The sequence below is a fragment of the Budorcas taxicolor genome, chromosome 5 (genome assembly GCF_023091745.1).
Source record: "Budorcas taxicolor isolate Tak-1 chromosome 5, Takin1.1, whole genome shotgun sequence".
Taxonomy (NCBI): domain Eukaryota; kingdom Metazoa; phylum Chordata; class Mammalia; order Artiodactyla; family Bovidae; genus Budorcas; species Budorcas taxicolor.
This window is the reverse complement of record NC_068914.1, coordinates 93,430,415-93,554,934: the sequence shown is the minus strand read 5'-3', so window position 1 is coordinate 93,554,934 and position 124,520 is coordinate 93,430,415. Positions and strand designations below refer to the sequence as shown.

General features: G+C 41.6%; 1 protein-coding gene and 1 pseudogene across 1 annotated transcript; one reads left to right on the top strand and one right to left on the bottom strand.

Annotated features, from left to right (window-relative positions):
• Positions 1-15,223: 15,223 nt before the first annotated feature.
• TBC1D30 (TBC1 domain family member 30) lies at positions 15,224-103,604 on the top strand. Its single transcript, XM_052640677.1, has 15 exons — positions 15,224-15,635; positions 20,005-20,169; positions 48,910-48,996; positions 63,040-63,101; positions 63,638-63,703; positions 68,448-68,573; positions 70,172-70,357; positions 76,140-76,308; positions 78,901-79,069; positions 83,911-84,016; positions 93,932-94,044; positions 96,104-96,243; positions 99,229-99,435; positions 99,607-99,648; positions 102,814-103,604. The coding sequence occupies exons 1-15, from the start codon at positions 15,224-15,226 to the stop codon at positions 103,602-103,604; spliced, it is 2,841 nt and encodes a 946-aa protein (XP_052496637.1).
• Positions 32,055-32,850, bottom strand: LOC128048302 (E3 ubiquitin-protein ligase SIAH1-like; annotated as a pseudogene).
• Positions 103,605-124,520: the final 20,916 nt, after the last annotated feature.

Below are 124,520 nucleotides of genomic sequence, written 5' to 3'. Positions count from 1 at the left end.
AAAGACCCGGATGTTGGGAAAGATTGAAGGAGGCGAATAGGATGACAGAGGGTGAGACAAGCTCCTGGAGTTGGTGATGGACAGGAAAGCCTGATGTGCTGCAGTCCATGGGGTCCCAAAGAGTTGGACACGACTGAGCCACTGAACTAACTAAGAAAAAGGAGGAATATGCCTCCCAGGTAGTGGAAGCTGGTGGGCAAAGTCTGGGTCTTACTGTGTTTAATCCTTGAGTCAGTTCAGTTCAGTTGCTCAGTCGTCTCCAACTCTTTGCGACCCCATGAACCACAGCACGCCAGGCCTCCCTGTCCATCACCATCTCCCGGAGTTCACTCAGACTCAATGTCCATTGAGTCCGTGATGCCATCCAGCCATCCCATCCTCCGTCGTCCCCTTCTCACACAGACCACGGCCTTGTCTAACTCAATGAAACTAAGCCGTGCCATGTGGGGCAACCCAAGATGGCGGGGTCATGGTGGAGAGGACTGACAGAATGTGGTCCACTGGAGAAAGGAATGGCAAACCACTTCAGTACTCTTACCTTGAGAACCCCATGAACGGTATGAAAAGGCAAAAAGATAGGACACTGAAAGATGAACTCCCCAGATTAGTAGGTGCCCAATATGCTACTGGAGATCAGTGGAGAAATAACTCCAGAAAGAATGAAGCTGCTGCTGCTAAGTCGCTTGTCATGTCTGACTCTGTGTGACCCCATAGACGGCAGCCCACCAGGCTCCCCTGTCCCTGGGATTCTCAAGGCAAGAACACTGGAGTTGGTTGCCATTTCCGTCTCCAGTGCATGAAAGTGAAAGGGAAGTCGCTCAGTCGTGTCCGACTCTTCACGACCCCATGGACCGCAGCCTACCAGGCTCCTGTGTCCATGGGATTTTCCAGGCAAGAGTACTGGGGTGGGGTGGCATTGCCTTTTCTGGAAAGAATAAGGGGATGGAGCCAAAGCAAAAACAACACCCAGTTGTGAATGGGACTGGTGATGGAAGCAGGGTTCGATGCTGTAGAGAGCAATACTGCATAGGAACCTGGAATGTTAGGTCCGTGAATCTAGGCAAATTGGAATTGGTCAAACAGGAGATGACAAGAGTGAACATTAACGTTCTCGGAATCGGTGAACTAAGATGGCCTGGAATGGGTGAATTTAACTCAAATGACCATTATATCACTACTGTGGGCAGGAATCCCTTAGAAGAAATGGAACAGCCATCATAGTCATCAAGAGTCCAAAATGCAGTACTTAGTTGCAATTTCAAAAACGACAGAAAAATCTCTGTTCGTTTCCAAGGCAAACCATTCAGTATCACGGTAATCCAAGTCTATGCTCCAACCAGTAACGCTGAAGAAGCTGAAGTTGAATCCCCGAGTCAACAAATGCTTATTGAAAGCCCTTATATATAAAATTGCTTTTAATATTTCCTGCAACTCATTTTAACTGTAAACCTGACTATACTATTCCTCAGCTGATACCGTGATTTCAAACCAACAATTTCAGGATATTTTGGCAGCCTAAATAACCCCTGATGGATTTTGGAATATTTATCCTAACAGTCAATTGGTGAGTCTATGAAAGACCTCTTAGATGAAGTTGGAGACTGTGCAATTAAGCAAAAATAAGTACACTGCTTTATGGTTACCCAACCAAATATTAAGTAAACTTTGGGGGGAAATTCCATGAACCTAGGACTCCAAATATTTCTATGATAGCTCTAGAACAGCTGCTACTCTGCCCAAGTCTAGGAAACAGAACTATCTCCGGCCTTGGAGGGTATATATTTAGTGACATAAGTCATACTGAGACAGATACTGTGTGGTATCATTTATATGTGGAATCGAAAAAGGAAACTAGTGAATATAACAATAGCAAAAGAAATATCCCTGGCAAGGTGAACAAGCCTTATTATCAACTGAGAATAGCAGGCTGTACCTTCTGTTTCCTAACAGATAAAGTGTATTTTTTCTAAGCTGAGCCTTCTGACTGGAAATCTTCAAACTTGTGGAAGCTCTGTAGTAGTATAAGGTAAAAATAATTATGGAAGTGCTTAGGAATGTCATACATACAATCAGGCTTATGCAAAAGATAATGTCCTTTGTTTTATTACTATTTTTAAAAAGTAAGTACAGAAGACAAGAGAATCTTTTAAAAATTAAGTAGACTATATAAAACAGATAACTAGGAAGGACCTACCATATAATACAGGAAACTCTTATTCAATACTCTGTAAAGACCTATATGGGAAAAGAATCTTAAAAAAGAGTGGATTTCACATATGCATAACTGATTCACTTTGCTGTATAGCAGAAACTAACACAACATTTTAAATCAGCTATACTCCAAAAAAGTTTCTTTAAAGTGCTGTGAAAAAAGAGAATGCAGTAGGTTTCCACTGCAAAAGAGAATTGTGTTGGGAATCTGGTCAGAGTGCTCCCCAGATGGCCAGCGTAGTGTGTTACAGCCTCAAGCTTGGCTAATCTTGCACCCTGATGGAAAAACTAACCCCTATGTATTCAGATTTCAAGGCCTCCAGTAAGACTTTCTGCACAAATAAAAATAATCTATCTGCACGGATGCTCTAAATTGTAAAATTTTATCACTGTTTTTGTTTTGAAACTAGATTGCAAATTATTTGAGGCCAGAGATTGTATAATTAGATATGAGCTTTGTTCCAAATGTTAGGCTCATGCTGAAGACACACTCCCTTTTTCATGGAATTTGCAATTTAGTGGCATAGAAATTTGGGGCTTGCCAGGTGGTTCAGTGGTAAAGAATCCACCTGGTTAAGGCAGGAGACACAGGAGACTTGGATTTGATCCCTGGGTCAGGAAGATCCCCTGGAGAAGGAAATGGCAACTCACTGCAGTATTCTTTTTAGGAAAATCCCACGGACAGAGGAGTCTGGAGGGCTACAGTCCATAGGGTCACGACAAGTTAGATATGACTGAGCATGCACGCACAGGAGAGAAACACACAGTATAACAATCATAAAAGTATATAATTGCAAATAGGGAAACATGGTATGAAGGAAAAGTAGAATGTGATGAGCATTTAAGGCGGTACTTCAGTTCAGTTGTCACTCAATCCTGTCTGACTCTGCAGCACCATGGACTGCAGCACACCAGGCCTCCCTTCCATCACCAACTCCGGGAGCTTGCTCACACTCATGTCCATTGAGTCGGTGATGCCATCCAACCATCTCATCCTCTGTCATCCCCTTCACCTCCCGCCTTCAATCTTTCCCAGCATCAGGGTCTTTTCAAATGAGTCAGTTCTTCGCATTAGGTGGCCAAAGTATTGGAGCTTCAGCTTCAGCATTTGTCCTTCCAATGAATATTCAGGACTGATTTTCTTTAGGATTGACTGGTTTGATCTCCCTCCAGTCCAAGGGACTTTCAAGAGTCTTCTCAAACACCACAGTTCAAAAGCATCAATTCTTTGGCACTCAGCTTTCTTTATAGTCCAACTCTCACATCCATACATGACTACTGGAAAAACCATAGCTTTGACTAGATGGACCTTTGTTGGCAAAGTAATTTCTCTGCTTTTTAATACACTGTCTAGATTGGTCATAGCTTTTCTTCCAAGGAGCAAGCATCTTTTCATTTCATGTCTGCAGTCACCATCTGCAGTGATTTTGGAGCCCCTCAAAATAAAGTCTGTCACTGTTTCCATTGTTTCCCCACCTATTTGCCATGAAGTGATGGGAGCATATGCCATGATCTTAATTTTTTGAATGTTTGAGTTTTACTGATCTAAGATACCCTGAGGAAATAACTTTGAATGACAGTCTGAAGTTTAAAGAAGGTAATATAGTAATAGAATAGTTGGTGGTAGAATGCCTCCTAGGCTTCCCAGGTAGTGGTGTTAGTGGTAAAGAATCTGTCTGCCAATGCAGGAGGCAAAAGAAATGTTGGTTTGATCCCTGGATTGGGAAGATGCCCTGGAGGAGGAAATGGCAACCTGTATTCTTGCCTGAAAGAATGGTCCAGTATTCTTGCCTGAAAAATTCCATGGACAGAGGAGACTTGTGGGCTACAGTCCATGGTGTTGCAAAGAGTTGGACTTGAATGAGCGAAGGTGCGTGCGCGCGCACACACACACACACACACACACACACACAGAAAGTCTCCTAGACAAGGACTTCAGTGTGTGCAAAGGCTCTAAGGATGTGCATTCAAATAACTTGAAGCCAGCATGATTGCAGCTGAGGCAGAGAGGAGAGGGAGAGGTAGGCAGGGTCCAGACCCTATGTTAAATATTTTGGTCTTTAGCCTACGGCTAATGGGAAATCACTGGAAGAGTAGATGAGAAAAACAGTCATACATAATTTTTTATAAGATCCTTTTGGCTATGGCATGGTGTACAGACTAGAAGAGGAAAAGAATGCATAAAGGTAGATCAGTTAGATGAGAAGACGATGATGACAGGGGCAAAAACAGATTTTATATGACCTGAAGCTTATGTACAATTTGGGGGGCTCCTTAAGCAAAAGAATAGCAATTTTAAATACAAAAGTTAGTATTGAGACTGAGAAAATAAATAAAGGGACTTCCCTGTAGCTCAGAGAGTAAAGAATCTGCCTGCAATATAGGAGCCTCAGGTTTGATCCCTGGGTAGGGAAGATCCTCTGGAGAAGGGAATGGCAGTCCACTTCAGTATTCTTGCCTGGAGAATCCCATGGACAGAGGTTGGTGGCCTACAGTATGTCCCCTCATGGGGTCACAAAGAGTCAGACACAACTGAGCAACTAACAAACACCAGACAGAAAAGAAATTGTAATATTATAAATTACTAAAAGTTGAAAAATATTATGAAAAATGCAAAATTTAAGTAATGAAATATTTTACTAGGTAACTGTCAGACATTTCTCTCCAAACTTTCTCCCCAATTTTTATGGAGTCTTTAACTGACTCTTCATATGACAATGGTTTGTAATATTTTCTATAGAGATAATACAAAGATAATTTATTTTTTCTCTAGCATGATCAGTATTTGTTTTTTCATCAATACCTCAGAAAAAAATCTTTTCATCTTCGTAGTTCATTGTTTGTGTGCACGTGTGTATGTGTGTATGAAATTTCAGAAGCTCTATCAAATATTTTACATGAACATTTCAAATTTTCTTGCACAGTTACTAATCTTAGATATTCTTTGAATTGACAGCACTAATTTAGTGATCAGTGCACTCATTGTAATCACCTATTTTGAGTTTAGATCATCTTCATTGATGTTTGAGGTCAAATCAGAAAAAAATTTAAATATTTTAAAATGAATTTATATGACTCACTTCTCCTTACCAATTGATTATCAAATGATTCAAGAGCCTATTTATTAATTTTATTTGCAATTTGTCTCTTCCTCTTAATTGTCTTTGTTACGATCTGAAAAAAAAATTATCACTACTCACTTTTCAGTGTCAAAATAATTTCGCTTGATTTTCTCACTCATCTTTATCACTTTGATTTCATATTCATTAATTTTTAATCTCAACTTTATCTCAATGCTTTAAATCAATAAATCTAAGGATGATGAAAGAAGGTACCTACTATTATATATATCCACATCAGGAGTCTATAATTTATCAGTTGTTTCATTGAAGCATTCCAAAATATCTTTTTAAAATTTCAATTAAAATGTTATATTTGAGTTTTACCAATGGGTTGAATAATGTTATTACATCTCCTGGGTATTCTGGTTTGTCTTCTATCATTGCAAATACACTTTAGAGTCCATTTTCGTTGAGTCTTATGTTGTAAGGGTTGAACACCTTTGTAAAGCACAGACCTTTTACTATACTTAGACTCTTCAAAGAAAAATTCCCAATGGTATATGTGTTTAAAATATTCCATATAGTAGTTGAACCTGAAAATAAAATACACAGCTGTTTCACATTATTGAAGTAGTTAACAACGTCAAGTACTTTGAAGGCAGCCTTTCCTTTCACAAAAATAAGCTAATGAGTTTTGCACGGCTCCTGTTCTGTAAAGTTGTTTTTAAAGAGCCTGCAGCCTTTTGGCTTAATCGTGGTAACAGCTGTGCTGACATATGACTGATTGTAAATGTTGCTCAACTGCATGTTAAAATAGCCCAAATCTTGTCTCACTTTAAAATTTCATAAATGTTTTCAGTTGGCTAAAAAAATTAAAAATTATTAATAGGGTTTCCTTTTAGAAGAGTTGTGCACAATAATTGACAACTGATCAGTATTTGCTACATCCTGAACAGAATATGTAATACTATTTGGTGTCTGGTTATGAAGTTGACTTACCACTTTAAAAAACACAATCATTTATTTATTTTTGCTGTTAGCTCTTAGTTGTGGCACAGAGGCTTCATTGCCCCACGGCATGGGGGTTCCTATTCCCCCAACAGGTATTCAACCCTTGTCCCCTGCATTGGAAGGTGGAATTTTCTTTTTTAAAAGTACTTTTATTTACTTATTTATTTATTGGCTATGCTGGGCCTTCATTGCCACGTGGGCTTTTCTCTAGTTGTGGCGAGTGCAGGGCTTCTTTCTAGTTGCTGTGTGGTGGCTTTTCATTGCAGTGACTTCTCTTTTTGCTGAGCACAGACTTTAGGGTGTGTGGGTTTCAGTAGCTGCAGCTCAATGGCTCCGTAGTTGTGATTCCCAGGCTCTAAAGCACAGGCTTAATTGCTGTGGCACATGGGCTCAGTTGCATGGTGGCATGTGGGATCTTCCTGGACCAGGGATAGAACCCATGTCTTTTGCATTAGCAGGTAGATTCTTTACCACTGAGCCGCCAGGGAAGCCCTGGAAGGCAGATTCTTAACCACTGGACCACTAGGAAGTCCCATGTCTTACCACTTATAAGAAAGCATTTTCCCATCACTTCAATTAATTGTTCATAAATTATTTTGATAAAAAAGTCATACTTATTCATTTTGTCATTTTCCCCAAGAGTTTAAACCAACATGTATAAAATCCAGCTACTGAAAAATTTCCATAAAATTTTTTAGGTACAACACCATCTTTTATCATAACCTGTTTCACTTTTAATAACCTCAAAATTCCAGCCTCTGGCCATGAGAGAGAAACAGGGCCAGATTAACCCTCCTGCTCTGAACAAGTAGAAAACAGGACAAAATGTATATTTTCACACAATGGACAAGAGTCAGTGCAAGATTGTAATCTATGTATGAAGGAAAATAAACAATTGCCCCAGTTTTCAATGGGGAGGCACATTCTGAACCAGGGAGCCAGAAAAGGGATAAAATGTAGAATAAAGTTGAATTGAAAGGAGAAAGGTTCAGTTGAGGGGGGCTGAAATAGCTAGAACTTGGGGGCAACGTTCCAAAGAGGAGGAAGCTAGGTAGGTGCTGCTGCTGCTGCTGCTGCTAAGTCGCTTCAGTCATGTATGACTCTGTGCAACCCCGTAGACAGCAGCCCACCAGGCTCCCCCGTCCCTGGGATTCTCCAGGCAAGAACACTGGAGTGAGTTGCCATTTCCTTCTCCAATGCATGAAAGTGAAAAGTGAAAGTGAAGTCGCTCAGCCGTGTCTGACTCTCAGTGACCCCACGGACCGCGGCCCACCAGGCTCCTCCGTCCATGGGATTTTCCAGGCAAGAGTACTGGGGTGGGGTGCCATTGCCTTCTCCATATGTAGGTGCAAAGATATATAAATCTGCAAAGATATCCTTGTGAGACTTTGTTGACATTAAGATGTGCATGCCTTGGGTGAAGACAGTACAACCTAGGCAATGAATGACCAGGGAGATGTAATAATTCTGAGAGTAGTTGGAAATGTTTGCGATCCAACTATCCAGAAGGGAAAGTCTTTCTTGATCACAAGGAGCATTCAGTGGAGAACATAGAAAGGTTACACTTTTGTAACAGAGCTAAACTACCATGAATGAAAAAGTACTGTATACCTATAATAAGGAAGTTAGAATACAAGTCTCAAAATATCAACCTGATCTGCAAGAAACAACTGGCGTGGCAACACAAGGCCCCATACTCTTTAAGGGAAGGCTGCAAAATTTAGACACACAATATAAAATTTACAATGGCCTAGATCCAATAAAAAATAACTACTACACAGAACCCCTCAAAAGGAGAATGTGACCCATAACCAAAAGAAAAATCAGTTAGTAAAAAGAGATAATAAATGACAAGATGAATAAATTAGCCAATCAGGGTGTTAAAACACCAATTATAACCATATGTCATAATAGAGTTTAAACAGATCTGGGCAGCCTGCAGAACATCTATCCATCCATTACACTGATGATATCATGCTGATCAGGTAAGATGAACAAGAGGCAGATATCTTTCATGTGACACAGCTCCTGGGGATAGGAGAGAGACCCTATGAAAATTCAGGGACTTGGCACTCAGTAAAGGATCTTATGGCACCCCACTCCAGCACTCCTGCAGTCCATGGGGTCTCAAAGAGTCGGACACGACCGAGTGACTTCACTTTCACTTTTCACTTTCATGCATTGGAAAAGGAAATGGCAACCCACTCCAGTGTTCTTGCCTGGAGAATCCCAGGGACGGGGGAGCCTGGTGGGCTGCCGTCTCTGGGGTCGCACAGAGTCAGACACGACTGAAGCGACTTAGCAGCAGCAGCAGCAGCAAAGGATCTTAAGGGTCCAGGGTTGTGTCAGGAAGTAAAAACAAATCACTGCTTCTTCCACTTCTTGCTGAAAAAAAAAAAGGGGAGTGTGAGGCACATTGCTTGGTAGGCCTTTTGGTATTCATACACAACCCATTCTATGTAGGAGTATTGCTGTAGCCCGTATGCAGCATGACTGGAAAGGATACCAGATTTGGGTAGAGGCTGGAGCAGATAGGGCTTCCCAGGTGGCACAGTGGTAAAGAATCCACCTACGGATGTAGGAGATGCAAGAGACATGGGTTCAATCCCGGTCAGGAAGATCCCCTGGAGTAGGAAATGGCAACCCACTCCAGTATTCTTGCCTGGAAAATCCCATGGACAGAGGAGCCTGGCAGTCTTCCATCTATGGGGTCACAGAGAGGCGGACATGACTGAGTGGCTGGAGCAGAAAAGCACACTGTAGCAGACACGGCTGCTAACATAATCTGTGGGGCTTTCTGTTAAAATAACAGGAAAAAAGTGACACTGAGGATGATAAGATACCAACATTTTCATTAAGAAATATTGAATTGCTTACAAAATACAATAGGGGTTATAGTGATAGATGAATAAAGAACACTAATCTTAACAAACGGCAAAAAATTTTTTGGTGTTATAATTTATATAATACAATAAATAATACTTTATTAATGTGATATCTTGATTGATGATCTAATTTTTCTGGCTTGCTTCCCTACAAATTCATTTCCTAGGCCTTTAAAATGTGTGTTTTTAATAATGTCATTTTTCTTTTTTTTCTTTATTTTTATTTTTTTTCATTTATTTTTTTAATTTTAAAATCTTTAATTCTTACATGTGTTCCCAAACATGAACCCCCCTCCCACCTCCCTCCCCATCACATCTCTGTGGGTCATCCCCATGCACCAGCCCCAAGCATGCTGTATCCTGCGTCAGACATAGACTGGCGATTCAATTCTTACATGATAGTATACATGATAGAATGCCATTCTCCCAAATCATCCCACCCTCTCCCTCTCCCTCTGAGTCCAAAAGTCCATTATACACAGCTGTGTCTTTTTTCCTGTCTTGCATACAGGGTCGTCATTGCCATCTTTCTAAATTCCATATATATGTGTTAGTATACTGTATTGGTGTTTTTCTTTCTGGCTTACTTCACTCTGTATAATCGGCTCCAGTTTCATCCATCTCATTCATTTTTCAATTGATATAACTGAAAGCAATCTCAGTGGCTCTGAGCAAATGCTTGAATTGCAAATGATTTTTGATAATTTTTAATTTTAAGGAGGATATTTCTTCTAATATAACCTATACGGGAGCTTTTAAGGGTACTCTATAGAGTGTATAACAGTGGGATAAATTTTTGAGAGATTATTTCAAAATACAAATTTTAGCACAGGTAGAGCTGATGACTGTGGAATAATTTTTATAAAAACATTTAATTATTTCTACAGATCAGTTTTATTTAGATATGAATTTAATTTTAAATGCAAATCATACATTTTTATGATTTTTGCAATTGTAAAGTTCTAACTGGTGTAATAGTTACATTGTAATATTTCCTCTGACATTTCCTATGACTTGTGAAGGGTATACAAGAAAACTCAAGTGGCTTCAAGTTTTTATATAAGTGCCTGTATATGCATTTCACCACTGTACCTTCAATTATAAGAAAAAAGTAAAATTTTAAGTCGTTTTCATCATTAATAACTAATTTTTCCAGAGCTACATATGAAAATAGTGTTCTTTTCCATCCAGTGCAATGATCTTTTTAAAAAATTAATTAACTATTTGGGCTGCTATGGGTCTTTGTTGCTGCAGGTGGGCTTTCCCTAGTTGCAGCAAGCAGGGGCTACTCTAGCTGTGGTGAATGGGTTTCTGTTTATGGTGTGCTGTCTTCTCATTGCAGTGGCCTCTCTTGTGGAACGCGGGCTCTAGGCACATGAACTTCAGTAGTTGTGGCACAGTTGCTCAGTGACATGTGGAATCTTCCCCGACCAAGGATTGCAGGGGACGTGTGTCCCCTGCACTGGCAGGCAGATTCTTGCACCACCAGGAAAGTCTCCATGCAATGATCTTTAAATTTAATTTCTATCTAAGCTCGTGGATATTTGATTTGCGACATTGTAGAAGTTTTCAAAACCAGAGACTCTAAACTCTTTGAAGAAGTCTAACAATTTTCTGATATGCTTCATTTCAATACCCACACGTGTGCTTTTATTTTGTAGTGATTTACTGACAAAGTGTATTGCCTGAAAGCTGGCAGTTCCTGTCCTGGATCTCAAGAGATCTGTGCAAACATCGTTGGGGAACAGATGGACAAGCTCTACCCTTACAGTAGGTCTCAGTATCAGTTTTAAGCAGAAAATCTTCCTTTCTTCTGCTGCCGGCTGCTGCTTTTCCACTGTTCTCTCCACTGTTGCTGCCGCCAGCCTGGGCTCTGGTCTCTGCCTGTTCACCTGGGAGCCCTGAGACTCTCTGGCTTGCCTGGAGATGGGGTATGGTCATTTTTTGGTGCTTGGCTACTGCCTGCTCTACCCTCAATCCTGGTTTATCTCCACTGGTTATGCACATCTTCCATTGTCCCATGGGACTTCACTTACCAAACACAAGTTCGAAGAAAATATTTTTAGTAATTTCAAGTTGATGACAACAAAATGTTAAACCAAGCCTGGGGACTTGCTGATAATGCAGATCTGTACAACTGCAGAGATCATATCTTGCAGTCCTTCCTGGTGGCAGTTCCAACTCGTGGTGCACACAGCCCGTCTGCTTGGGCCATACATTCTGGCAGATGCTGTGGTACTCCAGGTATCAGTGATGAGAAAAGATGCAGTGTAAAGCACACTCCAATAGGAAGATCACAATGCAGACTCCTGGGACTTTGGAGCAAAGTTATGCTACCTATAGCAGGAATTACACATCTTTTGAAAAAGAGCTCCTAGTGTACTGAAATGGGACTCTGGCCATGAGGCACTAAATGATGATGCTTCCTGAGCTATCCGTCACCAGCTGGGTTCTCTAGGATCCTCAAGTCATAGAGCTGGTCAGCATCAGCAGTAGTTCTGCTGCTGTGCTGTGCTTAGTTTCTCAGTCATGTCCAGCTCTTTGCAACCCCGTGGACCGTAGCCCGCCAGGCTCCTCTGTCTGAGAGATTCTCTAGGCAAGAATACTGGAGTGCGTTGCCATGCTGTCCTCCAGCAGCTCTTCCCAACCCAGGGATTGAACCCAGGTCTCCCACTTTGCAGGTGGATTCTGTACCGACTGAGTCACTAGGGAAGCCTCAGCAGGAGTTCTACATAGGATGAAATGGTACATCTCGAACTAAGCGTGAATAAGGGCGCAAACGAGTGCATGAAGAGAGAGTGCAGACTTCCATATCACTCATTAAGGTTACTGTACTCCTATCTTGGCTCACACCTGTGGGACTAAAGACCAGCTGAAAGAGGAGAAAGCCTGAGCTTGGTTTAAGGATAAAACAGCTTGGTATATGGGTGGGTGATGGGTGCGTTACAGCCTCACTTGGGCTTGGCCTTGAATGACAGTGGTGAGAGAAAACCTTTTAATGAGCAGAGCTTTGGGTGGTGCACCTGACCATCCAGTTTATGTAGAAAGAAGTGATCTGAAGTTAGAATATACATGGACTCAATGGCAATGATGAATGGCCTCTGCAGGCTTGTTCATCACATTGGGAGGAAAATGACTGGGAGATTGGAGAAGGGGAGGTCTGGGGTGGAGGCAAAGGGATAGACGTGTAGGTACAGGCTCAAAGTGTGAAGATCTTTCTATGATGTGTTTACATCCATCAGAAAGCATTCATGTGAGGCACGAAGCAAGGATTTAGACAAAGCAGTTTAGGCAAATGATGTTAGTCGGCCTTTGTCAGTGACTACCTAAGTGCTGGCACAATAGACATCTCATTTTCAAAGAATGTCCCTTGAATATGGGTGAGAGATGAGAGATTCAGTTCCCAGCTGATAGGCATTGAGCAGTCACATTTTTTTTTGGTTATAGTCTGTCACTTTGAAATATAGTATAATAATTTTTCAGCACTAGTCAAATGAGATCTTCAAAGTTCCTCTAAGCACTCAAATTTTATAACTTGAATGTCTTTCTACTGTCTACTATGTATTTCTACTGTCTACTATGTCTGTCTAAGGCATGGTGGCTTTTTAAAGTATGAAACCCTCTTTTTATCTCTTATCTCAGCTTTTTGGATGGAAAAATATGATTTATGTATAGTTATTAAACTGAAAACAGAGATTGTATTGCACTCCAAGGATACAAATAAATTGTAATCAGCAATTAATTTTGAGCAAGAGTGAACATCCATGAGGAGAAGCTGAAACCCAGCAATGACCCTGTACATTTCTCTTGTGACTCAAAAATGAGTAATCCCTGAAGGATTAGAGTAAAAGGTTAATTGCTAGATTCTACAAATCAGCCATCCAAGAATCATCATAATTTTCATCATAACAATTTAGTCTTTATGTGTTTGCACAAGCTGAAAAAAATTATCAAGTTATCAAAAATGTTGAGAGTCTTGTTAAGGGAGTTTTAAATGACAGGTGAACAGATTACTGGCAAGACTGTGATATAGGTTTGGAAATAATTTAAATGTTCATAGTCTGTATCTTGTACACAGATTTATGTAAATTACATTCTATGGATTATAGTAAATTACACTCAACTTTGAGATAGATGCTTCTTCAGTTCAGTTCAGTTGCTCAGTTGTGTCCGACTCTTTGCATGAATCGCAGCACGCCAGGCCTCCCTGTCCATCACCAACTCCCAGAGTCTACCCAAACTCATGTCCATTGAGTCAGTGATGCCATCCAGCCATCTCATCCTCTGTCGTCCCCTTCTCCTCCTGCCCCCAATCCCTCCCAGCATCAGGGTCTTTTCCAGTGAGTCAACTCTTTGCATGAGGTGGCCAAAGTATTGGAGTTTCAGCTTCTGCATCAGTCTTTCCAATGAACACCCAGGACTGATCTCCTTTAGGATGGACTGGTTGGATCTCCTTGCAGTCCAAGGGACTCTCAAGAGTCTTCTCTACCACCACAGTTCAAAATGCTTCTTCAGTTCATCTCAGTTCAGTTGCTCAGTCGGGTCCGACTCTTTGTGACCCCATGAATTGCAGCATGCCAGGCCTCCCTGTCCATCACCAACTCCTGGAGTTCACTCAGACTCACGTCCATCGAGTCTGTGATGCCATCCAGCCATCTCATCCTCTGTCGTCCCCTTCTCCTCCTGCCCCCAATCCCTCCCAGCATCAGAGTCTTTTCCAATGAGTCAACTCTTCGCATGAGGTAGCCAGAGTACTGGAGCTTCAGCTTTAGCATCATTCCTTCCAAAGAAATCCCAGGTACAAATGTCAAATCATTATGTTGTATCCCTGAAACTAATATAATGTTGTATGTTATAAGATGGGGATTTCCCTGGTGGTCCAGTAGTGAAGATTCTGGGTTTCCAAAGCAGGCAGTGAGGGTTCGATCTCTGTTCAGGGAACTAAGATCCCGCAGGCTCCCCATCCCCCCAAATGTGCTTACTCCTTAATTGGGCGAAAGTGAAAGTGAAGTCCCTCAGTCGTGTCTGACTCTTTGCGACTCCGTGGACTGTAGCCTACCACGCTCCTGTCCATGGGATTTTCCAGGCAAGAGTACTGGAGTGGGTTGCCATTTCCTTCTCCAACTAGGTTAAAGTGAGAATTAAATGGGAAGATTCATGCAAAGAAGGCAGAACTGTCTCTGGCACACGAAAACATTGACAATAATTAATAATTCACAGAAATATCTACAGTGGAGGGGCATCCAATTCTTCCATTGAGGTCTAGGGTATCATGTAAACTTTTCATTTTACTGATAGAATCAGCTGCGTCAATTTATTAGTTTTATCTTCTGGTAACATTTATTAAATCCCCATTCTGTTAGGTCTTGTGCCAGAGATTTAGTTGATCGTAATCTAGGTGAAAGAATCTTTATTAATCTTAATTCTTTCACCGAAGGAAAAAAGTTTACAGCGTTATTAAATCTCAAGTACATTCCAGATCTTAGAATCTAAACTAAGAAACGCCTTTGTGCTCTGCTAAGTCGCTCAGTCGTGTCCGACTCAGGTGGGAAGGTGAGAAGGGCTGGCTTTGAGGAGTATGTGAAGGAGGGAGCTCCCGGCCTTGGCCTATTGCTGGGTGTTTGGAACTCTCCCAGGCACCGTTTCCTTCTGGTGGCTGAATAGGATGCAAGAGTTGCCCTCTTTTTGAGTTAATCACTTACATGCAAGTGAAGGCGGCAGCAGTCAGAGCGCCCTTCCTCCTCCGGGCTAAGGGCTTCACGCTGACACGTTCTGGCCACATCCTGCTCCTTGGCTCTCTTTAGACAGTGCTCCCGGGCTCAGGCGGGCCTCACCTGCGGCAGGTGAACCCAGGTATCCACTGGCGTGGCCGCCCCCGCCTCCTTCCCGCCCGGGGCCGAGGAGCTGCGGCGCGGGTTCCGGCCCCGGGGCATCCGGAGCCCGCTGGCGCCGCGCCCGGCCCAGGACACCGGCTGCGGGGCCGAGGCCGCGCCTCCTCCCGGAACTGGCCGGCGCGGCACCGCGAGAGGGGCGGCGGGAGCGGGGCCGGGGGCCATGGAGGTCCTGCCGGCCGGCGGGGGCCGCACGGGGCGCCCGCAGCCCGAGGCGAGGTCGGAGGACTCGGGGCGCGGAGCTCCCCGGGCGGAGCGAGCGCGGGGCTCCCGGGACTCCTGGGAGGGCGAGGAGGACCCGGAGCCTGGCGAGCCACGGGGCAGCCGCACGGCGTCCCTGGTGAGCGGGCTGCTCACCGAGCTGTACAGCTGCACCGAGGAGGAGGAGGCGGTCGGCGGGGGCCGGGGGCCCCGGGGCCGCCAGCGGCGCCGAGACAGCCTCGACAGCTCCACCGAGGCCTCCGGCTCCGACGTGTTCCTGGGCGGCCGCGGCGGCGCCGGCGACTCCCGCGTACTACAGGAGCTGCAGGAGCGGCCGAGCCCGCGGCACCAGATGCAGTACCTGCGGCAGAAAGGTGAGGGCCGCGGCGGGTGGGGGTGTCCGGGGAGCGTCCTTGTGCAGAGCCCCCTCCAGGTCTGCCGGCGCTCACCTGTGCGCACCTGTGCTGATGGGCCGAGCGCCCGGAGATACTATGTTTAGGGCGTCTCCTTTGATCCATCGCGGCTGTCCACAGTGTCACGGATTCATAACTAGTCTTAGTTCTTACGTCCCCCCATTCCCTCTTGAGTCGGCGAGTGAAGCATCACTTGGAATGGTAGCCACGGGTCTCCCCTACTCCCCGACCCCTTCCCTCCTCGTGTTTGCAGAGGCCGGAGGCGAGAGGCAGTCCAGGTTCTAATTGCATCAGAACAGCTGTTAAGACGGGTTTGGAGTTTCTGATTTACCCATTTGAAATTACCTAGAGGGGCCCCAGGCGGAATAGAGGTGACACTCGGGGCTAGTTTAGGAAGAAAAAAAAAAGCAGCCACTTTTTTTTTTTTTTTTTAATCCTTCTTTGGCTACATACTTGGATAGTATTTAGTGAGGCAGAATAATTCAATAATGCAGTTTCTAAGCAGAACGTGTGAAATCCATTTCTTAGAACGCCAGATTTCAAGAAGCTCATTAGGTGGATCTTTTTCCCCCTTGGGGGGGCGGGTTAGTGGAGGGCCCTAGAGCAATGTAGTTATCACAGCATTTATCTGCTGGAACCTTCAGTTGAAGAGGTCGATCAGAAAATGGCCTTGACTTTTGGGGGCAGAGGTTAGTTTGGTGTTTCTTTTGTTATCAGACTCTGATGCTGCTGTCTAGTCCTAATTGAGATATTTTTTCCCCCTCAACTTGCCTTTCAGGCACTTACACTTACTTACAATTATCTTTTTGTATAGATATATCCAGACCTCAATTTACGAAATGAAGTGAGGTGTAGAAAACAAATGCTAAGCTATCATAACATTTCTTGAATTAATGTCCTTGTGCTAAATTACCAGGAAAGGGAGGAACAAGAATACTATGGAGTGGTCTCCTGTCTCCTATTTGTAAGATCAGTCTAGCTGGTACCAGAGGGGAAAAGAAACTAGAAATGGAGCAAATCTGTCTGCTTTCTGAAATCTGTGTAAACGGCTTTCCCTGAAGATTTTTTTCCCCCAGCTGATTGTTACAAATGGCTTCCACCTTCCTCCCCTTGCCTGAGACTTTAGCTGGAGTCGTGCCATTTACTTTTATACAGTTATTTGGCTGTTCTCAGTGTCTGTTTATGCCAAGAAGTTCCGTAGGGCAATAGTTCTTTCAGAATCCAGCGAATCAGTTTTGAAGAATTATGATTTGGCTTTTCGTTTTTTTCACAAAGTTATTCACTTTTCGTTACTGAGAGAATTTTGTGGATTAGTAATTTCCTTTTGGAAGAGGAAATTTGGCAAGCTAAACTTTAAGGAAGAAAGAGGTCACAGTTTTGGAACTACAGATCACAATGAGTGACCACTTTCCTACTCATTCGTAAGACCTAAAGGACCAGTTTTGCCCAGGTCTCAGTCTTAAGCTCCCTGCTAATCTCCTCTTTCTTTGTAGTCGACTCTGTAAGGAAGAGCATGATGGATGCCATATTATGCCAATCCTGCACACACAGATACACACCTTTAGCAATAAACATCATCAGAGTACTAAGAATGAAGAATCAAGTGATGGGAACTGCTGTCTGCTAAAATAATTTTACATCTTATTAGAAAAATCGTATTGATTTTTTTCAGGATCAAAAAATATCCTTCCTGACGTAGAACAGTTAAGACTCTCTTATAAAGTAGATAACCTGTGTGTTAATTCTCTTTTCCCTCTATTAGGGATTTTGCTCTGGCACCTATTTAGATATTTAGCATGTGTGGGTCATTTATTTATGTGAGGCACCATAATGGTTTCTCAGGAAATCCAGGTGCTCTTCTCAGTGTTTTCATTAAGGGCGTGAACTTTGGAGTCAGCTTGAGTTAACATCCTGCCAGCTCGCTGTTCCTTACTAGCAAGCTCTTTAACCTCTCTGAGTCTCATTTTCCTTACCTACAAATACGGATAATAATGCTGCTGCTTCATAAGTCAGGCAGAGAAAGACAAATACATACTATCACTTATATGTGAAATCTAACAAATAATACAAATGAATTTATTTACAAAATAGCAGCAGTCTAACAGACATAGAAAACATTTATGATTATCAAAGGGGAAAGCCAGGGGGAATGGATAAATTAGCAGTATGGGATTAACAGATGCACACTTCTATATATAAAATAGATAAGCAACAAAGATTTACTATATAGCACAGGGAACTATATCTTGTAATAACCTATAGTGGAAAAGAATCTAAAAAAATATAACTGGATCACTGCTGTATATCTTAATCTAATACAAATATTATAAAGAAACTATGCTTCAACAAAAGAAAATACTACTGCATTATAGCGAAGAAGTGAGACTTATGTAAGTTAATGTGTATGAAGTGCTCAATAAATGTTCAGTTCAGTCGCTTAGTTGTGTCTGACTCTTTGTGACCCCATGGACTGCAGCACACCAGACTTCCTTGTCTCTTACCAACTCCTGGAGCTTGCTCAAACTCATGTCCATCAAGTTGAGGATGCTTATTTTTATTATTATATACACTGGAGTTCCTTAAAGAGGAGATGATGGTCATTGATGATGGTCATTGATGATGATCACTGATGATGATCGGTTGATGATCTCTTCAGTTTTCCTCATTTATTTAACACTGTTAGGAGCTATGGCTGATGCTGTGGGACATATAAAGATAAAAGAGACCTTATTTTTATCTTCTGGATATTTACATACCAGCAGACGTTGCTGTAAAAGGCGTTTTCAAATTCAACTATGACGATTTTTCCTATACTGGACAGTGCATATTATTAAAAAAAATCATGGAGCTGTAGGTACCTTAAGAGTCACTGAAAATGACTTTTTTGTGGAAGGAGAGTGTAATTTAAATGCAAGATGATATTCCTACCTCTTTTGTTTCTAGAAGGAACTACTTTAAACATTCAAATTTGCTCTATTTGAAGGAATATAGATTTGAAGAGTCTCTGGTGTTTTCCTGTTGCTTGATTCCATATTTAATCATCCTCAGAACCCAAGTATTTTCAATTAACTTAAAGTGTGTTCGTTCTTCTCATTATATCTCACATTTGAACTCAAGGTGAGAGAAATAATGGGCTTTTGTTCTCTTCTTCATAGCAATTCCTTATTCTTACTTTATTGCTCTTTATATTAATGTTTATAAATGCTGTTCACATTTGTTTCCCAGAATAATCTTGTATAATTTGAGACCTGGAGCACTGCCTTGTCTAAGATCAGACAGTTGATTAATCCAACGGTAGTTCTTTTTAACTCAGGGTCAAATGCATTTTTTGTAATGAGGTCAACTGAGTATGACAGCTGTTAAAGCAAATACCCGCCTCCACTTGTGTTACTCAGATCCCCAAAGTTCACTTCCTTTGATCTCTGGAGTATTTTTCTTACTTTTGAACATTTCTTTTGTTCTCTCTGACCCTCTCTAGTTTCTCTAAATCTCTTTCAGAATGAGTAGATCCAAACTGCACACAGGACCTCTAATGAGGGCCTCGCCAATGCCACGCCAAGTAGAAGGCTCTGCTCGCCTGGCAGGTCACAGCATGGTGACTAATGATTACATTAAGTATGACTAACGAAACTCCCAAATTGTAATGATTATCCACGCAAATGTTGTGATCACTTCTGATTCTCAAGTCTTTTTTCTTTTGTAGAAAAACTGATGTTGAGAGTATTAGTTTTATGGATGTGAACTATCTTTTATTTATCTTATTAAAGGAAATATATTTTCTACCATATTTGGAGGTGACGTATTGTCCCAATATTCAAGCTATTGGAAGACTGTGTATTTGAAACAGAATGGTCATCACTGCATGCATCTACATTAGAAAATGTAGTATTACCTACTTTTAACTGATCATTTACAAAGCTGAGTACTTTAAAAAGTTGTTATCAGCTGTTAGGTTTATCATTGATTTAACAGACTAAAAAATTCTCTTTTCTTGCAAGTTTACCGTCTGAGCACTTTAATGATACAATTTTGAGTCAATGAAACATAAATTTGCAATCAGAGCTGGATATCTTAAGATTCTTTGCCTACATGTTACAGGTAGCCTCAAGAATAAAATTTATTTTACAGTATTTACATGAACAGGGCAGGAAATAGATGAGTGACTTATTTCATCAATCTCTTAGTTGAATATGTGTATGTAATCCTGGGTGAAAATTCAGGATTACTTGGTTTAAAGGATGTTCCAAAGATTTATCTTATGATCAGTATCATATTGGAATTTGTATTCCTCTCAGAGTATTTATTGTTCTATTTTCCTTTTTGCTGATAGACTCGAATGAACTGGAGACGATCCTTCGAGAACTAAAGTACAGGATTGGCATTCAATCAGCAAAGTTACTTCGGCAGCTGAAGCAAAAAGATAGGCTTGTGCACAAAGTACAGAGAAACTGTGACATTGTGACGGCGTGCCTGCAGGCTGTGTCTCAGAAGAGAAGTAAGTGCAGAGTGGGGTTAGCCCTTTTGCCGTGTGGGACCTGGAGTGTTAGTGAAGCTACATCAGTAGTCATGATATTTTCGAATATTTATATTGAGAAATTTTAAACGGAAGCCTACCCCTTCAGCCTATCCCTTGAAGAACGATGAACAACTCAGACAGTTTCCTATATTTTTCAGTTAAGGTGTGTATTATTGGCTTGGCCCAAAAGTTTGCTTGGGTTTTCCATAAGATGGAATGGGAAAACCTGAACAAACTTTTGGGCCAATCCGATACATATCTGATGTTACAGACTTAGTTTTGTTATTCTAAATTTGAAGTAGTATCCCACGTTGAAAATGGTTATTTTTGCCTAATGCTAAATAATGTCTGAAATCTTTATTTTTAAAACAGCAGCAAAGAGACACAACCAAGAAGTCATGCTTCTGCTTCCTTATGCTGTGTGTTGCTCTAATAAGTGAATTAAGCAGTTGACTTAAAAGAAGGAGACTCTTGTCTCCAGGATCTTATAACTTACTCTGAAATCTGAAAAGGATAAAATATTTTAAAAATTAAATTGTCTCAGGGGGTTAATTCATTCAAAACCAAGAGATACATGGTTTGTTAAAATGTTAAATTACTAATCCATATTAGATACTAGATATAAAAGTTTGTGAATTGGTTTTTTAAATTCTTCATTCAAGAGTTTTATGTTTTATTCTGCTAATATTTCCCCATTTGTGTTTTGTATTTTTTATTAACATGCAGCACGGCAGAACAGTATGTTCAGGTATGGTAAATATAGGCACAGTGATGTGTTTTGATGGAATGCAGCTTTTTAGGTGCATGTGAAAGTTGCCTTCTTTGTTCCTTTACTTTCTCACATTTTGTGTGTAAAGTGACACTTCCTAGAGTTTTTTTTTTTTTTTTTTTTAAATTCTAAGTTAAGATGTGTCTATTTGTGTAAAACAGGTTTCAGGGCTTGATTAGCTTCAGATAATATAATGGCTTAAATTACATTCTTATGTTTGTTATTTAAAAGAAAATACTGTTTGCTTCCTCTCCTTTTATTGTATCACTGTTATCCCAAAATTATTATTCATGGTGTTTACTTAAGAAGGTTTTGACCTAATTAAACAGAATACTGCTTTATTATTATAATGATGTAATACTCCATACAAGAAGCAAAATTGTCATTCCATAGAGGGTTTTCTCCAGAGCTAGGTACTTGTCTGAAATTGCTGGAGAAGGAGGGTAGAGATACAGAAATATACACATACATATATAGGCAGACATATACTCTATAGTACATATCTATCTGTATATACATGTGTATCTACAAGAAGTTGTCATGTTTTACAAGTATTTGATATTTTTCCGTGGATTCTGGTTGATTCACTGGTATTCAGTAAAAATGGTATTATTTTCCCTTTTAATGGTGAAATGTTATGATCTTGATTTTTCTCTTGTCAACTATTGTTTTCATCTTCCCCTTAGTATTGTTTGTTCCAGAAGTTAAAAACCCAGAATGGTAAAAGAATGGATTTGGATGTGTGGGAAAGTGTAAGTGGGCGATGGAGCCAGTGTTAGGAGAGAAAGGAAGGTCAGGTCAGCACAGTATCACGGGTTGGTAATCACCAGGGACTGATCATCATTTAGAATTTGACTTTGCTTGACTGATGAAAGGACTGGCTTTTATGTCTTTTAAGAAAAATATGTCCACAAGCCGGTGATTCAACTTGTGAACTTGCGGATGCACCATTCCTATGTATTTTAGATTTTTGTCTCTTTAAATCTAGGGTTTTACATTTCAGAGAATATGGGGCATAATGGCTCCTTTCCTGGGATTTAAATTCTCACCTAGCTAATAAGACTCTATTAGATGGAACTAACAGAGTATTTTTGTTGAATTAAGAAATAACAATGTCTCAGAATTATTCTCATCATATGATACAGCATTATGATGTAGACATTGTTAGAAATTTGACTAAGTGGTTATTTCGAGAACTTCAGAGATTTGGTGTTTAGTGACTGAATGCCTGAGTTCAGTAGTTGTACATTTGTCCTCTTTCCTCAAAGTCAGCTAACAACAGATAAATAGATGTATATAATTAATCACTGAACTTTCATTTTAGTAATGACTGTCAGTGATTCATTCAAATACAGCAACATGTTGAATTGTTTGTATTTAATGTGCAGGAGTCCAGATAATCCCTACTTTTCTCTCCATATAGATTCAGTGCTTATGATTCTTTCCATAAGTGATTTTTTCCCTTTTATAACATGTCATAGAATAAAACAATTTAAATCTTTTATTAAAATGAGTTTTTCCTGTTGATACATGAAAGGGGATATATTAATTTTGAAATAATCATAGGTATGGATTATGAACCAAAATGACTAGACCATTTTTATTTCTAACACATGTGAAGCAAGCACTTAGACTTTTTGATTTTCTACCCCAAGTCTTATGGTAACATCCCTTTATTTTCACACTGGGGTGAGAATAAGAGCAGGATCAATATTTGCCTTCCAGAATAGCAGATTTTTCCCTTATATTTTACCAGTCATCTAAAGGTAACCAGAGTATAACCACTTTAATATTAATGGTATAATTAATAATAAGAACTGTGGCAGCAGTTATTATTCATAAGTATGTGTTTTATGCCAAACTGTTGGTTTTATCTCTCATAGCAATTCTGAGAGTATTTTGTCCCTGCTTGTGTGCTTAGTCATGTCTGACTCTTTGTGACCCCATGGACTGTAGCCCGCCAAGGCTCCTCTGTCCAGGGGGTTCTCTAGGCGAGAATACTGGAGTGGGTTGCCATTTCCTCCTCCAGGGGATCTTCCTGACCCAGGTATCAAATCTGTATCTCCTGTGTCTTGGCAGGCAGATTCTTTACCACTGAGCCACCTGGAAAGCCCATTTAGGCACATTTTATTGTTTTTAGGCACATTTTATTGGGACATTGAGATTCAGAAAGTTTAAGTAATTTGTCTAGTGGCTGAGGTGGAATTTGAAGATAGATATCCTAAAAATTCACTCTTTGTACCATAAATTGTGACATAAGAGTGCTCTACTTTTTTTCTTAGCCGCTAGAGTGATACTTCTATAATACTGGATTACTGTTGGAGCAATAAGGAATTTGTAACCTGCAAAGCACGTAATATAGAGTTTCAGGTTTATTAGAATATACTGCTTTAGCATTGTTGGCATGTGATATAAAATACTTTATCTTTTCTTGGCCAGATGGATTATGGAACAAATGCATGTGGTGTGTAGGAAAATCCATTCAAAGACATTAAGATGATGGGAAGAATAAGATGACTGTTTGGCCAGGAGTTTGACTCTGATGATAAGATTTTTAAGCAGTTTGCTTATCCCATGGTTTGACTATTTTTCCTGAAAGCAAAAGGGAGGCCATCTTAGTGATCGGTCTTGCCTAGTTCTATAGTTTTTTGCATTGGTGCATTAAATGTTTAAGTTATGCTGGTTGAGTTTGTGAAAGGTGCTATCACTCCAGTGATAAAATCTAGAGATAACTGGAAAACTATGAAAAGCGTATATATGAAAATACTGTGTTTTTTTTAAGAATCCCTCTATTTATTTACTTATTTGGCTGCACTGGTCTTCGTTGTGGCAAACGGGATCTTTGTTTCGTCGTGCAGATCTTTCATTGCAGGGTACGGACCCTCTAGTTGTGGCCTGTGGACTTCAGTAGTTGCGGCACGTGGGCTCTGTAGTTGTGGTGCGTGAGTTCAGAAGCTGTGGCCGTTTCAGTAGTTGTAGTCAGTTTAGTTAGTTGCTGTGGCAGGAGGAGTCTTCATTCTCAGCATAGGAATTGAACCCATGTCCCCTGCATTGCAAAGTGGATTCTTAACTACTGGACCACCAGGAGAGTCTTGGAAATGTTGTCTTTATTTTTAGTCTGGTCAGTAAGTACAGGGATTTTAGGCAGCTTATAGACTCATTTTATTAGTGTGTCGCCCTGGCATCTTGATTATCATGATTATTATAATTAAATCTTGCTATCATAAATGCCTGGGAGAGACTTTGTCCAATAGGAGTGGTCATTGTTCTTCTCTTTCTGTGGCTATGTTCTCTGCAGTAGTACCTTGTCATCTCTGGCAAGAGAAGGAATTTGTGTGACCCTAAGCTTGGTGTCACTGACATTCAACATTTTCCATTAAGAAGCAATTCCCTTTGCTTTTTTAAAAATTATTAAAGTAATGCCCTCAACCATCTATCTACCCCTAGGTATTTCCCCAACAGAACTGGAGATGTATATCCCCATGAAAATTGGTACATGAATGTTCATAGCAACTTTTTTTTTTATCATGGCCCCAAAATGGAAACAATGCAAATGTCAGTTAGTGGATGAATGGATACCAAATGTGATAAACCCATATGTTGGAATATTATTCAGCCATAAACAGGAATGAAATTACTAATTCATGTTACAACATGGATGACCCTTGAAAACATGCTTAATGAAAGAAGCAGACACAAAAGTCCACATACTTTATGATTCCATTTGAAATGTTCAGAATAGACAAATCCATAGAAATAGAAAATAAGTTAGTCATTGCTCAGGCTGGCAGTTCAGGAGAACAGGAAGTGACTGCTGATGGCAAGGCTTTTTTGTTGGAGTGATAAAAATGCTGTGCTGTCAGATAGTACACAATTTTGTGAATATACTAAAAATCATTAAACTGTACAGTGGAAAAGGGTGAATATTTTATGGTGTGTCAATTATATCTCAATAAAAAGTGTTTAAATATATTAAAGGAACTTTGGAAAATACAGAAGTTAAAAAAAAGAGGAAAAAATAATTTTCTAAAGAGGGTCTCTTAAATTTTTGAATCTTTATTCTACTTGAATAAAAATATGAAGTTTTTCCAAAGTCAGTGTACTGTATAATATTTCTGTATCCCGCCTTTTTCATGTGACATACCGTAAACTGGTGCCATTGTCATAAATTATTCATAAACATAATTTTGAATGATTAATGCACTATTTTTCAGTCTACCATTTTTTGTTGTTGTTACCATCTCATGGCAGTGCTGAATCTCCTTTCAGTTGTGGGTACAGAACCTCATTATTTAAGCAATAAAGTCCTTACCTAGTTAAAAGTCCAGGGATGTGCCTTCAGGTGTAGCTAAATCAGATACAGGTGCTCAAAGAGCATCTTTAAAAATATGCCTTCATCTCTTAGCTGTGCTTTCCTCTGTATTAGATAACACCCCAATGACCAACAGCAGCTCCAACTCAGCAAACTTATCAAAAGAACAGATCTTTTTCTATAATTCCAGAAAGTCCCATAGTTCACTTTCCTTGCCCTAGTTGGGTCACAGGCTTACTGAGAATCAATCAATCCTTTTTTATATGTATGTAAGAAGGTGTTAGGGCTTCCCTGATAGCTCAGTTGGTGAAGAATCTGCCTGCAGTGCAGGAGACCCGGGTTCAATCCCCGTGTCAGAAAGATCCCCTGGAAAAGGATATGGCTACCCGCTCCAGTATTCTTGCCTTTAAAATCCCATGGACAGAGGAACTTAGTGGGCTACACAGTCCATGGGGTTGCAAGAGTCAACACAACTTGATGACTAAACCACCAAGAAGGTGTTAAAGTAATAAGTGCTATGGGGGAAAACAACAACAGAATAACAAAGATTTGGAGTTGCCAACACTTGGTGTTGATGTTGTCAGTCCTTTAAATTTTAACCATTCTAGTGAGTGTTTTAGTGGCTGCATGATTTTTGTTTAAATTTTGCTGATTACTAATGTGGTTCAGCACCTCTTCCTCTTCCTTTTTGTCTCTAAGAAAGATTGTCTCCTTTTTCTTATAGATTCTGAGTATGAGTCTTTGTCAGATGTATGTGATGCAAACACCTTCTCCCACTTTTCCGGTTTGCATTTTCACTCTCAAGAGGGTTGTTTAGAAGGAATCTATGTATGTTCTCCTGGGAGTCTTTCTTTCCCCTCTGGAATCTCACCTGCTATTTTGTGTATTTGGTCAGATTCCTGACATGTTTTGTTCCCTGTTGTTTAGTAAAGTTGCTCTTCTTGGGGTGTACTAAACCTGGTGATTTTTTTTGAAAGCTTTTTTTCCCTTTTGTTTTAATATACTGAGAAAGAAATGAGAATGTTAAGATCAATTTCCAAATAGAAAAAGGAGTACATCAAGGCTGTATATTGTCAGCCTGCTTATTTAACTTATATGCAGAGTACATCATGAGAAACTCTGGGCTGGAAGAAACACAAGCTGGAATCAAGATTGCTGGGAGAAATATCAATAACCTCAGATATGCAGATGACACCACCCTTATGGCAGAAAGTGAAGAGGAACTAAAAAGCCTCTTGATGAAAGTGAAAGAGGAGAGCGAAAAAGTTGGCCTAAAGCTCAACATTCAGAAAACGAAGATCATGGCATCCGGTCCCATCACTTCATGGGAGATAGATGGGGAAACAGTGGAAACAGTGTTATACTATTTTTTTGGGCTCCAGAATCACTGCAGATGGTGACTGCAGCATGAAATTAAAAGACGCTTACTCCTTGGAAGAAAAGTTATGACCAACCTAGATAGCATATTCAAAAGCAGAGACATTACTTTGCCAACTAAGGTCCATCTAGTCAAGGCTATGGTTTTTCCTGTGGTCATGTATGGATGTGAGAGTTGGACCGTGAAGAAGGCTGAGTGCCGAAGAATTGATGCTTTTGAACTGTGGCGTTGGAGAAGACTCTTGAGAGTCCCTTGGACTGCAAGGAGAGCCAACTGGTCCATTCTGAAGGAGATCAGCCCTGGGATTTCTTTGGAAAGAATGATGCTAAAGCTGAAACTCCAGTAGTTTGGCCACCTCATGAGAAGAGTTGACTCATTGGAAAAGACTCTGATGCTGGGAGGGATTGGGGGCAGGAGGAGAAGGGGACTATAGAGGATGAGATGGCTGGATGGCATCATGGACTCGATGGACGTGAGTCTGAGTGAACTCCAGGAGATGGTGATGAATAGGGAGGCCTGGCATGCTGCGATTCATGGGGTCGCAAAGAGTCGGACACTACTGAGCGACTGAACTGAAATGAACTGAACTGAAGATCAATTTTAGGAGTGGTGTGTGTTGTTGTTATTGTTCAGTCGCGTCTGACTCTTTGAGACCCCATGGACCACAGCATGCCAGGCTTCCCTGACCTTCATCATCTCCCGGAGTTTGCTCAAACTCATGTCCTTTCAGTCGGTGATGCCATCCAACCATCTCATCTTCTGTCATCCACTTCTTCTGCCTTGAATCCTTCCCAGCATCAGGATCTTTTCCAATGAGTCAGCTCTTTGCATCCAGTGGCTTCAGCTTCAGCATCAAGCCTTCCAATGAATATTCAGTGGTGTGTATGTTAAGTAGCTATTCATTTTGGAACATGGGGACAGGATTGTAATAAAAGGAAACGGAGCAGTTGAAAAAGAAGAGTGTCATTCAATGGACAAGAGTCCTTAGTTTTTATGTAGTCCAATTTACTAGTCTTTTAGCTTCTTGGAGGGCCAGCTTCATCAGCCTGTGATCTGTGCAGACACATGGCGCCCGTGCTCATTAGAGCCCCACACTTGATTTAATGATCTGTTGTTGCTGTTTATGATTTTAAGGGGTCCCATAGATTACAAAACCAGTGCTGCATTTATAGCTGGTGCTTTTTTATTCTCCCATTTTATTTTCAGAAAGTTTTAGTATTTTGTTTTCAAATCTTGAGTCACCTAGAATTGATTCATTTTGTTTGTGATATAACATAGGAGTCAAATTTGATTTGTCCATATGGACATCTAATTACTTAGCCTAGTTTATCAGAGACCATCCTGTTCCCACTGCTCTGTGGTGCCATTTTTGGAAAAATGTCTGTATGTGTGTGGTCTACTTTGAAGCTTTTATTCTGTTGTCTATCCTTGAGCTAATGCAACACTGTCTTAATTATTGTACTTTATAGTAACTCTTGCTATCTGATTCTCTTGGTTCTTACACCTTGTTATTCTTTAAGATTGTTTTATTATTGGCTTTTGGGGAGAATTGATGTCTTTACAATGGTGGGTCTTCTGGTCTGTAAAGATGGCATTTAAAATTATTATTTATTATTATTCCAACTTATTTGAATGATATTTTACAGTTTTCTATATAGAGGCCTTATATATTTTTACTATAGTCTTAGGAAATTGAGTTTTCTTGATGCTGTTTTGAATTGGTATCTTTTAAGAAATTGTTTCTAGTCATTTTCTGCACATGAATTTTGTACCTAGTAATCTTACTTTTTCTTTTGTTAATTTTAATAATTTATCATAAAAGCTTCTGTTTTTTTCTAAGTGCAAAATCTTTATCACCTGTGAATACTTTGTTTTATGGATTTCTTTACCATCCTTTTATTTTTCTCATCTTGTGTATTGGTTAGGAACTCCAGTTTAACCTTGAATAGAAGCAGTGATAATGGATGGAAATTTTTGAATCATTTTTTAGATTCCACATATAAGGGATGTCATACGATGTTACTCCTTCAAGGTACCTCTTTTTCCATTCTTTAGAAGAGATTGTGTAAGACTGGAATTATTCCTTTCATAAATGTTTGGTAGAATTCACTGGTAAAATATTTAGGCCCTAAGTTTCCTTTGTAGGAATGTTTTAAATAATGGATTCAACTTTAAAAATTATAGCATTATTTGTATTCTCTAATTCTTATTCTGTCAGTTTGGGTGAGTGACATAGAATTTGCCCATTTCATATAACATTTCACATTTACAAGCATAAAAATTTGAAGAAAAATTTTGGGTCTCTTTAGTGTTTTAATATACTAAAAGAATATCACTGATTTAAATAGAATTCACTTACCACTTAAAATATTATAGAATGTATCCCCATAAAGAAGAATATTCTAATACATATATGTATATTAAAAAATAAACAAAAGATGATGTACGTGGATATCTACCTATCAAGATTGAGTAACAAATATTACTGGCACATTAGAAGTCTCTGTGTGTTCCTTCCTCCCTGGTTGAAATCAGCTTTCTCTCCTGCATTTGTGTTAATTATTTGCTTGCTTCTCTTTATAGTTTTTCCCACCTCCTGGACATATTCATAAACAACATATAGTTTTAAAGAGCTGAGTAGCAAGCCCACCCCTACTTGTGAAGGGAAAGGGTAATGTTACTTCTGCAAAAGCTCTGAAAAGATAACCAGGTTCTGGGTCACAGTCTGATCAATTCACTGGAGCCCCTTCTGGGGGTGTCAGAGGGCAAGATTGTAAGTGGGTCCTGTAGCATTTGCCAGGATTGTAGTTTGGACTAGTTGCTGAATGATCAGCTAAATTAGGGGAGTAGACTACTGCTTTTTTTTGTAATTTGTTTTTTTTTATTGAAGGATAATTACTTTACAATATTGTGCTGGTTTCTGCCATATATCAACATGAATCAGCCATAGGTATACATATATCCTCTCCCTCTTAAATCTCCCTCCCACCTCCCACCCCATCCCACCTGTCTAGGTTGTCACAGAGCACCTGTTTGAGCTCCCTGAGTCATACAGCAAAATCCCCATTGGCTATCTATTTTACATATAGTAATGTATATGTTCCCATGATACTGTGTCTATTTGTCCCACCCCCTCATTCCCCTACTGTGTCCACAAGTCTGCTCTCTATTAATTTTTGGCTGTGCTGGGTGTTTGCTGCTGTGTGCAGGCTTTCTTGTTGCGGCGAGCGGGCGCTACTTTCTAGTCGCGGTGCGCAGGCTTCTCATCGTGGTGACTTCTCTTGTTGTGGGGTGTGGACTCTAGGTGCATGGGCTCAGTAGTTGTGCCCCAGGCTTCAGTGCTCTGTGACTGCTGCTTATTTTTGATTTGAAGCCTGCCATGGCTTTGCTCCTGCTCTCAGAAGTAGGTCCAAGCAGAATACTTTTGTGAGTATGGAGGGGAGTGGAGAATAGGCACTTCATCAGCACACTGAGATAAACAAGCCCAGGTAAGAATCTGGGCCAGCTCACCTGGGAATTCTCTCCTTGAATTAGAAAGAGGGACCAGTAGCAGGAAGCATCTTGTGTTGACTGCAGTCCACACCGCTGTGACTTGAGCTGCTGCTCCACTCCGCACTGGCCGTGCCGTGTCTGAAGTACACCTCTCATCTTGAGATCTCTCTTCACTCTTATCCTGGAGGTTGTCTTTGCTGTGTTGGATCTCTTTCTTCTTGTGTCCTGTGTTTTCTCCTCCTTATTTTTTTATATCATCACCCATGTCCCCTTGAGAAAGGATGCCTATGAGGTCAATTTCTGGAAACTGTGCAGGGATGGAAATGTCTTTATTGTATCCTTGCTTCGATTGGCAGTTCTATTCCTGCTCTCTTGCCTCCTTGCTTTCACTGTTGGTCTAGAGAAGTCTGAAGCCTTCTGATCTGTCATCCTTTGTACTGGACTGTTTATTTCTCCTCGTTGAAAGCTTGTGAACTCTTCTGTTTGTTCTTGGCCTTCTGAAATTCATGGTCAGGTTGCTTGGTGTGGGTCTGTTTTCATTCATTGTGCTGGGTCTAGACAGGCTTTTTCCGTCAGGCAACATGTCTTTCAGTTCTGGAAAATTTATGTGAATTAATTCTTCGCCTTTCCTCTCTCCTTTTGTAAAAATCAAGTTTTATTAACGTATAGTTGCTTTACAGTGTTGTGTTTCTGCTGTACAACATCCTCTATATTTTTATTTTTCTTCCTTTTTCCTCTTTCTGTAATTCTATTGTTTGGCTGTTAGAGCATCTGAACTAATTCTGTAATTTTTTTTTAATTGGCCAGATATTCTTTTAATGAGAATTATAAAAGACCAAAACATTTTTTTGCAAACTGCCTTTTTTTTTTTAAAAACAAATGATTTGCTTTTAATTACAAATACTGTGTGAGACGACGCCTTCTTTTGCAAAACCAATAAATACAAGAACAAATTTTAAACATATGTGATTTGTCCAAGATATGTGGGGGGAGAGGGAGCCTGATTTTTTTTCCTCAGTATTAAAACAAAAATCAGTACTCTCTAGCTTGACAAAGAATAAGTTTGAAGGTATGACTCAACTGGAGAAGGGAGGGAGGCCATTTTATAGCTGCTTTAAATAGCTCCTGATGGTTCTTCCGATGTTACCTTTCCTTTCTGAAACCCATATCTTCACAAAATAGTTTAATTTAAAATATTTCTAATAAACTGATTAATGGGGAAAAATATGTATCAAACACATGTATAAATTTTACCATCAACAGTTATGCCTATCAATAAGACACTAACTTTAAAAGGTACAAAAAAAGTGAGGAAAACCCTGAAGTACAGAAAAGAAAGTCAAATTTATTTAATGAAAAACTAGAATTAATAAAAATTAGCAAATACACACAAAAATACACACACACACACAAATATACACACAGCAGCAGGACTGTGTATTGACTCACATAGGGGAAAAGCAGTGGTCCAAGACCACTCAACATGGCTTTTCAGTTCAAGGGAAAAAAAATCCAAACATGCACACACACACACACACACACACACGCACACAGAAAACAAGAACCCAGTATTTTTCAACAATATACTTAATCTACAACAAACACAAATTCAGAATTATTTTACAGTGCTTCCTTTCTTAATATAAAAGATGCCCATCTTGGGTGTATATATATATATATATATCAGTGGCTTACTGTTGATTTATTTTTAAATATATTAGTGTTATTACATTTATTACATTAAATATATTACATGTTATTACATTTATTTAATGGCCTTTCCTTTTATTTACTATCATGTGTCTAGCTTCCACCTACCAAAAATTTCTGATTGGTAGGCAGACAGGTGCCTTATTCTCTGAAATCAAATGCAATGGTTTTAAACACTGGCCAGAAAATGTTTGATTGCCATTTCAACACATGGAAATAGTTACATTGATGCCTAACTTGCCATTTTCTGCAAAAAGCTGTGCAACTCTGGTGTCAAAGACTAGGCAGTTGCTATTCGTAATGGCTGTTGCAAGTCCCTCGTGAATAGATCGAGGCGTGGCATCCCAAGTCAGCCGCCGCCTAGGACCGTTTAGCTCGAGTCAATAAGCAAAGTCTTCAGCTTGTTTGCGTGTTCCTATCAGCTGTACAATCGCAAAGAATGGCTGGTGACCAACATATTTTTCCTGTTTCTCCAAGACTAGTATGAACTGAAAACCAAAACAGGACTGTATCATCACCCAGTCAACAGCACCAGAAAGATTAATGCCTGTGGCAAGGAAAACTATGCCCTCTCCCTGCAGGGTTGTGATGGATTCATGCTGATGCATCAGATGCGGTATTACAGCATCCAGAGAGCCTTGCCAGTTACAGGAAGCACCAGGGCACGGACAGGAGTAAGGCCTAAACTCACAGAGTTCTTCATGGTCTGCTTTTTCTGTGTGTGGCAGAGTTATTTCACATCCAGAAGATGCGTATTTACAGGAAAAAGGACTGAATTGGCCACTTTCTCCATAGGCAAGTTGCGAATGGATCCCAACGGGAGATCTTTGGGCGACAGTTACTACAAACAAGATGGCCACTCTGACACCGAGGAATCGGTGGTAACACATGGTTAAAACACATCGGACACTGAAAGAGACTCGCCCATTGACTGTTGCACGAAGTTGTGCCAGTCCGGGAGGTTCCAGTAGGTCACCCGGTTGCTGTCTGACGGCTCATTTCTGTGGGCGGAGAGCGCGCCTCGGCCGGGTCCTGGCTCCAACGCGCTGGGTCGTCGGCCACCGCCGCCCCCGCCTCTTCCTCAGGCCAGCACTGACGGGACACTCGGGGTCGCCGATGCCGTGGAGAGTGCGCCCCACAGCGGCCGCCCCGTCGCCCCCCGGGCGCTGTCGCCGTTTCGCACACGCCTTCCCGCCCACACCACACGGTGCTGCGGCCGCCATGGAGCCGCGGCCGCCATGAGGAGGCGCTCCCGCGTCCTGGAGTGGGCGCGCTGTCATTCTCGTTTTGTTTCCTGTATCTGTAACTTTGCTTGCCTTTCTCAGAGATTATCTCAACTTTATTTCCCAATCCTGTTACGGAGACCTCTTTGAGGCCTTGTTATTTGAACGTTTCATGTATATGTACAGTATTCTGTTCTTATCTCACAGATGCAATATATCTTCTTATTGGTCTAGGGATATTAATGATGGAGACTAAAACAGATACACAGGAAACAGCTATTTGGAGAAAATAGGCTGTACAGGGAGGAAAAAAATTTTCAAAACTGCTGTTCTAGTTCGAGTTCTCTGAGTATTTGGTAGTCCTTGGCTGTCTGCTCCTAAATGTGAGGATCTGAAAGAATGACTTGACCTCTGTCTGAGCTCACCACTAGGGCTTATGGGCTTGGAGCTTTACTGAAGGGTTATCTGGATGGGACCTTTCTTATCCCCTGCCTCCCCCACCCCCCAGCCCAAGTCAGTGTCTAGGTTTTTCTTGTGGAGCTGGTGAGAGGCCTCAGGGAAGAGTCTCCTAACTTCCTTCCTGGGTGGAAGTTTTGTGGGGATAAGAGCTGGGTCTCTGCATTCAGCACTCAGGGTGCATATGGTCAAAGAATCCCTCTGTTTTAGGTCGAGTTCTCACTCTTAGCTGGTTGTCCAGCAACTCTGTTTTAACCCTTTTCAGGAATGAAAACTTCTGTCTTTTTTGCAGGGATGGTAGAGAAGTAAGTCGGGCTTTCCAGGTGGTGCTAAAGAACCTGCCTGCCAATGCAGGAGACCTAAGAGACATGGGTTTGAGCCCTGGGTTGGGAAGATCCCCTGGAGGAGAGCATGGTAACCCACTCCAGTATTCTTGCCTGGAGAATACCATGGACGGAGGAGCCTGGCAGGCTACAGTCCATGGGGTCCACAAAGAGTTGACTATGACTGAAGTTACTTACCACACAGAGGAGTAATTGACCAGCCACATGAAGTAGAGGAGAGAATCTAGGGATTCAAATGTTTTTCAACAGCTTTCTCCCAACTCTCCTTATTAAGCCTGGCTACCTCTTTCGTGGAGTATGGGGTGTAATAGAGTTTGGATTTCAGCTTTCCCGTGTCATTTTGGGATCCGGCTTTCTAGGATCTGCTAAGTCAATTTCTATATGTCTGTATGTTTTTTCTGCTTCAAAACTCTATTGCTGTTGTCTGTGCTGCTTTTTTTTTTTTTGGTTTGTTTTTTTACTTCTTGATCCTTGTTGGTTATGATAAACAAAGATCTCTTAACTGTATTTTTAGTGTGATTTTGATGGGGACCAAAATTAGTTGGACCAAAATTCATTGGAAGGACTGATGCTAAAACTCCAACACTTTGGCCACCTGATTTGAAGAACTGACTCATTGGAAAAGACTCTGATGCTGGGAAAGACTGAAGGCAGGAGGAGAAGGGGACGACAGAGGATGAGATGGTTTGATGGCATCACCGACTTGATGGACATAAGTTTGAGGAAGCTCCGGGAGTTGATGATGGACAGGGAAGCCTGACATGCTGCAGTTTATGGGGTTGCAACGAGTTGGACATCGCTGAACGACTGAGCTGAAAATTAGTTGAAATTTTTTTTGAATCTTTCTTAATCCAGATGTGTGTGCTCCTTTTTCATAAGCTTGTTTGTTTTGCTAGGTGGAAAGAAATGAACATTTTTTCAACTTTATTGAGGTTTAATTGACTTAATTTAGCATTTAGATTAAGGTAGATGTGCCTTAACTTTGGAAGATGGTTCCAGAATTGTGAGTTTTGGCGTAAATCTGATGACAGATTTAGGTAATATCTTGATATATGATTAGCAGCTTGGTCTGCCCTAAAGTTACTTAGTAAGACTATGACTAGAATAAAGAAAGTAGCTTATCATTGCTTACAATATATTTTAACAACAATATGAGTTTCCTCTCATATTCTTTAAGCTCTTAGTGTCTTGCTGCTGAATTATTTTTTCATATTGTCATAATTTACATATTCTTATCCTTATTGGAAATTTGTAAAATGTTTGAAAGTACTGTATAGCTTTGGAACCTCTCACTTCTGGGGAGATTCCTGTGGCTTTGAAAGAAAAAACAGTAGACGTTTCTTGTGATCTTGTCACAAAGAGAACTGGTTTTTAGAGGAAAAAAATTTGAGTCTCAAATTCATAATAATTTAGAGCTAGAAGAGAACTTAAATGTGATTTCTGTTTACTCCCGACCTTAGGGCTGAGCAAAGCGAGGTGTGGAAGAGTTAAAAGTGTTGCTGAATATAATCTGAAAAACAAAGAACAGAACAACAACATAAAAACTGAATCACTATGCTGTACACCTAAATCTAACCCAATATTGTAAATCGATTATACTTCAATTAAAAAAACCAAAATGTTATGGAAACTGTGTTGATCGGTAACTCAATCAAGGCTCCCCTAGTTGGTGGTGTCCTAGTGATCAATTATGACAAAAGAAAACTGTACATACATCAGCAGAGGGAGTTTTCTTTCTCTTTTTAGTTTTCCTAAGAACCGTGTTAAATTTATGTTCTCTGTATGGTCGGTCGTTACTTGAATCCTGGTTCAGCCGTGTTAATTACATGAGGTGCAGTTTCATGTAAGTCCTTTGACATCCCTGTGCTTCATTTTTCTCAGTGGAGGAAAAAAAAAGCCAAAACGGGGGCGGGGCATGATGATAATACCTACTTCATAGGATGGTTATGAGAATTAAGTGAGTTAAATTATACAAAATGCTTATTGAACAGGGTCTGGACATACCATTTTCTATTAATGCCATTATTCCTGCTGGGAGGAGATTCAGAGGCTGCCTTTTCCATCAACATGTGGGTATTTGCTTTTTTGAAGGCAACTGTGAAGGTTGTTGGGGTTCTTCACATTTTAAAAATGTGATAGGATGGGATTGTTTGAGGAGGAGATACTAGGTTATCATAATTTGGGATTTTAGACTTTTCAGCTCTTTGGGAAAGGATGGCTTACTCTTGTCCAATAGCATGGAAGGAGATTGCTCCTCTTTTTATGTGTTTCAGTTGAAAAGCTGATGGTTAAACATGTTTTGGGGATACACATTATATCTGAAAGTAGGCAACTGCCTGTGTGTACAAGGCCCATAGGGTCCAAGGTGGGAATCACCTAAGTCCCTCTTGAAGCCTTGCAAAGAAAAACTAGGATTAGAAATGATAGGAATGTGCTAAGTGGCTAGGGGTAGGTGGGCTGAGGAAGTATCCCAGGCAGAGATAATTGTATAGGCTGTGAGGACATCAGGAACTTAGGGTGTACTTCTGGTAATCCTAGTATTTCTGGGTATAAAATTGGGCTACTTAACTGCCTGTTGAATATAGAACACTAATGTCCATGAACTGCCTTCTTAGCTGGATTGAAAACTGTTTGAGGGCATGGGTATTTGACAATAGCTATTGGATAAGTAAACATTTATTTTGTTAGTATACAGTACTGATAATGATAATGCAATATTATCTCTATGTGAGGGTGAAGTGAGTGGAGAAAGTTAGGTGATGTCATTCTAGGTAGAAAGTGTGAAAAATAGGTTGAGAATTTATACTGTTTATAAATTTATATATTATAAGTTTAAATATCTCAAATGGTAAAGAGTCTGCCTGCAATACAGGAGACCTGGGTTCAATCCCTGGATCTGGATGATGCCCTGGAGAAAGAAATAGCAACCCACTCCAGCATTCTTGCCCGGGAAATCGCATGGACAGAGGAATCTGGTGGGCTACAACTTAGTGATTAAACAACAAAAAAGCAACAGGAGAATAGGCAAGACAGATTATTCAGCTATGTTGTCTTTATAGAGTATCTCTTTCACAGCATTGTAAAATTTTACCTCTCTACTCTCAATTCTAAATATGAATCTGATCCAACTCCCTCCCCAAACTGCAGGACCTTTATTTTCCTACCTACTTCTTGGAATTTTCGTCAGGATTTTACTTTTGATGTCATTGACCAATAGTCTAGCATTTTTTTTTCTGGGGAGGGCATGAACAAGTAAGTGTTTGCAATGGACTCTGTATAGAAACATATTTTAATATGTTATGTTGGAAGAGAATTGTCTCTAACGAATGCACATCGTTGGCCCGTGCCTGGTCTTTTAGAGCTCTTTTTTGGTCTCATCCAGTGTTGTCTCCTCAACACCATTTGCAGAAAGAAGTGTTCTGGGATGTGGTCACTAAGGCAACATCAAAATTTACTCTTTGGCCTGCGATCTCTCCCATAAGCTTTCTGTGCTGTATGAAAGTTGCCATAGCTGGGCTCTTGGTTTTTTGTGTGTGTCTGTCTAGTTCTTCCAGCTCAAGGTGGAGATCGCCTCACACTTTACTGACACTACCCAGGGTTGACAGCAGAGGGCAGGCCTGCTCCTTTCCCTGACCTGGGACCTGCACTCTTCTTCCTGACTGGGTCTGCTGCCTCTGACATTCAGCAGTTTTCTGACTTGTCAGATCACAGTTTCTGGCATCAGTTATGTAATATAATTCAAAACCAGTGGAGAGGGGACACAGAAGTCTTTTCCTTGTTTTCTCCATACATCTTGGATTCTTTCTGGGCAGATTCTTTTAGCCCACGTTGGTGGCCCTCTCTGAACTTTTTCTGCCCTGTTTCTCCCAGGATGACCCATAGGAGGTATTAGGGATTCGACTCTCCTCGTGTAATGTGAGAAGATTGTGGTCCTCAGGTGTTAGATTCAGCTCTCATGTAATGAGAAGGTGTGATTCTAAGGTGTTAGGTGCTGATTCTTAATAGGTCATCAAGGAAGCTTCTCAAGTTTGATTCCTGCATTGAGAGCCACATCCATATTAATAGATTTGTTGTTGTTTTTCTTGGAAAGATGTGATATTATTTCTCCTTTGTAGAGCAGGTGCTAAGTTGGCAAATAGTATTGGGCTGTGAGTTCAGGAGTTCTGGATTCTGTGTCTGATGCTGTTAGTTTTTCTGCACATCATCCTGCTTGCCTTTGTTCATCTATTTGAAGAAACAGTATTCTTCTAGGGGACTTAACTGGTGACTCTTCTTCATGGTATCTCATTGAGGGAAAACAACATGTTCTCTTTCAAAGTTTTAGCCTTTGTATTTGTGAGCAGAAACAATTCACCTCACGTCAGAAAAACAACAAAGTTCCCAAACTGATCGTTAAAAAATGTAGTTGCAGTGTTTATCCCTTTATTGAGTGAAAGGTGAACAGTGGAAGGTGTCTCCATTATTGCCATTCTCATGCTGTGCTCAGTCATGGCCCACTCTCTGTGACCTCATGGACTATAGCTCGCCAGGCTCCTCTGTCCATGGGATTTCCCAGGCAAGAACACTGGAGCTACTTGCCCATTTCCTGCACCAGGGGATCTTCTTGACCCAGGGATTGAACGCGCGACTCTTCTGTCTCCTGCGTTGGCAGGTGGGTTCTTTACCACTAGTGCTACCTGGCAAGCCCTAGTGTGCTGTGTAGTCCACAGGGCTGCAAAGAGACATGACAACAAAGAATCAGAAGCAATAGCGCACACACGCGCACCTGGGAAGGCCAGTGGTTTGTGAGATTCAGTCCACCTGTGTGGACCAGTCACCTTCAGCATCCAGTGGTATCAATGTCCTCTCCATGGATGGCTGGGATCATACTTTCTTAAACTTTCCCATTAAGTTAATACTCCTTGCACTTGAATTTCAGTCTGTGTTTTACTTGAAACTATACCCAGAATTGATATCAACGCTGTAATTATAATTAGGGAATGGGAATCTCAGAATGAGTAAATGACCTGACTGAGGTTTCCCTGTTAATCAGTCCAGTGCTCCTCTCAGTTTATAGAATAATGAAATTTGAGATCCTTGGGGACCAGCTAGTCCAGCATGCTTATTTTACAGGTGAGGAAATCGGAGGCTGAAAAGGGCTAATGAGATGGTTGCAACTACCTCACATCTATTAGGAAGGCTGCTATTAAAAAAAGAAAACAGAAAATGATTGTTGGTGAGAATGTATGAAAAATGGAAACCCTTATGGAGGGAAAGTAAAATGGTGCTGCTGCTATGAAAAATGGTATGACAGTTCCCCCCAAAACTAAAAATAGAATTACCATATGATCTCACAATTCTGGGTATACAGTTGTCCCTCGGTGTCTACAGGATCAGTTCCAAAATCCTTGAGTCTCTCTGTATCTATAGTGCATATCTGTGGAGTCAACCAGCTGCAGATGGTATAAAAAATCTGCATATAAATGGACAAGCACAGTTCAAACCCATGTTGTTCAAGAGTCAACTGTATACCCCAAAGAATTGAAAGCCGGGTCTAGAAAAGATATCTGTACACCCATGTTTATAGCAACGTTTTTCACAGTACGTGAAAATATTCCACAAGATGTGGAAGTGACCCAAGTGTCCATTGATGGATGAACGGATAAATGAAATGTGGTATATACATATGTGTGCTTAGTTGCTCAGTCGTGACCAACTCTGTGCGACCCCATGGACTGCAGCCCACCAGGTTCCTCTGTCCATGGGGATCGTGTCTGACTCTTTGCGACCCCATAGACTGTAGCCCACCAGGTTCCTCTGTCCATGGGGATTGTGTCTTACTCTTTGCGACCCCATGGACTATAGCCCACCAGGTTCCTCTGTCCATGGGGATTCTCTAGGCAAGAATACTGGGGTGGGTTGCTATGCCCTCCTCTGATATATACGTATGGTGGAATCTTATTTACCGTTTAAAAGGAAAACAAGTCTCACACATGCTAAAACATGGCTGAACCTTGAGGACATTATGCTAAGTGAAATAATAGTCACAAAAAGACAAATAGGTGCCACTTATATGAGGCATCTATAATCATGAAATTCACAGAGACAGAAAGTTGTCACTAGGGACTGGGAGGAGAGAGGATGGGGAGTTGTTTAGTAAGTAGAGTTTCAGTTTGGAAAGATGAAGAGTTCTGGAGATGGGTTGCACAATAGCACAAATGTACTTAACATTGTTGAACTGTACATGGAAAATGGTGAAGAGGGTTAATTTCATGTTATGCATATTTCATCACTCCCCCTCAAAGATCTTATGGCCACATGGATAGTTGGTGCTTCCTTGCCTCTCAACTATTCTGTGTTTGTCCCCATATGCCATTAATGACATTCTTCCCACAAAATCAATCATGCATCAGAAGCTAACACATCCTTTCCTAACTGGGTTGTCACCACCCAGAAAGATCATTTTCATTGCTGAAATGTGGTTGCTGTTTGACACTCCATTGCTGAAATGTGGTTGCTGTTTGACGCTCCATCCTCCTCTCTTCAAATTGTTCTTTCCCACTCTGCGCTCCAGGCAGGATGAATTTCAGCTGGTTGTAAAAATTCACCACATGCTCTTGCCACGTGCTATTCGCTTGGGTACTCTCCTCTCCATCACCTCTCTACGGTAACTTCTACCTTTAGGATCCAGCTGAGGCATCATATCTTCTGGAAAGTACCTTTGACCACAGAGTCTGAATTCGGTGCTTCTCTGTTCAGGCTCGTCCTGGCCACATGGAGTTGTCATGCTCTGTCCCCTGGTATGTATCTCCCGCTGGACTGTGCCTTACTCACTTGACGTTCCCTACTCCAGTACTCTTGCCTGGAAAATCCTATGGACGGGGGAGCCTGATAGGCTGCAGTCCATGGGGTCACTAGGAGTTGGATGCTACTGAGCAACTTCACTTTCACTTTTCACTTTCATGCACTGGAGAAGGAAATGGCAACCCACTCCAGTGTTCTTGCCTGGAGAATCCCAGGGACGGGGGAGCCTGGTGGGCTGCCGTCTATGGGGTCGCACAGAGTCGGATACAACTGAAGCGACGCAGCAGTAGCAGTGTCTAGTAATCTGCTTGCATGGGGTAGTTGCTCAAAAACCTTTGCTGAAAAAATAACAGTGTCTTGGGAGATGCTGTTGTAAGAGAGGCATATTAAAAAATGTCCATCATCAATCGCTGGTCTGCAACTCTGCGTTTTTTTTAAACTGTGGTACAATGTAACCTAAACTGTGCCATCTTTTTAAAAATAATTTTGTTTATTTTTCACTGTGCTGGGTCTTTGTCGCTGTGCGGGCTTCTCTCTCGTTGTGGCAAGCAGGAGCAACTCTCTAGTTGCGGTGCCCAGGCTTCTCATTGCGGGGGCTTCTGTGGCAGAGCACGGGCTCCAGGCCTTCAGTAGTCAGGGCTCCCGGGCTCTAGAGCTCAGGCTCAGTAGTTGCGGCCCACTGGCTCAGCTGCACTGTGGCATGTGGGGTCTTCCCAGGCCAGGGCTTGAACCCACGTTTCCTGCATTGGCAGGTGGCTTCTTTACCACTGAGCTGCCAGGGAAACCCCTAAACTTGACCATTTTAAGTATGTAGTTGATTAGTATTCTGTAGAGCCATAACTGTGCAGCCATCACCACCATCCGTCTCCAGAACTCTTCCTCTTGCAGAACTGAAGCTCTGCGCCCATTAAGCAAAACTTCCCAGTCCTCTCCTCAGTCCCTGGCAACCTCCCCTGAGTATGGGTCCTTTTACGATGGGCTTATTTCATTTAGCAGAATGTCCTCAAGGTTCATCCATGTAGTAGCAGCATGTGTCAGAATTGCCTTCATTGTTAAGGCCGAATAATATTCCACTGTGTGTAGGTACCACATTTTGTTTATTCATTCATCGATCGACACTTGGATTGCTTCCAAGTGATTGGCTATTGTGAATAAGGCTGACATGAACATGGGGCAGCTCTGACTTTTTAAGCATGACAAGCCTGTCCTTGTGTTGTTCACACAGCATCACATAAACACAGCTTTCATACTCTGAATTCTTCCTACCTCCATCCTGAATCATTTTTCTCCATCCATCTGCTTTCTGCCCTGTTTCAGTCTCCCCAGTTTAGGTCTTGTAACTTGTTTTCCTCACTTAGAACTGCTTCTGTTATGTAAAACCCACAGCCAGTGTAATACTCACGGGTGAAAAGCTGAAAGCCTTCCCACTAAAATCTGGTACTACAAGGATGTTCACTCTTACCACTTCTCTTCACCATAGTATTGGGAGTCCTAGGCACAGCAGTCAGATAAGAAGAAATAAAAGGTATCCAAATTGAAAGGGAAGAGGTAAAATTGTCACTCTATGCAAATGAAACTATAAAATTGCTTCTGTGGTTTCCCTCTGCATCTGTGATTCACACTCACCCTCTTGTCTGTTTTTTCAGGTCAGTCATGCTACAGGCCCAGTTGTGGAAGACCTGTTTTTCTACCTCGTGGAGTTTGGGATCTTTTGGCAGAGTGTTTTCCCTTTGCTTGTCTATTCTCTCCTCCCCACCAGCATTTTCTCTTCTGCTTTCCCAGCTATTCCCATTGGAGAAAGGAAGCTCCACTGGCAGCAGCCTTCCCATGCCCTGTTCAGCGTGAAGCACCACCTTCCTTCCCCTTGACCCCTGCTGCTTCCTTTCCCCTATCTCCCACGATTGCAAGGCCTCGGAGACATCGAAAGTGATCTGCTGAGCTCGAGATGACCTATTGCAAAATACAGCCCCCACTCCCAACAGCCCTTGTTAGGGAATCTGGTGGGAGAGGGGTTTGTTTCACATCTTTTCTGCCTGGTATCATCCTGCTTCTCCAAGGTCACGTGCTGTCTGTCCCTGTAGCACCATCGTTTCTCTTCACTCTCAGCCTGTTCCTCCTCTCTCAGTCCCCGAAATATGGCTGGCGGGAGGCTGGCTGTGAGTAATGTCCTTGACTGAAGGTTTTAGAATGACACAGAGGAAAGCTGCAGCATGGAAGGATACAAGAGGTGGTTGACTGGTGAACTGAATCTTGGACATCCTTGCTCTTAAATGTTCTTGGGCCATTTTCCTCTGGGAATTTCTCCCTGACAGTCTTTCCCTTTAGGCTATAGTAATCTGGTGGCTCAGATGGTAAAGAATGTGCCTGCAATGCGGGAGACTCAGGTTCGATTCCAGGGTCTGGAAGATCCTCTGGAGAAGGAAATGGCAACCCACTCCCTTATTCTTGCCTGGAGAATCCCATGGACAGAGGAACCTGACGGGCTATAGTCCATGGGGTTGAACAGAGTCTGGACACAACTGAGTGACTAACACTTTCACGGTAATCTATTTTAGGCTTCCCAGGTGGTGCTAGTGATAAGCCGGAGATGTAAGAGATTCAGGTTTGATCCCTGGGTTGGGAAGATCCCCTGGAGAAGGAAATGGTGACCCACTCTAGTATTCTGGCTTGGAGAATCCCATGGACAGAGGGGCCTGGTGGGCTATAGTCCATTTCGATCGCAGAGAGTCCAGCAGGACTAAAGTGGCAGCCCAAGCACAATCTATTTTAGGGCTCAGCTGCCCTTGCTGTTAGAAAGCCAGAGGATCAGGGGTTAGACGGTGAACCCGCATCACTGGCCTTGCCTAAAGTCTTCCTCACAGGAGAGTCAGCTGTAGTTCACTTTGCTGCCTGTGCTGCCCTTCTACGTTCCCTTCCCAGCTCATCTAGAATGAGGTCAGGTGGGGTGGTGGAGGCCTTCTAAACACTTCTGTTTGGCTAAAGTTCATTTTGAGTCAAGTCATACAGTATTGTTTTGATTTTTAAAACTTTTTTATTGAATGAAAGATTCTTTAAATTCTATGGTGCTTTACAGTTTTTAAAATGTTCGCACACATGATTTCATATAATCTCATAATAACCCTTTTTTCTCTTTTCCTCTCCCCTTTTATATTGCCCTTCCCCCTTCCCCGTGGTAACCACTGGTTTGTTCTCTGTATTTGTGAGCCTGCTTCTTTTTAATTTTATTCACTAGTTCATTGCGTTTTTTAAGTTCCACATATAAGTGATGGGTTTCCCTGGTGGCTCAGATGGTAAAAAAAAATCTGTCTGCAATGCTGGAGACCAGGCTTGGATCCCTGGGCTGGGGAGATCCCTGGAAGAAGGTAATGACAACCCACTCCAGTATTCTTGCCTGGAGAATTCCATGAACAGAAGAGCCTGGTGGGCTATATGGTCCATGGGGTTGCAAAGAGTCTGACATGACTGAGTGACTAACACTGACCAGCTATAAGTGATACCATATAGTATTTCACAGAGCACAGTGTCCTTTAGGTTCGTGCGTGTTGCTCCAAGACATTATTGCATTCTTTCTTAATGGCCAAGTATCATTCCATTGTGTGTGTGTGTGTGTATACACACATGCACACATCCTTTTTACCCATTCATCTGTTGACGGACAGTTAGGTTGCTTCCTTTGGGGTGCATGTATCTTTCTGAATTAGTGTGTTTTGTTTTTCTTCAGATATATACCCAAAAGTTGCTGGGTCATACGAATCCTCCATAGTGGCTGCACCAATTTACATTTCCACCAACAGTGTATGAGGGTTCCCTTTTCTCCACATCTTCGCCAGCATTTGTTCTCTATGTTCTTTTTGATGACAGTCATTCTGACCGGTTGTACACCAAATTTTGTAATGCAAGTGTTGGACATACAGCAAGGAGGCATCTGAAGCGTTGAGTCACTGCATCAAAGCCTCAACATCAGCAAGTGGTTAATGAGCTTTTTCTGCTGTGTGTGATATTGTGCAAGAGTTTTCAAACACATTTTTAAAAGTCTGGGCAATTTAGTTTGAATCATCTCAAATGTTACCCTAACTCTGGGACACAGTGATTGTGACAGCTGGTCCCTGCACAAGAGGGAACACAACAATGGCACAGAAGTTATTCAAGAACAAGTATACCCAAAGTCCTCATCATCTAATGTTTTTTCTCTGTGGAGAGGATCTTTGGTTTGTTGCTTTCTCAGCTCTTGAGCCTGTTTCCTGTTTCACATTTGACAAATTATTTTCAGAGACAGATCATATCTGCAGTTTCTTGGGGGAACTTCAAGATTTTTCCTGGATGAGTTATAAGGGTGGTTGATGCAGAAATGATTGTCTTGTGAGGTTTCCACCAAGCCCCATGTTGCCATGGGCTCTTAGAGGAAACAGCTGGTCTTCAGTAATCCTTCCCTAAGAGTGTCACCCATTTTCTCTGGCATCATGGAATCTTTTTATTTAATTGGCAGTGCCAGGTGGACCTTGTTGATGCTGCTTCTCTGTTATCTCTACCAATACCTTATTTGTTTTAGTAGGTGAATAATATATAGGGAGTTTAAGGAAATGGTGGATGTTTCGTTCACTTGGTAACATACATGAGGCTGCGAACAAGTCTCCTTTCAAAACTTCCGGAGTGTTTTTGGTCCTGCTTAGATCAGAACTATCTGGTTATATTTTATTGGCTTGGTGTAGCTTTTCAGGGAGGTAGACCTGGGTTCAACCCCCAGCTCCACCACTTATTTGTCATATGACCTTGGGAAACTTATTTAACTGCTTCATTTGTTCCTTCTTTGTTCCTTTCTTCCTTCAGGAATAAAAAAAATTTTTAAGTACAAGGAAAAATACAATAAATTCCTATATTCCTACCACTCAGAATTAACTATTTATAGTTGCATCTATGTTCTTTTAGTCATTTCCCCGTCATGCTCAGTACATTATCCTGATAATATACGTGTACACTCTCCTTTTACTCCCCACTTCTTGGGGAATAATGCTTGCCTCGTGGGGTTAAAATGAGACCAGAGAACTACAGCCCCTAGCCCACTGCCTGAGCCATAGCAGATAGCTGGTACACAGTAGCTGTTATTTATTTTTCTCCTCCCATCCTCACTTCTCTCTTTGTGCATCTCCATTAGAAACTCTAGTCCTCGAAAACTGACAACCGTCTAAAAATGATTTTTTTTTCCCACAAACTCTTCTCCCTTCTAGGGTGTATTTGCAGCTCCCAACTCAAGGAATTGATATCAATACATGTGGGAATGGATAGAATGCACCAAACAACTTATTTATATTGCAAATAATCAAAATATATTGAAAGGCCAGGACTTGCTGGTGAATGATGGATTACATTTGGGAAACCCTTTAAAACAAAATGATTGAACCAAATTTTAGATATTTTAAAAGCTGTGATATTGCAGGAATAGAAAGATTGAGATGAAAATTGCTTACTTAAAGTCTGCTGAGGAAGGTTGGTTTCTTCCTTGTAGTGATCTTGCAAAGCAAGAGGCTGTTGGGTAATTAATACTAGGGCTTTATTAATTTATGAAGAGCAGAGAAGGATTAGCTTGTTTGCACTGAAGTGAATTCTTTCCAAGTAACATGTTGAAAAAATTAAAATGATGAGAAATGCAAACAGTTTGCAATTTAAATGAATGTTCGCTTTTATGGGCTTTCTAGACTGGTTTTGGGGCTTCCCTTGTGGCTCAGCTGGTCAAGAATCCGCCTGCAATTCGGGAGACCTGGGTTTGATCCCTGGGTTGGGAAGATCCTCTGGAGAAGGGAAAGGCTACCCATTCCAGTATTCTGGCTTGGAGAATTCCATGGACTCTATAGTCCATGGGGTCACAAAGAGTCGGGCACAACTGAGTGACTTTCGCTTTCCCTTAGACTGGTTTTGCAATAAAATCTCTAGGCCCAAATGCAAGGTAACATAGTTAAAGAGCAAAGACACTCAAGTAACCAGGTGGCGTCGTTTGTAATCTACAACAATGTTGATGTGAAAACTTCCAAAATGTCTTTCCTTAAAAAAATTCTAAATGCCTTTAATACTGTGTACTAATGATAACAATAAGTCATCTATAAAGAACTTACTCTGAGCCAGACAGTACCATAAGTGCTTTCCTTGTATTATTTGATCCTTAGAATAACTATTTTGAAATACACTGTTTCCCATTTAATGGGTGAGGAGATTGAGATAATTAACCTACCCAAGTTTATGTAGTTACTGAATGCTGGAGCCAGGTTTCAATCCAGGTGGCTGGTTCTAGAGTCTGATTTTAGCTACTATACTGTCCTGGAGGTTCCTCGGTAGCTCAGGTGGTAAAGAATCTGCCTGCAATGTGGGAGATCTTGGTTTGATCCCTGGGTTGGGAAGATCCCTTGGAAGAGGGCATGACAACCCACTCTAGTGTTCTTGCTGAAGAATCCCATGGACAGAGGACTGCCAATAGCTAGAATTTAGGGGTGTTTTACCTGATGAAAGTGAAAGTCACTCAGGTGTGTCCGACTCTGAGACTCCGTGGACTGTGGCCCACCAGGCTCCTCTGTCCATGGAATTCTCCAGGCAAGAATCCTGGAGTGGGTAGCTATTCCCTCCTCCAGGAGATCTTCCTGACCCAGGGATCAAACCCAGGTCTTCGGCATTACAGGAAAACTTTTTACTGTCTGAGCCACCAGGGATGAGTAGAGCACATGTGTGATATTTGAGCATCACATGTATTTTGGAGACTTGTCAGGGAGACTAAGAATAGTGATTATGGATTTTTTTTTGGATACATGGCATAAATGTCAGTCAAAATAACTGTTCATAAACACATCTGCTTAATTCTCCTGTAGTTGAATAAAAAGTCCTCTACTCCTGCTTTTTTTTTTAAGCAGTGAGAATGTCTGGCTCTCTTCTTGACATGAGTTTATGATGTTATTTATTGTTCATGTTCTTGTACTGAGTGTCAGGTGTGTATGAGCCCCATGCTGCTTGCAGGCAGGGGAGGGGAGAGATCCAACAATGAAGAAGCCTTAGTCCCTGTGCTCAATGCAATTTATGACCCACTGAGAAGCGTGTAAATAATTCAAGGGCGTGGATGAATCAGGTGTGGGGGTGGGAGAAGTGTGGCATCTGAAATATAGGCAGTTACCATTTTAAAATGTTCAGTCAGCAGGATCCCAACCTGATATTCTTTGTGTCATAGATGCAATTAAAAAAATTTACCGAGTTCTTACTGTATTTTAGGCCTCATGCTAGAAAATTATTTTGAACTTTGCTAAAATAGACTGTGGTACTTATTTTCAAGCATTAGGAAGATTTAAAGTTTAGAGAAGCCAGAGGTAACTTTATTTAGACATAATCTATTCCCTCCTTTGGAGCTGGTGTATCTGATTGATGCTGCCATTAGGCCAGAGTGACGTACCATCATGTGACACTCTGTGGCAAGCTGGGACAAAAGACAGTGGTAATAAAAGGTGCCAGTGCTGCTACATTAAGTACATGAGTATGCTAGGCCACACCTGTATTGCTTCGAGAAGAGAAGAGCACTTGGGAAGTATATTTAGTAAAAGTGTCTGCTTCCTTAGGAGTTTTTCTCTGTTACCAAAACTTTACATTGAGTTGCAAAACTAGGCCACAGAGATGACTATTTTTATGACTACACTGGTGAATTCCTATGTCTGTGGAGGTAAAGATAAAAGTGAGTATCAGTCACCAGACTTGCTACCCTTTAAAATGCTGAGGCCTGTATTGACTGACATACAATAAAATTCCTCTTACCCCCAGGTCTCTGTCACCTGTATGCTTCAGGAGACATGTGTTTTCCTTTTAATGTAGTTCCTAATGTGATTTTCAGTTCCTTTCTAATACCTGGCCTGGACTCTCAGACAATGAGAATAAAAATATAAAGACCATGTAAGATTTTTCATAAATACATAAAAATTCAGTTTGTTCAGGCTCCTCTTTTTAAGTCTAGAAAATATAACGATACATTAAAAAAAAATCCTTAATGAGGATTGAAGCCTCATTAAGCCTCTTTTTTGCTTAAAGGTCAGTTTACCTGAAACTATAATAATCCAAGGTGTATTCTCTAAGCATTATAGTTGGTCAGCATTTATATTGGATGGAGGAATTCTTAGAAAGTAATAGACTCTGAATATCCATTCAGTTGGTCTCAGAGAATCATAGTGTTGGAAGCTGTCTTACTGATGATAATAGTTGAGTCTCATCTCATCTTAAGTGTCCTTTCACAGCACTCCTGACTGCTGGGCTTGCAGCCTCTGCCTGGGAACTCCAAAGAGAGGGTATTTGTCATCTCCCGAGGCTTCGATTTACTACAGGTAGAGTGTCCTTAAGTTGTGACCTGTGCCTCTCTGGAACCCCGTTTAGCGGTTCTGATTTTGTACTTTGAAGTGAACATGAATATATAGTCAATATTCCTTCCCCTGAGTGAGGGTATGAGGGTAGGAATGCTAAAGGGGAGCATCTGGTGAGGACCTCAAGGGGATGTTCTAGCCAGCAAGACTTTCCCTGTAAGTCAGGTCCTGGGCCTGTTGTGCAGACTTCTGGGTAGACTGTGAACAGGGCTATTTTATTTAACCTTTATTTTGTAGAGTTGTCAACAAACACTGAGGAAGACACCCCAGTGCAAAGGTATTGAGTGACTGCTTTGCATCACTACAGTGTTAAGAGTCTTGACTTTCATTATGCGACCCCATTCTTACAATTACTTGAGTTCAGTTCAGTTCAGTCGCTCAGTCATGTCCGACTCTTTGTGACCCCATGAATCGCAGCACGCCAGGCCTCCCTGTCCATCACCAACTCCTGGAGTTCACTCAGACTCACGTCCATCGAGTCGGTGATGCCATCCAGCCATCTCATCCTCTGTCATCCCCTTCTCCTCCTGCCCCCAATCCCTCCCAGCATTAGAGTCTTTCCAATGAGTCAACTCTTTACATGAGGTGGCCAAAGTATTGGAGTTTCAGCTTCAGCATCATTCCTTCCAAAGAAATCTCAGGGTTGATCTCCTTCAGAATGGACTGGTTGGATCTCCTTGCAGTCCAAGGGACTCTCAAGAGTCTTCTCCAACACCACAGTTCAAAAGCATCAAATCTTCAGCGCTCAGCCTTCTTCACAGTCCAACTCTCACATCCATACATGACCACTGGAAAAACCTTAGTTGGCAAAGTAATGTCTCTGCTGTTCAATATGCTATCTAGGTTGGTCATAACTTTCCTTCCAAGGAGTAAGCATCTTTTAATTTCATGGCTGCAATCACCATCTGCAGTGATTTTGGAGCCCCCAAAAATAGTCTGACACTGTTTCCACTGTTTCCCCATCTATTTGCCATGAAGTGATAGGACCAGATGCCATGATCTTCGTTTTCTGAATGTTGAGCTTTAAGACAAGTTTTTCACTCTCCTCTTTCACTTTCATCAAGAGGCTCTTTAGTTCCTCTTCACTTTCTGCCATAAGGGTGGTGTCATTTGCATATCTGAGGTGTTTGATATTTCTCCCGGCAGTCTTGATTCCAGCTTGTGTTTCTTCCAGTCCAGCGTTTCTCATGATATACTCTGCATATAAGTTAAATAAGCAGAGTGACAATATACAGCCTTGACGTACTCCTTTTCCTGTTTGGAACCAGTCTGTTGTTCCATGTCCAGTTCTAACTGCTGCTTCCTGACCTGCATACAGATTTCTCAAGAGGCAGGTCAGGTGGTCTGGTATGCCCATCTCTTTCAGAATTTTCCACAGTTTATTGTGATTGAGTAAGTATCATTAATTCCAAAGGGGAGAAATTGAAACCCAGAAATTGGGTATGGGCATTGGCATTCTAATCTTGGTCTCTCTCCCGCATCATCAGGATCTTCCTTTTATTTTATTTTTTATTACATTTATTTATTTTTAATTGAAGGATAATTGCTTTACAGAATTGTGTTGGTTTCTGCCAAAAATCAGCATGAGCCAGCCATAGGTATACATATGTTCCCCCCCACTCAGGACCTTTCTGACACACCATGTTGCCTCCTGGAGGCCTTACCAGGTGCAGCTTTCACGGGTTTCCTCATCAGTTCACATGTTCTGTATCTTCTCTTCTGAATAAATCCAGCTGGGAAGTCTAAGTTTCCCAGGCCAGCTAAGTCAACATTCATGTTAATTCAGCTCTCTCTCCTCTTTTTGATACCTCTGTAGCATTGCCAGGAGAAGGCGGTGGCCCCCCGCTCCAGCACTCTCGCCTGGAGAATCCCATGGATGGAGGAGCCTGGCGGGCTGCAGTCCATGGGGTCGCTAGGAGTTGGACACGACTGAGCAACTTCACTTTCACTTTTCACTTTCATGCATTGGAGAAGGAAACGGCAACCCACTCCAGTGTTCTTGCCTGGAGAATCCCAGGGACGGGGGAGCCTGGTGGGCTGCCGTCTATGGGGTTGCACAGAATTGGACATGGCTGAAGTGACTTAGCAGCATAGCATTACCATCAAAGTTAAGCATGTTGTTTTTAAAGCATATTATTTCCTTTTTTCTCTCTAGGAACATATATTTCTAAGCCGAACTAATACACATCAATAGGTATGGGAAATCTCTCCTTTCATATCCCTCAACTGGATCAAAAAGAATCTCAGAATAGTTTGGTTTAAAGGTTGGGAAATCTTAACTAAGTAGTCCAGTTTGACCAGGTTGAACCATGATTTCATCTTCTAAAGTGATTGGTCTGAGTTCTACTCTTGATGTGCAAATAAAAGGCTGATATCACAATTATGAGAAGAGCAGAGATGAGCTTTGTCCTTTTAGCCTGCTTTCAGGTGAAATTTAATAGTTCAATAAAATGAAGCCCTGGGAAAACACTGGAATGTCTGATACTTAGGAGGAGTAGAGATAATGGTATCCCTCCAAGTACTTGCATAGTAATTAATTTTTAACTGAATTATAGGGGATGTATAATATTATATAAGTTACAGATGTACAGTATAGTGGTTCACAATTTTTAAAGGTTATATTACACTTATATTTATTATATTTGCTATAATCATGCTCCCTGACTTTGCACTATACTATAAAGCTAGAGCAACCAAAACAGCATGGTGCTGGGAAAACTGGGCATGTAAAAAAATGAAATTAGAACATCGTATACATTGTCTAACATCATATACGAAAATAAAATGGATTGAAGACCTAAATGTAAGACTGGATACCATAAAACTCCTAGGGGAAAACATAGGCAGAACACTCTTTGACGAAAATCCTAGCAATATTTTTTTTTGCAAAGTATTTGAAATGAACCTTTCACACTGTCCTGTTACTACCTGCTTTGTCTGTCCCTCAGTAAATTTAAGCTTCTTGAAGGTAGAGAACATACTGAATTCAAACTTTTATTTCCCAGAGGCCATAGCACAATGCCTTTCCCACAGCAATTGACAAATAACTTTTCACTAATGAATGAATGAATAACAGAAATTAAAGATGTCTTATATGGTCAACATAAACCTTCCTTAAGTGGTGTTGAATCAATTTCTGTTATTATTATTTTAAAAAATTATTTATTTTTGGCTGCACTACCCACTCCAGTGTTCTTGCCTGGAGAATCCCAGGGATGGGGAAGCCTGATGGGCTGCCGTCTATGGGGTCGCACAGAGTCGAACACGACTGAAGTGGCTTAGCAGCAGCAGGTCTTCATTGGTGTGCTTGGGCTTTCTCTAGGTGTGGTGAGTGGGGGCTACTCTGTTGCGGTGCCTGGGCTTCTCATTGCAGTGGCTTCTCTTGTTGTGGAGCAGGGACTCTAGGCACGTGGGTTTCAGTAGCTGCAGCACATGGACTCAGTATTTGTGGCCCACAGGCCCAGCTGCTCCACAACATCCAGGATCCTCCTGGACCAGGGATCGAACCTGTGTTTCCTGCCTTGGCAGGTGGACTCCCAACCACTGGACAACTGAGGAAGTCCCTCAATTTCCATTCTTTTGAGGCAAGAAAATACTTTCTAGAAAATAGAAAATCTTGGGTTAGCTATGCATCTGAAGTTATGTGGACCTGGCTGCAGGGTTTTACATATGTTTCCAGGGTGGTACTCTGAAATAGGGCTTCACTCCAGCTGCTGCTGCTGCTGCTAAGTCGCTTCAGTCGTGTCCGACTCTGTGCGACCCCAGAGATGGCAGCCCACCAGGCTCCCCCATCCCTGGGATTCTCCAGGCAACAACACTGGAGTGGGTTGCCATTTCCTTCTCCAATGCGTGAAAGTGAAAAGTGAAAGTGAAGTCGCTCAGTCGTGTCCGACTCTTAGCGACCTCATGGACTGCAGCCTACCAGTCTCCTCCATCCATGGGATTTTCCAGGCAGGAGTACTGGAGTGGGGTGCCATTGCCTTCTCCATCACTCCAGCTAGGAATTAAATTTTTATATTAGATAAGTTTTGAATTTGAAACTTTCTGGTTTGTAAATAAAACTGGTTATCCTTAAAATACTTCATCCAAGATATTCGAGCATGCTTGGGGGAAATATTCAGTTCAGTCGCTCAGTCGTGTCCAACTCTTTGCAACCCCATGAATGACAGCATGCCAGGCCTCTCTGTCCATCACCATCTCCTGGAGTTCACTCAGACTCACGTCCATCGAGTCCATGAGGCCATCCAGCCATCTCATCCTCTGTCATCCCCCTCTCCTCCTGCCCCCAATCCCTCCCAGCATCAGAGTCTTTTCCAGTGAGTCAACTCTTCTCATGAGGTGGCCAAAGTACAGGAGCTTCAGCTTCAGCATCATTCTTTCTAAAGAAATCCCAGGACTGATCTCCTTCAGAATGGACCGGTTGGATCTCCTTGCAGTCCAAGGGACTGTCAAGAGTCTTCTCCAACACCACAGTTCAAAAGCATCAATTCTTCGGCACTCAGCCTTCTTCACAGTCCAACTCTCACATCCATACATGACCACAGGAAAAACCATAGCCTTGACTAGACGGACCTTAGTCGGCAAAGTAATGTCTCTGCTTTTGAATATACTATCTAAGTTGGTCATAACTTTTCTTCCAAGCAGTAAAGCATCTTTTAATTTCATGGCTGCAGTCACCATCTGCAATGATTCTGGAGCTCCCAAAAATACAGTTGGCCACTGTTTCCACTGTTTCCCCATCTATTTGCCATGAAGTGATGGGACCAGATGCCATGATCTTCGTTTTCTGAATGTTGAGCTTTAAGCCAACTTTTTCGCTCTCCTCTTTCACTTTCATCAAGAGGTTTTTTAGTTCCTCTTCACTTTCTGCCATAAGGGTGGTGTCATCTGCATATCTGAGGTGATTGATATTTCTCCTGGCAGTCTTGATTCCAGCTTGTGTTTCTTCCAGCCCAGCGTTTCTCATGATGTACTCTGCATATAAGTTAAATAAGCAGGGTGACAATATACAGCCTTGACGTACTCTTTTCCTATTTGGAACCAGTCTGTTGTTCCATGTCCAGTTCTAACTGCTGCTTCCTGACCTGCATACAGATTTCTCAAGAGGCAGGTGAGGTGGTCTGGTATTCCCATCTCTTTCAGAATTTTCCACAGCTTATTGTGATCCACACAGTCAAAGGCTTTGGCATAGTCAATGTTAGGGAAATGTTAGGTGTGGTTTTGTTTTGGAAAATATCTGATTAAAAGCATGATTCTGAGAAAGCATAAACAGGGACCATTGGGACGTAGAAGATGGTGCTGAGTGTGATTTGGTGTTGAAATTTCAAAGCTTTCTCTGTTCTGTGTGCAACAGAATTCTATCTCTGAGATAAACAAAATAGAAAAGCTACACCTAATTGTCTTCAAGGATGCCTGTGTTTAAGTAGAGACATAGGTTTTATGACTAAGAGAAACCATTCAAAAAGAAACAAAATGGTCCAGGATATTACGTGATGTGTCAGATAACTGTAAGATTCTTCCTTTCCTCTCTGTCTCTCTCGTGAGGGAAAATGGTTATGACGACGTCTCCATGGGCTCATAGGTGTGTGGGCTCCTTCCTGGGTAATGAGTTGAAGGAGCTATTTATTAAGGCCCTACTTTTAGTTCAATCTGAGGAAAGTACTTATGGGACTGGTCACAGTTTACTGTCCCTTTAGGAGATATGACTTTTCCTATTTAGGAGTTGCTCACGGACCTACAGAAATTGTGGGGAGAGCAGAGAGAGGAGACTTTATGCCACCAGTGTGTGCGGGTGTGCACGCGCTCAGCTGTGTCCGACTCTTTGCAACCCCATGAATGGTAGCCTGCCAGGCTCCTCTGTCCATGGGATTTCCCAGGTAAAAATACTGGAGGGGGTTGCTTTTTCCTGCTCCTGGGGATCTTCCCGACCTAGGAATCAAACCTGCGTCTCCTGCATAGGCAGGTGGATTCTTCACCACTGTGCCACCTGGGAATGCCACCAGACCACCACCCTTTTCATTAGCACAAATGCAAAGACATACCAGACTTGCCAGGTGGCTCAGTGATAAAGAATCTGCATGCCACACAGGCAGATTTCCTTCTGGAGAAGGAAATGGCAGCCCCTCCAGTATTACCTAGGAAATCTTATAGACAGAGTTGCCTGGCGGGCTGCAGTGCATGGGGTCACAAAAGGGTCAGACAACTTAGCAACTAAACAACAACAGAAGACATACTGTCTCCTGCCTGATGAAGGACAGCGCTGGGCCTGATGTCTGGAACATCTCTTCTAACTCTCAAACACTTGTGAGCTTGAGCACAGCTGCCAGAGAGAAATGAAGCCGGGAGGAGGAATTCAAGCCACCTCCTCAGAGTGGGCCAACTCCCTTTGCTTCCTCTCTCTTTGCTTCAGGTTTTCAGAGCTTTTTCTCTTGGTAACTGTCACTACTTGCTCTGTTCAGTCCCCAGAGATAAACACATAGGCCCTTTTTCTTTTAAGATTTACCTGTTAAAAATAGCAGCATTAGGGAATCACAGAAACCCCGGACCTGATTCCCTTTTGGAAGCCCCGGGGGACTTGGCTTTTATTTCTTAAAAATGTTGGACTTGCTTTTCCTGCTAACTTGTCTCCTTTTTCCATTAAAGGAGTCATATGCTCTCAAGAAAGCTTCACTGCCAGCATGTAGGCCTGGAGATGCACAACAAGCTGAATGATCCCTACTTTCTTGTTTTGGCCTGGAGCTTGCATCTCTGGGGATATACTATGGGTATTGGACTCTGAGATGTTCAGAGTATTTCCTCAAGCGCTTATTTTCTTTGGCAAGCCAGTAACAGATTCTCATCCAATGTGAAGTTTTTGGTTTTCCTAAATTCAGCTTAAATCATAACTGCTCTGGACTATGCCAAAGGCTGATTTGCCCAAACATGAATTCACAGATATTATTTGATTAGGAAAAATCACTCAGTTAGTGAAGAGTGATGGTAAGTTGGCTTTGGGTGGAAATCTCACCAGCTAAGATCCTCCAGCTGAGTTCATGTCGGCATTGTTTCCTCTATGAGTTGACTTCAGATGACATCTTTATCTTTTGCTTTTAGAAAACAATATTCCAGACATGAATAAGAAACTATGAGTCATACAATAAATATAATGCTAGGCTTGTGCTGTGACTGTTTTTAGAGCATTGTATTTTAGTGCTTAATTATCTGTTTACTACAAAAGTTGGCAGTCTTGGCTTTCCTTTACCATGTAAACAAAATAATATTATTTGCTTCCTTCATTTTGTATTGCTTTAATAGTAGAAACTCTTAAATTTTTTGTGTGTGTGTCGACTTCTATGTAGTTTAGGACGAGAAATTTTCAAGAAACTTTTTTTTTTTTTAAGAGTTTTTTCTTGTAATAAATCTAAGTGCAGTAAGATTTTGATCTTGAAGGTAAACAAGCCCCTGTCACTAACAGTAAGAGAAATGCTGTAACTGAAGAATTTCAGAGGCAAACCTTTTTGTCAGCCATGACATATCTGGGTGAGCTGGCAGTCTGAGGTCTATACTCGAGCTTTGGCAGCCTAGAGATATGATTTCTTCAATTCACTGAGAGTTGAGTGAACTCAGGGATATTGACTGCTGTTAACTGGTCAGTGTGTTCTCTCCTCGGTGGCAAAGTCTCTACATGAAGCCAAATGCAATCAAAAGTTTGCTTGGTGAAAATGGAGTCTGAGCCAAAGGGTATGGGATGGTCTGAGTGGTGGATGTCAGCCAGGCCTAGATGTCCTCCTCTCTAGCCTGGAGGCAGTGTTGTAGGAGCAGCATCCATTTCTCCTCCTCTCGGCTGGTGAGGATGACTTTCCTGCTGGCCCAGTGCTAAAACCTGAGTATGAGTAGCCTTTCATGTTAAAAGAGAATGTAAACCCTCTGTGGTTTGAGCATATGAGACTTCTGGGAAACCAGGCCATGTGTCCACTTCCCAGCTGGATTTTCTGTCTCCTTCCAGTTTTCTTCCTTTAACTATGGGTGTTCAATACCATCTTCACCCAGGGGATTGTGTTGCCCTCTAAAAAACTGGCCAGTGTCAAACATCAGATGGGCTTCCTGGGTGGCTCCGTGGTAAAGAATCTGCCTGCAGTGCAGGAGGCCCAGGTTCAGTCCCTGGGTTGGGAAGGTCCTCTGGAGAGGGAAATGGCAACCCACTCCAAAATGCTTGCCTGGAGAATCCCATGGGCAGAGGAGCCCGGCAGGCCACAGTCCATGGGGTTGCAAAGAGTCAGACTGAGGGACTGAGCACGCATAGTTGATTTACAATGTTGTGCTAGTTTCTGGTGTATAGCAAAGTAATTCACTTATGTATCTACTTTTCATATTGTTTTCCATTACGGTTTATTACAGAATATTGAATGTAGTTCCCCATGCTATGCAGATGTACCTTGTTGTTTATTTTATATACAGTGGTCGTATTTGCTAATCCTAGGCTCCCGATTTACCCCTCTTCCACCCCCGTTCTCTTTTGGAAACCATTTAGTCTGTTTTCTATGTCTGTGAGTCTGTTTCTGTTTTGTGAATGAGTTCATTTGTGTCATGTTCTGGATCCCTCATATTAGTGATATCATATGGTATTCGTCTTTTTCTGACTTAACTTCCCTTGTGGCTCTGCTGGTAAAGAATCTGCTTGCGATGTGAGAGACCTAGGTTGGGAAGATCCCCTGGAGAAGGGAAAGGCTACCCACTCCAGTATTCTGGCCTGGAGAATTCCATGGACTGTATAGTCCATGGGGTTGCAAAGAGTTGGATGCAACTGAGCGACTTACTTCACTTCACTTCTGACTCACTTCACTTAGTATGATGACATGTAGGCCCATCTATATTGCTGTGAAAGAATGTTATTCCATTCTTATGGCTGAGTAGTACTCCACTGTGTATATATACCACATCTTTTTTTATCCATTCATCTGTCCATTAGCAGCCATTGTTTTTGATGCTCAAAATGTTCCAAATAGGCCAATAGTATCCTGTTTGCATGGCTCTCCTGTCTTTTTGACATGACTCAGTTAGTCTTGAAGTACCGCCTTTCTTCCTTTGTTTATCAAGATATTTCTAAAGGAACCCTGATTCCTTTTAGTGGGGAATGAGTTTTAGAGACCAAATTCTGGGTGCTAGGGTTATTCAGTGATGCTGGGTGGCTCTTAGTTCTCAACCTATTCAGTGGCTTTATATGTATTTTTGAAAAGAAAAAAGATGAGTTCATACATTATTTCCATTTAAGATATACTGTTGCAGGATTAAAAAACTTGATTTCTTTGTACACTTTTTTGTTACATTGAAAACACCTTGGTTCCTTTTGACATTAGCATCATTTATTTAGGTTATTCTATAGTGTACATAAGAATTAAACCCAATATTTTTAATAACAATAATGCTACAGAATGACATTTAAGATTTCTTTGTAGTTCTATCTGCTCTTAAAAGGTATACCACCATTCTGCAAGCATAATACTATACTCTAAAGCAACTTATTTTTTTCTGGGTTCTTCTGCCATCAAAAGGATATTGAATTAGGTTCATGTGTTTCTATTCATTTATAAATTTTAGAGTTTCCTTTTTGTTTGATTTATTAATATTATTACTATAATGAATTAATAATACTATTAATAACCATGAATAATATCAATGTTATTCCAGATTCCAAACTGCATAAGGTACATCCAGAGAAATCTGTTTTCTATTCCTCTCTCTTCTACATTGTTCTCTTCCATATAAATACTATTTATTTTTTTTAATCCATCTGTTGTGCCTTTTCTAAATATATATATACAAATATCTTTGTATTTCCCTCCACATCCTTTCCTTTCTTATGACTCATTCACCTTTATGATTAATATCCATTGGAAAATGTCGGAATGCCCTAGTTTATGAATGACTTAAAAACAGCAGTAATTATTGCTAGTAGTTTTGACTACTGAAGTCTCTGGCTGGAGAGATGGAGGAGCCACTTTAAAACACCCTGCTTTTAAGAGGAACAGTTTTATTTTTAATTTCACTCTTCCAAAAGAAACAGCCATAATAATAATAATATTATATATTTAATTAATATATAATTAACATACAGCATCTATACATTAATAATATTAATATATAATACTACTAATAATGATAATAATACTTTTAACGTGCTTCCCATGCCCCTCTAAGATGCCGGGAAAGGGTTTGACACAATTTGGGATGAAGCTGGTGCTTCACGATCCACCAGCTACTCACTGGTGTTCTGCGCCTGAGACTGGCTCCCTTTGGTGCTCCCTCCAGCGTCTCAGATCTTGGGAGAAACACGGAGATCTCTGTCACTGCTCCTGGTCTCGCCGTTGCTCAGCCGCCCGCGCCCGGGCTGGGGGTGCTCCGCGGCGCCCCACGCAGGTGCCGGGAGCCTGCCAGGCGTCGGGGAGCTAAGGCTGCCCCGCCTGCGCACGGTGATGCCGGGATTGGGGGCGGGAGCGCCGCCTCCGTCTCCGAGCACTCGATCGCTCCCGCCCTCCTCCCCGCCCCAAGCCCTCTCCAAGCCTCAGCCTGGCTGGCTCCGCACTGCAGATGCCTGCCTGCCGCCCCACTCTCGGCAGCTCCCACGGTTCTCCCCGGCTCCCTCTATTCCCGAGCATTCTCGCTGCTTCCCAGGGACCCTCGACTAAGCGATCTCACCAAGCCCCCCGCGCACGCCTAGCCGCTACGCCAGTGGAGCGGCGGGAACCCAGGCGGAGTGCGGGATCCCAGGGCGCTCTCGGATGCGGCAGGACAAGCTGACCGGCTCCCTGAGACGTGGAGGGAGATGCCTGAAGCGGCAGGGTGGTGGCAGCGGCGGCGGTGGTGGCGGCGTGGGCACCATCCTGAGCAATGTGCTCAAGAAGCGCAGCTGCATTTCTCGGACCGCGCCCCGGCTGCTCTGCACCCTGGAGCCGGGTGAGGACCCGGGGCGGCAGAGGGGAGCACTGGAGAGTAGCGTGGCGTCCCCGGCGCCGGTGCCTTTGCCTTAGCTGAGACTCCGCTAGGCCCGGGATCACCCGCCGGCCGGCGGGTGCTGGGTGCCGCGGCTGGGCGCAGGCGGGGCTGGGTCGGCCTGGGAGGGAAAAGCGAGGACCCAGGCCTGACCGGGGCAGCGGCCTCCCTAGGCGCGGAGGAGGCTGCTCCCGCCGGCTGCCCCTGCGCCCCCACCCCGCGGCCTGTGAGTGGTCCAGCCCTGGCTTGTGCCCGGAGCTGCTGTTGGTGCGCTCGGGGAAGTGCTGGCGGCTGCCTGGGCTGTCAGAGGCCGCGCAACCAATTGTGCTTCGGACGCACAAGAAGCCACACCTTAGAGGAGGTGTGGGAGGCGGAGAAAGGCACAGGTTTGATACTTGGAGTCAGAGGGAAAGGTAGTGACCGCGAAGGAAAAAAAATCGGGTGCATTTTCTTGAGCGTCCCTGCTTGGTGAGTGCTGGGATCATATCACCAGGAGCCTCCGGGTGGAGCGCAGGCAGGAAATACTCCTGCAAAGCAGAGATCCTTTCTGTAGGCAAAGACCGAGTGAGCTGCCGGTGTTAGGCTAGGCCCTTTCTGCTGTCAGCCTGTGTTTACACATCCCTGCATCTCCAGGCTGCGTAACTCCGCGCCCGCTCCCTCACCCGGCATTCCTCCCCGGGGGTTTTATGAGCCCAGCCCTGGCGTGCTCAGGCCCCTGGGTATAAGGCTTAGTGGTTAGGAGTGGCCGCAGAGGAAGCCAGCTGTGCCCGGACCCGTGCTTAGCGCCCACTTGTCCCCAGGGTGGCACCAGCTGGCTTCCAGGTGGGTTTGTCCTCCCCTGAACCTCCTCCTCCCTCCACTCTGTCTCCCTGCGCCTTTGGGGACCTGCTGTCCTGAGGCTGCAGAGAGAATCAAGGCGCTAAGCCCCAAAGGGTGGAGCGCGTCATTGCCTTTCCGAACCTCGTGGTTTCTTTGTTTTTCTCCCCAAGGAAGTGTCTAGTTGCAAAGACTGTAGTAGTTATTCACAGTCTTTCTTTAGCCTTAAAAAAAAAGAAAAAGAAAAAGAAAAAACTTCCCATGTTAAGTGTTTTGTGTTCCTGAATCCGGAATATCCAATGATTACCAGATGAAACACAAACCTACTCCCCTTCCTTATTCAGTTAGAAGAAAAGAAGTAGAAATGACCTGATTTCAGCTTTTGCATGCAGGCGGCGAATGATCAATTCCAGGGAAATCCTGTGACTCATTTTTGATCGTGAGAAAATAGTTGTGGTTTTAACTAACCCCAGCCGGGTGTCAGCTCAGCAAGGCGATTGGCACGATGCCCAGCAGGTACTTCTGATAAAGTCAAGGGAGCATATTTGGTCTTACATGCGGGGAATCATAGGATTTTAGATCGGTTGAGATAAGAGCATGGGACCGAATTTCCTGGTCTTTGTTATGTTACAAAGCAAACGTCATTTCTAAACACGCTTCTATTCAGCACCCTGCATCTGGACAGCAACCTCACCAAGAGGTTTTATGTTAAAATCATGGCTCCAGCTGGAGGCACTCTTATCGCCCGTTGTATCATTGCACACTGAGGCAAAACTTCATTTAAATCATCTCCGAGTAATGAGAATCCATCAAGATACATAATATACCTTCAAAGAAGAAAACCTTATCTATCTAGACAGTGTATCCTTTTGGCTGGGAAGCTCTGAAAAGAATTATCAGGGCACTGATTATAAAGCTTGACTTCAGAAATCTAGGACCAAACTTTTGTATACATAGTACTCTTCTAGGACTCCAAGAAAGGCATCTTCATGCTGTCACGGGCTTGGGTAAATCAGACACATCTCTTTTCAGCTTCTTGACTCCATATATGCTTTTAAAAAGACATGTCTACTTTATCATTATAATTTTACAAATTCTAAAGTATATTCCTATCTACATACCAGATTCTAAAGAAAGATTGTTCCCTAAGTAGTGGAAGTTGTGGAGAGGTTTCAGTATGCTTAATCTGCCGTTCAACATCTTAGAAGCAAAAATGTCATCATAAATGACAATTGTAAATTGTAAAACGATGCTATTGATAATTTTTGGTGTATCTTGGTCCTTGAGTTATTAAGTTTAAAATGGGCTTAAAGTGTCATTTTGAAATTATAAAAAAGAATACATAGAATTTTCAGATTTGGTTACATTATTTTTGATATCATTTAAGTGGGAATAAAAATTGTCATGTAATTTCATCTCAATAATAAGAAAGTCCAATATGAATATAGTATATAGTCTTTATACATTTTCCTCTTTATTTGCTTCTATTCTGTAGATTGGAGATTTGAGTCAAAGAAGTTTATCTAAGGTTGTAGATAACTTGGAATTGGGGTTCAGTTATATTCTTAGCTTGTAATCTAAATATACAAACATATCTCTAATGAATAAGTCTATCATGACAGAATTTTAAAATATAGATTATTCCACAAATGGGAAGGCAATGACATTATTTTTTATACCTTTTGATATTTCACTGAATTTTCCTTAATAGAAATAGCCAATGCAATTGTCCTAAAAAACAAATTCTGTAAGTAAAGAATTTTCTTCCCATGTTTCATAAGTATTAATTATACTGTGCTAAGTGATTTATAGTTAATCATTGCAACAACTAACTGAGATAGGCTTTATCCTCATTTTAAGGATGGAGAATTGAAACTCAGGTTAAGTAATTTGCTTGACTGTAGGAACCAAAGCTGAATGGAAGTCTGTATGGCTGCAAGCCCATGTGTCACTTTCTGTTTTTGCACAACACCAGACAGCTGTGGGACCACCATTCTATGGAGAAGTTCCGTTCTATTACCATAGGATGTTTCTCTATTTTAATAATTAATATTCTTTTTCTTTTAACAAAATTAACAATTAATAAGATTGTAATCTAGTAAAAAAAATAAGTGTTTTAAAAATTTTATGATGACCCAGTAGTATAAGGTTAATTTTTACTTTTATTTTTGATATAGTGTATTTTCTCCCTAGATAACTGTTATTTATGTCTTTTTATTTTAGGAGTTGACACAAAGTTGAAGTTCACTCTTGAGCCATCTTTAGGTCAAAATGGTTTTCAGCAGGTAATTTTATTTTTAGTTTCAAAAATACCTTTATTTGGGGGGTAACTACAAGGTACACTGAGATATATTCTCAAAATGGGAAGATTAGCATGTGCTTGGATATGCATAAGATGAGTCAGTTTTTAAAATTATGGATGAAATAACTTGTGAAGCTATAAGTGGCCTGGATTTATACTTTCAGTGAAAAATTTTGTACTTTGTTTTAATGGTTCAAGTGTGGGAAAAAAAATTTAAAAACCAACTGCTTATTCTGAATCTATAACACAGGTGTTGATTTCCCAACCGGAGCTTCCCAACCCTTGTGTGCATGTGTTGTGAGTGGGTAACAAGTGTGTTAAGGGGGCCTAAGTGGAGGAGCTTGGGGCAGTCATGGCCCTTAGACCGGACATACCTGGCTGAAGGAAGCTCGGAACGTTTACCCCAGTGTTCTGTATAAATATTATCATATTCTACAAATGTTAAGATGGAAAAAAGGTTGAAAAGTGCTTAACCAGCTCAATATTATCACTTTGACAGTGTTTCTTCTTTATTTCTAGTGGTACGATGCTCTAAAGGCAGTTGCCAGACTATCAACAGGAATACCGAAGGAATGGAGGAGAAAGGTGAGGAGGATTTGTATGGCTAAAATGCAAAAGCACCATCACTCTGTCTCTTTGTAAAGTGTCTGGAATGTCAAAAAGAATATTCTAGATTTAGTAATTTGAAATCTGTCCCTCTTCATTATTCATTAATTCAATAAGTATTTATTGATTATTCTGTGCCAGGTGCTTTCTGTAGGTACTGGGGATACACCAGTGGGGGAAAAAACCCCAACAGACCAAAATTTTTATCCTTGTAGACTTTATTATGAGTATAATATAAAGGATTTCAGATGATGCTAAGTGCCATATGTAAAAATAAAGCAACGAAAGAAGTAAGGGGAGTGTAGGGGAATGGAGATGAGGTAGCATTTTAAATGGCAAGGTAACATTTGAATAGGGCCCTTAAAGAAGTGAGCAGGTGGCCACGTAGCTACCTGGTGGAAGAGAACTCCAAACAGAAAACATCCTCAGGTGAGAGCATCTCAGGAGTATCCAAGCAGAAGAGGCCAGGGTGGCTGAAGCACAGAGGACAAGGGGAAAAGCAGTGGGGGGTGGGTCATAGAGGTAATGTGATGGCCTTAGGGGAATGGCAGGTCTTGTAGGACCTTCCAGGCCATAGGAGGACTTCTGCCCAGTGTGAGATGAGAAGCATTGGGAAGTTCTGAGAAGGGGAATAACATGGTATGACTTATATTTTACATGGACCATTCTGACCGCTAACTTGAGAATGTGAGGGCAACAGCAGAGAGAGAGCAGTAAGCTTGCAATAATTCAGGCAAGAGTTGATCAGGGTTTTGGTAGTGGAGATGGAGAGAAGGGATAAGATTCTAGATATATTTTGAAGGCTGAGTTGACTTGAATTCCTATTAGATTGAATATAAAGTGTAAGAGCAATGTCATCAAAAACTTCAGGATTGACTTGAGCTTCTGAAAAGGTAGAGTTTCCCACAGGGGACGAGCGTGCGTGCGTGCGTGTGTGTGTGTGTATATCTATCTACTTGGGGGTGACAGTTGGTTAGATGATTGGTTTTGGATATGTTAAGGTTATGATGCCTGTTGGATGTCTAAATTGAAGATGTCAAGTGTATATTTGCACATACGGTTGTGATGCTTAGGAGAGAGGTCTGGCTAGAGATATTAATCAGTATTAGTCCTGCTAAGTCATGTTCAAAAGTCAAAACTGGACTGTTGATAATTGTTGGCCTGTTGATAGTCAAAATGTCAGCTATTTATTTGTAAACCTAGCTTCTCCCCCTTTTTTAAAAGTTTTATTGAAGTATAGTTGATTTACAATGTTGTATTAATTTCCACTGTACAGCAGAGTGATTCAGTTATATATTTCTTTTTCATATTCTTTTCCACTATGGTTTATCAGGGAATACTGAATTGCCCTTGTCTAGAATAATGAGTATAGTCCCCTGTGCTACACAGTAGGACCTTGTTGTTTATCCATTCTACGTATAATTGGAGAAGGCAATGGCACCCCACTCCAGTACTCTTGCCTGGAAAATCCCATGGACGGAGTAGCCTGGTGAGCTGCAGTCCATGGGGTCGCTAGAGTTGGGCACGACTGAGCGACTTCACTTTCACTTTTCACTTTCATGCATTGGAGAAGGAAATGGCAACCCACTCCAGTGTTGTTGCCTGGAGAATCCCAGGGACGGGGGAGCCTGGTGGACTGCTGTCTATGGGGTCGCGCAGAGTCGGACATGACTGAAGCGACTTAGCAGCAATCCCAAACTTCTTATCCATCCTTGCCCCTCCCCCCATTTGGCAACCACAATTCCCATTTCTTTTTAAAAACTTAATCTTTTTATATATTGGAGTATAATTGATTTACAATGCTGTATTAGCTTCATGTGTACAGCAAAGTGATTCAGTTGTACACATACATATATCCATTCCATTTCAGATTCTCTTTCCATATAGGTCACCACAGAATATTGAGTAGAGTTCCTTGTGCTGTACAGTAGGTCCTTGTTGATTATCTGTTTTATATACAGTAGTGTGTATATGCTAATCCCTCACATTTCCCCCTTGGTAACCATAAGTTTGTTTTCAAAGTCTGTCAACCTGTTTTGTAAATAAGCTGGTTCGTATTATAAGCTAATCTTAATACTCTTAGAATTTGAACATTGAAGGTTCCTCAAAGTGCACATGAAAAATGGCATTGTGAAGCAACTTTTCTGGATAAGGTAATGAAAGGAGTAAAGATATCTAGTGATTCCTTTAAAAGAATTATTCTTTATGGGAACCCATGGAGATGGTGATGGACAGGGAGGCCTGGCGTGCTGCGATTCATGGGGTCGCAAAGAGTCGGACACGACGGAGCGACTGAACTGACTGACTGACTGATCTATCAGTTTTCTTGTGTGTGTTAGAGAGGGATGGTTGAAATGCAGAGGTGAAAACAGGCCCATTCTGCATGGAGCTGCAAAGAGTCAGACATGACTGAGTGTGCATACACACACAAACGAAAACACACTGCACCCCCCTCTCTCTCCATGGATGGCCAGGGAGCTCTTGCCCAAGCAAAGAGAGTAATCTGGAGCCCAGTATAACAAGCTCATAAGATACTTTGGGATAGGGAATGGCTACCCACTCCAATAAACAACAGAATGGGAAAGACTAAAGATCTCTTTAAGAAAATTAGAGATACAAAGGGAAAATTTCATGCAAAGGTGGGCACAATAAAGGACAGAAATGGTATGGACCTAACAGAAGCAGAAGATATTAAGAAGAGGTGGCAAGAATACACAGAAGAACTGTGCAAAAAAGATCTTCATGGTCCAGATAATCACGATGGTGTGATCACTCACCTAGAGCCAGGCATCCTGGAAAGTGAAGTCAAGTGGGCCTTAGGAAGCATCACTATGAACAAAGCTAGTGGAGGTGATGGAATTCCAGTTGAGCTATTTTAAATCCTGAAAGATGATGCTGTGAAAGTGCTGCACTCAATATGCCAGCAAATTTGGAAAACTCAGCAGTGGCCACAGAACTGGAAAAGGTCAGTTTTCACTCCAATCCCAAAGAAAGGCAATGCCAAAGAATGCTCAGACTATGGTACAACTGCTCTCTTCTCACATGCTAGTAAAGTAATGCTCAAAATTCTCCAATCCAGGCTTCAACAGTGCATGAACCGTGAAATTCCAAATGTTCAAGCTGGTTTTAGAAAAGGCAGAGGAACCAGAGATCAAATTGCTAACATCTATTGGATCATAGAAAAAGCAAGAGAATTCCAGAAGAACATCTATTTCTGCTTTATTGACTATGCCAAAGCCTTTGACTGTGTGGATCACAATAAACTGTGGAAAATTCTGAGAGAGATGGGAATACCAGACCACCTGACCTGCCTCTTGAGAAATCTGTATGCAGGTCAGGAAGCAACAGTTCAAACTGGACATGGATCAACAGACTGGTTCCAATGGGGAACGGAGTGTATTAAGGTTGTATATTGTCACCTTGCTTATTTAACTTATATGCAGAGTACATCATGAAAAATGCTGGGCTGGAAGAAGCACAAGCTGGAATCAAGATTGCTGGGAGAAATATCAATAACCTCAGATATGCAGATGACACAACCCTTATGGCAGAAAGTGAAGAAGAATTAAAGAGCCTCTTGATGAAAGTGAAAGAGGAGAGTGAAAAAGTTGGCTTAAAACTCAACATTCAGAAAACTAAGATCATGGCATCTGGTTCCATCACTTCATGGCAAGTAGATTGGGAAACAGTGGAAACAATGACAGACTTTATTCTGGGGGGCTCCAAAATCACTGCAGATGGTGACTGCAGCCATGAAATTAAAAGACGCTTGCTCCTTGAAAGAAAAGCTATGACCAGCCTAGATAGCATATTAAAAAGCAGAGACATTACTTTGCCCTCAAAGGTCTAGTCAAAGCTGTGGTTTTTCCAGTGGTCATGTATGGATGTGAGAGTTGAGTTATAAAGAAAGTTGAGCGCTGAAAAATTGTTGCTTTTGAACTATGGTGTTGGAGCAGATTCTTGAGAGTCCCTTGGACTGCAAGGAGATCCAGTCAGTTCATTCTAAAGGAAATCAGTCCTGAATATTCATTGGAAGGACTGATGCTGAAGCTCCAATACTTTGGTTACCGGATGTGAAGAACTGACTCATTTGAAAATACCCTGATGCTGGGAAAGATTGAAGGCAGGAGGAGAAGGGGATGACAGAGAATGAGATGGTTGGATGGCATCATTGGCTCAATGGACGTGAGTTTGAGTGAACTCCAGGAGTTGGTGATGGACAGGGAGGCCTGGCATGCTGCAGTCCATGGGCTCGCAAAGAGTTGGACAAGACTAAGTGACTGAACTGAACTGAACCCACTACAGTAGTCTTGCCTAGAAAATCCTATGGACGGAGGAGGCTTGCGGGCTACACATTATGGGGTTTCAAAAGAGTCAAGCATTACTGAGAAACTATACAAGAGCAAAATAATCTAGCTATTCTACTGAACTGAAATAAAATTTGATATGTTTTTATTTTCTTAACAATATCCTTAATGGCTGGATTGTTACTTGGTACATAGTAGGAACTCAATAAATATTAATTGAAAGAATAAATAAAAGTCCCTAATTAGTACAGTTTAGTACAGCAGACTTTTCAATGAGGTTGTTAGTTTTCTACATGTAGGCTATATCTCTTCTAGTAACAGTTTTCATTTTCTTGCTGGATGCAATCAGTATAGACTAATAAAGAAAGATGAAATTATGTATTTTACTTTAGCATTCTTCTTTATTCCTATTTTAGGTTTGGTTGACCTTGGCAGATCATTATTTGCACAGTATAGCCATTGACTGGGACAAAACCATGCGTTTCACTTTCAATGAGAGGAGTAATCCTGATGATGACTCGATGGGAATTCAGATAGTTAAGGTAATACCTCTGAGTTTGGCTCATTGTCTTAACTTGGAAGATTTCTAAGAACCAGATGCGTCCTGGACAGAGGATCAAGGCTTATGGTTTGAATGTCTGTGTATTTCCTGCTTCCTAATTTCATTAGTTAACAACTTTTTAAAATGGGGCATTTGTTGATGCCTTGTCTTTGTACATCTGCATGTTGCTAGTAAGAAGAAAATATTTCCATTCTGATTTTGCTTGCATGATAGGAAATTGAAGTTCCTTTTTGTTTAGCATGGGTCAATGCTTTTAACTGGATTTTTACATCAAAGTCACTGAGAAATTTAGTTAAGCCTATTTCATAGTAGAATAATTGGGCAGTTATTAGGATTTTGATAATTTCTTAACTGTCATTTTATGAAGATAGTTAAATTGACTGATGGGTTTACTTTACACCAGATGGTTGAATGTTCAGGCCAGCTGTGGAGGCAGCCGAGGTTCACCTACCTGGATTATTACTGTTGATTAGAGGCTGGCACCAAAAGTCAAGGATGCTGATTTGATTTAATCCCATTATTCTCTTACATAAGCCTCTAGGGCATGCTTTTATTTTATATGAGTACATTACATGTGATGCTAAGCTGAGGTTTTAAAAGGAAAGTTGTTTCATGTAAAGTTTGGTCACCAGAAGTTGGCTAATGTTTTGGCAGATTTGAAAATACTTTTTTTTCAGGAGCAAGTACTAACTAAAAAGAGCTATATTTTCATCTTACTTGGTGTGTTTCAGACGAGTTTCAAAAAAAAATGAAATTTTGTACTGTAATATGCTTGAAAAGCCTCTGTATTATGCACATTTGAGCTGTTTGTGTGGAAGTTCAGTATGTGTTCCCTAGAAATGAAGTATTCCATATCTGAAATACTTTGTTTCTATTTAAGTGATGAGTTAAGATAATGCATGTTTTATAAGAATCATATTCTTAAGAGAATCTTTTTTTCTCGCTGATTGCATATATCACTAAAATGAATATGTCCTGAAAATCATAGTCTCTGCTTGATAAGTATAGGTATTGCCTTCATTATATATTAAAGCACAGCAAATGTTTCTTTTATACATGTTTATAAAACAACTTGGACAGAATGATTTTTCTGTGTCTTTTTGATACTGGCTGCATTTTGCTCCTGAATACTGTTTGGAGTTTTGATAGCTAAATATATATATATATATATATTTTTTTTTTTTTTTGGTAGAAAGAAATAATGTTAGTACCTATCATACATGCGTTGAAATGACTTGTTTTATTTGAGATGTATCATTAAAATAAACTGTCAATTTATTTGAAAGCCTAATGTTATATTTGTTCATTCTGAGGGCCTTTTTGTGTTAACTCTGGAAATACTTTTTGTAGAAAATTTGCCTGACTGAAATTCCCCTTGAAAATGCCTCAGCATATTAGAAAACTAAAAGATACAAGCTTTGGTCTATGTATATAAGTTGCTTATATATTTTAAAAACTAAAATCCATTTTGATAATCTGACTTAATGCTGAGACAAAGGAAAAAAGAAAGTTTTTTTTTTCTTTTAGAGAGAGCATAAGGAGTTATTTTAAAAAGTATTGTTTCCCCTCTTATTTTAGGATCTTCACCGCACAGGCTGCAGTTCGTACTGTGGCCAGGAGGCCGAGCAGGACAGGGTCGTGTTGAAGCGCGTCCTTCTGGCTTATGCCCGATGGAACAAGAATGTTGGGTATTGCCAAGGCTTTAACATCCTGGCTGCACTGATTCTGGAAGTGGTGGAAGGCAACGAAGGCGACGCTCTGAAAGTGAGTATCAGACTTTGAAGAAAGCAACTGAAATTCTTCAGAGAGTGAAATACTGGAGCTGTGATTTCTCTTCCCTGATGCCCCACCTCCTTCCAAAGTATTTACTGTATCTTTCTAATTATCCATGATTTTCACAAGTTAAAGCCTGGTCACAGGACAAACTTCTATAGCTGCCAAATTTGAGGAGAATGATTATGTTTTAGCTCCCTTATGAGACATGTAAGGACATATATGTGTGTGTGTGTGTGTTAGTTGCTTAGTCGTGGCCGACTCTCTGCAACCCCATAGACTAGCCCACCAGGCCGCTTTGTCCACGGAATTCTCCAAGCAAGAATACTGGAGTGGGTTGCCATTTGCATCTCCAGGACACACACACACACACACACACCCACACACACACACGGCTTTTTGAGGATAAAGGTGGGGGAACAGATCTTTCTTTCTCTGTCTCTGTTGTGGAGCATGTGGGATCTTCCTTTCCCAACCAGGTACTGAATCCATGTTCCCTGTGTTCACTGTACTCTCAGCTAGGGCTTTAGTCTCATCTGAAGGCTCAACTGAGTGGGAAGAGCACTGGCTTCCAAGTTCATTCCTGTGATCCTTGCTAAGATTTCAGTCCCCACAGATGGTTGGACTGAGGGCCTCAGTTTTTTGCTGAATATTGTTCTCTGCTCTGTGGGCCTTTCCGTTGTGCAGCATGGTGGCTGGCATTCCTTGGAGTGAGCAAGAGAGTAAAAGAGAAGGAGCAAGTCAGAGGGGACTGTGTGACAGGTGTGCAGCCTAGAATTAGAAGTGACAGTCCATCATTTTTGCCATGTTTTATTTTTTTAAATTTAGTTTTAATTGGAGAATAATTGCTTTACAATGTTGTGTTGGTTTCTGCCATACATGAATCAGCATAAGCATACACATGTCCCCTTCTTCTTGCGCCTCCTTCCCATCTCCCACCCCATCCCACCCATCTGGGTTGTCACAGAGCACCAGGCTGAGCTCCCTGTGCCACACAGAAACTTCTGCCATGTTTTACTTATTAAAAGTCAGTCACTAGGTCCAGCTCCTGTTTAAGGGGAAGGGCTTATACAAGAGTGTGACTACTAGCAGGTATAGACTGGGGGGTCATGGTCTAAATTGCCTTATTTGTTATACTTAATTCTGGTTGGTTTTTTAAGTTTTTATTGATATTTGTTACAGTATTGCGTCTGTTTTATGTTTTGCTTTTTTTTGGCCCCAAGGCATATGGGATCTTAGCTCCCCCACTAGGCATTGAACCTGCACCTCTTGCATTAGAAGGTGAAGTCTTAACCACTGGACAACCAGGAAAGTCCCTGGTTGGATCTTCTTAACAGATTGCTTTCATATCTGGGGTGAGGTATGAAGGAAATAGGCTGCAAGTGAATGTCTGCTGAAAGGTGCTTGTGTGGAGAAAGGTTTGGAAAGTGAATGATACGTCTTATCTTTTCATCTTTGATGTCTAGGGCCTTTTTTTAGTAAAAAAAAATTCTGGAAACATTTTGAGATGGGACACTAGTAAGTTAAACTTATAGGTCTGAATATGACTCAGTGAGTCACCACAAAAAGTCTTTATGAGAAATGAAGTATTTCAAGTGTCGAGGATGGCCACTGCCTTATTTGCTTGGGGTTAGATAGGGTTGCTAATTCGTATTTGAACCCTGAAACTGTTGTTGATTGCAGTGTTGTGTGATGGATGGGATAAATACTTAGTCTTTGTATTAAAGGTCCCGCTCCTCCCAATTCTGTTTAATTATAGTGCATACCTTAGTGATAGTCTCAGTAACTCACTTAATGTCATATGGAAAAATGAACACATTTTTCTCTTGGTTTTATACACATTGTGTTGGAATTAATTATAAATCCATCCTGACATGATCTCAATCTGTATTCATCCTCTCAGACTTTCCATTCATGTATTTAAGGAAGCAGCTTTGAAGCTACTTGTGTATCACATAGTTAGGGGTGGAAGGTGGGGAGGCAGTGGCAAATCAAATTCATGAGTTTAGCACATGTTTTATTAAAAGCAATTTTGTTTACTCATTCTGTATGCTTTACTTCGTTTTTTCCCCAGGTGTAATTTGCACGACTATGGAATGAGAACTGTTTAGTTGAAAAGCTGAAATGAACAATTCTGGTTAGAGAGTAGGGTGGAGAGGTTTGGGATATGGGATGTACATGCCAATCAAATCATGAATCTCAGTGACGCTTGAGAAACTGAAAATTCACATAAAAAGATGAATTAGACAAAGCTGAGGAACTGAATATTTATATTTCTGCCTCTAAGAAAATGAACTCTGTGGAATGAAATGACATCATCATCATTTGGGAATCTTGTGGTTAGACATTCAATATGCAGAGGAAGGTTGGGTTCCTGAAGATAGTTCCTATGCTAAGGGAAATATTGGATGTTAGTGTTTTTCCAGGGGCTATTTTGGCCTCGGTGAGTTTTCGTTAATAGGGAAATAAATAGTTTATCAGAGTAGGTAAACCATTTTCCCTGCTTTTTTGCATGTATTGTTTTTTTCTTAGTAACTTAGGTTTTTAAAATAGTAAAAAAACAAAGTTTTGAAATAGTTAAAAACAGATTTCACTGTTTCTTAAAAATTTGAAGCTTCCCCATTATTTTTTTTTAATACTTCATTTTAAGGAGCAATTTCAGGTTGAAATCAAAATTTAGAGGAAGAACCAGAGATTTTCCATATACCCCTGCCAACGCAGGAGACATAAGAGATGCTGGTTGGGTCCCTGGGTCCGGAAGATCCCCTGGAGCAGGAAATGGCTACCCACTCCAGTATTCTTGCCTGGAAAATTCCGTGGACAGAGGAGCCTGGCAGGCTCCCAGTCCATGGGGTTACAAAGAGTTGGGCGTGACCAAGCAACAGCTTGCACGCACACTTAATTCTTTATAGTGATGAATAATATTCCATTTTCTGGACCTACTGGAGGACATCTTGGTTGCTTCCAAGTTTTGGTAATTATGAATAAAGCTGCTATAAAAATCCACGTGCAGTTTTCTATGTGGATATGTTTTCATCTCCTTTTGCTAAATACCAAAGAGTACGATTGCTGGATTGTATAATAGGAGTGTGCTTAATTTTATAAAAAACTGTTAAACTGCCTTACAAAGTGGCTTTACCAGTTTGCATTCCTACCAGCAAATCTAGAGCTCTGGTTACTCAATATCCTTGCCAGTATTTGGTGTTGGCAGCTTTCTAAATTTTGGCCATTGTAATAAGTGCATAGTGGTATCTCATTGTTTTAATTTGAATTTCTCTGATGACTGTGATATGAAGCATCTTTTCATAGCTTATTTGCCATCTGCATATCTTCTTTGGTAAGGTATCTGTCAAGGTCTTTGGTCCATTTTTTAATTGGGTTGCTTGTTTTCTTATAATTATTGAGTGTTAAGAGTTCTTTGTATATTTTGGGTGATAGTTCTTTGTCAGATGTGTCTTTTCAAATATTTTCTCCCAATCTCTGGCTTGTCTTCTAATCTTCTTGACAGTGTCTTTCACAGAACAGAAGTTTTAAATTTTAATAAAGTCTAGCCTACCAAGTATTTCTTTCATGGATTGTGCCTTTGGTATTTTATATAAAAAGTCATTCCCATATCCAAGGTCATCTAGGCTATATTTATCTCCTGTGAGTTTTATAGTATTGTGTTTTACATTTAGGTCCATGATCCCTTTTGAGTTACATTTTGTGGAGAGTGTAGGGTTGTTCCAGCACCATTTGTTGACGAGACTATCTTTGTTCCACTGCCATTATTTATCCTATTGTTTTTTAATCTAATATTTGTTCTTTGAAATACAGGAGTAGGTGGAGCAACATAACTGGCTGTTATGTCTTGTGTTAGACTTTGAGATGCCTTTGGACAGAGAATTTCATTGGGTTAGAAGAATTACTGTGATACTTGGATTTTTTCCTAGTTTTCATATAATTTTGAGGGATTATAATCTTTTCATAAAACCTTATAAATTCATTTATATAATTCATAAAAATCTTTCTTGGTATTATGTAACTTACTCTAAATGAAAAGCATAATAATAGACTGTTACTTTAAATTTTGTCTTTGTGATCCCACCAGTTCCTCTTCTTCTTACCTGTAGAGTGTGAGGTCCCTGACAGAGCCTTCAGCTCTGCTAAAAATCTGTCCTCCCCCTGAACTGGCCTGGCTCCTCAAGGACTTCCTCCCTCCACATAAGCTGAATATTTTACTTTTATTGCTGAGCTCTTATTTCTAGGGTGATGATACATTTACCTGGTAAATTCTGTCTCTGTGTAAGAAAGCTAAAGTGATTCCCGGGACTGGGTCACTCCTGTAATATAGGCTGCAGGGAGGCCTTTTTGAGAGGATATTCCCACCCTTGTTGACTTAGTCAAAACTATGACCCTGAAAGTAGAAGCTACAAGTCAAGGATGAGGGGAAAATGGGCCCTTGGCAGATCTGGGAGATAATTTTTTTAAAAAATAGTATTTTGTGAAAAACTGTGAGACAGCTACTTCACCACCACTGTACAGGGCCAGCTATGATTTTGTTCTTAGTTTTGCTTTTCCTGTGTTCTGGGAAATGTGTAGGTCTTCTAGGGATGAGGGCATTAACAGAGCATTCAAGCTGACAGGGAAAGGACCAGATATTGACATATAGAACTCAGGTGTGTTTTTCTGGGTTTTTCCAGTGGTTCTTGACCATGAATAGAAAAGTTAGGATGAAAACAGTAATTTGAAGAATATGAGGCAACCTCATCTGATTTGGGGGCTTCCCTGGTGGCTTAGATGGTAAAGCGTCTGCCTGCAATGCAGGAGACCTGGGTTCGATCCCTGGGTCAGGAAGATCCACTGGAGAAGGAAATGGCAATCCACTGCAGCACTTTTGCCTGGAAAATCCCGTGGACGGAGGAGCCTGATAGGCTACAGTCCATGGGGTCACAGAGAGTTGGACACGACTGAGCGACTTCACTTTCACTCATCTGATTTTAAAAGCACCATATGCTCAATACAAAAATGTACCATTTGTTGCATTGTCCCAGGAGAGAAAGTGGACAAAAAGCTGACATCGGTTGTTCAAAAACTCAGGTTGATGGTCAGTGAATCTTGCGATTGACTGCAGTCGGGATGTTCCATGATGGGCCAGCTGTGAGTTTTCAGACTAAGGTTATGAAACTGCGCTGACATCAAGGAGCTGACCTTGAGATTTCTGCTGGATGCAGAGAAAGCTTGAGCTCCATGGCTTGTCAGAGGGAGGCTGAGGATTATATCATCACAGCTACTTCCAGGATGAACTCAGGTCTAGTGGCACAGCTAAAAATTTTAGACAGCAGCAGATTTGGGGTCAGAATGAGTTAAACCAGTGGTCCCCAGCCTTTTTGGCAGCAGGGACTGGTTTCATGAAAAACAGTTTTTCCATGGATGGGGCTTGGGCAGAGGAGATGGTTCAGGCCATAACATGAACAATGGGGAGCAGCAGATGAAGCTTCACTAGCTCCCACTGCTCACCTTGTGTGTGGCCAGATCCCCAACTGGCCAAGGGCTGGTGCCAGTCCATGGCCCTGGGGCTGGGGACCTCTGACTTAGACAGTTATGCCACCTGCTCCTTCCCTTGAAGTGGAGAGGAGCCTTGAAAATCCAGAACATGTGATGCTGACACGTGTAAAGAATGGTGTGCTTTGGCTAACTGTCTTTTGCCAATTTGAATATGTTCTATGTAGGACGTGTTAGTATAGCAAGCAGTTTTTGTGAAGCAATCTTATTGTATATCTTTTTTCCTCAGATTATGATTTACCTTATTGACAAGGTACTTCCCGAAAGCTATTTTGTCAACAATCTCCGGGCACTGTCCGTGGATATGGCCGTCTTCCGAGACCTCTTGAGACTGAATCTCCCTGAATTATCTCAGCACCTGGATACTCTTCAGAAAACCGCAAACAAGGAGAGTGGAGGTAGTGATGATTCGATGCTATTTTACCTCTGAAAATAGTTTACTTTTCTGATACCACTGTACCTATGAGCCTAAACCTTGAATGGTGAAACATGTTTTCAGATATTTCGCTTGGTAGGAGCTTGGTGCAGTGAAACAGATTTTTAGAGAACAAAAACAGAACTAAAAACAAAACCCAAACGGAAGGCCAGATGTTAAATCTCTAACTGGTTATGGTTAAAAAGTCAGTCAGGAGCCCGATACTTCACCAGTACTAGCTCACCAATTATATATTGTACTCTAGGTAAAGAATCGGAGAAGGAGATGGCACCCCACTCCAGCACTCTTGCCTGGAAAATCCCATCGATGGAGGAGCCTGGTGGGCTGCAGTCCATGGGGTCGCAAAGAGTCGGGCACAACTGAGCGACTTCACTTTCACTTTTCACTTTCATGCACTGGAGAAGGAACTGGCAACCCACTCCAGTGTTCTTGCCTGGAGAATCCCAGGGACGGGGGAGCCTGGTGGGCTGCCGTCTATGGGGTTGCACAGAGTCGGACAAGACTGAAGCGACTTAGCAGCAGCAGCAGCAGGTAACGAGTGGTATCTGTGCCTTGCTATCAGTTAAACTGCTCTAAGTTGGCATCAGAACTATAGGAGTTCTTTAAAATTGAACTACAGGTACAGCTTGGGCGAGCTTGTGGTTTTGCTTCAACCATTGACGTTATGGAGAGTAGAATATGTATTTTCATAAAGTTGTAGGAGATAAAAGCGGTCCTTTGGGCTGAGATGTTTAATGCTCCTTTTATTCATTCATGTGAAGTGAAGGATATTTAGACTTCCTTGAGATGAATGGACCAGTTCTTACCGGAGACAGGCTCTCTTGGCCTCCAGGTAGAATCTGAGCCCTGAAGGAAGGGACTGGGTTGATTAAGGTGGCAGTGGAGGTGGCTCTGCAAGTAGCTGAGTCTCTGCCATCTAGTTGGCATCACCAGCTTCCCAAGTACCCGAGCTCATAGCTGTCATCATACCCACTGCTTGCACTTCTCCAGATACCAAAAATTCAGTGTTTGCTATGTTTTCTTTAAATGATTGTCAGTTCCTGACCCATGAATTTAAATCTGGGAAAATCTGAAAGGATTTTGAGGACCTCATCTGTGATTAAAATACACTGGAAATTATAGTGACACACAGGTGTCTCTAAGCATTTTCTTCCAAGTAGTTGGAGTAATCTTATTTAATTTGGCTGTGCAGTATACTTGTACACCAGTGAGGATTTCATAAAGCTTCCAGCAAGACCAGATTGGCCTTTTCCAGAGTCAGACACATTTCACTGGGCTCCACATTTGCCCGAATGCCTTGGTGGCCTTAGATTCTAGCCGGTGAACAAAGATACTTCTTTGTTTGTAGGTAAGAAGGAAGAAAATGGATAAAGGAGGACAGATCTTGTTTTGCTTGTACTTGGGTAAATGTACCTTCTGACTGTAATTTGGAGAAAGGATTAGTCTAGTATCTAAATTTTTATATTTCATCAAAATATATGCTTATGCAATCATAATGGGGAGTGGGAGAGGACTCTATTGTTTTAGTGAATTCGGAAACTTCAAAGTGAGCTGGATCCCAGATCTCTAAAACTGGGATCTAACCAACTGGATTTTAACTAAAATATTTAGTTAAAGATATTTTAAAATGTCACTTTGCTTAATCTCCAAGTATTTGGGGATTTTCCAGCTCTCTTTCTGTTACTGATTTCTGGTTTAATTCCATTGTGGTCTGAGGACTATGGATAAATTAACAAGTAAACAAGTAATTGCTTATGAGCAATTTTATTTTTATTAGCAGCATTTGAATAAAAGTGGGCTTTAGGAGGTTTTGGAAATCAGCTTTTACTTTTGAGAGGTTAAAATCCTTTCTTTTTATCCTGTTTTTGATAGGGAGAGCATCCTCCTTGATTTTCAGTGCCCCACAGTAGGTACACTCAAATTAAATTTTAGGTTAAGATTTCTGAAATGTCACAAAGAATTTGTGAAGTTCATAGTATTGCAGTTTTTATTAAACACACCTATGTTCTCCCCCTGCTGCTGCTGCTAAGTTGCTTCAGTCGTGTCCGACTCTGTGCAACCCCATAGACCGCAGCCCACCAGGCTCCCCAGTCCCTGGGATTCTACAGGCAAGAACACTGGAGTGGGTTGCCATTTCCTTCTCCAATGCAGGAAAGTGGAAAGTGAAAGTGAAGTCGCTCAGTCGTGTCCAACTCTCAGCGACCTCATGGACTGCAGCCTACCAGGCTCCTCCGTCCATGGGATTTTCCAGGCAAGAGTACTGGAGTGGGGTGCCATTGCCTTCTCCGATGTTCTCCCCTTACCTCCATCCAAATAAGGAAAGAACAAGAATTTAGAGAGATTTAAAAAAAAGCAGCCAGGAAATATATCATAACATATTGAGTTGGCCAAAAAAAAGTTCTTTCGGTTTTTCCTGTAAGATGTTATGGGAAAGCCTGAATGAACTTTTTGGCCAAGCTAATATTTGAGTGGACATGAGAGATTGAAAGAGGGTGTTTTCATATCTTGCACACCATCAGTTCTGCAGAAATGTAGAGCGTTTGTTTTATTTCAGGTGGATATGAGCCCCCACTGACAAATGTCTTCACAATGCAGTGGTTTCTGACTCTCTTCGCTACGTGTCTCCCTAACCATACAGTTTTAAAGATTTGGGATTCAGTTTTCTTTGAAGGTTCGGAAATCATCCTACGGGTGTCGCTGGCTATCTGGGCAAAGTTGGGAGAGTAAGTAATTTCCCCTTCCTGTTCTGTACTGTGGTATGAGAGCCTTACCGCACTTTTGTTCTCTAGTGTGTAAAGCCATCAATATTTAAATGTGAGGAAAAGAGAAAGTTGTGACTGCTGTGCAGTTGCTTTTGCCTTCTGAACTCTCTGTCGGCTCATCAGTGAATGTTGGGGGCAAGTGGAAGCTGTTTTAGAGAAGGGGGCAGGCTGTTTCAGGCCTGGAGTCCTCCTCAGTGCTGGCGTCCTGGCAGCCCCACGCTGTTGGCATCTTTCCTAACCCTGGCTGGGGAGAGGGAGAGGGACTTAGGCGGAAGAGGAACTGAAAGCTCTGGAGACAGCTGTGTGGGTTTGTTGGTTAAGACTGCAACGTGGCTTATGTTTGAGTCTTTATAATTATTTTGTTGTTGTTCAGTTGCTCAGTCGTGCCTGACTCTTTGTGATCCCATGGACTGCAGCACGCCAGGCTTCCCTGTCCTTCACTATCTCCTGGAGTTTGCTCAAACTCATGTCCATTGAGTCAGTGATGCCATCCAACCATCTCATCCTCTGCTGCCCGCTTCTTCTCCTGCCCTCAATTTTTCCCAGCATCAGGGTCTTTTCCAATGTGTTGGCTCTTCACATCCAAAAGTATTGGAGCTTCAACTTCAGCATCAATCCTTCCAGTAAATATTCAGGGTTGGTATTTTGTGGAATGTGATAAAATTAAGTGAGATAGTATGTATAAAGGGATCTAGCTTGGTGCCTGGTACCTAGTCAATATCAGAACACATGGAATTCTTCCCTTTCATTAAGAGTTAATTCCATTTGAAATCTATTACCACCAAACAGATTTCACTTACATTCTTGTCTAGTATCAGGGCTGAAAACACTAGGGTATTTTCACCCATCTCTAATGTATTATGACTGATACATTAAATATCTGCCTTTTGGGTAATGGGAGAGACATCAGGATGAAATTGTTACAGTTAACTGAAGATGCAGAAAAGTTTTTAATGTTTCTTTCCTAGAACTATTTTTAAATGACTTGAGTGGGTACCCATAGACAACACGTCAGAGAACTTATAAATCACTTCCAGTGTTTTGTTTCAGAAACCTCTTAAGTAGCCTTTTTATTGATGGGAAATTGTTTCCTGAGAGACTTGCAGCATTTTTTAATTTTGTAAGAAAAATCCACCAACTAACAATTCAGGGATTTTAAAAAAATCATTGTTGTTTGGTAGTGTTTTTAAATAGCACGTAGCAATCTCCTCTGCCTTTGTTTCACTGCAGATAGCTTTTCAGTGAGGCAAATAAATTCACCTGTGGGGAATTTATTGTGACATTTACATACCTGTTTGCTTTCTTCCGATGTCAGCCCTCTTCTGCCATCATGTATTTCCAACCTAATGCCTCGTAAACTGTTTGAGCATTGGTAGTTTCTCTATTACCAGTATCACACTCTAACCATTGTGATAGTTGCTGAGTAATTAGCTTATAGGATTAAAATACTACAGGACTTGACTGTATGCTGGATTGATTCTAGTCCCCTTTTTGTTAGTTCTTAAAAGTTATGACCAACCTAGATAGCATATTGAGAAGCAGAGACATTACTTTGCCAACAAAGGTCCGTCTAGTCAAGGCTATGGTTTTTCCAGTTGTCATGTATGGATGTGAGAGTTGGACTGTGAAGAAAGCTGAGCACCGAAGAATTGATGCTTTTGAACTGTGGTGTTGGAGAAGACTCTTGAGAGTCCCTTGGACTGCAAGGAGATCCAACCAGTCCATTCTAAAGGAGATCAGCCTTGGGTGTTCTTTGGAAGGAATGATGCTAAAGCGAAACTCTAGTACTTTGGCCACCTCATGTGAAGAGTTGACTCATTGGAAAAGACTCTGATGCTGGGAGGGTTTGGGGGTAGGAGGAGAAGGGGCCGACAGGACGAGATGGCTGGATGGCATCACCGAATCGATGGACGTGAATTTGAGTGAACTCTGGGAGTTGGTGATGGACAGGGAGGCCTGGCGTGCTGTGATTCACGGGGTCGCAAAGAGTCGGACACGACTGAGCAACTGAACTGAACTGAATTATGGGGCAGGAAGAAAAGAGGTGGTTCTTATTTTATTCCTATCTACTCTATCCATTATCTATCAGAATTTATTAATATGGTCATCCCAGGGATGTCACACTGTTGAAATAATAATAGCTACACTTAATATCCGATAGTCACAGAGTGCTTGCAATGGACAGGCATGATTCTAAGCACTGTAGATGTAAAATTAACTCATTTAATGTCACTGTCATCCTAGGAGGTAGGTTCTATTATCATCCCCATTTTACAGATGTCGTCACTGAGGCACAAAGAACTTAAGGAAATTGCCCCATGTCACCGAGTTTGTAAGTGGAAAGACCTGATTTTGAATGTGGGTACCTTGGCTCTATTATCTGTGCTTCTAATAATGTGAATATACTGATAATAAATGGCTCCTGTTTATGAAGTTCAGGAATCTGTGAGTTAGACTGGTAGAATTTTAAATGTTTCAGAGTTTTTGCTCATTATAATTTCACATGTTTTGAGCATTAAGTGAAAGGAAAGGCAACCAACACACACCATAAAGGGCCTGCAGTCTTTATGTTAAGAAGATTAAACACATTATCTTATTCAATTCTCCCCACAACCCCATGAAGTAGATAGGATTATTCTCCCTGTCTTTTCAGGTGAGAAAATTGCCCCAGGAAGGCTGACCAATTAGTTCAAGGTCCCACAGCTAGTGAGTAGAGCTGGGATTTAGCCCTGGACCTTTCTGACTCCCAGGCCTGTCGTCTTCCCCACAACCTGTCCATCGGAAAAGTCCTGAACATCATGCGGATGATCTCCGGGCCACGTGTACCTGAGTAACATCAGGGCCTCATGCGTGCGTATCCACGGGGCTCTTCCCATCACCTTGATTCTGCAGTGTGAAATTTCCTCCTTTGCTCATACAAGGGCACTTGTGGAATGTGTAAGCTGTCGACCATCAGCACAGTCTCAGTGGCATCTCGTTCATGTGTCCTTTCTTCTCTGACCTGACTGCTCCCTCCCTCGTTGCCTCATGCCTGGCACAGCCCGCTATGGCCTCCCATCACACCCTACACTTGACGTGCCGCCTCTGGGGCAACCTTGCCAACGGCATGTCTGTTCCCACACTCTCTATTAAAGGCCTTTCAGTGACTCTTGTCCTGAGAGGGCTCAGCAGGCAGATGAGGCCGTTGTGATTTGTTCTTGCACCTCTCTACCTTCAGCTTCCCTAGTGGCTCAGTGGTAAAGAACAGGAGACAAGGGTTTGATCCCTGGGTCGAGAAGATCCCCTGAAGGAGGAAATGGCAACCCACTACAGTATTCTTGCCTGGGAAATCCCAGGGACTGAGGAGCCTGGCGTGCTGCAGTCCATGGGGTCACAGAAGAGTTGGACACGACTAGGTGACTAAACAACACCACCACCCTCAGCTCTCTCTGGCTACCCCTGGCCGTACAGCCACCCCCACTGTGGTCTGTGGACCTACATGCATTTCCCCGGGTAGGGCCTTCTGTCTCCTGTATCCACGTGTTTGGGATGCTTTTTCCTCCTTGTCAATTTGGAGAATATTTATCAAAACTCACCTTAAACATTACTTCTCTTCCTCACTCTCCTCCTGGCCCCCAGGATAAACTTAACCACTTTTCAATTTATGCCCACATGCTGCTCTAAATTTTTGCATCAGCACTTCAACAGTTTATTTCATTTATTTACATACATGATTGTGGCAATATGATCTGAACAGAACTCTAGAGCCTGAAGTTTTCCCAGGATCACATTTTTTTGACTGGCTCCATGGAGATCCCCCAACCTTAGCATATGTCAAAGAGTATGTCCTATGATTGGTAAGGCAAATAGTTTTTCTGCTATGCAAAGAATGACATAATAGATAAAACAAACACCCAGGTCTCTGCTTTGGGTAATTCCTTTTTCTTGCCTCTCTAGAAGAAGAATTAAAGTTTCACCTGTCTCACAGGATGGCAGGTGACAGTCTTTATTTACCTGTTGAACCAAATGCAAGAAACAAGGTGTAACTGCTATGTTTAAAACAGATAACCAGCGAGGACCTACTATACAGCACATGGAACTCTGCTCAATGTTGTGTGGCAGCCTGGATGGGAGGAGAGTTTGAGGGGAAATGGATACATACTACATACATGGCTGGGCCCCTTCAGTGTTCACCTGAAACTATCACAACATTGTTAATCAGCTGTACCTTAATACAAAACAAGAAGTTAAAAAACATAACAGGGTGTAATCGCCAGCTAGCAGCAGTGTCCTGAGAAGGGCTGGAAAGACTTTGTGAAAATATCCTGAGGACTGATGAAATGTGCAGAGAAAGTTCTTGTGTGTTTCATCTTTCATTTCTACTGTGGTTTGGTTTTAGTCTGTCAATGGTACTGCTGTTTGCAAATTGAGAGCAACAGATTCCCTCCAGGGGATAATTGTTCTTGGGTACCCAATTTCTTAGTTATTATTTCTGACCAGTGATGGGTGTTCAGACGTGTAGAAGGTGTCACGTGGAAGCAATAAAAATGCCACCGATGGAGCTGCGAGTCAGGAGAGCGGTATAGCAAAGAGAGGAACTCACCCTGGAATAAGTACCGCTATGTTGACCTTCCAGTTTTCAAACTCTTTTCTCTGCCGACCACAGGCTGTACTGTGAGTGTAATCATAGGATTTTGACTTCCGTTGATTGCTAACTTGGTTGATTTGATGGCAAGGGACAGCATGTCTTGTTGTGCCTGCGGCATGTACCTGATAGCAGGGGTCTCCTAAACAATTCCTTTTTCTGTCCTTTCTTTATCTAGGCAGATAGAATGTTGTGAGACAGCAGATGAATTCTATAGCACCATGGGGCGCCTTACCCAGGAGATGCTAGAGAATGATCTTCTGGAAAGCCATGAACTCATGCAGGTGAGTGGGCAATGCCTGCCCCACTTGGCTCAGGGGACCCCAACACCTTGAGAACAAGCAGAGGAAGGAAGAAACGAATAACGGATATTTATTATGACTTTCATTAAACAATGTTATATTTCAATTATGGCTCAAATAAAGCTGGAAAGTTTTTTTAAAAACCAGAAAATGCAGTACAAAAACAAACAAACGAAAAACCCCATCAGAGCACCGCCCCCCTCACCAGCAAATCCCCAGGCGCTTATTGTGGATCTGATTCTTAGTCTTAAAGGGAGACTGGTGGGGAGAAATAATTATTTCTGGGAAGGAATTATTGGGGATCAAAAGAAGATTATTCTAATTCTCATTTTGGTTTATTTGTTTTGTCCACATTTGCAACTCATGTTTTAACATAGGAATCATACATTTCAAAATCACCAACTTGAAGGGTTTTGTTACTTTCTGGCATGTGACTGTATCTCAGCATCATATTGGGCAGGTCATTAAAGATGGCAGTGAGTGTAGAAGAGATAGCAGATTTGTTAACACTGTGTCTTCATTAGGCTCTATAACATGATCTTTTTCTCAGCCTTCTGGGCTTCTGATGACACTTTCTCTTCCAGGTTCTTCCTTCGTCCTGCAAACAACCAGCAGTGGTTCTTGTCCAGAGTTGTTGTTGGGCCTTGGTTCCTTCGTTCTCTGTGGTGCTTCTCTCTCTCTTTTCTTGGTTTCAACTTTAATGTTGATTCCATGCCTGAAGTCATTTTGGTGGCTGGGGCCCATTCAATGGGTTAGAAAACAAAGACTCAGGCCCTCATTTAGGACTTGAGAAGAGGTTTTTTTTCTCTCCTCATCTCCTGGCACCTCCATGTGCTTCTTGGAACCCCTCACTTTTAGCAGAAAGCTGCCCAAGTTGTTGAGAATACTGACCACCCGGTAGAATTTCCCTGAGCATTTCTATTTTTTATTTCACCTTTTCTTTGCATTCTCATCTCTCCTTTTTCCTTCCTGTTTGACTTAGAGCAGGAAGTACGCTATCTGCACCTGACCTCTGTGCTCTGATTCCAGCTCCTGTCACACCTCCTGAGCCATTGCTTCCTTGCTTCTTCTCTCTTGTAGAGGGAAGTGTCTTTTTTATTAAACGTTATTCTCATATTCCACATATGAGATCCTTTTCAGAGGTCCCCAATCTTTTTGGCACCAGGGACAGATTTTGTAGAAGACAAGTTTTCCACAGACCGGGGTCAGGGGAGTGGTTTCAGGATGATTCAAGATTCAAGCATGTTATTAATTATGCACTTTTATTTCTAATCTCATACTGCCAGTGATCTGATGGGAGGCCTGGGGGTTGGAGACTTGTGCTTGACATCCTACTGAACTGCCTGATCCACATGCCCCAGGCAGGACTCTGAGATCTCATCCCTTCCTCACTCATGAAACTTCAGTGACTACTTATTACCTACAACACAGAGCATGGATTTCTCAGCTCATCACCCAGTGCTCTTGACTGTCTGGCATTTACCTCTCTTTTCAGCCATGGTTCCTGTTGTTCCCTTTTGTACCCTTGACCCAAGTCTAGGCAAGTCACACTGTCTTCCGTGTTCCTGGAGCTACTGGGGGATATGCCTGCTCCACACCTTTGCTCCCTCTGTTTGGTCTCCCTCAGTCTCTTCATGTGTTTCCGACCTGCCTCCCTGTGAAAGTGCCAGTTCGTATGCTGTCTCCTTCATGAAACAGTCATCAGTCAGTTCAGTTCAGTCGCTCAGTCATGTCCAACTCTTTGTGACCCCATGGACTGCAGCACACCAGGCCTCCCTGCCCATCACTAACTCCTGGAGTGTACTCAAACTTATGTCCATTGAGTCGGTGATGCCATCCAACCATCTCATCCTCTGTCATCCCTTTCTTCTCCCACCATCAATCTTCCCCAGCATCAGGGTCTTTTCAAATGAGTCAGTTCTTCACATCAGGTGGTTAAAGTATTGGAGTTTCAACTTCAGCCATCAGTCCAGTCTCTGACAGGCTCAACTAGAAGCATCTCCTTCTTTGACTCACCACGTTTTCCTTGTACCACTCTTGTGAGCCTTCATCACATTCTACCTTGATTTGAGGGTGGATTTTATTTCCTCAGTGATATTATGAGTTCCTAGAGGACAGGGACTGTTTTCTCATAATATATAGCACTTTACTTTCTCCTAGAAAGAAGCAAGAAAGAAAATGAAGTTGCTCAGTTATGTCTGACACTTTGGGATCCCATGGACTGTAGCCTGCCAGGGTCCTTTGTCGATGGGATTTTCCAGGCAAGAATACTGGAGTGGGTTGTCATTTCCTTCTCCAGGGGATCTTCCCGACCCAGGGATCGAACCTGGGTCTTCCGCACTCAGGCAGACTTTTTACCGTCTGAGCCACCAGGGAGATGCTACCTTCTCCTAGTGCTGCACAGTAAATGTATTAGTTCATTGAGCAAATAGCCATTGAGAGTCTGCAACTAGTTTTCTGCCTTCTCTCTCTCTCTTTTCAAAAAGTATTTATTTGTGTATTTGGCTGTGCTGGGTCTCAGTTGCAGCATGTAGGAACTTCCATCTTCCTTATGGCGTGTGGAATATTTTAGTTGCGGCATGCAGGATCTTTAGTTGCAGCATGTGAATGCTTAGTTGCAGCATGTGTGATCTAGCTCCCTGAGCAGGTATCAAACCCAGGCCTCCTGCATTGGGAGCATGGAGTCTTAGCCACTGGACCACCAGGAAAGTCCCTCTGCCTTCTCTTTCTCAAGTGGTTGCTGATCACATCACATGATGGCCCTCCTTCCATGGTCTCTCTCCTCTAATATAGTCTGTACTTTGCAGTCAGCAGAATCGTCATCACTTACTGCTTTGGTCTTTTTATTGTTCTTCATAAAACCTTCCCATGCTTCCTTGTTATTAACAAATAAAATGCTTCAGCCTAGTTTTCTAAGTCCTGTATTAACTTCTCCAAATATTAATTGAGCGCCTCTCTCTGTCAGAAGACCTCTTTGTGGAAATTAATGTCTGGTTTTATCTCTAAAGATGAACAAGGAGTAGGTCATACTCTGTGTGTGTATGCGAGTGTGTGTGTATGCATGCACATTGAGGGTGTGTGCATATGTGTTGGAGGCAGTGGTGCAGATCAGAGAGGCAATTCATGGGTGACAGAGCAGCAGGAGTCAAGGCTTTGGCTGTGGCAAACATCATGGTGTGGGAAGGAAGCTGTAGGAGTTTGGTTTGCTGATTGGAAGACTGATGCTGAAGCTGGAGCTCCAATATTTTGGCCACCTGATGTGAAGAGCTGACTGACTAGAAAAGACCCTGATGCTGGAAAGGATGGAGGGCAGGAGGAGAAGGGGGTGACAGAGGATGAGATGGCTGGATGGCATCACTGACTCAGTAGACGTGAGTCTGAGCAAACTCCAGAGGAGATAGTGATGGACAGGGAAGGCTGGCATGCTGCAGTCCTTGGGGTTGCAAAGAGTCGGACATGACTGAGCGCTGAACAAATGTAGGGAAAACCACAACCCATAGTAAGGAGTGTGGACTTGATCCTCCCGGTCAGTGGTTGTGAGGCTGTGCTTGCTGGAGTTCTTGGGCTTCTGTTGAACCTTTGGAAAGGGGAGAAGAAGAGCTGTGGGTCTGAGAGATTTCAGGGAGAGGAGGGAAACAGTCTTAGTTGTGTCTTATGTTGACTCCAGGGGCAACCCCATGAAGGGTGGACTTGAAGGGGCCTCTGTCAGGAGGTCGGGACATGAAGAAGCAAGAATGGAACAGAAGCAATACTTAGAGGGTGAAGTTGACAGGACTTGGCCATGGAAAAGAGACATGGGGTGAGGGAGAAAGGAAGGGAGAGACAAGGACAGCCCACAAGTTTCTGGCTTAGGAAGAAGAGGGGATGTTCATGGGGGGAGACAGGTGGGTTTGCTCTCACACTGGCTGCGTTGGAGGCATTCCATGGTTGCCCCACTCCTCACCTATCCAGAGCTGTTCCCCACTACTTCACAGCCAGGACCTATTGCACTGGCCGTAGCCATCCTCACCCTGTCCTCTGTGGGCCGTGTTCATCCCCGTGACAGGGCTTGGGGTTCCTTCCGACATCCTCTCTGTGAAAATCCTTTCTGTCTACCAGATCCTACTCAGTCTCCCCCAGCTTCTCCCACCAGGCTGTTACCTAAGCCCTTGTTAATGATCCTAATATCTCCTCCCTACTCCTTCAACACTTAAGATTGTCAGCAATTGTCACTACTGGCTTAGTGCTCATTACAAATTATTTTATATTGTTTGATATTTTTTCAAATATGTTTGTGTTCTCTCCCTAATGAAGTAGCAGTTTGCTTAATGATAAGGGCCTCATATTACTGTATATCCCCATAATGCCTGCTGCTGCTGCTGTTGCTACTAAGTCGCTTCAGTCGTGTCTGACTCCTTGCGACCCCATAGACGGCAGCCCACCAGGCTCCCCTGTCCCTGGGATTCTCCAGGCAAGAACACTGGAGTGGGTTGCCATTTCCTTCTCCAGTGCTGGCGTGCTGCGATTCATGGGGTCGCAAAGAGTCGGACACGACTGAGTGACTGAACTGAACTGAATGCATGACAGTGAAAAGTGAAAGTGAAGTCGTTCAGTTGTGTCCGACTCTTCCCGACCCGTTGGACTGCAGCCTTCCATGCTCCTCTGTCCATGGGATTTTCCAGGCGAGAGTAATGGAGTGGGGTGCCATCGCCTTCTCTGCCATAATGCCTAACGTAGTGCTAGGAATCCCCGTGGCTGCTCCATGGGTACACAGAAGTATAAAACATTAGAATTTGAGGCAGTGTTTTTCAAACTTGACTGTGTATAAGCAACATGTCAGGAGTGTATTAAAAGGCAGATATTTGGCCCATGGGTGGTTGTTATGCAAGTGGTTTGAGCTAACACTTATAGAAACACTGATTTGAAAGACTCTTAAAGGCCCACTAACCTAATTCTGTCACTTAACAGAGAAGAAACTAAGACATGGAGAGTGAGCATCTTGCCATATTCTTGGGTTGTCTAGTGTCAGGCCCAGAACTGGTGGGATCCAAGCTCAACACGTGGCCTGCTGCTCCTCACCACCTAACACAGGGCTTCTACCTTATTCAAAACATGTCTTTCTAAAATCTGAAATCCCCTTTAGAAGAATGGGCAACATTTTATTTCACCTGAAGTTTAAACATTGTAAACGACAGATACATTGCACTTTGTCTTCTGGGCATTTCCTGTCTTAGATACCAGGAGAAAGGAGAGCCCCCGCTTTACTTTGCTTTAAGAATCCTAGAAGGAAAAATGTAGACTGTGGCTTGATTGATTAGATTTCATTTTAGCAGCATTTCCTGCCGAGGAAAACATCTGGTAAAGATGAACTGAGCCTAATTTTGTACAACTTATGATTTCATGTTTTTTGTAAAACATGTCAGTGATGAAAAAGAGAAATACTATTCCTTTTCAGCAGTACCTAAATATAAAATGTCTATTTAAATGCATGTTGGTAGTTTGGGCAGTAAATAGACTAGTTGGTTTTCCTTGACATTGTGGAGTATTAAGGAAAGAAATGCTGAATGTCATTTCAAGCGCTCTCTTTTCTGTATTTACTCCTTAAGAAAATTAATTCAGTGGCTATGATCCAATTACGGTAGACCTTAAGTCTGTCAGCAAACTTGAAATGATGAAAAATAAAATCAGATGAAAAATGTGGACCACATACAAGATCTTTATTTTTGAGCTGAAGAGATGCAGAGATTCTCCCTGTTTGGTTTTCCCTATTTCTTTCAGTTCTAGGTGCCATGCGCCAAATTATCTACTGAGTTTGTTTTTTTTATCATAAATCTCATCACTCTTTTATATTATTAGCAATGGCCATTTAAATAAGAGATAATGTTAAAAAAGAGATTGGGAGAATACTGATGGAATAGTTTATATGGATTTTGCTACACCTTTTGACAAAGTCTCTCATGGAATCTTTGAGAGAAAAGTTATAGTTTTTTTTTTTAACTGCTCCAGGACTTTGTTGTGGCATGCAAGTTTTTTTTTTTTTTTTTTTAAGTTTTGGCATGTGAACTCTTAGTTGCAGCATGTGGAATTTCGTTCTCCAACCAGGGATTGAGCTGGGGCCCCCCTGCATTGGGAGCACAGAGTCTTAGAAACTAGATCACTGAGAAAATCTCTCTCTATAGTTTTATGTATAGTTATTATATATAGAGGGCTTCCCTGGTGGCCCAACAGTAAAGAATCTGACTGCAATGCAGGAGACCCAGGTTTGATCCCTGGGTCGGAAAGATTCCCTGGAGGAAGGCATGGCAACCCACTCTAGTACTGTTGCCTAGAGAATCCCATGGACAGAGGAGCCTGGCCGGCTGTAGTCCATAGTGTCGCACACAGTCAAACGTGACTGAAGCTACTAAGCAGCAGCGGCATTATATATAGAAAAGTTAGTTACATGCAGTTACTAGACGAGTTTGGAAAAACCTCACCAAAAGTGGTTGTCAATAATTTACGGTTACCTGAGGGGAGCTTTCATGTGCCATGAGACTGTTCCCTTTTTCTATCAGTGATGAAATGGAAATCACATGGATGTGAATGCTTGTCCAATAGAAGGATACTATTTGATTATTAGTGCTGTCAAAAATGAAACTGTCTGCCTTGCAAAACTGTGTGGGTCCGTAACTGGAAGTGTTCAAGCAGCACCCTTATGATCAAATGTTGGAGATGCTCTAGAGGGCGCTCTTGCGTGGGAGGGAGGCTGAATCAAATTATGTTTAAATTCCTTTTTACCCTTAAGATACTATTTTTGTACTATGCTTTGGCTCTAAGATAATTAGTAAAATTCCTTTCTTGAAATCGGTTGTAAATCTCTGATTTACACAGTTGGGTACCTGGAGCTTCTCAGGTACCCTGAGGACTGTGGTGGTATGTCATGTACCTTCATGGGATAAATATGTCTGCTGACAAGTGAGACCTTTAAGTAAGTGTGTGAATACATGCGAAATACTATAAGGACATTTCTTTCAGAAACACTGATTTATACTTTAAAGGGCTAACTAAAAGTAAATTATAGAGAAAGGAAGAGCAGGAAAAAACATGAATCCCAATGGGGCCAGTGTTCTTTTTGGTTCAATGTCTTTAGCTGAGTGGTCCTTGAAGGAGCTTGGTAAGACCCCAGACCATTTACTCTGGGGCAGAATGGGACAGAGTAGGGCCAAAATATACTCCTCTTTTTTTTTCTTACACACTTCCTTCATGAGTCTGGGCCAAGGAGTTTTCTGATAACTTTTAATAAAATTAGCAGAAATAAAAGGTGACTCTTCAGCTAGACATCTCACTGATTGTCTCCAATGAGACATCTTCCTTCATTTGTAGAGAATTTTGAAATTCCTAACATTAGGAGTTTCATCTTTTTTAATAGTGAAATTTATTTTTAATTGAAGGATATTTGCTCTACAATGTTGTATTGGTTTCTGCCAAACATCAGCATGAATCAGCCATAGGTATGCCTGTATCCATCCCTCTTGAACCTCCCTCCCAGTAATTCCATCTTTTAAACTTGAATCCTAATGATATGGGTTTGTTTACTGAGATATGATTGACATATAACGTATTAGTTTTAGGTGTACAACCTAATGATTCAGTATTTGTATATATTGTGAAATGATCACAAAAGTCCAGTCAGCATCCATCACCGTGCATAACTAAGACTTTTAAAAAATATTTATTCGTTTATTTTGCTGCACCAGATCTTAGTTGCAGCATGTGGTGTCTAGTTTCCTGACCATGGATCAAACCTCTACTGGCATTCTGTACTGTCAGTAAAGCAGCTTTTTGAGCACTGAACTGCTGGCAGCTTTTGTGGCATCAAAGAGAGTGTACTCTGACCATGTTATTAATGAAATCATATGAAGTATTTCAGGCATACAGAATGTATTAAAATAATATGACAAAACTTACATGCCCATGACCCAGTTTAAGAAATAAAATATTAACAACACAGGTGAACATCTTCATGTACTCCTCTCTGATCCTGCTTCTCTCAGAGGCAACCACCATCCTTCACTTTTTCATGATGAGTTTCATGCCTTCACTTTTCAGATGAAAAGGAGGCACAGAGAGGTTGGGAACCAGCATAATCTCACCTTCTGGACTAATGGGAGCCACGGGGTGCCTTCTGCTTCTTTCCAGGGGGAAACAGTTCACTGTTGGTACATTTGTGCTGCTTCTCAGCCGTTTTGGTACACGGATCTTCCTGGACTTAGGATGGGGTTACACGCAGAAAAACTCATCATACACTGAAAATGTAACACACCTAACCTACCAAACATCACAGTTCATCCTAGCCTGCCTTAAACATGCTCAGGACACTTATGTTAACCTATACTTGGGCAACATCGATCTGACATGAAGCCTATTTTATAATGGAAAGTTGAATAACCCATATAATTTATTGAATGCTGAACTACAAGTGAAAAACAGAACAGTTGTCTGGGTCCAGAATGGTTGTAAATGTATTATTTGTTTCCTCTCATGATCGCTTGGCGGATGGGGAGCTTGATTGCCTAGTATCATGAGAGAGGATCTATGGCACATTGTAAGCCCAGGAAAAGATCCAAATTCAGAATTCAAAGAAGGGTTTCTACTGAATGCATATCACTTTTGCACCACCATAAAGAGGAAAAATCATTTAAGTTGAACTCTTGTGAGTCAGCGACTGTCTGTAATCAAGTATGCATGAGATAAGGTGATTTAGAGAGGACTTTTGTGGTCTTGATATACTTTGTAACTTTGCACAGTAAGCAATGGAGAATCAAAGGAATTGTAGCCAGCACTTCTGTGTTTGGAGTCTTGGGATGTTACACTAAGGTATAAGTGGATACCACGAAGTTTGGGGACAGTCAGATGTGCTGGCTGTTTAGAATCGAGATTTCGGTGGACTGTTCCATTGGCGGCTCTGAGCTGTGGGGTGAGACTGCAGTGCTAGGAAGCCCCTTTTAGAGCCTTCCTTTTTCTTCCTGTGCAGAGATGAGACATTTCCCAAACCTTCTGAATTGAAGAATACTACTTTAAAATATTTTCCTTGAAAAATGTCATCAGGACATTGAATGGCTTCCTGGAAGAAATGAAAGTTCATGTGACTAATATGCATCTTCTGATGAATAAGAGCCCAAAAGATTGAAGAAATATCTTTGGAGCAGTTAAGTTTTTATCAAATTAAGAGAACAAACAAGATGATTTTCTTCTCACTGGTAGAATGATAGATCATCTTAAAATTCTGGAGGAAGCACAGGTGCTTTTCCCATTTTTATTTATAGATTTTTTAACAGCCTATGCTTTACACCCCTGTCATTTCCTTCTTTTTTTTTTTCTTTAAAAATAACAGTTAACAATTTTCGCCTAGAACTCATTCACAGACATTTGAAAAGGTGGTATCTTTGGAGGAAGCTTGCAGGCGATCATGAGATCGTCCCCCAGATTTAACTTTATCTGGAAGGCTGACATTTAATGTCTATAAAAATCATCAAGGAAAGCTTTGGAAAATGAGCAGTACATATAAAGAAGATTGATGGGTTCTCTGGGAAAGAAGTAATAGGGAGCTATGGATTTCTGAATTAACCCATCTATCAAAGGAGCAGGGGGGTGTCAGACTGTCCTCATTTCTCCTGCTCCACCCCTACCCTGCGTTCACCAGTTGAGTGCCCAGTCGCAGCTGGATTGATTTGAGGACTCACTGTTGTTTCATTTTTTAATTTTTTAAAAATTCTTCTTTCTCTAAGACAATATCAAGTGGACTCTCTCCATCAGCTGGGTAAGGAGCAGTCTCTGCCTCTTCACACCCAAATCATAGAACTTTCATGTCTTCACAGGATTGATAAAGTTATTTAAGACCACGATTTCAGACATGGTGTTTTTGTTCTTGTTTTCCAGACTGTTTATTCTATGGCTCCATTCCCATTTCCACAACTGGCAGAGTTGAGGGAAAAATACACTTACAACATTACACCATTCCCTGCCACAGTTAAGCCCACCTCAGTTTCTGGGTAAGGTCTTTTTTTTTCCCTTGTTATTTTCATGATGAAAGACTTAATATTTTGTTATTTATATTTATTAAACCTCAGAAATACATTCAAAATAGCTTAGTGCTTAAAATCTGAATATCTCTTTCCCGAAGGTTTTGATTTAAATTCAGGAGGAAGATTTTTGAAAGTGTTACTTTTTGAAGAAGGTTGGGACATAAACTGAAATGGTATTTAGCAACCCCACAACTTATTTAAAAATATCAAATAATAAAAATTTCAGTAATTTAAAAAGTGTAGAATTGGTGCCTGAAGAGACAGATGAGCTAATTTAAAATACTGTGGTGACCAGAAATTGACAAATATATGTACATAGGAATTTATATTATGAAAATGTACATCACAGTGAAAAGATATACTATTTAGTAAGTGGTGCTGGGCCTATGAGACTCAATCTGGAAAGAAATAAAATAGGAGTCATACTTTATACCACACATCAGGATAAATTCCATATAGATGAGAGAGTTAAATGGAAAAAAATGAAATAATAAAATAGGCAGCAGACAATATGGAAGGATGTCTTTACTTTTTTGTAATTGGGAAGGTGTTAATAACTGACTCAAAATTTAAAAAATAAAGGAAAAAATTAAGCACTTTAAAAATAATTTTCTGCTTGACTAAAAATAATTTTCTGCTTGACTAAAACCAAACAGAGACCCCCCCCCCGCCCCCAAAAATAAACCTCCATAAGCAGACAAAAAAATACTTGTGGAAAAATATTTGTAACTGATTTCTCTTGTGTATAAAGTTCTTAGAAGTCCATAAGAAAATGACCACGCAACTGAAAATGATGAAAGGAGGGGAATAGGCAGTTTACCCAAAAGGCAGCATCACTTAGACTCGGAGAAACGCAAAGTGAGATTGTGAGATTAAAGTGAGATTGAGATTCTGTTTTTTCACCTATCAGATGACAAAACTTTAAAAGGTCGGTGTGCTCTCTGTCGATAAGGCTATAGGGAAACAGACACTCTTAGACTTTGCTGATGAGAGGTTAATTACCATAGGATTGGGGGCAGGCAATTTGACAGTATTTCCCCAGATTTTAATGCACATACCCTTTGATCCAGCAATTCTACCTTTCTGATTTATCCCACAAATATATTTGTACACATGCAAAACGCAGTGTGTATAAGGTTATTTGGACTTCCTTGGTGGCTCAGATGGTAAAGCATCTGCCTGCAGTGCAGGAGACCTGGGTTCGATCCCTGGCTTGGGAAGATCCCCTGGAGGAGGGAATGGCAACCCACTCCAGTATTCTTGCCTGGAGAATTCCATGTACTGAGAGGAGCCTGGCGGGCTACGGTGCCTGGGGTTGCAAAGAGTTGGACACGACTGAGCAACTAACATATAAGGTTATTAACTGCAGTGATGTTTGTAATAGAATAATATTGGAAACCACTCAAACGTGCATCATTAATAGCCTAGTCCACAACATGGGCTATATAGGTACAGTACAGTACATGCACACATGTGATTATGTATACATGCAGTACAGTGCAGCCGTTAGAAAGATGAGGAAGAAGCTCTGTGTGTGAATACAGAGACTCTTTTTGCAGTTGAATAAAAGCAAGGTGCAGAAGAGTGTACTCATATGTAGTATGCTAATACTTATGAAAAAGAGGAGAAAAATAAGACTAGTCATATTTGCTTATTTACCTGATAACAAAGCTGAAGAATACATCAGAAATGAGTAACAGTGATCACCTATGGGAATTAGGTGAGGCAAGAACCAGGCAGAAGTTGGACAAGGATGGGAGATGGACTTTATATTGGGTTGGCCAAAAGGTTTGGGTTTTCCTGTAACATCTTGCAGAAAAACCAAATGAACTTTTTGACTAACCTAATATATGTATATATATAATAACTATATAGATATATTAAAATGTGTATTATAAATATAGTTATATAAATGTGTTATATAAATTATAGCATATATGTATGTCATTTAAATCATGTAGTTACGTTACTTAAAGGTAATACCGCTATTTTTTTGAATATTGCTATTTCTTTTATGTTTTCCAAGACGACATGGTAAGGTCAGAGACAGCGATGAAGAGAATGACCCAGATGATGAAGATGTTATTGCTAATGCAGTGGGGTGTCTCGGACCTTTCAGTGGACTCCTGGCACCTGAACTGCAGAAGTACCAGAAGCAAGTTAAAGGTAAAGAGGAGGCCTCTGTTAGATAATCACAGTGTGTTGGTTCACTATCAGTTCAGTTCAGTTGCTCAGTCGTGTCCGACTCTTTGCAACCCCGTGAATCACAGCACGCTAGGCCTCCCTGTCCATCACCATCTCCCGGAGTTCACTCACACTCGCGTCCATCGAGTACGTGATGCCATCCAGCCATCCCATCCTCGGTCGTCCCCTTCTCCTCCTGCCCCCAATCCCTCCCAGCATCAGAGTCTTTTCCAATGAGTCAGCTCTTCGCATGAGGTGGCCAAAGTACTGGAGTTTCAGCTTCAGCATCATTCCCTCCAAAGAAATCCCAGGGTTGATCTCCTTCAGAATGGACTGGTTGGATCTCCTTGCAGTCCAAGGGACTGTCAAGGGTCTTCTCCAACACCACAGTTCAAAAGCATCAATTCTTCGGCGCTCAGCCTTCTTCACACTATAGGCAGGGTATTATTATTGTGGCCTATTGTTTCCCGAACTGATTACCACTGTTAAAGATCTTCATTAGAAGTATCTTCTCTGTTACTTTATCATTTAAGAGGATCTCTCTGTTGTGTGTCACATACATCATCCATATTTCTTTTTCTTTATGATTAGTTTTGCTTTCCACTCACCTGATTCAACTTTGTGTGCTCAGTTCCTTAGCACAGGGCCAGATATATAATAGATGCTTACTATATTCTGTTTGAGTATAATTGGATTCATTATAGACTAACTTCTTTTCCACTATAGAAATATTCTCTAAAGCCAAAACATGGTAGCCTCTATTTGAATTTCAGTGACCAGAAACACATTATCTCATAGGACATTCCGCTAAATTCCTCTGCTTAGTCCAAGGTTTCTAGATTTGAAAAGATAACTTCCACTTACCAGTTCTGATCATCAATAGTTCTTCTGTTCAGAGCGAAACAGAACAAGTCTGCTCCTTCTTCCGCTGGATGTCTCTTGGATCTTGAGACCAGTCCTCATGTCCCCTAGAGCTTTCTCCATGGTCCAAGTTCAGAATTTCTTAAAGATATGTCTTCCAGAACTTTTAATATTCTATAAATTCACCTCTACATGTCCTGCAGTTTGGTAGTAGTCTTCTTAAAAATGGTACTCTAAATTGAATGCCATGCTATGTTTGTTTTTCCCTTGCAGAGAACAGGCTTCCTGTGGAAGTCTGGACATTATCCATGCAGTGAACTCTTTTGAAGCAGTTTGTTGTTCTCCCACTATGATCTTTCCTATCTTTCCTATCTTGGGTGGCAGTTCTTCCCTTAGGACATTTAATTCTGCCTTTTCTAGTTTGAAGACCATTTTCTTTGCCGGAAGAGTACAGAAACAAAAGATGGCAGGCACCTCTGCATTCTCTCTGCCATGTGCTAGCTTTGTACTGCCATTTCAAAGTCATGAGCTGTTTTCTCATTTTTGTTCTTCATGCTTTTTTGGTTTGTTCATTTTGTTGTTGGTGAAAACAACAACATGGTCATGGTAGTTTTAACCCTCAGCATGCTTTATATTTTAACCTGCTTAATGCTCAGTTCATGTCATTTTGTGTGTGTGTTCTTGGTATGTACTCCCTCGTCATCTTTTGAACTGACTTAAAAAAAAATCTGAACTCAACCAGGGTTCTGCTGATTTTGTAATGTCTTCTTCCTTCTCTTTTGTTGCTTGAATTTTAGCTTTTGGTTTCTAGCCATGGGATCAATATGTATTATAACTCTAATATTTTGAATCTAACATTATAATGTATTATTAACTCTAACATTTTTATAGTCTGGGTCTATGTTCCATTTTTCTACCCTGTTGTTTTTTTCTGTGCAACTATGTACTCTGGTTTGACATGATAACTTTCTCCTAAATTTCATCATTAGTCTTTGTGTTACTTTAGTTTAGATTAGTAGATCTCCTTTTAATTTTCTTCTCCTTAGAGAAGTATTTTCAATAAAAATATCAGATATTCAGTCTTTATCTGAATAACACTTTCAGCAGATGTTAGAATACTTAAAATCCCCTAATAATCTTTGTTTTTAAAGCTTGTCCCCAGGCTGGTTTTATATACTGTGTTAGAAAAATCTCAATTTATCCCCTTTTGCCTATGTGACATGGGAGTGTATTCTCACACAGTATTCATTTCTGTTTCTTGGCTTCCTGGGTGATTCAGTGGTAAAGAATCTGCCTGCAACGTGGGAGACCCAGGTTCAATCCCTGGGTCGGGAAGATCCCCTGGAAAAGGAAATGGCAACCCACTCTAGTATTCTTGCCTGAGAAATCTCATGGACAGAGGAGCCTGGCAGGCTATAGTTTACGGGGTTGCAAAGAATCAGATACGACTGAGTGACTAACACTTTTCATTTTCATACTTGGATGTAATCTCAAATTTAAGGGATAAATCTAGTTGTTGGTGTCACAGGAGCAGAAACCATACCAGATATAACAAACGTAATAGAGAGTCAGGAGAGCTTATTAAATGAATAAAAACATTAATTTCTAGTGATACTGTAAAGTCTTGATAATCTTGTCTTGCTATTGTTAACTAAGGAAAAAACTCATTTTTCCTCATGCCTGACTAAACCCTGCAAATGATCGATCCCTTGTAAATTCTCGTGCAGTTATATGGAAATCTGTACCCTGACTTTAGACAGCTAGAGTTGTATTTTTCTAAGGGAAGTTTAGAAAATGGCAGTGATTTTTATCTGGAAACAGCTGACCTTATGTCCATATAATGATCAAAGTGGTAATAAAGTCAAACAATGAACCCACACAGCTCATTTCAGATTACAGTTAGGCTAATAAGAAAATGCGGAAGTATTTTCAGAACCAAATAAAAATAAGTACTAGACACATTCTAGTGTACCTGGATTTTTTCTGTGGTTCAGAATTTCCTGGAGGTTAAGATACTACCCTGGGTTATATAGTGTCATCAATTCCCACTTAGTTCTGTTCTCCTCCAGTGACACCGTCTCCTTGGCTCTCTTCCCTGGAATACAGAATCAAATGGGGACCAGAGTCTGAGATCCAATAACATTGCAGAGCTGAGTCCAGGAGCGATCAATTCCTGCCGAAGTGAATACCACGCAGCTTTTAACAGTATGATGATGGAACGCATGACCACAGATATCAATGCACTGAAGCGGCAATATTCTCGGATTAAAAAGAAGCAGCAGCAGCAGGCTCATCAGGTGTATATCAGGGCAGGTAATGTACTTCTTTGAGTTAATTTCAGCTGTGTCTCAACTTATATAAGTCGACACAAGTATTTCTAGGATGGCCTGGGAATTACTGCTCACTCTGGCTCAGCACCCACCAACACAGCTGGCAGGAGACAACAGCATCTTTACCTTTTCACTTTTGATTTTATCTTATCAGGCTCTAAAGAAGAAAAAGGTCCCAAGGACCAGGCGGCTGATGGTATTGAACACCTCTTTGCTCTCTTTGCTTTTGGAGAAGGGTTTACAAATGATGAGAATGTTGCAAAGCCATGCAATCCTTGGATCTGAGACATTTTGGAGCTCTTACTTCTTAAGCTCCAGGCATTTGGAAGTGGAATTTAGTCATCTGTGTACTAGTAAATTAAGCTATTCTTCAGTCATTTAGATAGTAATATAACAGATGTTGTGATCAGAGGAAAAGGAAAAAGCGATTTCTGTGCCTGGCTGATGGGTTAGCAGTGTCTTGGGAGTCTGCTGAGAAGAACACAATTTTACTGTAGTTGGAGTTGCTCTTTTCCAAGGATTGTTAAGCTTCTTTTTTTCTTTAAATTCCCCGAATCCCAATGAACAGTCTATTTTATTGTTTAATATATGCTGATTTGGGAATTGGTTTGTCTTATTCCAAGTGAAATCCTAATGAAAATGATGCCAATCCAGAGTTAACCATGGTATTAATTTGACATGTTTTTAAGAGACTGGTGAGCTTGTGACTGTCTTGCACAAAAACTGAATTTACCTTTTACTTGTTGGGAAGAAGTAGGCAACTTCTTGAAGATTCTTCCTTTATCCTGAATCATTATAAAAATCTACCACACAAAAAACTAAAAACTCTAACACTTTAATTTTCAAAGCAGTGGCACATACATGTCCTTATTTGTCCTTAAATCTACAAGGAAAGCAAGAGCAGATGTTTTCATATCCTTGTGAAAAATAAGGAAATGGTAATTCAGGAAGGCTTAGCAGTTGTCTGGGATTATATAGCTATATTGAGTGGTCAGGCCAGGGCTGTAACCCCCAAGTTTTGATTCTTTATATAGTTCTGTTTGAACCACTTTCAAAAGCTTTGGGTGGGATGTTGAACAGTTGCCTTTGGGTACTAAATCAGCCCACTGTTTGTACTCTCGTCTGTGCTGTATGTACAGACATACTGTGTGTAATGGTCTATAGGTCAAATTCTGCTCAATGTCTGTTTTTATAAATACAGTTTTATTGGAACACAGGCATGCCCATTTGTCTGCATATTGTCTATGATGGCTTTCACACTTCAGTAGCAAAAATATTTATAGTCTGGTCCTTTATAGGAAAAGTTTGCTGACCCCTACTCTAGGTCATGGTTTCTGTGGTTATTTTTAGAGAAATATTGGTGCTCAAGGGCAAAGTTCAAGAACATTGCTTCTCAGACTTTAGTGTGAATATGCATTGCTTGGGGATATGTTAAAATGAAGAATCTGCTTCCTGTAGCTGTGGGGTGGGGCTAAGATTATGCATATCCAGTAAGCCTCTAGGTGATGCCACTGCTGCTGGGTGAGGATTGCACATTGAGTAGAAAGGTTTTGGAGATGGTATAGGTTAGGATTAGCAGTACAGGTGGAGAGTGAAATTCAGCTAGAGGCAAAAGTTCCCAGCTTCTGGGATGTTCCTGGTGGTCCAGTGTTTTACACTGCCAAGTCAGGGGCCACAGGTTTGATCCCTGGTCGGGGAACAAAGATCTCACATGCTGCATGGTGTGAGCAAAACAAACAAAAATCGTCAGCTTCTGAGATTTAAAGAAAGGTGGTGAGGATGGTGATTGAGGTTAGGTTAGGTTAGCTTTCTAGGTTAGGGAGGACAGGAAGTTAAGCATTTTAGTCCTAATAGATTCTGTTTTTATGAAGAAATTGGAGAAAAAGTTGTTTGCTTGGGAGTAAGTTGAAGGTTGTGTAGGAACTTAAAGAAAGGAATGAAGATTTAGATTGAACACTGAAAGCAATGGGAGAGGGAAAGAACGTTTGTTCAGTGCAAGTGAGGACCTAAAAAAATGGGCAGTTATGAATTTAAGGAATATCAACCCACATACCTGTGTGAATCCCCCATTCCCCTCACCACTACTCCCAGCAGCTCTTAGCTCCCACTTTGGAAAAGAGAACGTGAATTGTGGCTCTAGAGTGGAGTTTTGTCAGGCATGTGCGGTACAGCCACAGGGATGCTGAAACGTGGTTATTGATGAGGTGTGGTCCAAGGGATCAGCCATGCACCTAGCAGGGTGGTGGTGGTGGTGGTGGTGGTGTAAGGGGGCTGAAGAGACAGTGAGAGATTATGAGAAGCCTGGGGCATCAGGGAATGAAGTCTGTATGGTTCATTACCAAGAATAGTTACATCCAAGGTCTGCGAGCTAGAAGAGTCAACGGGAAGAATAGGAGAGTCCAATATTTTTTTTTCATGTGAGGCAGATCCAGATGATGTTTAGGAAGGAACTGGACAGGTTGAGGCCGTGACGTAACTCAGGGAGGTAAGAGGACACAGAGTGAAGGGGAAACAGATGTCCAAGTTTCACTGGAGACTGGCCTGTGACCAGAGGTGGAGAGATGAGAGCAGCTGAGAAGCATAGCAGGGAGGATGACCACCACCACATGACCTAGGTGATGTGAAGGAAGGCTGTTCACAAAGATGGTCTTTTCCCACTACTTCTGCCTGCAGCTCTTGTCCCCTTGAGTGTGCAAACTTCATTGAAAACAGGGGCTTGGTCATAGCCACAGGAGGAAGACAGTACTACTGTTAATAGTGTCTTCCAGGAGAACCCAATTTTGGGTGCTTTCCTGGTTTCAGTTTGCTTTTAGAGTCTGTTGAGGACACAGGAGTGGACCTGGGACCAGGCACTTGATGCCTGTGATGTCACTGCGTTTTTACCACCTCCTTATCACTTCTCTCATTCTGCTGTCTCTCACTTAATAATATGCAGTGTGTGGTTTTCCCACCTTTCAGATGGTGACAGCTGGTAATCCATACGGTCATAGTGTTTGACTTATTATTAAAAAAAATTTTTTTTCCCCCAAAGATTTCCTAGATATATAACCTGGGAGGTTGCTTCTCAGAAGCAAAGCTCTCTGTAGAAAGCATTAGAGAGCCTGGACTCTAACTGGTAATAAGGGGTCAGAGTCTGTTCCCTTTGTGTCCTCAGCCCCTCCTCTCCTCTGTATGAAGGGAGGGAATCTGTACCCCAGGCTCAAGGACTGAATTCAGTTTCTGCTGCCTTCAGTTACATGACTCTGCCCTTACCGGGGAAATATGTGGGCAGCGGGCGGGGACAGCCTGTCTTGACTCCTCTTCCAAGGTGGATGTTTTTCTCTGTGGTACCTTTCACACGACCTTTCAACCTTTCTTTCAGACAAAGGGCCGGTGACCAGCATTCTCCCATCTCAGGTAAACAGCTCTCCAGTCATAAACCACCTTCTTTTAGGCAAGAAGATGAAAATGTCAAACAGAGCCGCCAAGAACGCTGTCATCCACATCCCTGGGCACACAGGAGGCAAAATATCACCCGTCCCCTACGAAGACCTTAGGACCAAGCTCAATTCTCCATGGCGAACCCACATCCGTGCCCACAAAAAGAACATGGCCAGGACCAAGAGCCAGCTGGGCTGCGGGGATATGGTCGGGCTGATAGAAGAGCAGAGCGAGGGCTCCAAGACTCACACCCTGGGGGCGGCCAAGGCATCTCCCTCCGACTGTGTCGGGACAGCTCGAGGCGAAAGCGGCTGCTCCCACGGCAGCACAGGCAGGACCATCGAAGGGCGGTCTCCGGAGCCGCTGTTTGCGGATGCAGAGGCCGATGTGTCTGAGGTCCAGGTGAAGATAGAAGCCTTGGAACTGACCCCAAGGGATGCTGCTGCTGAACCTGAGCCCAGGGTGCCTCCACCCAGCCAGCGGCACCTCCCGGAGCCACCCAATGCCCCGGGAGGAAACAAGGTCCCCGGCAAGGCTTCCCAAGGTGGTAGCCACCCGAAGACCCCCATCTTTAGCCCCTTTCCCAGCGTCAAGCCACTGCGGAAGTCCACCGCCGCCAGGAATTTGGGATTATATGGTCCGACAGAAAGAACCCCAACCATGCACTTTCCTCACATGAGCAGGAGCTTTAGCAAGTCCAGCAGTGGCAACAGCAGCACTAAGAAACGGTGACCTTCTCTCAGAAACTATCCACATTCACCTCTTCACGGTGGCAGGAGGGTTCCAGCCGGATGGATGGCTCCAGATGAGCCACCGTTGTCCACTGAGAGTGAATCCAGAGGTTCAGAGATGAGCAGCAGTCCTTAAAAAATGGGAATTGGAAACTGTATAATTGGCGCTAGAATCGGGAAGTCTTCTGATTACTGATACAGTGGGTTCTTGTGGCAAAATAAATATTGTGGTTTTAAAGTGTTTGCCCAACTTTTCCTTGTGAGCTGTTTAGAAAAGACTTTGTATCTAGACTGTTAACTCTTCTTCCTTCCCTCCTGTTCTGAGGGCCTTCAGGGTCCTAGTGGCACCCCCAAAACTTCCAGTTCTCTGGGTGTTATTAATACTCAAGCATGCACGCAACGCACTAGCTGGCTAGAACAGAAACTGCAAAAAGAAAGTTAGTTTCTTAGTTGCAAAAAAAAAAAAACTTCCCAATTTCCCTCTTCATGCCCTATTTAGGGCAGCGGGGAAATGTTTGTATGTGTGAGTTTTCCTTCAGTAGTTTCGGCCAGTCTCAAAACTGGTTTTTATTCTTGTGCTGAAGTTCAGAAGAAAAATCTAGACAGCCTTTCCTTCACTTTCTGTTTCTACCTGCAAAATGAAGAAAACCCTCATCTGTTGAAATGTAGGTTCATCACCAACTTGAAGATCTTATGCAGGGGTCCCAAAGGGAATATGCATTAAGCAATTGCCCCGAACAGCTTGCTGATTCCACTAAGCTTTCCCCGAGCTCCATGTTCTTCTTCTAAGGAGAGTGTAGGTCCTCAGTGGTGGGATCTCTGATGGGCTCTACACAGAGCTTGTCTGGCACCCTCCACCACGCAGCTCATTTACTGACCAGCTCTCCACTACAGATGCAGGAAGCCTCTGCTCAAAAGCCAGAACATAGTACCTGCAATTCTGTTAGTTGAATTTTGTGCTTTTTTGGGGAGGTTGGAGTTCTTTGTTACTTGAACACTGCCTTTTCCTGGAGAAGGCCCCAGTACTTTCTAGCTCTCTCTCACCCCTTCCTCCTCAGAGATAGCACCTGTTATCTCCACTATGCAGATGGGAACCCTGAGTCACCCAGAGGTGGATAACCCTTCAGATACTCCAGGTAAATACTCTTGGTACTCAGTGTGACTCAGCCACGTTTCCTCCAGTGCAATAGGCGGGTTTCATGCTCTTTGTACACAGATGTGTTGGCTACCTAGTTTCTAGAAACCAAGACTTGGAAGCCATTCACTGCACTCCCTCCTGACTCAAAGAACCTTTCGCCAGATGGTTCAGAGTGCTGTCATGACATTTTGTAAAACCAGCTCTGACCTGCTTATCTGAAAAGGTAGTTTATTAAAAAAAACAACCAAACACTTCATGCAGCTGTCATTTTGGCTGGACAGAAGGCTCACTCCACAACCCCCTTTTCCCACCATTTTTAGAGACAGACTCAGCATTTTTATCCTCATCCCTGGAAGACCTCGACCAGGCTGGCAGGCATTTTGATGATGCAGACAATATTCATTTGACCTAATTGGAGGATTGCTAATTCTGAAACCAAAACTATAGTTTAAGAAAGGATTTTTTTTTTTCCCCTATGGAGAGGCACTAATTTTTAGAATAAAATAGAGAATGTGGTTGTGTGGGCTTTTTTTGAACAGAAAACATGAGAATGATATATACAATGAGAAGAGTTATCCTTTTTGTGGTATTTTTACCCCGTAAAGAATTGATGATGGAAAATCTGAGTAATAAGTTATTGCAGTTTGGGTCTTGAATTTGGTGCTTTCCAAAGTTAGCACGCAGCTTCTTAAAAAGCAGCCACACCCACAGCCTGTGTCTTGGGAAGAGTGTAGGTGGAGAGTCGGGATTACTTTGCATAAGAGACCATGTTTTCCAAAGTTAAGCCAGAGACACGATTTTCTTCCATCTGCTCAGCCTTTCAGATAAGAATGGTTCCACCTTGTATTCTTTTCTCCTCCCCAGTCCCGAGTGAGTCAGAATAGTCCTGTCCCCTGGAGGGATGTCTGATTTGAACAGAGGATTGTTTCTCCTCTCTGGAGTCAGCTTCCAGCTCCCCGAGGGCTCTGAGTCTGGGGAGGTGGGTAATGAGGTAGAGGGTACTTACTCAGTTCCTACGCTTGTGCCATCGCTGTCTGCTACCTATCTTAGGGTTTGTAACATATATTGTTCCAGTTTCTTGCAGTTGGTCTTCCTGAGGAAAGGGTGGATGTGATGGCATGCAGTTGGGGATAAGTATTTGTTGATGAAGAGTAAACTACTGAAAGGGTAATAGTCTTTTGAGGTAAGAAGAACGACAGCAGGATTTCAAAAGCCAACAAATTCCTGTTCAAGCACTCTGTCCTGTTAAAGTGCATGCATGTAATGTATGTACCATGTAATCACCATGTGAATCGGTCAATTTGTGAGCTTTGCCTACTTTAGAAAACAAAGAATCTGCAGTAGCCTATAGCACACAGCATGTACGAAGACCAGTGTGGACTTTTATCTTCCTTTGTCTTGGACACTGTATGCCAGGACCAGAAGTACTTACCAAGTAGCGGTTTCTTTATTTGTAGGTATGTCTGTACCCTGTCAGCACTATTCTGGGAGTCGATTTATGTCTCTGCACCTCAGTCCTCTTACAAAAGCCTCCAGCTAATCTAAACCTAGTTTGTAATGTCAACAATGGGGCTGTAACTGTTTGGAATATTGTATTCCCTCTTTTTGTCTCTCTTGTTCTGAAGAACTGTACCGATCACAAAAATATATGCATAAAGATTCTCAATTTTGTAGCTATTGTGGCGTTGTTTATCTGAGTGCCTGCATAGAATGCTGTGTGACTTCTCTCATCCTCTTCTCTTTTCCTGTCGACTTCCCCCCAGCCTTCCCTCTGCCTTTGTTCATGTGAACCAAGGGAGCAGCCCAATAAACTCCAGTGACCCCAGTTTAACCGCTAGGTTGCAAGGTGGCCTGTGATCTGCCAGGAACTTGGCAGAATGCTGGGTTCCTGAATATGAGTAAGAGAGTTTGCTCAAGAATGTGCGTACGTGTGTGTGAATGTATGCATAGAAAATGAATCTGTAGAGCTTTCATTTCTGTTTGTTAGTTTAGCTTCCCGGTCTTATGGAATCTAGATGAATAGAGAACTGTGGTCAAGTGTACAGCTGCTGCCATCTCCCCTCATAAAATCTCCCTGACTCTTTCTGAGCTACTTGTTTTGTTTTGTTTTTTTGCTACATGCAGCCATCATCTGAGGCAGCATTTTAAATATACTATGTTTCCTTATTAGAAAAGTGACACGTGTATTAAGAAAATTTGGAAAGCAGAGCACAAGGGACCATTGGTGTTCTGGAATGGGTCTCTCTGCTGTTTTTTTATGTTTGCATGTATACACACACCCCTGTCTACTAAAAGGTGTATTGAGAACACTAGTTGAAGCTTTGTTTTTAGCAAATGCTCTTCTACAGCAGCATTTCATTGACCAGTATTTCATCATGTGTTCATGCCAGAATTCACACAACAGCATCTTCTTGTAAAAGAGATGTCTTTTTTTTTTCATATTGAAGTGTAGTTGATTTACAATATTATGTTAGTTTCAGGTATATAATAATTAATTTTGTTCTACGTAGATCTGTATATTGTTTTTTAGATTCTTTTCCATTATAGTTTAACATGAGATAGTGAATATAATTCCCTGTGCTATACAGTAAATCATTGTTTATCTATTTTATATATGGTAGGGTATATCTCAAACTGGTATTTTTTGGTTATAGATAGTACTGGAAAGACTACCCTAACACTTATATCTTTGTGCACAGACCTAAGAATTTTCTTAGGATATGTTTATCCAAATGGAGTTGCAAGGTCAGAAAATGTGTGAATTTCTAAGATGTATATATATATATATTTATCTCCACCTCCAAATTGCTATACTTGAAGATTGAAGTAACTACAGAAGTACTCAACAAAAATGCCTTTTTTTTTTTGTCCCTAGGACCTTCAGAATTGATAGAAACAGTGATAATAGGCATTCATATCTCATCCCTGACTTTTAAGAAAACTGTTAAGTAGGATGTTTCCTGAGGTTTTTGGTAGGTATGTTTTAACAGGTTAAGGAAAGCACCTTTTATTCTTTGCTCACTAAGAGTTTTTAAAAAAATCAACACATATTTAACTTTATCAAGTGATCCCTAAATTGCATCCTTTGAAAAGGAAGTGATGCTTAAGACTTTGTATCTTGAACTTGAGAAAATAGCTATTACCAAGTTTCATCATAGCATATTAAGGTATTTTAGAGTTGGAAGTGATAGTGATGAAATTCCTATGTGCAAATTTTCATTGCAGTATTAAATTTACTAGAGGAAATTTGGAAATAATGTAAACATCTGAGGACAAGGATAACAGTTGCATGAATTATGGTTCATTTACAAAATGGAAGTGCAAGGGCCCATGAGTGTTTGGACCATTGACATGGTGGTTCTCTTATCTTCATGAGGCAGTTCAGGTGAAAATTTCAGCGAAATCTGGAATCATAGACTCACTGGATACAGCTATGAATGAGAGGTCCTTACTGGATGATGGCTGAAACCAGAACCATGCAATGTGGCTGTTCCACAGTGGCAGTCTGGACTCAGTTAAATGGGGACTGAATGGAGCTACATAGACACTTGGGTTGGTTCAGCTCCCTTGAGGTTCCCTGCTGGCCATCTCCTGAAGCTGAGTCTACTTCTTTCCTAGTGTGCAGCTCTGATCAAACCCATTGGCCTTTTTGCAAAGTCTCTGTCCATCCCATTCTCTTCCTTCCTTCCAGCATGGGCAAGCCTTCTCTGACTGCTTCACCCTGCATTCCAGGGGCCTCAAGAGTCTTCTTCTTACGGTTAAAAAACTAGGAAGTTGACTGTTTCTTAATACTTTCTTTCTTTCTATATACTCCCATAACACTTCTAGTTTTTCTTTAGACAGTGCTGATCCTTGAGAAGGAGGTGGATCAATTGCCCTGTGGGGCCACTAGCTCTCTGGTTGGAAATAAGCTGATACTTCAAACCCAGGTGTCTCCCAATCCCTGCTGCTGCTGCTGCTGCTAAGTCACTTCAGTCATGTCCGACTCTGTGCGACGAGGGTCTATAAATCTGGATTGAAACAAAGCAAAGCAGCCACAGAACAAAAAACCTCTCCTAGAAATTTTGATACTGAACTAGATTTGGCAACCACTGGTCAACCTATTTTAATGGACTTTCAAATAGTCTCCCAGCCCACCCCACCTCTCTTTGTTGGTATGACTACATATTGCTGCCAGAGTAATTTTTCTAAAATGCAAAACTGATCAGACAATTCCTCTGGTCAAAATCCTTCAGCTGGTTCCCATCTTCTGAAGGATAAATGTTGAAACCCTTATCTTGGCTTGATCTAGCCCATGGTCATTTTTCCAGCTTGTTTTCCTGCCATCTTTCCCATTCATTGCCTTCTGCAGTTTGTCATCATCAGCACAATAATGTCAACCCCTTGTTGAGATCTTATCTGCTAGGCACTGTACTAGTGCCTTTATGTTATCTTGCTGGCATATTCCTCCTAAGAACCCCACACACATATTATTCCTGTGTTGGAGATGATGAAAGTGGGGTGAGTGGTTGTATTCTTGACCACAGTCACCTCATGGTAACTGGCAGAGTCCTGATCCTTCTGACACCAGAGCCCAAGCTTTCTGCTTTGCACTGTCTGCACCATCTGAGACCTTTGCATACAGCAACTTGAAATGCCCTGAAAGCTTCTTACTCTCCCAACACCCTTGTAACTGTGTATTTATTAACCTCTTCCCTGAGCTCCCTCCTTGCTCCAGTCTGCTTGGAAAACACCCACCCACCCTTTTAGTCTTATCACACACATTAATAGCGTCAGCTCCAACCCTTGCCACTTTCCAATAGTATGATTTTGTGTGTGTTTCTTAACCTTCTCTTTCTACATCTGTACAATGAGGATAATTTCAATCTCACAAGGTTTGTTGTAGACTTCTGTGATTCTGACCTAGAATTAACATTCTTCCTTTGGCAGTAATGTCCTGGAGAGCTTTGTTCTCTTCCCACGTACATCTCTGTGCGGCTGATGGCCTAGGAGCACACAGTCCAAGCTAAGCCATTCAGCATTCTCCCTGTTCCCAGCCATGGTGTCTGACCCATGGTCAAGCACACAAAGAATGTCAATTCCTGGGCTCTTGTTTTGAACTCGTGGGGAAAGCTGATTTGCTCATTTTTAGTGGATTTGAACCTGGAAGGAAAAAGCCAAGGAGCTGCTGGTAGCGACCATCTTGTAACATCTCCCCATCCAGGAGAGATTCTTGGAGGAGTGAATCGAGACTGAGCAAGCAGAGCGGAGAAGCAGAAACCGGGCCCTTTTCATGTCAGAGACCCCTGGAGCAGACCATACCTGAAGCAAAATTACTCTCTCTACACCACTTATTCTTCCCTGGTGGCTCAGATGGTAAAGCGTCTGTCTACAACGTGGGATACCTGGGTTCGATCCCTGGGTCGGGAGATCCCCTGGAGAAGGAAATGGCAATCCACTCCAGTACTATTGCCTGGAAAATCCCATGGATAGAGGAGCCTGGTAGGCTACAGTCCATGGGGTCACAAAGAGTCAGACATGACTGAGGGACTTCACTTTCACTTTCACAGCACTTATTACATCAGCCAACCTTCCAGTTTTTGGTTTTAACCTGTTTGGTCAGGTTTTTTTATCATTCATATTAAAAACCTATTAATTGGAATAGACATTTTATGAGGATAACAGGTTAAAAGGCAAAACAGTAGGCACCGTGACTAACAAGTAGCTAATAGTTCTAGCTGACAATGACTCAGACGTCTCCTGAGGGCTCTCTATGACTTCTGGCTCTGTCCTCCCCATCCTAACAATAGATAGTGTAAGTTGGTGACAGGAAGTGTGGTTCTTGTTTTATGAATGGGGTTCTTTCCTCCAGCCTTTGAATCTTCTTTGGCCTCGTATCTCCTGGTGGCAGGAGAGGTGATTCTGAGTATGAAACAGTTTTCCACCAATTTCACCTCTTATTCCAGCCCCATCTTTGTTCACAGCTGAGTCCTGGGGAGAGCAAAATAACTGTAAGCAAGTCACAAAAGAGTTATTTTAACGAAATTCCACAAAAGTTGGGCATCCAGGCAGCCTGTGTGTGGAACTTCCTTCCCCAGGTGTGATGGAAACCAAGGGCATCTCCCCTTGCTCCCTCAGGAGCCTGTTCAGCTCTCTCACAGGGAAGGCTCTGGAGCAGCTCTGCTGGCATCTGTTGGGAAGTAGCAGGGCTGGATGGGGGTGGGTGGGCCTCTTGGGGACCTGCAGGATCCACTGGGAGCACCCACTAGGAGCACACCTTCTGGGAAAAAAAGAGGAGCACCTTGTGAGGATTTCAAGAAAACATTGCCTGGTGTTAAGGGGATGGAAAGACCTTATAGCCACTGCCTCAAAATATGTGAGAACAATGGTTTTTGAAAAATTTAAATTAATTTTTATTGCAGTATGTTTGCTTTACCATGTTGTGTTGGCTTCTACTGCATTAGCAAAATGAATCAGCTGTACATATGGGTATATCCCCTCCTTTTTGGAGCTCCCTCCCATTTAGATCACCACAGAGCATTAAGTAGAGTTCCCTGTGCTATATAGTAGGTTCCCAATACTTGTCTACTTTTGCACAGTATCGATAGTGTATATGTGTTAATTCCAATCTCCTAGTTCCTTCCACCCGACCCCTTTCCCTCTTGGTAACCACACATTTAGTGGTTTGAGTCATTGTTACGGGGACCCTATGTAGACCAAAAATTTGCTGAGTCTGTGAAAAGTCAGGTTACATATAACCTGTATCACACATACGTGCTAAATTCCACAAATGTATATGCAACAGAACCTAGCAGATGGTGAAAAGCTTTAAAGTTTTTTTTTTTCATGTGGAGCTATGGACTGGAGTTTCTAGTACATTTTCCAAGTGGGAAACAAATCACAGAGTCATGGAATTATTTAACAAAAATGTTCGTATCAGAATAATGAAATCACTAAATGTCAGACCCAGAAAGCATGGAGCTCAGTTTCAGAAATTTACTTCCTTATTTATTTAAAGTGGAGTATATTTGCTTTACAACGTTGTGTTAGTTTCTGCTGTGCAACAGTGTGAGTCAGCTCTATGTACACGTATATCCCCTCCCTCTCGGACCTCCCCCCACCCCATCCCGCCCATCTAGGTCATCACAGAACGCAGTTAAGCTCCCCATGCTATACAGCATCTTCCCACTAGCTAGCTATTTTATACATGGTATATATTTTACACAATGTATATATGTAAATGCTACTCTGTCCATGTACACTTTCACTTATATAAGTAATATTTGCACATGTTGAAAATTCAAAATGTGCAAAAAGCATACGGTAAAAACTAAGTTTCCCTCCATACCCTGTCTCTTAGCCAGCAGTTTCCCTATTCACTGGAAACCACTGCTACTGCTTTGTTGCATCTCCTTCCAGAGAGATTTTATGCATATTCAAGTACTTTCATACATACACATTTGCATAGGTAGTGGCATAAGAACCTTCTGAACCCTTCTTTTTCACTTAATGTATTACAGAGGTGATTCCATAAGAGTGCAGGTAGCAACCTCAGCCTTTTTTTTTTTTCTTTTTATTGCTGCTTTAGTTTTCAACTTACTGTACACAGTGAATTTACCCTTTTGGCCTTTGTTAGATCATTTGATGGCTTACAGTTCCTTACCTGTACTAAGCAGGTGGTGCTTTAGGTGATAAAGAACCCACCTGCCAATGCAGAAGACATAAGAGATGCGGGTTTGATCCCTAGGCTGGGAAAATCCCTTGGCGGGGGAAAAGGCAACTCACTCCAGTATTCCTGCCTGGGAAATCCCATGGACAGAGGAGCCTGGCGGGCTACAGTCCATGCATGGTGTTGCCAAGAGTAGGACACAACTGAAGCAACGTAGCACTTAGTTCCTTACCTATGAGCATACATACCCTTGTACATGTGTTGTTATATTACAAGCAAGCAAGTTTAGCTATAGGCTAAGTCCCTAGATATGGAATTATCTGGTAACTGTGTGCATTTTAGGTTTTGATAAAGTTGCCAAATTACTCTCTACAGTTGTTCTGTATATAAATTTTGACTTCCATTGGAGATGTGTGAAAATGCCCAATTTCTCCTACCCTCATATTACTCAATATCTTATCAAATATTTTTATCAGGTATTTAATGTGCATTTAAAAACATGCATGAAGTTAACATTCATTTTAAAATTCTTTATACGTTGTTCATAGCATTTGCTCAATTTTGCTCTTTTTTCCTTTATTGATGCCAGTTCTTTTTTTAAAAAACTAAAATACAGTTTTATTCTAAATGTGGACAATTTGCATATATTTTACTTGTATTTTTAAAAACTATTTATATTGGGGTATAGCCAGTTAAGAACATTGTGATAGTTACAGGTGCACAGCAGAGTGACTCAGCCATACATAAACATGTATTCATTCTCGTCCAAATTCCCTTCCATCCAGGCTGCAACATAATGAACAGAGTTCCCTGGGCTATACAATAGTTAGTTGTATGGTTAATTGATATAACTATTGATATACTATTGGTACTATTGATATACAATAGTTACTTGATGGTTATTCATTTTAAGTATAGCAGGATGTGTGTGTACGCTGTCGTGTCTGACTCTTTGTGACCCCATGGAGCCTGCCAGGCTCCTCTGTCGATGGGATTTCCCAGGCAAGAATACTGGAGTGGGTTGTCATTTCCCCCTTCAGGGGATCTTCCTGACTCAGGGATTGAACCCATGTCTCTAGTGTTTCCTGCATTGGCAGGCGGATTCTTTACTAATGTGCCACCTGGGAAGACCGATATAGCAGGATACCAGTTCTTTATACAAGAAAAATGTCCTTGTCTGTTATATGAGTTGTGATATTTTTCTTATTTTGCTGATTATCTTTAAATTTGTTTATATTAATTTTTGACATATATTTAGAAACATTTTTTTTTCAAATTCATCAGTCATTTCTTTTATATCTTCTGGATTTGGTGTGACATTTAGAAGGGCGTTCTCCACATCTTGTGATTATTTGAAAAGTCTCTCTTTTTTCTTCTACTACTATTTTGGTTTTCATTTTCATAATTAAACCTTTAAATTGAAGTATAGTTGATTTACAATGTTGTCTTAGTTTCTGGTGTACAGCAAAGTGATTCAGTTACACATATACTTTTTCATGTATTTTCTATTATGGTTTATTACAGGATACTGAATATGGTTCCTTGTATAATAACAAAGCTATACAGGACCTTGTTGTTTATCTTTAAAAAAAAAAAAATATATATATATATGTATAGTAGTTTGTATGTGCTAATTCAAAGCTCCTAATTTATCCCTACCTCACCACTTTCCCTTTTGGTAACCAAAAGTTTGTCTTCTATGTCTGTGAGTCTATTTCTGTTTTGCATATAATTTCATTTGTGTTGTATTTTCAGATTCCATATATATGTGATATCATATGATATTTGTCTTTTTCTTGCTGACTTACTTCACTTAGTATGAAAATTTCTAGGTCTATCCGTGTTGCTGAAAATGGCATTATTTCATTTTTTTTTATGGCTGAGTTGCCAACTCAATGGACATGGGTTTGGGTGAACTCCGGGAGTTGGTGATGGACAGGGAGGCCTGGCGTGCTGCGATTCATGGGGTCACAAAGAGTCGGACATGACCGAGCGACTGAACTGAACTGACTGAGTATTCTATTGCATATATATCCTCCATCTAGAAGCAACCTAGATGTCCATCAACAGATGAATGGATAAAGAAGTCATGATACATAAACACAATGGAATTATTACTCAGCCTTAAAAAGGAATGAATTTGACTCAGTTCTAATAAGGTGGATGAACCTAGAGCCTATTATACAGGGTGAAGTTAAGTCAGAAAGAGAAAGACGAATATCATATATTAACACATATGTATGGAATCTAGAAGGATGGTACTGATGAAGCTATTTGCAGGGCAGCAATGAGACGCAGACACAGAGTACAGACTTGTAGACACAGTAGGGGGAAGGTGGAACAAATTGAGAGAGTAGCATCGAAGCATATACATTACCATATGTAAAATAGAGAGCCAGTGGGAATTTTCTGTATGATGCAGGGAGTTCAAATCCAGTGCTCTGTGACTAGAGAGGTGGGACGGGGTGGGAGGTGGGAGGGAGGGGACACACGTGTCTACCTATGGCTGATTCATGTTGATATATGGCAGAAACCAACACAACACTGTAAAGCAATCATCCTCCAATTAAAAGTAATAAATTTAAGAAGTTCACAGCCAACAGTTGACACATCATACTGTTTTTATTTTCATAGTGCTCCTGAACTGAGTGGAATCATTGCAAAGTGTTTCCAGTAAATGAGCATCTCCTCCAGAAATCCCTCGTCACTTCAGCTGCTTTGATATGGATTTTGATGCCAGCAGCTCAAGATGATGACGGATAAGGTAACTTTTAGAATTTCTATAATTAGTGGTGGTGGAGTGGGAGCGATTAGCGGTGCTGTAGAACCTGTGGAGGGTAAAAGGGAGGCTCTGCACCCAAAGCAGTCAGTCCCAGAGAGTCTGGTTCCGCCTTCCTTTTGAAAATTCTCTTAGAGATAAACTCTGGAAGGAAGCGCCTCCATTGCTTGAGTTGGCCTCATATGGGATTTGGAGAATCACAGAGGGACATGGTAAGTATGATGGCACGGTGTAGTTATATTGACATAGCTTGAAAGGTCAAGAAAGTTAAGAATAAGAAAAAAACTTTTAAAGGGTCTCACCCAGCATCAAGATTTGCATAAAGGCTTGCCATGAACAACACTTCAACCTGTGATGATATAAAAATAACAAATTAATAATCAAGTCACACCCAACCATTGGATTTCCAGATTTTTTAAAAAAGATATTTTCTAAAAAAGAAATTATGCCAAGTGAATATCTTATTTTCCTTGAACTGACTCTCTTCCCTCCCAGAAAAAAACAGAAAGTAAAACAAACAAGAAAAATAATAATAGAAACAGCCGCATACCTTAACCCAGAGAAGTAGTTTGGATCCTGTAAAAGTATTATTAGTGAGAACCAAGCTTTGTCCGTGCAGTAGAGAAATGGGGATCTGGACTTCTGCAGGACCGGGTCTGAGTTTCCGAACCAGATGGAGTAAGGTAGGCTTTGGATGGAAGGGCTTGCTGCCAGCTTTCAGCAGAGCAAGGCCATGGTTGCACCAGCAATTGTATTTTCATATCCAGGTCCATGAGGCCCATGACTCCACCATACTCATCCTGAGTGGAAAATCTGGACTGATGCTCTGGGCGACAGCTGCAAAGTGCGGTCTGGGGAGCCTGTGAGTCGCTGAGGTCCTTTCATGGGGTTCCTGAGATCAAAACTGTTTATATTGATAACGACACTAAGATATTGTCTGTCTTTTTCACTCTCGTTTTCTCATGAGTGTACGCGAGTTTTTCAGAGGCTACCTAATGAGAGATATTAAAACAGACTGAATGCAAAAGCCAGCTGTGTTGATAACTGGGCATGAAAGAAATCTGTGAAAGTGCAAAGCAGTGCTACTTTCTTTCTTTTTTAAAAACAATATTTACTCCTTTATTTTTTAATTTATTTTTATTTTATTGTTATTATTAGTTTTCATTTTACTTTATTTTACTTTACAATACTGCATTGGTTTTGCCTTACATTGACATGAATCCGCCACGGGTGTACATGAGTTCCCAATCCTGAACCCCCCTCCCACATCCCTCCCCATATCATCTCTCTGGGTCATCCCCGTGCACCAGCCCCAAGCATCCTTTATCCTGTATTGAACCTAGACTGGCGATTCGTTTCTTACATGATAGTATACATGTTTCAATGCCATTCTCCCAAATCATCCCGCCCTCTCCCTCTCCCACAGAGTCCAAAAGTCTGTTCTATACACCTGTGTCTCTTTCGCTGTCTCGCATATAGGGTTATCCTTACCATCTTTCTAAATTCCATATATATGCCTTAGTATACTGTATTGGTGTTTTTCTTTGTGGCTTAATTCACTCTGTATAATCGGCTCCAGTTTCATCCACCTCATTAGAAGTGATTCAAATGTATTCTTTTTAATGGCTGAGTAATACTCCATTGTGTACATGTACCACAGCTTTCTTATCCATTCATCTGCTAAGACATATGGATGGCCGACAAACACATGAAAAGATGCTCAACATCACTCAGCATCAGAGAAATGCAAATCAAGACCACAATGAGGTACCATTTCACGCCAGTCAGAATGGCTGCGATCCAAAAGTCTGCAAGCAATAAATGCTGGAGAGGCTGTGGAGAAAAGGGAACCCTCTTACACTGTTGGTGGGAATGCAAACTAGTACAGCCACTATGGAAAACAGTGTGGAGATTCCTTAAAAAACTGGAAATAGAACTGCCTTATGACCCAGCAAGGAGAAGGCAATGTCAACCCACTCCAGTGTTCTTGCCTGGAGAATCCCAGGGACGGGGGAGCCTGGTGGGCTGCTGTCCATGGGGTCGTACAGAGTCGGACACAACTGAAGCAACTTAGCAGCAGCATGACCTAGCAATCCCACTACTGGGCATACACACCGAGGAAACCAGAATTGAAAGAGACACGTGTACCCTAATGCTACTTTCTTATCAGATATTTTTGTTTTGGAAAGTGAAGCTATTTTTTTTTATAAAATGTTGTTTATGTTAATGGATTAATTGTTGTCATTTTAAAAAGAATTTTGAATTGATATTTTGAATTGACTTATAAAAAAAGTAAATATAAAATTATATAAACTTTAAGCTCTGTATGGTCCTTATAATTTTTAAGAAAATGTTTAAGAATTTAGGAGGATCCTGATACCAAGAAGTTTGAGAGCTGCTGGTCTTTGGGGTAGTGAAAGAAAATAAATGTAAGATAACAATAGTTATTTATGAGTACTTCCTGTTTGACAGGTTCTGTGCTAAGGGCCTAACATGGATTACCTCATTTTACTCTCATAACCATCCTAAGAGTGGGTACTAATGTCCCTTCTTAGGTTACATACGAGGAACCTGGGCTTAGAGAGGATAAGTAATATTCTCAAGGTCAGAGAGTTCAAAAGTGGCAGAGAGTGGAACTGAACCCAGGGAGTGTGGCTCCAGTTCTCACACCCTAAACCACCTGGTGACAGTGCTTCTAGAAGTCGGTGCCTACTCTTTTCCCTCTTGTGGCCCATCCCAGCCCTGCCCCTAAAAATTGGGTATGATGAAAGAGGCAACTGGAGAATCATGTGTCGCTGACTCGGTCTCCCCACTCCTGAGTCAGGGTGGACTGGAACAGCTGTTGGCACCCATAATGAGGGGGATGCCACATGGACACATGGGCACCAGCTCCCCAAACCCATACTCATCTCTCCTTCTTAAGTTAACTTTGAACCTGAAAAAGTGTGATTGTTAAAAAAAGAAAAAGTAAAGAGGGACAACTATGAGAGGAAAAAACTCACAAAAATCAGTGGGGGGAATCTTGTTTCACAAGACTCTTAAGATTCTCTACTATGTAAATAAACAAAGACTGGACATTTTTAGGTGATGTATGATGTTTGATTTATGCAACATAGACGAGCAATGATTTAGTGGATCTACATTCAGCAAAGAAACCCTGGATATATGTGTGTGCATGTTAGTTGCTCAGTTTTGTCCGACTCTTTGCGACTCTATGAACTGCTCTGTCCATAGGATCTTCAAGGCAAGGATATTGGAGTGGGTTGATATATATCTACAGCTATATGAAAATATCATTAGCTATATTAAGAGTTTGTGTGTGTGTGTGTGTGTTAATCGCTCAGTTGTGTCTGACTCTTTGCAACTCCTTGGACTGTAGCTCACCAGGCTCCTCCGTCCAGGGGTTTTCCAGGCAAGAATACTGGAGTGGTTTGCCATTCTCTTCTTTAGTAAGCTCTTTATGAATCATTTTAATGATTCTCTGTTTTACTGACTTTCTATTTTCCAACTAACTTCCCATCCATCTGGTTGCATAAGAAATACAAAGGGATGGGGAGAACGATTGGGTTTTTATTGTTTTTTTCACTTCAACTGAGCACGGGTATGACAAACTTATGTAACCACTAGGTGCCACTGTTGCTTCATGCAATATCACCAGACCCCTGCGTTTTAGCATATGTTGGGAATTTTATTCTAAAGTGTCCAGCGTGTTTGAGTGGGAATTGTTGTTGTTCAATCACTCAGTTGTGTCCGACTCTTTCGACCCCATGGACTGCAGCACACCATGCTTCCCTGTCCTTCACTATCTCCCAGAGCTTGCTCAAACTCATATCCATTGAGTCAGTGATGCCATCCAACCATCTCATCCTCTGTCGTCCGCTTCTCCTCCTGCCTTCAATCTTTCCCAGGATCAAGGTCTTTTCTAATGAGTCAGTTCTTTGCATCAGGTGGCCAAAGTATTGGAGTTTCAGCTTCAACATCAATCCTTCCACTGAATACTCGGAATTGATCTCCTTTAGCAATGACTGTTTGATCTTGCAGTCCAAGGGACTCTCAACAGTCTTCTGCAACACCACCACAGCCCCAAAGCATCTGTTCTTTGGTGTTCAGCTTTCTTTATGGTCCAACTCTCACATCCATACATGACTACTGGAAAAACCATAGCTTTGACTAGACGAACCTTTGTGGGCAAAATAATGTCTCTGCTTTTTAATATGCTGTCTAGATTTGTCGTAGCTTTTCTTCCAAGGAGTGAGTGTCTTTCAGTTTCATGGCTGCAGTCACTGTCTGCAGTGATTTTGGAGCCCAGGATCCAGAGTGCGGGGGAGATCCGGAAGACTCCCACTGCTGCATACTCACCCCCGTCCCATCCCCATACTCCCATCTTATAAATTTTTTAAAAGTACGTAGAATTGGCTGTTGGGTAAGGAGCACTCAAACACAAAGTTCCCAGTCAAAGATCATTATTTCTTGAAGAATGATTTCAAAATCAGCTTCAAGTAGAATGTGAAGCAAGTGCTGTGGCCGGTTTAGGCAGAAGTGCCCAGTGCAGTGTCCAGTACAGGTGACTCTGTCTCAAAGAGACGCCCCGCACGTTGTGCAATGGTAAAAGTTGAGCCTGGAGCCCAGCAGCATCTCTCTTTGGAGAAGATGGAGAGGAGGAGCTCACAGTGGGGAGGGGAGGAGGACTAGCCATGGCCACACCCTCTCTAGGTCCCGATGTCTGTTCTAGGGACCCCAGAGCTTAAGGATGAACTGGAGTACCTGCTGAAATATGAGGCATACTTTGTTGGGCATCTTGTTTCACTGTGGGATGGATCTGCTAGACACTACATTCTGTGTTCAGCTACCTTAATCATTTCTCATGTGATTTCCAGACTCAGGGTACTTATTTGTTGAGCAGCATTAGGTCCAAGGCTCTGTGCTAAGCCATCTGGAACATCCTCTGGAGAATATTGGGGTTGCTGATGTCCTTTGATCTCTGGGTCGGGAAGATCCTCTGGAGGAGGGTATGGCAACCCACTCCAGTACTCTTGCTTGGAGAATCCCAAGGACAGAGGAGCCTGGTGGGTTACAGTCCTTGGGGTCGCCAAGAGTCAGACATGGCTGATTGACTAAACAACTACAACAAAACGTCTTTCCAACTATGTCTTTCCTGGAATGAAACATAACTTTCCAGGTGAGGTCTAATTCACACCAAATATAGGGATAATTACTTCACTTGGTCTGGAAGCTTCCATCTAATAAGATTGTATTAACATTTATGTATTATAACCACTCTGATTCTTCTGAATTTGAGCTGGATTTCAACCCCCAGGGCACTTTTCTTAGGATCTGTGTCAGGGCAGTTTTTTTTAACATCTTGGACTTTTCCCACCAAAATTTCCACTACAAACCCAGGTCTTTATTTATCCATTCATTCAGTTAGTGGGTATTGGGGATCTCACAGTCCTATATGTCATTTGGCTAAGACATATGACAATTTATTCTACCTTTTATTTCTTTTCTTGTAGATGACTCTCCCAGGGTTATGCCATTCTCAGAATTGGAATATATATCTGCTCTGACTTCATTCTAATCGCTAAAATGTTACTGTTTGTGCTTGTTTGTTTTATAGGAACTTTAGAAGGATCTGACTAATTTTTTTGACATCTGATTCCTCAAGGAATATGAATGAAACCTAGCTTGGGTTTTGGATTCTGTTTATCATTGTGTTGTAAAAATAGGGCTTTACAAAATTTCAGGTTTACTTAATTTCACATTTTTAGTAAAATTTGTTTCATATAGGTACATAATTATGTTTGAGTTCTTAGAACAGTAGCTTATATGAGAGAAATCAGAAATAGACACTATGAAAGCTTTTACTGTCCTACACATGTGAAGCATTGTTGATATTTAGTTTCTGGGGCTCAGTTATTATTTGGGGGAAATAAGAGCTTGAAGGCTCTTTTTAGAATAACTGTAAGAGCTTCTGATTTAAAAGGATGATTGGAAGCTAAGAACAGCAAGCCTCTACTTCATGGGGAGTAAATGTTTCCAAGAAGCCATCTAGAAGTACATAAGGTGTCTCTCTTCTTGCAGACATTGACCAGAGTTCATTTGTGTTTTGCTTTGGTAAGCCGTTAGTGCCACACTGGCCAGACTGGCCCTCGTCTCTATCGTTGGAAGAAATAACCAAGTCAAAGTGGTTGCAACTCTCATTAAGTGTTGGACTTCACCCTTGAAATTAACTAAGTAGTATATTATCTGAGCAATTACTAGATTGATTATTAAATATTAGTCATTTTGTGTTTAGAGGGTTTTCTTAGGATGAAGTGTAGAGTTAGGAAGAGATCTTTCTCCCAGTTTTGGTCTCTAGTGACCCATTTTGGTAAATGACAAGATTAATGATTAGATAATGTGGCAATTATTGCATTTAAGATGTTATTCATATCTGTTGATTTGGTATTTCTATATAAATATTTCCTATTCATGTAACACCTAAGCTTTCAGTTTACTTAATCAAACTGTGATACTATCATAAATAGGAAAACAGATGGAAATTAAATGGAGATAAGACTTTGAACCAGAAGAACTGTGTGTGATAAACTAATGAGAAATTAAGCACAGTGATGAAAGAAATATTGACATTCCCTGCTGCATTTTTTATGCAAGTAGATTATAATTTCTTAGAGAAAGCCCTAAAAGAGTCAGTCTGGGTTTGGAAAGACATTTTCTACTCACAGGTTCTAGTTCATTGATTGTTTTCACCTGACTCTCATTGACTGTTTTCACCTGATGCTCTCGGTTTCCCTTCTGCATCACTGATGGCTGCTATCCATCTCCTTTCCTGGTTCCTCCCTTTATTTCCACTCTGTTTCATATTACAGTGCCTTGGGGCTCAGTCCTTGGTTCTCTATATTTACTACCTTGGCGCCTGGCTCCAGATTCAGGTCTTTAAATACCGTCTGTGTGCCAGCAGTTCCCAAAGTTATACCTCCAGTCAAGAATCTCTCAGAATTCCAGACTTACAGATCCAACTTCTACACAACATCTTTGTCTAAGAACATCCAAACATGAACTCCTGGTCATCCCTCCCCAACTTGCTCCTCTCAGCTTTCTCATCTCAGATGGTGATAACTGAAAATAGCAGTTTATACGACAAGTGAGGTAACAAGCAGCCAGATCTCGTAAGAACTTGTAAGAACTCAAGAACTTCTGAGTAAGATGAGAGGACAGTGGAGCATTTGGGGCAAGGAATGAAATGATCAGATTTAATATGTGAAAAGACTCACTCTGGCTGCTTTGCTGAGAACAGGCAGTAGGAGCCCAACATTGTAGCCAGGGAGACCAGTTAAGTAAGAAAAGTGAAAGGCACTCAGTCATGTCCAGCTCTTTGTGACCCATGTAGCCTTTTCCTTCTCCAGGGGATCTTCCCAACCCAGGGATTGAACCCAGGTCTCCTGCATTGCAGGCAGAATCTTTACCAACTGAGCCACCAAGAAAGCCAATTACCCAGGTGTGAGATCATGGTGACCTGAATCAGGGGCAGTAGTGGAGATGCCTGATGGGCTGCCGTCTACGGGGTTGCACAGAATCGGACACAACTGAAGCGACTTAGCAGCAGCAGCAGCAGCAGCAGTGGAGATAAGTGGTTAGTTGCTGGATGTATTTTAAAGGTAAACTTAATAGGATTTCTTGGCAGGATGTAGGGTGTGGAAGAGAAAAGGAGAAGTCAAGGATGGATCCAAAATACTTAGTTTGAACAAGTGGAAGGATGGAGCTACCTTCAACTGAGATGGGAAAACGGTGTGTTGAGTTCGGAATATGTGTTAGGTATGGAAGTGAAATATTTGAAAGCAAAATTGAATATTCTAGTCTGGAGTTCAGGAGGGAGGTCTGGACTGGATATATAAATTTTGGAATCATTAGCACATAGATAGCATTGAAAGGCTAAAAACTGGAAGAGATCACTAAAGTTTAAAATATTTAAAGGAGGATTTCCTACAGACTTAGAGCAGTGGTTCTCAACCAGAGGCGAGTCCCCATGCCACCCAGGGGATATTTGGCAATGTCTGGAAACATTTTTGATTGTCATAACTGGGGAGGGGAGGATTGCTACTGGAATCTAGTGAACAGTATCATACAGTGCATACCACAGCCCTTACCACAAGGGTTATCCAGCTCCAAGTGCCAGTAGTGTCAGAGTTGAGAAAGTGTTGTGTAGATGGCAAAGAGAGGGCTGAGGACCGGTCCCAGGATGCCCCACAACATTAAAGATGTGAGTCAGAAGAGAGGGACAGCACAGGAGGTTGAGAAGGGACAATTAGGCAATTAGGACAGAACTGAAAGTGAAGAAGATTTATTAAGAAGGAGATCAAATGCTTCTAATTAGTCAAAGACAAGAACCAAGAATTAATCATTATGTTTAGCCACATGCACTTCTTTGGTGATCTTGATAAAAATAATTTCAGTGTTTATGATGGGTAGGTCTGAGATAGAATAGAAGGAAAGTTATTAGAGACAATCAGTACTGAGAAGGCTTTGGGGAGTTTTGCTGCAAATGGAGCAAAGAAATGGGGTAGTGGCTAACCAGAGGATGTATCAGAGAATCAGGTGTGACTTTTAAGGGCTGATTGTAAGACTATAAGCAGGAAATGAGGCAAGAGTCCCACAACAAAGGCTAAGGCATATCCTGGTTGAAATAATTCAGAACACAAGTCGAGAATGAGGCAAAGGACTTCCCTAGCGGTCCAGTGGCTAAGACTCTGTGCTCCCAATGCAGGGGGCCCAGGTTCGATCCCTCTTCAGAGAAATAGATCACATATGCTGCAACTAAGAGTTTGCATGCTGCAACTAAAACTTCTGCATGCCAAAACTAAGATCAAAGATTCTGTATGTTGCAACTAAGACCCAGCACAGCCAAATAAGTAAATACCTGAATAAATAAATAAATAATTTTTTTTTTTAATGAGGCAAAAGTCTAGGGATTAATTATTTTGAGGCTTTATGGATCAGAGGCAGGCCTACTGGCTCAGGCCAAGCTGGCCTAGGCAGTTCTTGTAAAGGTGTCCTTTCAAGTAAAGGACTGGAGTTAGCTACATGAATTTTTCACCGTTACTCCACCCAGGATTCCCTGGTATCTTTGACTTCTGGGGGTGGACTTATTTTGTGTTGCTTTGAATGTGGAAGTAAATTACAGGGCAGTGGATGTTTGGACCATTGCAGTAGCCCTTATCTGCCTTTGGCTTGTTCTGCTTTGTTCCTTTCTCTTTTGCCATTAGCATCTTTCTAAATGCTAATCCAGCTATTAGTCTTCTGTCTAAAAACTGTCTATAGCTTCCCATCATAATCAAGATAAAAATTTAGACTC

Excerpts from the sequence above, each read along its gene's own strand:
- TBC1D30 (XM_052640677.1), top strand. The coding sequence starts at position 15,224 with ATGGAGGTCCTGCCGGCCGGCGGGGGCCGCACGGGGCGCCCGCAGCCC. Across the intron at positions 84,017-93,931 it reads AAAGCCATGAACTCATGCAG|ACTGTTTATTCTATGGCTCC; the intron begins GTGAGTGGGCAA and ends CTTGTTTTCCAG. Across the intron at positions 96,244-99,228 it reads GTACCAGAAGCAAGTTAAAG|AATCAAATGGGGACCAGAGT; the intron begins GTAAAGAGGAGG and ends CCTGGAATACAG.